Consider the following 114,250-nt stretch of genomic DNA (forward strand, 5'->3'; position numbering starts at 1 on the left):
TGCGTACCCGCCTGCCAAGTGAAAGAGCTGGGCTGACCTGAGTTTGGCTTCCTTCCCAAGTTCCTCCAGCCAGAACCCTAAGGGGCCACCAGGAGAGGCCGCCCAAGGCAGTGATAGCGCCCACCCATCCACGGACAGGGAGGCGAGGCGACGGCAGCACTGCTTCCCTGGCCGGCGGGTCCAGTGGAGACAGCCCGAAGCCGCTCGTCCTTTCCACCCCTCACCCAGCCCGTCCCCATCCTCACGCATCTCCAAATGTGACAGCAGCTCTAAACGCTGCAGCGGCACGGGCATCAGGCAAAGGCACTGACTCGGCGGGGCTCAGCTCGGATGACGCAGCGCAGGCCAACGCCTTGCCTCCCTGTCCACGGATGGGTGGGCGCTATCACTGCCTCGGGTGGCCTCTCCCGGTGGCCCCTTCAGGTTCAGGCTGGAGGGACTTGGGAAGGAAGCCAAGCTCGGGTCGGCCCGGCTCTTTCGCTTGGCAGGCGGGCGCGCACCCGCAGCTCGCTTTCCTGGGTCTGCCCAGCCTGCACGGCTCTGGCGTGGCCCTGGTGGGATGAGCGGAGGGCCTGGCGGGGAGGCCTCGCTGCCTTGGCCAGAGCTCTAATGCTGGGACTTCCTATTGGGGGAGGCCGTATTGTTGGAGAAACATGGTACCTATTATCTTGTAAGCAATTGACAAACCAAATAAAATAAAATAAAAATAAATATTCTGAGAGTGCCTGGGTTTTATAACCTTTGTTGGGATTTGAATTGAAGCTTGTATTCTGATTGGTTGTCAGACTCCCATGGGGCCATGCAGGGACAACTCTGTAGGCTGTCCTGAGTTCCAGGCTTGGTTGAGCCTTGCTGGATGATGCACTGAAAGGGCTTTTGAGCAATTGGTATGGTTTTACCTGGAGATCTTTGTAATGTAAAGTATTCTGGCCCAGGCCTTAATGGCCCATCCATTAATAAAGGTGGGGGTGAGCTTCTGCTTCTGAGGTGTTTCTACTCTTGAGTTTCTACTATTTTTAGGGGAAATATTCTGCCTTTTTATTATTCCCTAGGATAGTTCAATGTTCTAGGAGATGATTGAGTGCTAATTTCCAACAATGGAAAAAGACGGAGTAAACGTGCATCGGTTTTTATGTTTATGTATGGACCAAAAAATAATCGAACTCAAACCTAGCTGATAGGGTGGCTGCTTTACTATAAACCTTGTGCAGTTTTTTTAAATTAAACCCGCGGAATGCAATGCAATGCAGGAAGTCTGCAGTAGCAGATGATCCCCTCCCTCCCCGCTTTCAAACATGAAGCATAGCGCGAGGCAGGTACTGAGGGAACAAAGGGGGTCCCTTCCGTAGAAAGCCGCTTGTTCGGCCTGGCTGGGGGAAGACAGCGCGAGCGTCAGCAGGCCCAGCTGGGGGCGCCACGTAGGCCTCCCGCGCAACCGCAGCCAGGAAGCGGCTCCTGCCGCCGCATAAAAAAGAAAGCAGCTTCGAGCGCCTTGGTTCGAAATGGCGACGCGTGGCGTGAAATTTGGCCTCCGCTTTCAGGAGGAAGCGGTTTGCTTTCGTTAAACTCAAAAAGGCGCGTACGGAAACGGGCGAGGGGGGCCGAGCGAAAGGGAAGGAAGCTTGGGAGTTGGCGGGAAGAAGGATTTCTGGCCTAGATTCTGCGGAAGGCGCGTTCAGCTGGGAGGGATCGTTGGGAAAAGAGCGGCGGATTCTCTCCGTTCTGTCTGGTCCCTCCCACCTTCTTAACTCAGCGCCTCTCAACAGTCATGTTCTGACATGCCGGGCTGTTCTGTTTGGAGGAGTGAAGCCCAGACATGCCCGGAAAAGAGGTCGCGGGGCCGCTATTTATGCTCGGCCCTTGCCAGGCAGTTGAGACTTGAGTAGCTGTACGGTAAGGTCATCGAGGTGCTTTTTTGGGTTTTGCTGCCCTGTCGCCTAATGCACCGCCTCTTCTTATTTAGTTTTATTTATTTTTTCTTTCCTCCCTAGCAGGCAAATGTGCAAGACTAAAATGGCTTCCGCGACCAACCCGACTGCGGCTGGCTCAGCTGCCGTTGGCCGTTCGGATCAAGAAAACCTGGTAAGCGTATGAGGCGGCGCTGAGGCCCTTCCGAGGCGGTTGCATTTTCCAGAGGCCCCTGTTGAACGTCCTGCCGACAGGACAATAGGAAGGAGAGGGCGGATTGTTTGTGTTATTAGCTATTTTGTGTGTACGCACCCCAAACTAGGACGAGGGTTCTTTAAACCCTGGCGAGGGGGAAAGAAGATGGTTGAAGTAGGAGGGTCACACGTTTTAAATTTTAAACCATGGTTTAGGATTGCAATGAGGGATTCCGTCAGCATTCTGAGATCAGCAAATGACAGGTTGGTTTAGCCAATGTGGGAATGCTGCTAATACGTTTTTTTATAAATTGGAGAACTCTGACTCACTAAATTGTTCAAAATCCTTTGCAGTGTCTTAGTTTAGAAATTCAGAAAAAAGCTAATGTTAATTTGCTTGGGGAAAATCCATTGCACATAAAGAACATGTTTTTCTGTAGTTATGCCTGAGATTATTGTTTACATGAAACCAAAGATCCAGTGAAAAAGCTATAAAATGTGCTGGGAAGTTCAGGCTAATGAAATTTCTGGGCATAAATTTATCTGGTGCAAGGTGGAATCTGTCACTTGGAAAGATAAAAGATTGCTAAGTGGAATTGCAGTAATACTCTTTGAGATGGTAAGGCATTTTTGAGGCAAAGTGAAGATCACTTAAAATTTTATCCTCATTTGGAGACAGGCTGAAGATACTTTGAATGGGTTACTCACTTTGTGGTGAACTGTAATTTAGCCTGGATATAAGAATATTATGCAAACCTCACCTATCTATCTGTGGGTTGGTAGAGGGATGCTTTCAACTTCAGGGGTGAAGACTGGCTGGCTAAAAGTCACGCAGGCAGTTTCCATTTTTAAAGGAAAACTAAAACTTAGGTCACATTTGTCATTAAAGTATCTTTTCTTTTATGTATACTGAGAGTATTTGCACCAAGACAAATTCCTTGTGTGTCCAATCACACTTGGCCAATAAAGAATTCTATTCTAAAAAAAAGTGGAATATGTACATATGAAAATATTGTATTTGCATTGATCAGCTGCATTCAAAGCATTTTCAAATAGTGGCAGCAAAGTATCAGAGAAGCCCCAACATTCCTTTGGGCATCAGAATAAGATTTCAGTTGGTTATCAAGACCCATGTGTGAGTGTTTTTCATTTTATAGTTTAAAGCTGTTCTGTTATTTAGTTTTGGTTATGTTATTACATTTTATGTGAATATATAAATACGTTAAGAGCCAGTTTCAGCCCATTTTATAAGAAGTAAGCAGAATATAAGATTTTAAATAAAATAGCATTCTCTGTTATTAGGACATGATCTTGGGGAATGATAGAAACAAGTTTTAGGAAATTGTGCTTTTTCCCCCTTCTGCTTTTAAATACAAGCCTTTTTGAGGTTGACCTCAGAGAGATTTGTATTTGTTGAGCATATTAAAAACTTCAGAGCTAGGTTAGTTTTTGAAACATTTCCCATATTTTGAACAAGACATAACTAAACAAACTGCATCTTTCTTTATATTTTCAGATTAAACCCAAACCACTGCTTATGAAACTTCTACAGTTTGCTGGTGCAGAAAAGGATACTTTTACCATGAAGGAGGTAAATAGATTCATTGCAGTCAACATAGGAAGTGAAAATGATTTAGGGATTTATTTCTCATACACTGAACAACATGCTTATTTAACAGTAATGTGGCTGAAGAGTGAAGACCTACTACACAGCTGAGATGGTGGGTGGTGACTTTATGTATGAGAGCAAAGGCAAGACCCATATTCTGTATTCCAAAGTTGCCCATTTTCAAAGAATTATTTTCTACATTGAATATTTCTAATTTCATTAGAAATAATTCATTAATTTCTCATTTTAAAAATAAACTTATTAGATTTTAAGATAAATGGAAACTTAACAAAAATAGTTAAACTCAAAAATGAAAAAGAGGGGAGAAAAGGATGAAAAGGAAAGCAATATCAAAAATGTAGAAATAAGATTTCTACATTTATTATTTATTTTTAGTTCCTTTTTATTTCTACACTTTCTATTTTCCTTTCTTTTTCATTATTCTTTATAAATACAAAGAAATTATCTCCACCTTTCCTTTACAACAAGTATTCATATTGATTTACATTAAAGACTAAGTTTACAATATTAATTTCCATTTTTCTTTTATCTACTTTTATTTCTTATTTTTTTCTTAATCTATTTAATATTTTTCTTAATATTTTTTCTGGTTCATGCAAAAAGTCCAAAAGGGGCTTCAGATCAGCATTAAAATTAATGCATTTTCTCTGATCAAAGTGGTTAATCTCACTATCTCCGCCATCTCCATCTGGTGAAACTGTAAAAAACATTAATTGCAGTCAGGTGATAATGGAACACTTGCAAACAGTCATAAATGTCCAGTGCAATCATGTCTGCAGCATGAGAGGAAGGAAACATTGGACTTTTAATCCTAGTTGTAAGTAGCTCTTTGGGAGGGTCTGTCATAACTTTGAGCAGTCATTAAATGACTAGTCGTAAGTCAAGGACTACCTATATATCACTATACCTTTTAAATATCCATCTTATTCCATCTTTCATCTGTCTTTTCTTCAAGGTTCATAAACTTGGCTTCAAGCAGCTGAGCCAATTTTAGTCCTGAATTCATCAAACATTGATTGTAATAAAGTTAAAGGGGTTGCTTTATCTTCATTATGATTATCTTTTGTATTCTAACAGTTGTTCTGAAAAGCCTCCATTCTGCCTTTGATTGCTACCATTTCACAGTGAAAGTAGTAAGCAAAAAAGAAAACAGATACAGGTAGCCCTTGACTTACGACCACAATTGAGCCCAAAGTTTCTGTTGCTAAGTGAATTTTGTCCCATTTTGTGACCTTTCTTGCTGTTTTCGTTATTGTAGATTTTGTTCTATATTGGCCAATATATTATGTCTAAACGTCTATATGATGAAAAGCAACAGCATATTGTCCACTGTGCAAATGACCTTCTGGGGCATCTGTTTGGAGTACAGAGTTTTTCTATAAAAGAACACAGGTAAAAAAAACAAACTTGTCTTAAATGCTGTGCTATAGTTTTGTTGGCATGACATGTGCTACAAATATATCAATTCAGATTATCTGTATGCTTGTAGTGAATTTATTTTTAATGTAAAAATCTAATGTAAACTTTTATAGTTCTGTATTGTATTTACTTAGTAGCTGTCATAAATATACTGTAAAATAAAATACTGTCTACAAGAAAATCATCCAAATTATTTATTACGTTTGTATACTTCTGTAAGAACTCACAATAGATTATTGGGGGTAGTGGATAAGAGTTTTTTCTAGATTTTTTAAAAAGAACTATAGCCAGCGTGATACAGTGCTTAAGGTGCTGGGCTGGAACTGAGGATACAGCTTTGAGTCATCTTTTAGCCTTGGAAAACTTGGATGACTTTGGATCAAGACTGAAGGTAGGCTGGAATGTGGATCCTAAGTGCTAACCCAGCAGCTTAACAGTATATCATATGGGTAGATCTGAATGTAGCCGTAATATGTCCATTTAGAATTTGAAAAAAAGGTAAAATATTATACTATTTCAACCAACATTCTAGCTTCAGAAGTGGACAGATGGTTAGTGTCAGCTAGGCTCTTACTTGGTATAAGTAAATGGTATCAAAGTAAATGCAGATTTAATTCCAATCCTGCCTAATTTGTAGTCATATTTTAGGCACAAAGTTGTGCAAGGTTGGACTAACCACTTTCAGCCTAGCAACAGGGCAAGGGCAAACCACTTCCAAAAATGTTGCCAAGAAAACTGTAAAGACTTTTCCAGGCAGTTATCAGAACTCAAAGAAATAAAAAAGAGGCTGGGGAGAGGAGGAGAATCATATGATACCTATATTGAAAGACATGTACTGATTGCTGAATGGCTTAGAGCCCTCTTTCACTCTGCTTTTAGCAGCCATTTTCAGTTTGCTGTTTTTCCCCTGAAGCTTCTGAATACATACAAGCTTTCCTCATCATTGTTTTGTTTACTGTTCTTTTTATCTAAAGCTAAAATCTTATTTTATCTTTTAAAAAGGCAATTATATTTGATGATTTCCAAAAACCTGGTAACAGCCACCCAGCAAGGTAAGTTAATGTATAATTGCACTTATAACAGATGTACAGAGGGCTAGGTGCAAATAAGAAACCTATTGAATTCTTGCATGGTTAAAATTTTGAAACGAGTAAAAAAGGTCCTGAAATGCAATTATATAAATATCTATTTAATCCTTTCTAACTCTATTGGCCAACATTTATTACTGAATTTTAAGGAATTCAAATTTGTACAGTTATAAAATAATAACTAGATTATTTAAAAATGTGTGTCTGAATTGCCAGCTTTCTCCTTTTGTGACTTCCTTTTTTTTTTTTTTTTTTGAAGACTCTAATAACATAGCTGTGAATCAGTCCAGATGCCAACTAGAAAATGGAAACATTCTAAAGGTGATCACTGATTTATATTACATTTATTCATTCATTTGTTCATTAAATTTATTTGCGACCCATCTCATCACAAGGCAACTCTGGGCAGCTTACAAAGTGAAAACCAACAGCACTATACAAATATACATATAGCAATAACATTGTAAATTATGATAAAAATATGGGGAGGAGGTAACAAGTTGTATGGGTGGTGAGGTGGGATCAGCTATTAATCTACCAAGCATCTCCAGTGTAGCATTCCCCCATTGGGACCCCAAGCCAACTGGCGGAACCAGGTTTTCAGGTCCTTATGGAAGGTCAGGGGGGAGCGGCATGGTCTAGAGGTGAAAACGCACTTGCCTCCCACTCAGAAGGTTGAAAGTTCAATCCTAGATAGCAGCAGAGGTTTATCAAAGAGAAAATATGTGCTGCTAACTCCATGTAGGTGTCAGGAAGGGCATCTGGCCAGTAAACACCCAGCCCCATTTAGTTGCCCCAACTCCCTTTAAAGGAATTAAAGGGATGTGTAAAGAAAAAAAAAGGAAGGTCAGGAGAGTGGAAGCTGGTCTCACCCCAGGGGGTATGATGTTTCAAAGAGCAGGAGCCCCACAGGAGAGAAAGCTCTTCTGGACCTCACCAGCCAACATTCCTTAAGTAGCCGGGTCTACAGCATACCTCTTCTGGCAGTGCAGATGGGGCAGGCATGTCCCATTGGGTTGAGATAATTCCTCAGGAATATATATGGTATATGCCTCTTTATTCTTTCGCATGTAAATCTGAAATAGTTACTCTATATTATTAAACAGGAAACAATACAAGAAGCCACTGAAGCAACTACTTCCCGAAGAACAAGATCCAGTGAAACAGGTATATAAATCTATTGTGTTATGTTTCAGTCCTTAGAGTCATTTGAATATTCAAAAGTAATCATTGAGTAGTAAAGTGATTGTATACATTGTGTGGAAGTAGAGTTGTTTATTGGTTGGCTGGCCTCTGATTGAGATCTGTCTTCTCATAATCTTTAATACATTGGCTGCTGGCCTCAAATTTAACACTGGAATTTAACTTGTCTGTTTAATACAGTGTGTTATGGAGATATATGTAAGTGAGATATAGCAGCTTTTGTTTATTCTATTATATCCCGAATATTATTTATTCTATAGATCAAGGTCAAACACAATTTCATTGAGGGCTTCATCAGGGTTGTATTTGATCTTGAGAGGCTGGGGTAGGTGTGGCCAGCTCAATGTCACTTGTGTCAGGGAGCGCCTGTAGTGGCCTGAGTTACTCTGCCAGAGAAAATGGAAAGCTCCGCTTTCACTGGCAAAGGCATCCTGAGCCGGTCCTTCACTGTTTCCAGGGCGGCCCCGCAGGTCAGATCTAAACACTCATGGGCCGGATCCGGCACTTGGGCCTTGAATTTGACACCTCTGCTATAGATCATATACTTCACACTGTTCCAACTGGTTTCGTGAAAAGAAATTGTACTAGAAACATTTTAAATGTAGTTACCGTTATTACTGTTAAGTAGAAGCTTTTTTTAATCTGTATAAAATAATGTCTGCTTTTAAAAATAGGAGTGTCTCTTTTAAAGATAGCAATCCAATGAACAATTTCTCATAATTTGAGAACATTGAAAATATGTAACTTTTTGGAGGGATGTCAATAGATATCTTAGTGAGCTGTTAGTATTTTATGCAAGCATTTTAGGTAGTACTGGTGATTTTCTTTCAGAATATGGAAAGAAGATTCAATCCTCAGAATGATAGGAATAAGACAGCAATCACCTATCTAAAGTTTAGAAATTGCATAATAGATTTTCTTCATTGAATTATTTTCTAACACAAAATCAAAGATTTGGCAATTTGCTTAAGAGAGATTTTTTTCCAACAGAAGAAAGTGCTTCAGAAGATATAAATTATGAAAGACAAAGAAAAAGACAGAAATCCGACAGTATTTCTCTTACATTTGATGAAAGTCTTAAATGGTGTGTAGTAGATTGTGAGCGAAGCAACAGCAGCAGCTCAATCAATTCCTCACCAAGTCGAGTAAGTATATACTAGTTTTAATTTTTAAACAAGAAATTTAACTATGTTAAATCTGTACCACTGGAAGGAAATGATAATAGCATGAGAAAATGATACGTATTTTAACCTGACATGTCAAAAAAGAAGAAAACTAGTCAAGGCTTTGCAGTAAACATGCTAATTTGTTATCTGTAGAGTTTCTCCATCAGAAATAAGAGAGTATTAAATTCATGTCCGTATTCTAAGAGAGTAAATGGCTGATAAATATTTTCATGAAGTGAGAGGCTGAAAGGCCGCTTAGGAAGTACTAGTAACAACTAGCTCTCATGTATAGCACTGTATGCAAGAGGAAAAATTTTCTCCTTTGATATTTATTATGTTTTATCCCAATTCTGTTGCATTGGAATATACCCACCAAAAAGATAACAAAATTGGAAGGAACTTGGAGGTCTTGTAGTCTCACCCTCTGCTCCAGAAAATTCTATGCCATTTCAGACAAATACTTGTACAAACTTTTCTTTAAAACCTCCAGTGTTAGAGTACCCATGATTTCTGGAGGCAATTGTTCCATTGATATAACTGTCAGGAAACCTCTCCTTAGTTCTAGGCTGGTTCTCTCCTTGATTTAGTTTCCATCCATTGCTTCCTCTGCCTTCAGTGGTTTGGAGAATAGGTTAACCCCCTCTTCTTTCTGACAGCTCCTTAAATATTGATATCATGTCACCCCAGCCTGAGTTGCATATTTCAAGATGCTGTATTTTGTCCACCCCCATCCACTATATGTTTTCAAACTTAAATATCCTTGTCCTTCCTGCCTTTATCTGTGCTGTTTCTTAGGGGCTTCAGCAATTTTAACTGCAATGTATTCTTATACGTAGTATATTATTATATCTAGAGCAGGGGTGTCAAATTCACGTCATCATGGCGGCATCATGTGACTTATCAAGACTTTTTCTCCCTTTGCTAAACCAGGCGTGGGTGTGGCCAGCGCATGACACATCTAGCCCCATGGGCCAGGAGTTTTGGCAGTCCTGATCTAGAGCCTTTCTGTAAATGCAATCACAGTACAATTTTTTTAAAATAAGAGCAGTTTATTGTGCTTAAATAAGCAGTGGTTTGTTAAATTAGATACTGTAAAGCAGAGGAAGCTTTTATTAAAATATGATTTTGAATTTGCAGGGTGGATAATAGAATTTCAGGGTTAACTGACATTTTCTGCAACATTTGATTTGACAAATCATAATGCAATAGTGAATCAAGAATATTCAGTGATATCATTACTTGCCTCTACAAGCTGGAAACTAGCACAGTAAAATAGAATGCTGGCTAGACAATTTTTTTAGACTTGTGCAGCATAACACCTGCTTAAAATGCTAAATATTCCACACAGAACCATGGTAGGGCAATTCCTAAAACTGTATTGACAACTGATGCCTTATGATCATTGCTGCTTAAACATAGTTTGTCTCTTCTGTTCAATTCATACCCATGCCATTTCAAGAATGTTCTTTCTTTAAAAAGATGAATGTTTACTTTTTAATCATGGAAGTAGCCTTGTTTTTAAAGAAAGAAAATGTTTACTTCCTATAGCAATGCTGCTCTAGTTCAGGGAATATGCATTCTTCGTTGTAGGAGCTACAGGTAATCTTCAACTTAGGATCATAATTGGGACCTCAAGCAATTGGGATTGTTAAACTGATGTCATTAAGTGAGTTGTGCTCAATTGTACAACCTTTTTTGCCATGATTGTTGAGCAAATCACATGGTTGTTAAGTGAATCTGGTCTCCCCATTGACTTTGCTTGTTGAAAGGGCCCTGGGAAGATTGCAAATGGTGATCATGTAACCCAAAGACACTGGAACCATTGTAAATACATGCTGGTTGTCAAGCATCTGGCTTTTGATCATTGACCTTGGGGATACTACAGCATTCGTAAGTGGAGAGACTAGTCATATGTCACTTTTTTCAGTGTTGTCTCAACTTTGAAAGATTTTTAAATAAATGGTTGTAAATCAAAGAGTTCCTGTACTTTGATAAAAAAATAAATATAATTAACTGCTTACTTAGCATTTTACGAGAAGTTTGTATCTTATTAGCACAGTTTTGTTTCCATTATTGCAGGTGCTCTTTTTCATTCCATATATGCATTATAATTTTAGGGACATCTCATCAATTTCATTACTATTCTAATCAGAAGCATTCTCTCTCTCTAGGATCATGCCAGTTTAAGTGAAAATTCAGACTGGTTAGACGAGGATTCGATTTCAGATCAATTCAGTGTAGAGTTTGAAGTTGAATCTATCTACTCAGAAGACTACAGTCCTAATGAAGAAGGGTTTGAACTAACAGATGAGGATGATGAAGTATGTATATTTGAACCAAAATCAGATGGAATGTTGTTTGAGAAATGTAATTTCATATAGGACACTTAAAAATGAACATAACCGAGTGAACTGTCAACCTCTCAAAATCTAAACTTCTGTGAAGTTTCAGAAGTTCTGCTTATCTTTGCTACTCACTATTCTCAGATCTTCATGTAAGTCCTTCTGATAAATATAAAAGGAGCCTGAATGAAGAAGTAAAGTTTGATGCTGGGAGAAAATGCTTCCTCCATGAATGGCATATTCTATCACTCTATTTTGAAAATCAATAAAGGAGAATATTTGTAGTTCGGAGTTAATTTAGGGGTCCTTGATGCTGTCTTAGCTTGCTTGCTTTCTGGCAGATGATTCATTACCCAAGCTAGGGGTAAAGCTCTGAGCACTGATGTTACCTAGTTTGGATGAAACATCTGCAAAAAAAACAAACTCAGAGAGTACCAAGGACCCCTCATTTTGAAAATAGAAACCAAGTTTTAAACTTAGGACTTTTCAGTGCAAAATTCTACATCATTAGTCTTTTTGAATGTGTCTGGTTAAACTGTGTACTGACAAGTTCTCAATACTTTGAAGATTAGTAAAAAATTTGGAAATCTAAAAAGTCTAATCTCAAAAACAATGTACTTGAAGGCTGTGCAATGCCTATAAAGCTTTTTCTCTTACATCCATGTTTACTTCCACTCCCAAAGTTTTAGACAAAGGCTGGGTTTATTTAATATGGTTTAGCACATTGTATGAAGCCAGATATTGTGCTGAATAGCCTAATTAAGGTTTTAATTTTCTGAACTGGATCCCTATAGCTTTTTAAAATAAGTAATTATTTAGAACAATTGATAGCTGATTTTGGAAGTATTCTGAAAGGGGAAGCTGGCAACTTTCCTTTTTATCTCAATCTTGTTCTTAAGGATAATTCCTAATAAGATTTTATTGATTTTAAAGATTAGTAGAATAGTAGAATACTTTATTGGCCAAGTGTGATTGGACACACAAGGAATTTGTCTTGGTGTAAATACTCTCAGTATACATAAAGAAAAGGTACATTCGTTAAGAATCAAGAATCATAATGTACAACATTGTACTTAATGACAGTCATAGGGTACAATCAACAATCAAATCACTAGGAAACAGTCAATATAAATCGTAAGGATACAAGCAACAAAGTTACAGTCCTACAATCACAAGTGGGAGGGGATGGGTGATAAGGAGTGGTGAGAAGATTAACAATAATAGTAGTGTACACTTTGTAAATAGTTGAACAGTGTTGAGGGAATTATTTGTTTAGCAGAGTGATGGCTTTCGTGGAAAAACTGTTCTTGTGTCTAGTTGTTCTGGTGTGCAATGCTCTATAGCATCTTTTTGAGGGAAGGAGTTGAAACAGTTTATGTCCGGGATGTGAGGGGTCTGTAAATATTTTCACAGCCCTCTTTTTGACTCATGCAGTATACAGGTCCTCAATTGAACGCAGGTGGGTAGTAATTGTTTTTTCTGCAGTCCTAGTTATCCTCTGAAGTCTGTGCCTGTCCTGTTGGGTTGCAGAACCAAACCAGACAGTTATAGAAGTGCAGATGATAGACTCAATAATTCCTCTGTAGAACTGTATCAGCAGGTCCTTGGGCAGTTTGAGCTTTCTGAGTTGGTGCAGAAAGGACATTCTTCGTTGTGCTTTTTTGGTGATGTTTTTGATGTTAGGTGTCCATTTTAGGTCATGTGATATAGTAGAACCTAGAAATTTGAAGGTCTCTACTGTTGATATTGTGTTGTCTAGTATTGTAAGAGGTGGTAGTATGGGAGGGTTTCTTCTAAAGTCTACCACCATTTCTACGGTTTTGAATGTGTTCAGTTCCAGATTGTTCCAGTTACACCATGAGGCAAGTTGTATAACTTCCTGTCTGTATGCAGATTCGTTGTCTCAAAAGAGACCAATCACTGTTGTGTCATCAGCAAACTTCAGTATTTTAACAGATGGATCGTTTGAGATGCAGTCATTGGTATATAGGGAGAAGAGAAGTGGGGAAAGCACACAGCCTTGGGGGGGCCCTGTGCTGATTGTACAGATATCGGATGTGATTCCGCCTAGCTTCACCTGCTGCTTCCTGTCTGTTAGGAAGCTTATGATCCACTTACAAGTGTGTTCAGGTACCACTAGTTGGTTTAATTTACTTAGAATGTCTGGAATGATGGTATTGAATGCTGAACTGAACTCTACAAAGAGGACCCTTGCGTAGGTATTTGGAGATTCAAGGTGGTGTAGGATGTAATGCAGAGCCATGTTAACAATTTTATTGATTCTAAAATTCAGTATTGAGTTATTTGACTTGGGATGGTGAAATTACTATATTTTCTTCTCAGTAAAATATTTATTTATTTATTTTCATTGATGAAAGAGAATTAAAGCTTCACAAATTGACTTTAATCTAGAGTTATAAAATACATTTTGTGTGAATTTTAATTAAATTAATTTTTCATCAGGTATATCAAGTAACTATATATCAGACTGAAGACAGTGATATAGATTCATTTGATGAAGACCCTGAAATTTCACTAGCAGTAAGTAAAATCTTGATTTGAGACAAATTGCACTTTTGAATTCCCCAGATTACTTCCATTTCCTTCACTTGATGTTTTCAGAGCGGTTTGCTCTGTTCCCAAGCGTTCGATAAGCGACCAAACACATTTTGTCAGGATGGAGAAAAGATAAGAGACTCAAAACTCCGTGTGCTTGCAAAAGGGGCGGCTTGAAATGAAGCGATTAGGTTCCCTTTCAAAGCGTCCCCTTTGCAAGCAAAGAAAGCTTTGTCTCCTCTGGACCAGGGGTCTGCAACCTTAAAACACTCAAAAGAGCCATTTGGACCCATTTCTCACAGCAAAACAGTATTTGTGATGTGCCAAGGAGGCTGATATATGTCAAGAGCTTGGCCTGTTGCAGTTGTGGGCAAGCAGACAATGGGACCAGGGGGTGGGGGACAGCGGTAGCTATACTCCCTTTCCCATCGGCTCATGCACTCACCACCTCCTGCACTTAAAAAAATAAGACCTCCCTGAAAATAAGCCCAACTGCTTATTTTCAAGACTGGGTCTTATTTTCGGGGAAACAGAGCTAGATACTGCATGCATGCCGGTACATACATACATACATACATAATTACATACATAATTCAAGAGGTTAAAATGCAGATTGATTTCAGCTTTAATTCAGAGTGTTATTTCAATGAATTGGAGAGTTACAATCTATTTTCAGGTACCAATTATAGTTGTATATTTTTCTCTAATAAATACTAATATAACAACCTAATTAGAAAAATGTATTCCATAAATCTTTTTAAATTTTTAAAATTATTTTGTTATATAGAGAGTAATAAGAGTATACTTTAGGAAAGAATTGATCCTTTTTCCCAACCATTGGAATGATAATCATTTCCCTAATAATGTGATTACATTGATGTAGCAAAATTGGGTATATCACCAAATCAATCTGCAGGAAATCAAGTATCTCAGACAGCAGAGTGCATTACAATAAATATGGCACCAAGTCTGAAATCCTGTCAGGATTCTCTCCTGAAATAATCTTGGCAAAAACGTATCAATTTTAAATTGCTTTTCCTTAAGCATAACTATTCTGCAGCTAAAGCCAAAGTACTGTGAATAGGTGTACCCTAAAGCAGTGGTCCCCAACCTTTTTTTGTACCAGGGACCAGTTTCATGCAGAAACACTTTTTCAAGGACGGGGGGGGGGGGGGGGAGTCCGAGTTTGGTGGTTTCCTTGCAGACGTTTCATTGCCTGACTAGGTAACATCTGATGTTGTTACCTAGTCGGGTAATAAAACGTCTGCCAGCAAACCACCAAGTTCTGGGAGCGCCAATGCCTCCTCATTGCAACCCTGAGCGACAGATATTCTCTTCTATTGGGACATTTAAAACGGAGGGTTTCAGCTGCAGATTTAGGAACTGCGCCGGGCTGAGGAGCGCCTTCAAAACTGAGCGCTGGGCGGCGGCAGCCCACGGCTGTCTCCGCGGCTCAGGACAAGTCCCTGCAGGACGGCTGAGAAGCCCCGCCTCTCGGCCCTGCCTCCCTCAGCCTCATCCCTCAGGTGTCTCCCTCCCTCCTCAGCCTCATCCCTCAGGTGTCTCCCTCGTTCCTCTCTCAGTCACTCTCTCGCTCCTCCACCAGCCCAGGAAGAAACTGCTTCAAAGAAGCCAGCAGGGTGGCTTTTCCTGTCGGCGCAGCTCCTCCGAAGCGCCCGTTCACCCCCACCCCGCCGCCAATCAATCCAGGTTCAATCCAGTGCTCCGTTCTGCCTGCCTGCCTGCCTGCCTTCGTTTCTGGTTGTTTCGGAGCAGCTTCGGCTGAGAATAATAACTATTCGCCTCTTTTACTCAGCCAAAGCTGCTCCGAAACAACCAGAAACGAAGGCAGGCAGGCAGAACGGAGCACTGGATTGAACCTGGATTGATTGGCGGCGGGGTGGGGGTGAACGGGCGCTTCGGAGGAGCTGCGCCGACAGGAAAAGCCACCCTGCCGGCTTCTTTGAAGCAGTTTCTTCCTGGGCTGGTGGAGGAGAGAGCGAGAGAGCGACTGAGAGAGGAACGAGGCAGGAGGAAACCGAAGCCACTGAGCCAGAGAGTAGGACAGGCTTTGGTTGCTTCCTCCCTCCCCTTCTTTCATTTGTGTCCTTGATCTCTGATCCCAGCAGCATTCACCGAAGGCGAAGAAAGCCGCCATTTTTATTTTATTTTTTATTTTCTTTGCGGCCCGGTACAAAGTGATCCACGGACCGGGACCGGTCCGCGGCCCGGTGGTTGGGGACCCTTTGCCCTAAAGTATACTAAGCAGTCCAGACCCTGGCCAGTTAAAATGTAATTTTGTTCCAGTCATGGACATTTTGCCTTTCAGAATTCGTATCTTACCAGAGGCCAGAGTATCAGGCTTTATATACTGTATTTATATATGTGAAAGCATTCAACATTATTAGCCCTTCAATCTCTTTCTCGATTACCATGCATCTATGGCATAGTGCCCTTGCTTTGACTTTACATGTCTATTTTGTACAAATAAGGATTGCAATAATGAGAGGGTAGTTTATAAGTTTTGGCTGCAAATATGGCCCCTTCTAAGATCTTCTTACAGCCCATCATGTGTACAAAGAACTTTATAGTTTCTTTTATTTTGATAAAGCATTTCAATTAACACAAATTATTTCTATCTAATTCACCAAAGGATTATTGGAAATGCTCAAAATGCAATGAAATGAATCCACCTCTTCCATCCCATTGCCCAAGATGCTGGACTCTTCGGAAGGATTGGCTTCCTGATAAAAAGACTGAGACAGCTAAGAAGAGCACATTTCTAAATCCCTCATCATTATATCCTGAGGAGGGCTTTGATGTTCCTGACTGTAAGAAAGGGAAAATTAATGAGGATAAGGAAGAAGAAACTGCAGAACAAAGCCCTGAATCTCAGGAAAGTGAAGCATATTCACAGCCATCTACATCTAGCAGTATGCTTTGTAGTAGCCAAGAAGACTATAAAGAATCTGAGAAAGAAAACAGTGAAGACAAAGAAGAAAGACTGGAACTGGGGCAGCCTGTCTCCAGTGTAGAGCCTTGTGTCATATGTCAAACAAGACCTAAAAATGGTTGCATAGTACATGGAAGGACAGGACATTTAATGTCATGTTTTGTATGTGCAAAAAAGCTGAAGAAAAGGAACAAACCTTGTCCAGTCTGTAGGCAGCCTATTGAGATGATAATACTAACTTATTTTTGCTAGCTGCAGTATAAGCGACCGTTCCTATATGAAGAATAAATAACACAATGCAATTTTGAATGTTTACAGGCATATATTTATTTTCCAAAAGACAGAAATTTTTAAACATTGCACCATCAACAATGTGATCATAACATTCTCCAGTTTAGTTAGAAATCTGCCAAAACAATAAGCATATCATGAAGACTGATAATTCAGAGTTTATTCTTTATATTTAATATAAAGAAATCTTAATACTCTTTAGGGGCCACAGAAATAAAGTATGTATTATGGTCTAAATCTGAAACTGATTTACCTACCTAAGCTGATCCAAATACTGTAGGCCAAACACAGCGGATACAATGGAAAGTGCTTAACAATGATTTAAGTAATCCTACTAGTTGTTTTCCAGGTTTCCTCCTCCAATATTTTTATTGCATCTGAGTGGTTATTGGCTAGCAAGCTAAGATTATCTCAAAAAGAGCTTAAAGCTGACATGAAAAAAACTAGTTCTGACAGATCCCTTAATGCAGATTAAAACAAGAAGGAGGCAGTTGTTTCGGGAACAAGTTTTACAACCTGTTCCCATTGTAAAAGCGCTCTACCTTTGCCTCAATGAATCCAAAGTTTTGGTAGAGTTACGTTATTTAGGCTACCATACGTGTTCTTTGGTGAAATTATAAAGGATGACTTACATTTGTGCTGTAGTCAAGTATTATGGAAGAATTCTGTTTAAAAGGTTTTTAGAACTAATTCTAAAAGTCACTGAAATAAGATGAAGCATCCCAAGTACTTACCTATTGTAACATTCACAGCAAGCAAATAGTATACAATGAAGTGTGAGTTGCAATCTATAATTTACAAATAAACAACCTTTGCTCTTGTTTATCCTCCATATTTTATTCTTATATAGTAATTCAGTTCACAACAGTAATGTTATCTGTTTCCAGTCTTTTTTTGGTAGTGGGGAGAGGCAGCAATGTGTAATGTTGATTCTTTTCTAACTACAATCTAAAGATTGTAATGGTGATCAATTTCCTTGAAGTCATATTTTCTAAAATGAGATCTGACAAAGAAGAGCCTCCACATGGTGTATGTCTTGGGCTATTTGTGTGTGTGTGTGTACGTACATAAAATAGTATTTTCCCATTTGTATTAATTTTGGGGGAAAATTCTGCATCAGTACTGTATTTTTTTCTACCTGGAATGTAAAAATAGTTTGTCATTGAAATATTTCCCCTAATTTAGAGTTCTCTTGACTTCAGAATTCTAAAATGTGATTCCAAGGTGAGGCGAGGAAAGGTAAAAGCAACAGATCATCCTTTTTTATATAGTACCATATCCAAGAGCATTTGTTATAGATGCTTAATAGATACTAATAAAATAATCTCATTGGCTCAGGTTGCTCAGAGTAGGTTCCATGTGTGTACAGATACCCTAAACCAGGGGTCCCAGCGGAACAAGTCCTACCGGGCCGCTGGTTGCTGGGCGCCGCCATCTTTTGATGAAAAGTGCTTCCGGTGAGCTTTTCCGGGTGAAAGCTCACCGGAAGCACTTTTCATCAAAAAGATGGCGGCACCCAGCTGATGCGGTACCGGGCCGCGGCGCCCAGCTGATGCCAGTACCGGGCCGTGGCATAAAAAGGTTGGGGATCACTGCCCTCAAACTGGAAAAAAACATTTTTTTCAAGCAAATGTTTGCATTCATTTGTCTTCATTAAAGAGAAAAGATCGACCAGGTAAAATATGCATTGGTCTCTTCTGACTTCTCATTTTTATCCCTAAGATCCAGTTGTATTAGTATAGTAATTCTATTTTAAGTGAAGGGCAAAGGGGATGTTTCATTAAATTAATAAATAATTGTACCACTGTGACCCGTGCACATTTTCCTATTCTCAAAGGTTGAAACAAAATGCAGTTAATTCAAAGGTTTTATTATCCAGAATATCTCAATACAATTTAAAATCTATAGTCAAGTACTGTTAAAAAGCAAACTTAATACAAAATTTTACATGCCTATATATATATATATATATATATATACAAAAATTGGAAAATAAAACACTGTAACAGTAAATGTACTAACACTGTTTGAATAAAGTGGTTTCAATGGGCATGGAACAGGCTTTTTTGAGGTAGATCCCATGGAGAAAATAAAATCATATTCATAGGCACTGAGTTTTTCTGCACCATTTGGTAAAACCACTTTCTGTTGTAATGACATAAATCCAGGGAGGGTTGCCTGAAAAACAAATTTAATCTGTCAGTATGTTTACTATTCTTGATTCTTGAAGTTCCATTATCAAAGTAAATCTTTGCTCCATGTGCAGAATGCTCATTTCATATCCTAAAGTCTGAAATACAAGTTACTTCAAATCCCTCAGATTAATACATTTTAAGGGCCTGGGACAGAGTATACAAAACACAAAAGTATGCTGGATAAGAGTTATAGTACTTACATTGAGAATGTAGACTCCAGGCAGGAGGAGAAGGTAATATTCACCATTTTTATTGGTTACATAAGGACATATATGCATCCTTCCTTGAACTTCCACGATCACATTTGCAATGGGTTTGTTCTTTTGATCTAGAACACGGCCTTTTACACCTATAAGGAGAAAACGAAAGGGTGTTGTTTTTCTTTTTCTTTTTTTCAGCCTGTGATTGAGAATTTTCTTTGCTACAAATGAACATTATAATTCGGTAATGACTTTGCAGGAACAACTGTGACTGAAGGGCAAATTCTTGGCTGTGGCTGCACAATAGAACAAGCCTAAATCATCAATACATACACAAATACATATTCCAAAGTATCTCAGACAGAGTTAATGCAGATAATAGTATTTCTCTGTGGTGGTGTTACTGTTAACTCCCATTCCCTGAAATCTGATCAGCTCCTTGTTGGCTTTAGGAAAAGTATTACTAATAGGATTGTTTCAGAGGGCCTTTGATTAATACACTAGATATTGCCATTTATATTTATTGCTCTTCTGTAAATCATTTTATGATTTAATACATGATTTTAGTTTAGGGAACTACGTGTTTTATTGTTAGGTAGTTTGAAATTCTACTATACATGTTTTCATTATGATGATTGTAACCAAGAGTCTCTGGAAAAATCATGAATGAATAATCTTTCCCTGGAAAGCACTGCACCAGGTGACTCGAGTGATGCTATCTATGCCCTCTCATGTTGCCTCAAGGCTGACTAGATTTGGATGGAGGACAACAGATTTTGACTTAAACTTGATGAGATCAAGTGGCTTTGGGTGCATCAAGCCTCAAGACTTTGGTGTTTGTCAATCTTAGTTCTGGATGTGGTTGTGCATCCCTGTTCAGATCCAGTTTGCAATCTAGGAATTCTCCTGGATTCATGCCTTCTGCTCAAAGAGAAGGTGGTGAGCATGACCAGGAGAGCTTTTGCATAGTTCCGGTTTGTGCACCAGCTGCGACCTTTCCTAGATTATGACTCCCTGTGCTTATCTGGACTAGTACAATGCATTCTACATGGGGCTACTCCATTTGGAAGCTTCAACTGGTACAAAGTGCAGTAATGAGACCAGTCTTTAGGGCGCCTATGATGGCCCATATTATACCTGTGCTCTGTGAACTTCACTAGAACCGGTCTGCTGCTGAGGTACATTACAAGATGGTGTATTCTCATTGTGTTCTTTTTCATTCTTTATTTTATTGCTCTATTAGCTTGTTGCTCTGTTTACCCTCTTCATTTATCCCTTTTTATTATTGCAAGCCCCACAGCAAGTCAGGCAGCAAATAAATTTAACAAACAACAATAATGATAATATTAAGCATATACACATTAAAATGAATTGAGCATGTAGAATGAATAACAGCAAGAAGACAATATCAATGTACCTTTTGGAAAAAAACATACTGCATATTCACATGAATTATAATTTGTAATTGTAAATGTATATTTATTATTCAGTCATTCAGCCTCTTCTGATTCTATGTGATTAGATGGACATTATTTTGCCAGGATGGTTTGTCAGTACTGGTGGTCATCAACTTACAAGTTACAACTTACACTTAATAATGGTTCCAAGTTATGACAGCTTCAGAAAAAGTGATTTTCACCTGTCCTCAAAGTTATGATGCTCCCACAACCCCAATGGTCACATGATCACAATTCGGGAGTTTGGCAACTGGCTCCCATTTTACAACTAGTTGCAACCTTCCCAGCCTGTTTCTCACAAGCAGTGTTAATTGGGGATGGTAGATTTGCTTAACAATATTATTATCAGTGACAATTCTTGTAGAAACGACCCAGCAAATGTAAATTGTCCTTTCAGTAATTTATTCCACAAGATTTACAGTATCAGACTCCAATAAGTTAAAAACAGTAGAACTGACTTACCTAGATGAATTTGTTTAATGTATTCAATCAGAGCAATTTTATTGTCATCCCAGAAATCTTGAATCTTATCTTCTGAGGGATAGTGACAACATGATAACTCCAAAGTAATGTCAAAGCATTGTCCCCAAACATAACTATAATCCTGCATGCTACCTAAAGTAAAATGTTCATTTGCATCACTGAAAGATCAGTCCAAAAATAAACAAGCATATTATTCTCCTGATCACTTCCATATTGCTTCTCATCCATCAAAATGTGCTCTTGATCTTCTGCATCATGAATGAGGCTAGACAACACCAACACTGAATTTCTCTGCAGATGTCACCATCAGGTTTTTGCAACTCCAAATAATTATAATACTGCTAATTATTAATGTTATTGCTGCTATTGTCTAGTGACTGCTGCTGCTTTAAGGATCCACAAATAACTACTGTGAACTGCTACTGTCAGGTGGGGCAAACTCTATAATTTGTGTCTCCTCCCCATTACACTTGATTTCATACACTTTCTAAACCTTAAAAAACTTGTGTAGGTGTGAACAGCATTTTTTTCTAGTTGATAGCAATCAACCATAACACTGTAATTATTCTGATTGCACCCAATAGATATCTACATTTGCATGTGGAGACAACTACAGTTGATGCAGACAATGGCAATATATATATTTCAAAAATGTCTACATTCTTAAGTAAGACTTGACATCTACAATTCTATTCAAACAAAGGTAAGAATTAAAATGCCTTTTTATGTAGCAAATCTGAAGTTAAATTGAGGAATGTGGAAATTTAAAGAATTGTGGTAGTCAGGAGAAGAACAACTTCAGACAGAAGAACTTCAAAGACTACAAAGAAAGAATATGTCCCACATGAGGATGGACTTGCTATTAAGACACGTCTGGCTCAAGGTTTCAAGCATGCTAGCAAATTACAAAAGGCTACACTCTTAGTAATAGTGATAGCTGTGGTATCATGGGGTGATAGACAATGAGAACAGTGCATTGCTGCTTTAGCCTATTCATACCTCTTTTTGTTGGTGTAACATATCATGTAAGATCACGCATACAAAATGACATCACTGCTAAATATAATGCTAAAAGAATACAAATAATGTTGAATGCAATTTAGATGTCAGTCTGAGATGTTTTAGCCAGTGTATTTATGCAACCAAATGTACATTGAAACAAATCCAAACAATTTAAGATGCATGAAGCATCTAAACAGTTCCCCATTCTTCCTTATTTCCATCTTTGGCCCCATCTTTGGCCTTTATGTTTTTAGCATAAAATTAATCCATATTGGATTCCATATTAATTTCAACATTCATTACTGTGAGTTCTTCAAACTCTTTATGAATGACAAATATCTTAAAATCTATAAGCATTATACTATCAAAGAAACAGAAGAGGCACAAGGAAAGAATGGAAAATTGTACCTTTCACTATGTACCAGTGATATCCATTTGTAATACCATCTTTAAAGTAATTCATATCATCACACACAATCTCTTTATGCATTGTGCGATGGTTGTTAGCATATGTGCTTGCAAGATGAACAAAAACATCATCGTCCACTGTTTTGCTAACACCATTTGCATCAATTGTAACTGTAGAAAGAAAGTGGTTGCAATGAAATTCATATTAATGTTTAGTCAATTTAATGAATAAATATACAAATACAGGTAATAGTTAGAACTCCTTTCCCAGGTCTTCCACAGACCATAGAATTTTCAGTTTTCTCCTACAAGGACAAAAAGATGATTGTACTTAGACAGAGACAGTGTCTTGAAACAGCTGATGCCTCTTCAAATTTGAATTTTTACACCAGAGGTAAATAAAAATATTTACCAGAGGTAAATAAAAATATTTGGAGGTATGAAATATGAGATGGACCCTTGGATCTCAAAGTCCATGCCATTTTACACCCCAAGAATAGAATCACAAATATTTTGTGTCAACCAGTGATTTTCAATAATCTGTTCACAGTTTACATTTTGTCTTTGAGTGCTCTCATTTCTTCTTTTAAACTATCATATAGTAGTTATGCTGATGACATCCAGATGTTATTCTCTATTCTGATTATAAATGATATGGCATGATCCTCCCTTTTCTGTTGCCTTCCCAGTTGAATTTGCAGTTGAGTCTATTTCTCACCAGCTTAAACTAGATATGAAGACAATTAAGTTTGTCTCTTATCCTGATCACCCTTCTCCCATTTCTTTTACTTTTCAGGACTGTCAGCTGTAGTGTTACTACTGGTGCAAGATTTGGGTGTTCTTATGAAGGAGAAATTTTATCTAAAACCTTTGATTGATAAAGCCACTAGAACCTGCAATGTTTATTTCCTGAATATCCAGAGAATTTATCCATTTCTTACTGTTGAAATGGCCATACAGTTCATGCCTTGGTAGTGTCTCATTTGAACTACTGGCATGCTTTGTTCTCCATTCTTTATGTGACTCTAGATTCTAGAACAATACAATCAATTATCCTAGGACCTTTTCTGATTTACCATACTTTTTTTCCATCGATTTCTCCACTGACTGGATATTTAGGAGTTTTACTAGTTAAAACTTCTCTTGTTGCCTTTCGGGGCCATGATATAGGAAACCTCCATTATTTGACTAAAGTGCATATTCTTGTGCATCCAGCTTAATCATGCAGTTCAGGGTTACTTACTTTTTTCATATAACAGATTGATACCATTTTAATCTGCATCAACAGGACAGCTTTTCAGTAATGAGAAATTTAACAACTCTTGTCTTTTTCATCAGTCAGACCCTACATTAAGCATTGTTTCTAGTTCTGGGCACCACATTAAAACAAAGAAATAGGAGAAATTGAAACAGTTGCTTTTTTTTTTCAAAAAAACAACAACACAACAGGAATGCTCCAGGAATTGGAAACAAAGTCTTATGTGGAGAGATTGAGGGGACTGGATATATCTGATTGTGAAAAAAGGAAAATAATTAAGTGGTGCAGAGAATGTCAAAATATATTTTTCTAGTTCCACAGTGCAAGCCATGAGTTAACATTCATAAGCCACAAGAAAGAAAATTCCAGCTGAATGTTTTCCTAAGTTTCCTTCAGAAAAACTTACTCAGGGTAAGAGTAGTTCAATTGGGAAAATGATTACCAAGAGAAATAGTGAGCTGTTTTTCATCATGCATGTTCAGATGGTAGCTAACAACAATTTGTTACAGAAATTTTAATTTGGATAACTGTATTGTGCAGGAAATTAGACTTCTAGTTCTGCTGCTCTTTTGCCTTCCTGGTAATGGTGGGAAGTGTTTTCCACAACGAGGATATCACAGCAGATCCTCACTCTTCTTTTTCTACCAGCATTCTTCTTATAGTCACTTCTTGTACAATTCACATTTTTACTTTTATAATCTGGCTGCTGCAGTAAATTTTCCCTTTGTCAGTTCAGAATGAAGAAAAAACTCCTGTATTTTACTGGAAATTTATCTTGGTTTATTACCCATAGCTGTGATGGCGAACCTGTGGCACGCATGCCAGAGGTGGTAAACAGAGCCCTCTCAGTGGGTACGTGCACCATCGTCAGTTGCTCTTCTGGTTTCTGGCACACACAGGTGTGCCAGCCAGCTGATCTTTGTTGGCACCAGAGTGCCGGAAAAAGGCCTGAAAAATGGCCAAAAACCAGGCCATTATTTGGGCCTTTTCAAGCCATTTTCAGGCTGTTTTCTGGGGCATTTTTGGCACAAAAATGGCTTGTAAATGACCCAAAAACAGCCTGAAAACGGCCTAAAATAGCCAAAAAGCAGGCTGTTTTCCAGGCCATTTTCTGGGCCATTTCAGGTCATTTTCCAGGCTGTTTCAGGCTGTTTTTCGTGTCAAAAATTGCCCCCAAAATGGCAAAAAAAAAACAACCCAGGTATTTGCACACCGGCCAGGTGGTCTTCAGTTTTCTGGCACTCTGGCATGCACACATGCATGTGTATGCACATGCGTTCCAGTTTGGGCACTTGGTGCTGAAAAGGTTCTCCATCGCTAACCTATACGATAGCTGGCTGGTATTATAAGATGGATTTCATGTGACAAATTCCATTAAATGTGACATTTTTAAAAAATCTCATAATTCAGATTGAAATGAATATGCACATGCAGATAAAAAGTTAGTTTTCTAACTGTTCCCTCCCTTGGAATTGATCTGAATTAGATAAATCATGGACTGGATTAACGGAGCCTAAGTTAGTTTGTTAAACTGAATGACTGTTTATGCTTTTTAGTGTTCCTTTTTTTTTTTTTTTTGCCTACCACCTTGAGTCTCTGGTAGTGGATGATCTATAAAAAACATGCATAAGTTAACAAATAAATGTGCTGGTGAGTTAATAGATAAATTCAAGTAATGTATATGTGTGTATGTGTGTGTGTGTATGATCCAAAGCTAACTTATTTTGATTTAGTATAATACTTGCTGTTAATACATTCATTAATTTATTTTGAGATGAGGATTATGTAACTTTAATTAAGAATTGAGAACTGTTTAATGTAGTATGCTTATGGTCATCCTAGTATTAGCTTACCGCGATTGCCATTATCAAAGGGGTAACTTGCAACCAGTGCTCCACCATGCAGATTAGCAGAAAGAACAAACATTCCAGTATTTATCCAGTTCATAACTGCTTTAGTCTCTGGCTGGATAATTTGATTATTGGTGGTAAAATGATCAGGAAAATTCCTGTTCAGATCTTTTCTATTAGCATTGTACCTTGAAGAGATAACATTGTTATTATATAATCTTTAACATACTTTTTGAGTATATGAGCTCAGCCATAAAAATTGGATCACAGAGGCTAGGCTAATGTTAACAGAATTGCAGGAAATAGTAACAAGTAACAGTACCTGCACTGGCTTTACCAGGAAAGGTGTCTAAAAGTATCTTGATGATTAATCAGGATGGTCTGTTAACAGGTAGATAAGGAAATAACAATTCCAAGGAAACAGAGCAAAGATGAGTAGATAATAAAATAAGTAAATCTAAGGAGCAAAGAGATGACCTGTGGGGAGAGTAAACAAGGCATAAGCCTGTAGGAAGAGCAATAGAAACCGTCATCTCAGAGGAACCGGGGAAATGGGATTTTTTTTAATCAAAGGAAAGTTAAAGACCAGCAGAAAAGTTTATGCTAACCTGGAATGAAAGATGGACATGGTTATGAGAGGCATTGATCAAGGGTGATATGAGACTATTAATTCAGAGAGGCAAATAAGTTTTGAAGAAGGTGACCCATGCATTAGAAGAGGAATGATAAATATTCATTCTTGTGGGCCGAGGGCAGGATTACATGAAATCCCAAAACTTCTTTGCAAAATCTCATAAACTACCATTCCCTTGCCCACAGCCTGCTTTTAAATTAACAAAATCTTCCTTATTACATATAAACTAAGATAAGTGGGAAAGACCAGGCTAGATAAAATTTCCTACTCCTGCTCAAAAAACTATAACTTGATTTAACGATATGATAGTTAAGAACTGAACCTACAAAATTGTTCTTCAGCTAAGTGTATTATGGGTTGTTAAGTAACCTGTTGAAAACATACCCAAGACAATCCTCATTATATCCTAGGTTGCTTTTTTCTTACCTGCCAATTGTGGATGCACACTGAAGCATAACTGATGCTTCAAAACCATCAGGGTTCATTGAAGGCATGATGTGTATCCGGGTGTGATTAATGAGTTTTGTAATGACTGGATCGTGTTGATCACTTTCCACCAAATATTTAATCAAATGGAGGAGCAGTTCCCGCCCAATAGCCTATGTCGGGAAGCAGAGGAATAAGTACTTGAACTAAATTGCCAATAAGAGGCAGCAAATCAATATTAGTTGGACAAAAATCACATGATACAGAAATAAGACAAAACAAGCAGATAATGTGATAGCTAATATTTTCAACTTACAAATAATCTCCCTGAAAACGGAAGAGTCAGAAAAAAACATGGGCTATCTTATTTACATGAAACTGTCCCTATTACCACAAACAGAGAAATGCCATAATGCATGTACTTAGTTAATGGATACATATGTATGGACACAGCATGCATATGTACAAAAACAGAATTTAAAAAAAAACCACTTAATTTATGACCAGACTAATTAATTCAAGGGTATTCTTCATATAATCATACAAATACATCTTAGATTCAGTGGATTCGTGTAGTGTGATAAAGTTTGGTTTAACCATGATCAGCCAAATTCAATTGAGTTATCATATACTAAACTATATAGGTAGTCCTTGACTGATGACCACAATTGAGCCCAAAATTTCTGTTGCTAAGCGAGACACTTGTTAAGTGAATTTTGCCTCATTTTATAAACTTTCTTGACACAGTTGTTAAGTGAATCACTGTAATTATTAGTAATATGGTTATTAAGTGAATCTGGCTTCCCCATTGACTTTGCTTGTTAAAAGGCTGCAAAAAGGGATCACATGACCTTGGGTACTGCAACCATCATAAATATGAACCAGTTCCCAAGCATCTGAATTTTGATCATGTGACCATGGGGATGCTGCAATGATTGCAACTGTGAAAAACAGTCGTAACTTTTTCCAGTGCCATTATAACTTTGAACAGTCACTAAAGAACTGTTCTAAGTTAAGAACTGCCTGTGATTATGGATTACAAACCACAATAGCTGGAGTCATACAGCTTGCCAAATCAAAAACAAACCATGCAATGGTTTAGCAACATATATGATTTCAGTTACTGAGAGAAACAGATTTCATAACAGAAGTCAGCCTGTTTTCCTTAGCATCAGCTGTTAATGGGATTCCATGCTTGAGAACGCAACTACCAGTATATGCATATCTTACATTATATTTTTGGTAACAATAAATATACTATTATTGACATTTAACTACCAGTAGTCATTAAAAAAGTGAGGATATTTTTATTTTTCTTCCTAGTAATAATTGCTAACTTTAAACTTAGTTGTTCTGTAATATCAACCCTCAAACTTGCAACAGTAATGAAATCAAACTAAGGGTTAAGAAATTATTGTCCATTGTCCATTTCTGAATGTATTCTAGATTTCTTTATGTGAATAAAATATTCAAGTCCTTGCCTGTAGGGCTCAGAATCATTAACTGCTCCACAAGAGACTAAAAAAATTAAAGAAAATCCAATATTGTTTCTTCAAGATCATACTGGGCCACATTCATTGTATCCCAGAATGTTGTTTTTATTAGAATGGTTAAAATCTTGTAATCATGTGTAATTTTGACCAAGTACTTCTGATAATCATTTAAATTACTAGGAAGAAAAAATAATAAGAGAACATAAGAAAAAATATATAGCCTAATAGGACAAGTAAATATAATATATTACAGTATTATTGGCAAATTGCTATGCACTTAATACCAAATACAAATTCAATTAAAACAAAAACAAAAGAAGTCAATAATTAAATCAGGCCAGAATGCATAATATATATTTATTTGTAAAATTTATCGGCTGCCCATCTTACCATAAGGTAACCATTTAAAATAATACCATAATGCCTGAACAAATACAAAAGGATAAGTTTCTAGATGAAGCAATTTAGGGTTAAAAGTTTAAATTTATTTGTATTGTATGGATACAGAGACCAAGAAAGATAATAAAAAAGCAGAAACATGCAATAAATTCTAGTAGTTAAAAATAAGACAAAAGAATTAAAGTGGCTAATGACCTAAAAGGCAAAAATAAAGGAAATTATTTTGGATTCATATTGTATAGATTGTGACTTAGATATAGAACACTATTCTGACTAAAAGGAACTTCCTTGATGGACCTGTTCAGATTGCTTTGTTTGATCTGGAAGCCAGATACGCTTGTAGTTGTCTAACCCATTAGCAGTCTACAGCATTGTAACTGTATTTCTCCAGCAATTTTTGAGCCCATTTTGGGTGCAGAGAAAGAATGTGGGCTACAAAAGTACATAAAAATTACAATTTATACATTGTTTTTTCCTCAGGGTTCAATGAAGTATCAAATAATAGTACTTTGTTAAATAGTTGTTTAATCGCTCTGCCACTTTTTTCTCACTTAATCCCTTTTCCTAAACTAGCCAGCCAAAATACCCTCCCTGCTTTTAACCAATATTGGGTGACATTTTTCATATTTGATACACTGGATGGTAATAATGGCAATTTAAGTCCAGCATACCTGAAGGGACTAGGTAGAGAGAGCGACTTCCTGTATTGAAAATTCCCAGGACTCCTGTATCACTGGGACAACCTACGGCATAGTTAAAACATTTAACTGTTATTGTTTTTATTTATTTATGAATTTTAATAGTTATCCTTCACTCCATTGTCACACACATATTGCTACAAGTCAAAGTGCAATGGGGATCTGAATAGTTGCTTATCTAGTATTTTTTAGAATTAGTAAGGAAAAATATATATCAATTTTTTATTTTTTTCTCAGATGACCAACTGGCTTGTTACCATGATACTACATTATTCGTTGTATTAAAAAATGGGGATTTCGTACACAAGCACTCCTTTATGAATAAATATGCTTCAATATAAAAACATATTAAACAACTGGATTATTTATTACATTTATTTTGTCTAACTCAAGGCAGTGTGTATAATGCTCCTTCCTCCTACTTTCCCAAGAAAACCCTTCCAAGGTAGATTGGACTAAGAAATAATTGACTATCTCAGTCACTTCCATTCCAAAGAGAGAAGCAGAACTAATATTCCCCTTGTTTCTAGTCTAGCATCTTAACTATTACACCACTGAATGGCATATTCTCACATCCCTAAATGCTTGAACTCCATACATTTTGCCAATAGGGCCAATACATGTTGCAATACAGAGCTAATTAATGTTACTGCTTTATAATTATTATAAATTGAATCTAATAGTGGAGTTCAGCAATATAGCCTTATTCTAAGCCATTTCCCACAGTCCAAGTGGTCTAACTGTTGGGCATTTTAATCCCCTAGTGGTTTTGGTAAATGCCAAGTCTATGCAGAACATGGCCATATCCATCTATGATATGTGAATGAATATACAGCCTTGTTATGGTTTATTGAATCAGGCATGATGAAGATGAAATCCAAAACAAAGCTGGCTACCTGAGTTTCAGGGCAATCATCAGCTGTGATATCATAAAGAGGCTCACAATGATCAAGCACTGTTCCAGAGGTAGTTAGTTCCTTTGAATGGAATTGTGCCACAAGGAGGATCTTTGGTTGCTGCTGATGTATGAACTACCAGCATGTCTCTGCAAATCCTGAATGTCATGTTATCATTTCCTTTGCTGACTTCAACCTCCATGTTCTGTCATGGCAACTATCGTCCCAAAACATGCAGGCAGGTACACACTTGACCTAGTCTTTGTTTCAGAGCAGATGAGATATGATCTGAGAATGGAAGAAATTACATGTACCCTTTGCCATAATTAGCGCAGTACTTCAATAAACTGGACATCAAGGCATTGGGACCATTTGAATAGCCCGCCTATGACATCTAGTGGATTGATAGGATTTCATTCTTTGGATATGACTCTCTCAGAGGTAGGCATATGTTTGATGCAAGTTGTCTGGATAGCCTTTCTGTTAATTCCACTTTGTTATTTCCTTTATCATTTTAGAGTTGGGTGGCATCAAAATAGAAACATACTGTACAAACAAATAAGTGAATACTTCCTTTTTGCCTTGTATTCTGTGATTAATATATTCTTATGTTTTGGGCTTAAATGACCGACTGTGGATGTTCATTCTGATCAGTTATTTTAATTTTTCTGAGTTGATGTTCTATACTCACAATAAAGGAGTAATGCTACACTAAGAAAAAGAAGGCATGGCATTGCTTTAGTTTATTCAATTAATACATATGTCTGATCCAATTGTTCCCACTTTGCTGCTTCTCTTTGGGGAAGCAGATCAATACAAACCTTTGGAGCCGAGACAGTTTTTTTCTTTCACCTTTAGATGTCATTATGTTTCTATTTATGAGAGGGGGAATGGAAAAACTATTTGGTTGTTGTAAGGTACAGCAGAGGAACATAAGGAACAGCAGAGATCCAAAATTTGATGTGGACTGCCAGCGGCCACAGGACCATTTATGTTTCTCCTTATTGATAAACATTACTGAAAGCATATGGCTGGTTTCTAAAATAATTTAAATATTTTTTAATAATAATGGCCACAAGGTTTAAAAAGAATCAGAAATATTTTGATTCTTCAATTTTCTTTGGAATTGTTATACTCCCCCACCCCATTAATCTTTACAGATAAGCTGTCAGGCAGGGGTGAGATTCTACAGGTTCGCACCTATTCGCTAGAACCGGTTGTTAACATTCTAAGCAGTTCGGAGAACCAGTTGTTAGAAGAAATTACTGGCCTAATCCTGTAAGAAAGGCAGGAAGGAAACATTCTGGTGTTGCTTACAGAAACTGCCTCTCCATTAATTCTTATTACATTCTTGGCAGGACTAGACTTCCTGTCTCTGGAACTTCTCTGGAGTTTTTTTCCTCCTTTGCTGGTACTTTGCTTGTGTGAAGTGACCATTCAAACTTACATTGGCAGTGAAAAAAGTGACTTATTTTTCACACTTATGACTGTTGCAGCATCCCCACAGTCATGAGAGGCCAGGCGAGGAGATGAGTGCCTTGATGTGAGTGATGTTGAGTTGGCCACACCCAGCCAGTCACATCACAAGCCATGCCCACCACCTAAGCCATGCCCACAGAACCGGTTGTTAAAATATTTGAATCCCACCCCTGCTGTCAGGATCATATACTGTATTTACTGTATAAGACATACTTTTTCACCCCCAAAAGTGAGTGGAAATTTCTGCGCATCGTATACAGTGAATGTTGCCGAAGCCCCGGCCACCTGCCGGCTCCCACCCTTTGGCCTCTGCCTCCCAGCAAGTTGCCTCCTTGCAGCAAACAGAAAACAGCCTGTTTCAGTTTCACCTTCAGTACAACCTGATTAGCACAAGCAGCTGATTGTCTGTTCGATTGGCCTCCTGACAATCAGCTGTTTCAGGCTGCAGGGATTGCCATTTCAGTGCCCCGTTTTCGGCCTCCATGTGTCCCATTTTCCACCCATTCCGATCCCCACTGCCCGAAACAGGCGGAAAATGTGGCATGTGGAGGCCAAAAACGAGGCGTGAGGAGGCTGAAAATGGGATGCAGAGGCCAAAAATAGGGCGCGCAGAGGCGGCAATAGGCTATGGCAATCCCTTTTTTCTTGTTTCCTCCCCAAAAGCTAGGTGCATCTTATACTTTGGAGCATCTTATACTCTGAAAAATATGGCATTCCCATTCAGCATTAATACAGAAATGCAAATACAAAAAAATGAACTTTTATTTGAATGGTAGCTTTATGAAATTGAACTTATAGTGGGAAAATGTTCTTGGAAATGAAAGGATAATGCTAATAAGATTATATAAAGGACACTGTAATTCTACTAATTATAAGCACTACTAGAATGGTAATCTATTAAGTGACATAAATTTCATCAGACTATTTACGGCATGTCCTTTTCACTGAAAACCATTTGTTTAAACCTTACTAGATCATGCTCATTAATAGCAAAATATAACTCAGTCGTTATTTTTGGCTGCTTAGATAAAAGATTTAACTTTTCCCACAAGTATATAAATTGGGGTGCTTCCTATAAACAGTGCTATAAGGAAACCACAATAGCTGAAGTTATAGACGTACCTCATTCCCATGCATATTACCAACATACTTGAACTCTGGTATGCCAATCTTATGCTGGGTTGGAGACCTTCCCAGAGCAAGAACCCAGAGGTCTCTACCTTTAAGTGGAAAAGAATTTTACACACACATAGTATATGTATGCACATAGTTGTAAAATAATAACTCGTAAACAATGAAGAGCTAAGATAAACTGTCTTATCTTTAACTCATTTGTCGTGGCATTGAATAAATGAGTTTTAAATGCAGGCAGTTATTCAGATGAATTAAAGCCTAATGTTTTTTTTCTTTTATTTAAACAAAAACATTTTAAATTAAATAAATGTAAAAATTTTATTCATTCCTAAAACAATTCATTAATAATAACTAAATAATTTTACTGAAGAGAGCTAAGTTTAAAAATATATGAAGAAGAAATCTGCAAAAAAGAGATATAAACAAGGAGTCAGATCAATTAGGCTTAGTGAGAGACAACAGAGGACGCAAAGGTTATATAATATACATCTATATTATAATATACGTCTAAATTAAAACAGAATAATTTTGTTTGAATACTTGAAAGCACTTAGAAGAACCACTTTTCCCTGTGTAGCTGAAACAAATATTTAACTTGGGAAGTTAAGTCCCTTTTAAAACATTTTTATTGTTTTACTTGATCTGCACTGGACCAAGTCTGAGATAAAAAAAAATGAAGTAGCACTTCAGAGTTTAGTTTAAATGGGACCTATATTATTGGGAGATAATTTCATTCAACCCCTATTAATATGAATTGGAGCTTTTAACAGTACTTACAGAGAAAGTTAAGCAATCTGAATTTCTCAAACCTATCAACCTGCTATCTTTTGGAAACTTTTAGGCAGAGTATGAAGTGTGTCACAAGATAGGTTTACCGGTATTTTATTTTTTACATCCACCATTCATTTTACTTAAAATTCAAAATATTATTTGAAAGGATCCTGATGAATAATCATCCTTGACAGTAGTGCTTGACATTTGCTGAAAGGAAAATGTGCAAAATAATTCTCTAAACTGTTTTGGGGACAAATAAAAGCATCATTTGGAAGAATTAAATGCCTGCAGTATTCAGGGAGCTAAAGTTTAACCTTCCCGTCCTATTTATAAACCTAGCAAAATCACTCATTTATACTCAGATAGCTATGAGCCCAGATCAATTAATTGCAAAGGAAACTATTTTCCTAAGTTTAAAAGAGGCAGACGGAAGGAGGACGCCTATTTTGATGGATTTTAAACTGAGAAGGAAGAATTAAGCTTATTTTCTCTATGTAATGTAGTCTAAGTCAAAGTTATTACTCCAACTTTTGCTGTTGATGTCTTTGAAAAAAATAATGTCCTTTTAAATAATGTATAAGTTCCCAAGTATGTTCTTATAACAGATTGAACTAGACACTGGGCAACTCTATATTATAGTCAGGCATGTAGTATCAATGTACCCAGTGTGATTAATTTACATTGCTATATAAACAAGGTTAAATAAATCATAGTTAACTATGATTTCACAGTTTAACTTTCATTCCATTCTTAATTTTATGTCTGACTTCTTTTTTCCCTTCTCATTTAGCAGGGTTAAGAAACCTCAGGCAAAACAGGTAGAAGTTGTCAGGTAGCTCAGGAAGAAAAAGAAAGAAAATCAAGGAGAAATGACAGTCAGCACCAAGAAATGAAATAGAAATGTTTCCATTTCAGAGCAGCCCTAGACAGGTAATAAAATTTGTTGAAAAATATAGAAAAATAGAAAAAAATATAAACATTTAAGTAATCAGTGGACAATGAGCAGTATGCCTTAAGAAGCTGCTCATTTTAATGCTATCCTCTTTCCAAGTGGTTGTCCACCCCCCACACCGTATGTTGAATTAAAATTCCCATCTTTCCAAAGAGTTTGACACTGTTAGAGAAAACATGTCTAAATTGGAGGAGAGAATACCAAATACTTCCGACCCAGAACACAAAAGTTTCCAAGCAAAATGCTCTAAAATGAGTTGTTATATTTTACGCAGTAAAATATTCTCACTGAAAATCTATTTTATAAAACATGGTAAGAATTATGCATTGCGAAACAAGACAGAGCAATAACTCCTTTGAGGCTTTGACTCGGTGGCGCAGTAGTTAGAATGCAGTACTAGAGGCTACTTCTGATCACTGGCTGCCAGCAGTTTGGCAGTTCAAATTTCACCAGGCTGAAGGCTTACTCAGCCTTCTATCCTTTACCAATGTTGGTAAAATGAGGACCCAGGTTGATAGGTTCCGGTTCTGGTTGTGGGAGCGTGACAGCTGAAAGTTATGGGCTCCGTGAAAATCAGCTGTTTTCTGCCGGCCTGAAAGCTCCTCGGGGCCAAGTGTCACCTCGAAGGGGTGGAAGGGCTCCCGTAGATTGCAGGTGGATGGCAGTCCACCAAGTCTGATCCAGGTAAATCTTCTTGACAGACGGAGAAGACGGCCATTTAGGGTCCAACCAAAGATCTGATGGCCAGAATAAGCAAGCATGGAAAACAAGCGGAAAATTCACAGTGCACTGGATGGGGTAAGGAATGTACAATTTCTACCCTGAACTAGACCAACCCCATTAAAATACTTGCTTGTAGAAGGGATACTCCAGGAAAAAGGAGGAGGGAATTATTACCTTGCCTCCCTCCAGAAACAACGAATGAAAGATCGGAGCGGAATACACATCTGTTGAAACGATAAGAGAAATGAGAGATAACTACTTCTAAATTGAGAGAAAGACTGGACTAGATTTAATTGAGTATTACTTTTTGCTTTGATGGAAGGGATATGATGCTCTAGCTCAGAGGAGTATCTTTGATTGTTTAAACTTTCTCAGACTATGGCTTTCTTTTTTCCCTTTTCATTCCCTGTGGGCTATTCTATTTCCGGGCTTCTACCGTAGAGTGGAAAGGAAAAATAAGCAAGGTTGCCATCTACTCGTCAAAGTCGGAATATACCAAAAAGAATATTTTAAGCCAGTGATGGCTAACCTATGACACGCGTGTCATTCGTGACACGCCGAGGCACTTTGACTGACACGCCTGTTGGTGTGGGGAAAACCTGCACATTTAGAGACTGCCTGTGCTCTGCTCCAATCCCTGCTCCCTGCTTGTTGCGCGGAGGCGTGGTGTCACCGCTGCTGCGAGATCTTTGCAGCAGAGAACCAGTTTTAACCGCCATAAACTGAGGTTTGTCAGTTTCATTACTTCAGGAATGCTACAGGAGGAAAGGAGTTCCATGAGGTTCACAGCCCTGTAAGGTGGCCTTCCGATCCCCACATCCTGCACCTGCAGCCCTGAGACCAGGGAGACGAGTTTCACAGCCCTGTGTGATCACCCCAGCCCAGTCCGTCATAAACATCGCAGGAGGACTGCACCACAACAACCAGACACAGTGCTCACGATAAGCAGCATCGGGTGGTTGTCCTGTAAGTGCAATTAATACTAAAATCTGCATTTCTGTCTTTGTGGCTCTCTCTCTCTCCCACTGTAAAACGCTTGGATGTCTAGTCTGCAGCATTCAGCCCTCTCCAGCTCCTCTAAGCTTTAATTGCCTCCATAGCACCTCTTGCAGTTCTTGCTTCTCACCATCCTCACAGAGCACCATGCAAACCCTCCAAAAAAAAATCTCCAAAACACAAACCAAAAAAACCCCTTATTTTGGACATCATCTTGACTTTAATTTCTTTCTCCTGGCAGGGTTCTTCTTCTGAGGCTGAAGATTTAGCAAATGCAATTCAGCAACAGAAAAGTCACTAAGGTAAATCATTATTTGTTTTTTGCTTTTTGAACTAATAAATATAATAAATATATTAAAAATATAACTCTTTCTTTATTAGGGCTGCAAATATTACCAAATTATTGATATTTCTTGAAGTGACACACGACCCGAGGAAGGCTACACTTTTTCCCGATTTTCGACACACCAAGCTGAAAAGGTTAGCCATCACTGTTTTAAGCTGTGCAGACAGAAGAAAGGTATTGCTGGAATTATAACATCTGGTGTCAGAGACTCAACTAAGGACAGTATCCTGTTTCGGAAATTGGTGGGAAGTAAACAAGATTGGAAGTGCGATAGATACAAATACTATTGAATTCTGATGGACTATAAATAACCTAGATTAATTGACTTAAAATTAAATAATAATAATAATAAAAAAAATAAAGTAGACTCTTATCTTACTGACATTTGGGAAATAGAGGGTGCTTTGGATTATAAATATCAATGAAGAAAATATAAAAGACATAAAAAGAAGATACTTACCTGGCATGAGGAAAATATAATATTGGAGCTATTGTGGACCTTTTTTCTTTTCTTTTTCTTTTTTCTTCTTGACTACAAAAACCAACTGATTCAGATTTGACTTTGAACTTCTGAACTATTAAGACTCTGAAAACGAAAAACAGACTGAAGCTGGCTTGAAGAGGAGTGGAAGCTGCTATACTACGCTTCTATTTTGGTTGGTTCTTTGATACGGGGACTATTTGGTATTGGTACTATTGGGTATTGAAAGTGGGAAATATTGATTGTATTGGTATACTTTAGGTGGTTAACTCTGGGCTGGCCTACATTTTTAGTGGACAGTAGGCTTGGTGGGAATATCCATCTACTAAAAACACTATTTGCTAAAATGTAAACCTTAAATGTAGCAAAAATAGGTAAGAAGACATCCTCCAATCCATCTTCAGTGTCCTCAAGCCCTTCGGACCAAAGATTGATTGAGAGTGTTTTACAGCTGGAGAAAACTAACTCATCCCAAAAGGAAGTATTAACACTGTTACAGGCATCTATGACTAAAAGTCACACAGAAATAAGAAAAGATATAGGGGAAGTGAGAAACGATATGAGAAAAAAATCCAAAAGATGGATGAAAAACTCGAGAACCTGCAACAAACAATAATTAATAATGAGCGAAGAATCCAGAAAATGGAACAAAAAACAGAACAGGTAGATGATGATATAAATCACAAGCTGATACAAGCAAATAAAGAGCTAGAGAATACCATGATAATGTTAGAGACAGAGAAAGCAGACCACTACCTAAGGTTTCAAAATATAGAAGAGAAGGGAGATCTACCAGAGTTAATGAAAGAACATTTGGCAAAAGTGCTAGGTACAGATAAACAGGAGATGGATATTGAAGTGGATGAAACATACTGATCTACACAAACTACACGAGAAGATATAACCTTCCTAGAGTTCATGTAAGATTTGTAAAAAAAATAAATACGAGATGAGATCCTTAATAAGGCGAGAGAAGAACCACTAGAATATAAAGGGAAACAGCTGGTGGTTCTGAAACAAATCTCTAGAAGGGCTGTGAGGGTCACAAAGAAAACCCTCAAATAACAAAAAATAACTGAGCTATTCTACCCTTTATCTGCTAAATTATTTGAGTGATATACATCAACGTGGTAAGTTCTATTTTCAAGCTTCTAGCCTGCAGTACCTTTCCCCTCCAATCCCAAAAACAAGCCATCTTATTTGTACATCTATTTCTCCTGCAGTTGAGTACTTGATTGAATATGTCCTGTTTTTATTACAGGGTTTTTTCAAACTGCAGGTAACACCTCCTCTGCAGTTGTAAGTAACACTGAATGGGGTATCACAAACTGCCTGGGCAAGAGGGACTGCTCAAGCAATGTGTGATGCAAAAGGATGGAGTGAGTTCTGAAACATCAGTTTTTCCATGGTCAAGTAAAAGATCAGAGCACTGTGGAAGGGCCAAGCATGAATGTATTGTAACAACTGGTTCTGTTTTTTTGATAGATCAAGCAGATTATTTGTCCAAAGGAATGCTGAGGATAGTATATTTTATTATCAGTATTAGAATATCATGGAAACTTTGTTGAATCCTTGGCTTCAGCAAAACATTTAACAAAGTTACCCATGAGATTCTAATAGAAAAGATGGCAAAATATGAGCCAGATGTGCTGACCAGATGGACATAGAACTGACTGAACATGCCCTCTCTAGGCTCTGCTCAAAATTGTTATGCACAGTTCACATTTGGAGTTAGTAGGGAGAATAATAATCACCTTAGGAGACAGTATCAAAGTTTAGGAAGACCTTATTAAACTGAAACACCAGGGACAAACCTAAAGGACTACATTTAGTTAGGAGAAATAAAAGGAATTATTCTGTATGGGGAGACCATACTGAGCAGAAGTACATTTGAAAAGAATCTGGTTATCTTGGTGAATAACAAGTTAAATGCGAACAGCTGCAAAAAAAAAACCCCAATATAATTTATTATTGTATTTATAATTTTTATTTTTTAAAATTCCTTTCTTTTTTCTTTACTATTTAATTTTTATTTACTTTTTTCTTTGTGTACTTTATTATTTGTATAAATAACCCAAGGCAGAAACATACCTAACATTCTTCCTCCTATTTTCCTCACAACAATAAACCTGTAAAGTGAATTTGTCTCAAAAAGAGTGACTGGCATAACCACATTTGCCTGGGAATAGATATGGTTTCTCTCAGACTCAATGGCAGGTGTCTAAATTAAAGATATTCTATTCCAAGCATGAGTCACACACTATACACTTTAGCTTGAAAAAAATGAGGTTACAAGAATTCCACCAATTGAATTATTTCAGTTAGAACCGTTCGCCAAAGTGATCAATACTGATCCTCTCAAGATCAATGGAACTATCCAAGGAGATGATAAAGGCTGGGGATCAAAAGAGAGTCAGAAATTGCTGCGGGGATCAGTATGTAGTTTGATGAATACTTGAGGTTGACTGGAGTCAATTAATTTTTGGGAGTCTCTGTAGAACTTGTCTCTAGACCTCAAGATGATGAGCCTAGCAACAAGGCAGGCTTAACCCAGGGCCTGATGATCAGCCATCAATGAGAGGCCTTGAGTTGTCTCTATTATTGTTTTTGCTATTCGTAGCATTATTAGTTAAAGTAGCATTTATTACATTGTTTTTGTGTAATAAATATTTGTGAACTGATGAACAATCTGGAACTTCATCAAGGGGTCAGTGAGACAAAGAGCTTAGGGGCCCCTGCTTTAGAACTAATATATCTCCATGCACATTACAACGGAGTCTTTCTGATTCTCCTTCTAATAGTCTTCTGATGAACCAATGGGAAAGCAGGTGTCTACATAAGGGGAATTCTGCAGTAACTATACAATATGTATTATGTGCATACAGGACAGTAACTGTCTCTTGAATTTCAATCACCTCTTACAACCACTTTAACAATTAAAAAAGAATGCTCTGCAAATGTTTGTACTTTCACAACAGTAGAGCCTTTCATAACAACACAAAACCAGTTAAACTCACTTTTTAATCATTTTTGGAAATGTTCTGTTTAACTACTTTATCGCTATTAGAGGCTTTTAAAATGGTGAGATCAATCTGACACTTGATGAGTTTCAGGATCAGATTTAATATTTTTTAAATAGAGCTTCAATAATTTTAAATATAACTGGCTAAAAGCAATGGATTTTGATTTAAGAAAGTTTTAAACAGATTGAGAGACAAGAGAAATTCAGAATATTGGGTATTTTTATGAAAGATTCAAAAAATTAATATATAAATAATATATTCATTGGAAACAAATGAAACAGAATTAAATCCATGTTAGGAATGACTTGATGAAGCCACAAATAGAATTTATTTATTTGATAATTTATTTATTTATTAAATTTATATGTCATCCACCTCACTATCAAATAATTCTCGGCAGTACATAAATATAAATAAACAGTAGAGGAAACCAAAGGGCCAGGCTGAGTATTTCTTAAAGAGTTCTTTTTACATTGGCTAGAATAATAATATCTCAGAAAGGATGCAGATTTCAGTGGATAAGGTTTTAAAAGATGAGAAAATCTTCAAAACCCTTTTTGTGACATAGACCTTTGAACGCATGGAAGACAACAAAATTGATATTATCCAAGTGGGTTTACAAAAGACAATTAAAAAAATATGGGAATATGGGAATTTTGGATGATGTCTCTTTATGGGGAGAAAAGGATCTGGAACTGGGAATAGCTATGACAAGAAAATCTGGGTGATGCCTCTTTATGGGATTTATAGAGTATCCTGGTGAAAGCTTTGAAGACTTTTTTTAAGAACCAAAAATGATGAAAGACCAAATCTTACAATCCCCTATAAGGAGGATTTAAAAGTCAAGATTGTACAGAGCAAAAATATGGGCTATAAAGTTGGACTATCAGAGACGAACTATTTGTTTGATATTTTTGACAACTCCTAATGAACTAGGATGGAAAAGATTATTTATTTTTCTTTTAGTTTATTTTTATTAGTTTTAATTATGTTTAGGATTACATTGTATTAATGTTTAATAGAATATAAACCCCAATCTTAAATTTATTAACTTCAATCAAAGAAAAAACTAATCTTGCATAAATTATTTGTTGAAAATAGCATTGAGGATTTCATTTCATCCTATTTATTTATTTATTTATTTAATTAATTAATTTTGTCAAGAGATTATAAAATAACAGGTTTAAGTATAAACATAATTATGAATACATGAAATGGATACATATAAGAAAAATAAAAAGAAACAATATGACAGGGATGGTAGGCACATTGGTGAGCTTATGCACGCTCCCTACAGACCTCTTAGGAAAGGGGTGAAGTCAATAGTAGACAGTCTAAGGTTAAAGTTTTTGGGGTTTGGGGAAGAAACCACAGAGTCAGGTAGAGTATTCCAGATATTGACCACTCTGTTGCTGAAGTCGTATTTCCTGCAATCAAGTTTGGTGCGGTTTACCTTGAGTTTATATCTATTGTGTGCTCTTGTATTGTTATGGTTGAAGCTGAAGTATTCATTGACAGGTAAGACATTGTAATGTACGATTTTATATACTATACTTAGATCGGACTGAAGTCGGCGTAGTTCTAGGTTTTCTAGGTCTAGAATTTCAAGTCTGGTGGCATAAGGTATTCTGTAACGATTAGAGGAATGAAGAACTATATTTCTGGACTTTCTCAACTGTGTTAATATCAAATACGTAATGCGGGTTCCAGACTGATGAGCTGTATTCAAGTATTGGTCTAGCAAATGTTTTGTATGCTCTAGTTAGTGTAATATTACCAGAGAAAAAGCTATGTAAGATTATGTTAACAACTCTTAATGCTTTTTTGGCTATGTAGTTACAGTGGGCTCTAGCACTTAGATCATTAGAAATGAGAACTCCAAAGTCCTTGACAGAGTTTGGATCATCAACAAGGTCTTGACTATTCAGCTTGTATTTTATTTTCTGATATTTATATATAATTTTTTTTGCCAATATGTAAGACAGAGCTCAATGGTTAAACTAACTAACCAAAATTTCTATGCATTTATTTCCTTTTTAACGGGAGAGGGAGATGAAGAAAAAAAGCTGGGAAGACTTGGATTACTTATGACAGGGTGATGTGATGGCCCTTATAAAATGTTTAAAAAGTAACAGCAGTCTTCTTTCCCTGAAGTGGAGATAGCCCTTTTCAAACTCACACACCCTCAAGCTAGATGAGGACAGTCTCCCACATAACTCTTAGGTCTTCAGGAGTAACTAGAGCGGGTAGGAAGCGTAGTTCAACTTGTCTGGAGTGGCTGCCCAATGGTTTCAGTAGCACTGTATTCCAAGCAACGGTACTTGGGCCAGACGTCTGGGTGATATCGTCTTTCTTTCTTTCTTTTGCAAATGCTAAATTCTACTCTGGGCAAACCGGCTGAAAAGGCATAAGACCCCCCCCCCCCCCAGCCTTACCTTGTACTGACTTGCCAATACTGTACAAGTGAGTGATGGCAGGGTAATTCTTCTGCACTTCCTTCAGAAAAGCTTCCAACTCCTTGGTGTGATGGTAGCGGAAATCCAAGCTGGATACCAAAGGCAGCAGAAGAAGCAGGGAGAGGATGCCCATCTCCTACTCGAAAGAAGCAAAACAAGGAAATAAGCGCGAGGGGAGGAGAGCACCAACGAGATCCGCCTTAAAGAATTTAAGTCGAGCGAATAAAGCGCCCAGCATGCGGCGATAGCGGCCTCAGGAGCAGCAAGCCGACTGGCAGAAGGGGTACGTGGGGCAAGTTTTGCCAGGCGCTGCCTTATTGTTACCGAAGTGACGGCAGCCAACCACCCGCTCTGAGGTAGCCGCCAAATCCGCTGCTACTCCAGATATAGGCTGCCTGAGCCGAACCGCAGGGCGAAGAGCCAGGAGGGGAGAGGCGGGACCTTATTTTGAGCTACACAGGAGGTGCCCAGTCCAGTGAGAAGAGACTGACTTGCTCGGCCAGCCCTCCCCTCACCACGGCCTCCCCCCGCCGGGAGTCCCGACACAGCAGCCAAAGAGCGCGCGAAGCAAGCGGCTCGATTTACGCGAATCCTTTTGGCCTGATGCCAAAGGTGATTGCGGAGCAGGCCGGTTTCCGGGACTGAGGCACGCGCTCACGAAGCATTTCTGAATATTGCTCCGTATTCCGACGAGGGCTCTTCAAATCCTGCTGCTGTCAAAATCCAATTTACCCCCATTCGTTCCTTTCCTCTCTTTTGCGATAGCAGCAGCGAAATTCAATATTAGAAGAAGAGGGAGAGGAGGAAACTACCCTAGTATTGTGTATTGGACGCTGGTCATTCAGATGCATTCTGAAACAACAGTGATGTGCCACATTTGCCTTCAACAAGTGAAAAGGATTATAGGTCTATTTCTAGTGCATAAAACACAGGACACTCTTGACAACTTTTTTTTTTTTTTGCCATATCCTTAAGGCACTGCCTTCATCTCACCTGGAGCTTATAACAAGCCAGCCTTAAGTCGTTCAGTTGTCCAAATTTTATATATAATAATGGAAATTGCACAATAAAAAAATAATTAATACCAAAAAAAGTTAGTAGTGCTCAAGGTGTTATTGAGGAACTGCTTAGAATCTTTCAGAGTGCTAATGGTATTTGTGACACAACTAGAATAAAGCCCTTCAGACATCTATTTGCTGAAAATGCCATTTGGGAAAAGGAAATCCCAAGCTGCAAAAACAATTACAATGGGAACATAGAATTTTATTTATCTATCAATCAAATTTCTAGCTACCCACCACACTTCTATGAATGCAGGAAACATGTACATAGGAACACTTGACAAAGTGAAAGATAAAACAAATTGATTCCATGCTGATATCTTAGTAAATGAAATGGACTAAAACTGGACACATACACACACAGCAAAAATGAAGAAAAGATATAACAAAAATAGTATTTGGGTATAATGCCACCAATGATCAAGTAATATCAATTAAACTTCATGAACAGCCAATTGATATAACAATTATCCAAAATTATGTTCCAACCACCAGTGCAGAAGTAGAGAAGGTTGACAAGTTTTATGATCAACTTCAATCTAAAATTGACAGAAAGCACAAGCAAGATGTGGCTTGTAGTTGGAAATTAGAATGCTAAAGTTGGAAATAGTAAAATGTAATTGGATTGTACAGTCTACGAAACAGAAACGAGGCAGGAGAATGACTCATTGCTAACACTATCTTCAAACAACCAAAACAACATTTATATAAAAGCAGGGGTGCGATTCAACCAGTGTAACAACCAGTTTGGTGAGTACACGTGCAGAGTGTTTGCTACTGAACTTCTCCAGCAATCTCTATGTGTTAAACAGCTGACGCTTGGCACTCCGCTGTGCTGCGCAAATCAGCTGACCTTGAAAACCAGGATATAAAGCACAGACTAGAGCCAGGGAAGGCGGGTGGGCCCAACAGCTGATCATCGGAGCGAACCAGTTCAATCACAGCTGATCCTCGGAGCTACCGGTTTCCCCGAACTGGGCCAAACCAGTAGAATCCCACCCCTGTATAAAAAGATATCTCCCTATCCCCCTTATTACTGGTAAAGGAGATAGAAGAGTTCAGTTACAATAGGAAAGCATGACCAGGAGATCAGTATAGATACATATCACAAATACTCATGTGTAAGTTCCAAGTCAAGTTAAAGCAGGATAAAGCCAACCAGTTTCCACAATGTGATCTTTATGTACATCCATCATTTTCAAGGAGAATCCTGAGTAATCACTTTGAAGTCCTGGATCTCACTGATAGGAGGAGGAAAAGAGGAACTGTAGAATGAGATCAAAAGAGTTGTTAAAAATGAATATGAAAAGAGAATACCAGAGAACAAGAAACAGAAGAAAGCAAATTGGATGTCAGAACATAATGGAATTTGCCAATATTAGATTAGATTAACAGAGTTGGAAGGGACCTTGTAGGCCATCTAGTCCAACCCTCCACCCAAGCAGGGGACCCTACACTATTTCTGACAAATGGCAATCCAATCTCTTCTTGAAAGCCTCCAGTGATGAAGCTCCTACAGCTTTTGAAGGCAAGCTATGAGATACCAAAGCCAAGAGGGAGAAAGATCCAGAAAAGGAAGCTAACAGCAAAGAATGGTAGGAAGAGACAGGAAGCAGGATTACAATGTTGTCTATAAAGTCATCAAAGATAGAAAGGTATGAAAAAACAAGGAAATCATCATTTTATTTATTTCTCACCTTTATTGTTTTTATAACTAATTCAAGGTAGTGAACGTAATTAACACTTCTTCTTTTCCACACAATAACAACAATCCTGTGAGGCTTAGGTACAAGTCACTCAGCCTGCTTTCATATCTAAGGCAGGACTAGAACTCAGTCTAGTCCTGGAGAAGGAAATGGCAACCCACTCCAGTATCTTTGCCATGAAAACCCCATGGACAGTACCAAAAGGCAAAAAGATATGACGCTAGAAGATGAGCCCCCCAGGTCAGAAGGTGTCCAATATGCTACTGGGGAAGAGCAGAGGGCTAATACTAGTAGCGTCAGAAAGAGTGAAGAGACTGGGTCAAAGCCGAAAGGATGCTCAGCTGTAGATGTATCTGGTGGTGAAAGGAAAGTCCGATGCTGTAAAGATCTGTACTCCATAGGAATCTGGAATATAAGATCCATGAATCGAGGCAAGCTGGACGTGGTCAAACAAGAGATGACAAGACTGAACATCGACATCTTGGCAATCAGCGAACTAAAATGGACAGAAATGGGTGAACTGAATTCAGATGACCATCAGATATACTACTGTGGGCAAGAATCCCTCAGAAAAACTGGAGTAGCCTTCATAGTCAATAAAAAAGTAGGAAAAGCAGTACTGGGATACAATCTCCGAAATGACAGAATGATCTCAGTTCGAATCCAAGGCAAACCTCACATTACAGTAATCCAAGTCTATGCCCCAATCACTGGTGCTGAAGAGGATGAAGTTTACTGGTTCTATGAAGCCCTACAACACCTTCAAAATGATGTCCTTATCATCATGGGACATTGGAATGCTAAAGTAGGAAGCCAAAAGATATTTGGAATAACAGGCAAGTTTGGCCTTGGAGTACAAAATGAAGAAGGGCACAGGCTGATAGAATTTTGTCAAGAGAATACGATGGTCATAGCAAACACTCTTTTCCAACAACCCAAGAGACAACTGTACACCTGGACATCATCAGATGGTCAACACAGGAATCAGATTGACTATGTGCTCTGCAGCCAAAATGGAGAAGTTCTATACCTGTGATGGTGAACCTATGGCATGTGTGCCGGAAGTGGCATGCAGAGCCATCTGCCAGCATGCGAGCCATTGCCCCAGTGGTTTCACTGCACATGTGTGTCTGCCTCCCACCAGCCAAATGATTGTTGGGTATCTGCCATGCATGCGCTGGCCGGGATGCATGCGGGAGACACACATGCATGCACAGGGGGCAGGGGGAGTGCAAGGGGGTTGTGTGCACATGCGCAGGGGGCGGGCAAGCACAGGGGAGTCACGCATGCGTGCATTGCATTATGGGTGAAGGCATGCATATGCATGCACACATACTTTCGGCACACAACAACGAAAAGGTTAGCTATCACTGTTATATAGTCAGTAAAAACAAGACCAGGAGCTGATTGTGGCTCGGATTATGAGTTTCTCATTGCAAAATTTAGGCTTAAATTGAAGAAAGTAGGGAAAAACACTCGGCCAGTCAGGTATGAACTAAATCATATCCCTGATAAATATCCAATAGAGGTGACAAATAGATTTAAGGAATTAGATCTGATAGAAAGAGTGCTGAAGAACTATGGAAGGAAGTTCGCAACATTGTACAAGAGGTAGCAACTAAAACCATCCCAAAGAAAAAGAAATGCAAGAAAACAAAATGACTGTCTGAGGAAGCTGAGGAAAGAAGGGAAGTGAGAGGCAAGGGAGAAACAGAAAGATATACCCAACTGAATGCAGAATTCCAGAGAATAGCTAGAAAAAATAAGAATGCCTTCTTAAATGAACAGTGCAAAGAAGTAGAAGAAAACAATAGAATATGGAGGACCAGAGATCTCTTCAAGAAAATTGGAGATATGACGGGAACGTTTCATGCAAGATGGGCATGATAGAGGACCAAAATGGCAGGGACCTAACACAGGCAGAAGAGATTACGAAGAGATGGCAAAATTACACAGAACTATACAAGAACGAGCTTAATGTCCCTGATAACCATGAAGGGATGGTCACTGACCTCAAGCCAGACATCCTGTAATGTGAAGCCTGAGCAACAAAAAAGCTAGTGGAGGTGACAGTATTCCAGCTGAGCTGTTCAAAATCTTAAAAAGATGATGCAGTAAAAATGCTACACTCAATATGCCAGCAAATTTGGAAAGCTCAACAGTGGCCACAGGATTGGAAAAGGTCAGTTTACATTCCAATTCCAAAGAAGGGCAATGCCAAAGAATGTTCAAACTACCACACCATTCTTCTCATTTCACACGCTACCAAAGTTTTGCTCAAAATTCTACAAGGTAGGTTCCAACAGTATGTGGACCGAGAAGTACCAGAAGTATAGGTAGGATTCAAAAAAGAGGCAGAGGAACTAGAGATCAAATTGCCAACATTCACTGGATCATGGAAAAAGCTAGGGAGTTGCAGAAAAACATCTACTTCTGCTTCATTGAATATGCTAAAGCCTTTGTTGGATCACAAAAAATTGTGGCAAGTTCTTAAAAAGATGGGAGTACCAGACCTTCTTATTTGTTTCTTGAGAAACCTATATGTGGGTAAAGAAGCAACAGTGAGAACTGGACACTGAACCACTGATTGGTTCAAAATTGAGAAAAGAACTCGGCAAGGCTGTATACTGTTGCCCTGCCTATTTAACTTATATGCAGAGCACATCATGAGAAAGGCAGAGCTAGATGAATCACAAGTTGGAATTAAGATTGCTGGGAGAAATATCAGCATCCTCAGATATGCAGATGATATCACTCTAATGGCAGAAAGTGAAGAGGAACTAAAGAGCCTCTTGATGCAGGTGAAGAAAGAGAGTGCAAAAGTTGGTTTGAAACTCATCATTAAGAAAACTAAGATCATCCAGCCCTCTCAATTCCTGACAAATAGATGGGGAAGAAATGGAGGTAGTGACAGATCTTATTTTCCTGGGCTCCAAGATCATTTCAGATGGGGACTACAGCCAAGAAATTAAAAGACGCTTGCTCCTGGGGAGAAAAGCTAGCAATGGGAAATAAGTTCTGAATCCTTTCCTGAGGAGCTGTTAAGATAATAAGTATATATTAAAGCTTTATGCTTCAAATCGCACTAAAAATATTTTGGAGTTTATTAGGCTGGCAGAATGCATGGTCTGCATCAATTCTGGTACCCAATTCTGCTTTACTGAGACCAATGTAAAACTGAACATGTATATTCATGTTTTTGATTACCTCAACAAAGCCTCTCAGCGTTCTTTGGAAAAAGTCTCTCTGTTTTACAGTCATTCCTCATAAACTGGAAGTGAAGTGAAACCTCCATAAATTCTATTGTGGTACATAGATAAGAGAAAGACACAGAGATTAGCAGAAGACAAGAAAGAGCAAACAAATGCACTAAAATATGTTGCGACACCGATACTGAATAGAAGGTACTAAAAACTCTATAAGGAAAGTTAGATGGTAATCCTGCAGTAATAATTAACTTCTATATTACGTAAATGCTTTTAACAATGCACTGTTGTTGTACCATACAGTGATGGATTAAGGCAACCAACACTTGAAATTAAGATTTGCTCCTGTTGTGAAATAGAGACTATTAGCTTAAAGAGTTCCAGTGTTTTATTCCTGTGATAAAGAAGCTGGCTGGCTAATTTTAGGATCAGGTTCGGGTGAAAGATCATCTATTTGATGATAAAGCAATGCAGGTAATCTACTGATTGTTGTTATTATTCATGTCCAACCCATCGCGACCCCATGGACAACCGTCCTCCAGTCTTCCTGTCCTCTACCATCTTTTGGAGTCCATTTAAGCTCAGGCCTACTGCTTCAGCTCATGCCTACTGCTTCCATCCAACCACCTCATTCTCATTCCCCTTCTTCTTTTGCCCTCAGTCTTTCCAAGCATTAGGCTCTTCTCTAGTGAGTCCTTCCTTCTCATTAGGTGGCCAAAGTATTTGAGTTTCATCTTCAGGATCTGGCCTTCTAAAGAGCAGTCAGGGTTGATCTCCTCTAGGACTGACCAGTTTGATCGCCTTGCAGTCCAAGGGACTCGCAGGAGTCTTCTCCAGCACCATAGTTCAAAGGCCTCAATTCTTTGGGGCTCAGCCTTTCTTATGGTCCAACTTTCACAGCCATACATTGCAATTGGGAAAACCATAGCACTGACTATACGCACTTTTGTTGGCAGGGTGATGTCTCTGCTTTTTAGTATGCTGTTTAAATTTGCCATAGCTTTCCTCTCCAGGAGCTGCTGCAAGCGTCTATTCATTTCTTAGTTGCAGTCCCCATCTGTGGTGATCTTGGAGCCCAGGAAAATAAAAACTGTCACTACCTATCAAAGGCTTTAGCATAGTCAATGAATCAGATGTTGTTCTCGATCCACATGTTTGGAGCCTAGCTTGTAGGATTTTAAGCATAACTTTACTAGCATTTGAAATGAATGCAATGGTACGACAGTTCCAAAATTGTTTAGATTAATCTAGACAACTATTTATTCATGTAATGTAAATGATGTTATTAACACCCATCATCTATTGGCATTTCCAGAAAGCTATTTTATTGGCAGATCATTTATTAAGCTTATTTCAAACATATCCATATCCATAATCAACTTTAAAGAAGTATTTCTAGGTCTGGCCTCATGTTTCAATTTCTAAGTCTATTATCAGATAAATTTGTGTTGATTCTTTCAGTTTAACCTTTTTATTGAATTATAAGATAAAATAAGATACAAAATACAAAAGTATATTGGAAAACATTGGTGGAGGGGAAGGTGGAAGAAAAGTTGAGGAAGGATTAGGAATAAGAAAAAGAAGCATTGACTTCCAACTTGTTGCAAAATAAGGCATTAACATCAAATTACAACTTTTGTTTTTTCATAATAATGTAAATTAGCCATTTTTATAAGGATCTGTCAGTCTAATCGGTAAAACCCAAAATCAAAGTTTCATTCTTTTCCACTTCCAGCACAAAGTTCAGAAGCAGTCTCCATGGGGAAGAAAAAGTACTTACAGTATATTCTTTTTTTTTAAATCAAAATGGTCAATTTTTGCCATTTCAGCCAACTCTATCAGCTTCTGCAACCATTCGTCCATAATAGGAATCCAATTTTTTTCTCCAAGTCTTTTTCTATTAGGCCCAAAAGGAAAATTTCTGGTTTCATCTTTATGTTCATTTTCAAAATTTTCTGTATTAAAATATGGATCATATTCCTTTTTTTTGCTTTATCACATGATCACCATAGATGATAAAAAGTCCCTTCTTTACTTTTAACACTTCCAACATTCATTTGACATACCTTTATACATCTTAGATAACTTTTCTAGTGTTAAATACCAGCAATACATCATCTTATTAAATGTTTCTTTTAGATTATAATTTAATGTAAATTTAAAACCCTTCATTTACATATTCTCTCATTGTTCAAGCATCACATTCATGTTCAAGCATTATATCCAAAATTCCTTGCCCACCAAATCATACAAATTTATGTTGATTCTTGGAGGGTGGAGGTGGCGTCGCGGCAGTACGACGGGTGATCTTGATCCTCCAAGATCACCATCGATATCTCAGCTGCTGGTCGGTCCTCACGGACCTAAACTGTCCCATAGAGATGGTGATTGACAAGGGCACATCCTGTTGATCCCAGGGACACTGCAAAGTACCTGGTTGATCCAGGAAAAGCCCTTTTTGCCGGCGGCGGAGAGGCAGACTTCCAAGCTGCTGAAGTTGGGACAGCTGCGGAATGGAAGATATTGGAAAGAAAGTGTGTCAGTTTGGTGAGATGAACTTTGACTTATTATTTCTTGGAAAGAACACCCTGAAAAAATTAAAGTGGACTAAAAGTGAAGCGAAAATTATGATTAATTGTCAAAGTGAAAGTTTTTTTTCTTTTTTCCCCTTTTTATTGGAATTCTGAACTTGGCAAAGCTGTTTAACTTTAAGCTGGATTGATACTTTTTAATCTTTTTATTTCTGTTTGTATTTCTTTCTCCTTTTTTAACAATCCTTTTGAAAATTCTTTTTTGATTAAGACTCTTCTGCTTGATTTAAGATTTTTCTTTCTCCTTTTTTTTTAAAAAAGGAAAAGATTTTATTTATTTTTTTAGTTCTTGGCTGTAGATTGAAAGTGAAGGAAAATAAGTAGCACTGCCACCCAGAGGCTTGGATACATTGTTTCTTCTTTTTTTCTTTCACTAGTTTGTGTTACAATCAAGGATTCTGAGCTTTGTATTGGAAAAGATAGAGATGAGCATGGCAGTTTGTTTATTCAGGTGCTCATTTGTGAACAGATAGCTGGAGTCTGGAGTTGAAGTTGAAAGAAAGAAGATTGAAGTGACCTTGAAAAACTCTGAGCTGATTTATCAAAGAGCCTTGGATATTTGGTGGCAGAGGCTTGTTTTATATTAGAATTGCTTTTTATCTTTTGCCTCCCTTTCCACCACCCCCCTCCACTAGTTGGGCTTTTTTTTCCTCTTTAATTGGATTTTGACTTTTTAAACCAGGAACCAGAATGTAAATCTTTTATTTTTGTTTTCTTCTTGTTTATTAAGAGGAACATATAGAATATTTATCTTTTCTCTTTTTCCCCTTTTTATCTTTGATTTTTTTTCCTTTTTACATTTACCATTGCAACTAATTGGATTAAGGTATACAAGTGCCTGAAGACTTTCTTTTTCCTTTTTTCCTTTGGAGTGGCAACTGTTTGCCTTAGTTTTTTTCTTTTTTTCGTTTTTTCCTCTTTTTTCCTCTCTTTATAGATAAGCATTACAAGATGAGTAGAAAGACAACAGCTCCAGCTTCTTCGATACCAACTCCCTCACCATCTGGAGAACAACAATCAATACAGACAATATTACAGCAGGAAAAAGAGAAAGAGAAGGAAGTGACATTGCAGATGATTATGCAAGGAATTCAGAAGATTGAGCAAAAAATTGAACAGACAGATGAGAAAATATTGAATATGGAAAATATTCAACAGATGATGATGAAATATGAAGACAGATTTTAAAAAATTGAAGAAGATATACAAAGAGATAAGAAAATTGGAGACATTGATATTCAATTGAGCGATGTTGAGAAGGGCAGATGTGAACCGTTAGGATGGGAAATAGATAAATCAGAATTTTATCTAAGATTTCAAAATATAGAAGAAGGAAAAGGTGAAAACCTTGCTGAAATAATGGCATAAATATTGGCAGAAGCGCTGGAAATAACCAAAGAAAAGATGATGGATGGGATGGATGAAGTGTTTCGTGTCTACACAAGATATGCAATGAGGAATAGACTACAAAGAGAAGTTCACATTAGATTTACTAAGAAGATTAAGACACAGATACTCCATGTGGCAAGAGAGAAAACACTAAAATATAAAGACAAAGAAATTGTGGTGCTGAAACAGATACCAAGAAGAGTAAGAGAGATGAGAAGAGAATATTTATTCTTGACTAAAGAGTTACTTAAAAGTGGAGTAAACTACAGATGGTTGATGCTAGAAGGCCTCTTGTTCACTTGGCAGGAACAAAGACACAGAATTGACACAGTTGAAAAAGCTGAGCTATTCTACTTAGAATACTTTAGAGGAAAGGAGGAAGAAGAAAGAAAGGAAGAGTCACTAATTGAATTCCAAGAGGAGTGTATAGCAGTAATTGAAAAAGAAAAAGAAGGTGCAGTAGGCGGTGAACTCAGAGAATGAGAATTGAGATCTACTAGAGCAATAAAACCCTCTTATAAAGTTTAACGTGGATGAAAGAAAACTACGATGTTAATTACGATTAACATAAATGGACTTAATTTGGCTACTAAAAGAAGGAAAGTATTTCACAAATTAGAAAAATTAAAATTTGACATAATATGCTTACAAGAGGTACATATTAAAAAACAACATGAATATATACTAAAACAAGGAAAACTAGGGAAATTATTTACGTCGCTGGCACAATCCAAAAAAAGAGGTGTGGCATTATATATTAAAGAAACAATTTTGGCAGAACTAATCTACACAGATGATGATGGAAGGATTCTGATGGTGGAAATAATGGATAACAGCGTTAAAACACTTTTAATTGCAATTTATGCCCCAAATGATAAACAAGAAGAATTCTACAGAAAATTACATACGAAAATAATTGAATTGGACTGTTAATATTTGTATGATGGGAGATTTTAATGGAATAATTAATGACCGGTTGGACTATAAAACACAGAAAACAACAAAGAAAGTTAGAAAGATACTACCAAAATCCTTCCTTCGAATAACAGAATAATTTAATTTAAAAGATGCATGGAGACAGAGAAATGCAGAAAGTAAGCAATATACTTGTTAAGGGTGATTGTATCATGAGTTACATCTTCTGGATAGATTGTATTATGAACTACATTCAATTTTCTTTGCCCTTATAGTATCACAGAGAAGGAAAATATCACACAACAACCTCTTTATCAGCAGGAATGCATAAGCACAAATACGAAAAATGAATGCAGTTAGGTGATGTGTGGAGTGGCAAGAGAGGAACTGGCAGTTATTAGAGGTCTATGCTTCCCAGTTCAACCTGCTCTCTTTGCTCTTATGTCACCAAAAACAGTGTATAGAACAGTGTTTCTTAAATATTTTTCTCTCAGGACTTATGGATAACTCCAAAGCACTTGAGTTATATTTATTGACATTTCCAATATTAAAAATTAAAATTGACAAATGTGCTGCTGCTATCATTTCTCATGACTCTTTGATGGGACTTTAATCTTGTATTATTTTTCATCCGAAGCTAGCCAATAATTTTGATTTTGCAGATTCCTGGGAGGGGAAAGTATGCATGCAATCTCTTTGCAACTCTTTAAGGCAGGTGCATCTTTTCCAGGAATTGTACAGCTGCCTATGTCTGGGGGTGGGTGGGTGGGAAGCACACTGCTTTAAAGAGTTGCAATTGAATGATATATTTGTATCCACACATGCTCTAAGACAGGGGTGCCAAATTTACCCATCATGGCAGCGTCACGTGACATATCGGACTTTTTCCCTTCGTTAAACCAGGCATGGCTAGCTCATGACGCATCTGGCCTGCAGGCTGGGGGTTTTTGGAATTGACTTTGAAACATGGTCTTTCATTTAAAGAGATATTTTTACTGCTGTCTACTAAAATATTCTTGAGTTGTAATGAAGAACAACATGTAATATGAATTGATGAAAGAAATCTTTAGACATATGAGTCATCCGAAACAACTGAAAACTTGTAATGTGAAATGCATAAAAATAGAATAGGCAGCTTGGGGTTAGCAATTTGGTCATGGTACATAGAGACACTACTGTTAAAGGAATAGGGGGACATGTAGAAGCAGAATTTTACTCAAAATCATATTCTACACTCACGTTGACTGGATTCCTCTGTTGTCCTGAGCATAATATGTTTGGTCAAAATTTAGCATGTATTGTGTGAAATTAGAGACTTTCACTTTAACAAATCATAATTAAACAATGCGTTAGTTATGTCTGAATTAGGTCATTGACCATTCCATTCAGCCACAGTCACTCAGAATTCTGTGGAACTAAACCTGCTCAGTAATCTTCTGTTTGTTTGGGACAAGATGGTTCCTGTCTCTAGGCTTTTGTTCATTTTTAAAGAGTCAAGGGGAGGGGGTGATCTGGGAACATCTGCTGTTCACAAACAACTGATAGATTGTTTTCTTCTTTGGCATAGGAAAACAGCAAGTTCTTCAATGAAATAGGAGCCTACATTTATGAGATAAGGATGCAACTATACTGACAGCAACTTCACTTGCTAACCTCAGGCAAATACTGATAGAAAAAGCAGAAGAAATGCAGTTAGGATGTTGATTCAGCTCAAAGCAGCCCTGACCAGAAAGGATTAGTAATACCTGCAGATGATAACATTTTGCTTGAAAATATGCAATTTTCAACTCAATTTTTTGCTTTATATTCAAATTCCCAGAGGCTACAGATTAATAGTATAATTACCTTGATTTCTCTCTCTTTAAATACTCTCCCAATCACCTGAAATTTGATAATGTAAAAGTATTAGTTGAAAATCTAACAATTGATGATTAACACTTGCCTTTCCAGCTGGGCTAGAAATAGAAGCTAAGAATTGGGGAGGCAATATTATTTTCCCTTCTATGACTGGTAGGGTTAGTAAAATAAACATTTTTCTAATTAATTTGGAGGAAAATGAGACAGAAAGTGCCTTTTGTCTGACTCTGAGGAAGAAAAGCAATATCTAACTATGGTAAGATAGAAGACAAGGATACCAAAAGGCATAAAGTTGTTACAACAATAACATGTACTGTAATTTTGAACCTTGCTAATGTTGGATAATGCCTAAATAATTTTTTATGATAGGTCTAATACGTAGTCTCACCGTAGCCTTTTTAAAACCTCCTTTTCATTACTATAAGAGTTCGTATATCCACCAGGAAGGACATTTAACTATATTCTTAGATCATTACACTGCATTACAATGGTTTTCTTAATAGCATTGCATTGCCTTAAGGAGCTCTTACATTATTTTTATACTGTAATTTAAGTATTTTTTCCTACCATCTTAGGGCCACCATACTGTATCTGGTCTGCAAAAATCTGAAAATTATTAGACAGCAGCAAAGAGATGCAGAAAACTCTAAATCTTTGTAGATGTCTGATTTTTATTAGCATATTTAAAGCTAAATAATAACTGAACCCAAGTGAAAAAAATAGGCAATGAATTTTTAAGATCAAATTTAATTAATGAATCTAAGGTTCTCCATTGCAGAATTTTTGACTTTTCCTTAATCTTGTAAATGCAATCAAGAAAAAACAGGGGGTGGGAGGAATAGAAGAGCTGATACAGAAAGGGTAAATAAATTTAACTATTAACATCTACACAAACAATAATTGAGATCCAATCCAAAAGGCTAATTTATGGCACTGCAACAATATATGCTGAATCTCAATAAGCATAGTATCTGACTATGACACTGATGTAAATCTACCATATATATACATTTACTAAAAGCTTTTCAATTAATGCTGAACGCTGTCAAATTAACCTGATTATGCACATCTTAAAAATATGCTGATATTACCAGCTGACTTAGATAGTTACTAAGATAATCAGAGTTTATCCTGTTATTTGTGCCTGAACTTGCAAACTGCCACCTTGTGGTTCTTCTAGGCTTTTGCGCCCAGCATTCACGTACCAGTAATGGTCCTGCCAAAATGTATTTTAAGCAACTGCTGAAAAAAGACTCATCTCCTCATTCATGATTTCTTTTTGTGAACATTAAGAATAAAAGTTTTATTCTCTGTCCTCTCACCTTTTAACAGATAACCCATTTATACCAAAAATTCTTTAAATAATTGAATGTCTTTTAAGCATTGTTTTTTCTCTTTTATGATAATTCTACACAACATTTTGTGTACATTGGGAAGGTAGTACCTATCTTTTTAAAACAGCAGACATAACGCATTCTGTACATGACTAATATTTAATTACACTAAACAAATTAAGACTAAACTTATGAACAGAAACATATTTTAGATGAGAGATATAAAAATGTCTCAAAGAAATAGTTTAATTTAAAAAGAATTTAAGGAAATGATTCATAAGTTCCAAAAAAGCAGATTTCTTTAGTAAAATTACATCATGTGATATACATGGTTAGAAATAATTGCTTCTATTAAAATGGCTTTCAAGTATCAGTAAAACAGTAAAACAAAACCTGTAGATAAACTTGTAAATAAAGTATCTGCAAACACAATCACCCTGCTAGTTATCTTGTTTTTTACAACTGCCTACGTTCTCCTTATTAATTAGTTTCGTATAATTAGTTTTTTTGATTATATGACATCTCCAGATCTCTGCTCTTCCTTGTTTATGAGGAGCAGCAGCAGCAGCAGAATACTGTTCATTAAGAGGGTGACCTAGCATAGGTAATACTGGATATTTATATATTTTAGATGTGGTCCTCTGTGAATCATGCCTTGTATTGTGTTTTCTTATTTTCCCCTCCTCCAGTTATTACCCTTCTTTCAAAAGGAACTGATATCCCATTTGAGTTACTAAGAAATTTTGTATCTTGTCACAGTTTTTCAATGGAAATAAATTCAAGCTGACAATCTGAATGCTTGATTTATCACTATAAAGTATTGCCTGATTATTTGGTAAAAGAGCTACAAATACTGTCCTGAGCAAAAATAGTTTCTGTACAAAATTTATGGAAACTTCCTATCTTTGATTTCATCTGGGGAAGATGCAGGATACATCTGTGCATGCTTCTTATGTGGTAGCCACAATGACATCTGTTGTAATGTATGACAATTTGGCATTATAAAATTAATTTCTTCACATTTCTGTACTTTTTACAATCTGACAGACAATTCATAATTCTGAATACACCTATTTCATAAGTGGAATTTAATTTTTTTTAAATCTCTCTAAATTAGTCTTTTTTCTGGGGATTATTATCTTTATATGGTGGTAGAACCCTAATAACCTTGCTGCCAAAATCACTCTTGAATGCAAAGTCTAACAATGTGGAAATTAAAAATAATATACAAACCATTAAAAGAAGGAATTCCCAAATCAGATCACAAGGAGCTGATCAGGTAAGACAAATTACAAAACCAGATTGCAGAACATCACAAGTAGATTTTCATATGATGATGTTACCAGACCAATTTTGCAGGGAATTCTGGTCACTGATAGTGAAAGAGAAGAAAAGTGAATTGCAGTATGAAAAGCAAGAAGCACAAACCAAGAAAGCGTTGAAACTATCAAAGCAGAAATAAGGCATACCAAAGTGGGCATCTGAAAAATAAATAAATCAGTTAGGGTGGACCAGAACTATTTAATTCAGATTATCACATGAGTTAAACTCAAAATAAGGAACAGATTATATACATTTAATATATGCAAAAGTGAACCTGAGGAGCTATGGGAAGATAAAGAAAACATTTTTTGAAATTTTAAATGGAAAATATTTCCAACTTTCAAAGAGAAAAATCTCCTAATGGCTTCAGAATATATAATTATGATATTAAAAATGATGGAGGATGGACATTGTGGACAATATGGACAGATGATTATTAAACATATACTTTCAGTATAATCCAGGAAAATAGGAAAAGTTAGTTCAGCCCAAAAGATTTGGCAAAACATAATTCAATCAATAATATTTATTTGGTCAATACCCAGCAAAGTTTAAAACAACAAAACAAACAGAGTGAAGCAAATGAATGCAATAATACACTAACTAAATGAATTAGATTAGAATGTAAAAGAAAATGAGAAATACAAGAATTTTTTAAAAAAATCAGAAATAATGTTTGCTGCATCCATGGTAGGAATTTAAAAAATAATCACATAACAATCTAAAACAAAAAGACTAAAAGCAGATAGAAAAATAAAACTGAAACAAATAATTCTAGAATGATTGAAACACTTGTAGAGAGAAGAACCAATTAAATTAGATAGTGAAGTATAATAGGCAAAAGAAGCTATAGAAGTAACAAGCGATAGAACAGGGGTGTCAAACTTGCATCGACATGTGACGTATCGAGACTTTTTTCCCTTTCGCTAAACCAGGCATGGGTGTGGCCAACATGTGAAGCATCTGGCTTACAGGCCGGGAGTTTGACAGCACTGCAGTAGAAAAACCCACTGAACTATCTATAGCTGCATAAGAGGAAATTGAAGTGCTAACAGGTCTGTCAATCAAAAGCAATTTAAAGGAGTTGTAGTATCGACAGCTGCAGTTGGGCCCAGAAAAATGGTAGCTCCTAAACAAGGCTCTTTCCACATATTACCATTCTCTATGGTGTGCCCACCAATATAATGATCATTACTTGCTGATCTTCTGCAATGTCTTATAGTGTATCTAGTATCTGCATCTGCCTCCTTCACTGAGTATACAAGGCCAAGCAATGGAGGACCAACAGAGCACGGATGCACGGATGCAAGTGAAGATGGCATTGCTGGTTGCTGCAGGGACTGAAAAAAAGCAGTTATCACCAAGGAACAGAGAGGAAGGAAGCAAACTGTCTTCCAGCTTGACTGCAGGACTGTCCAGCCTAACTGCCAATGCCTACTAAAGTTGAGGGCAGTGACAGAGTCACCTGTGTCTGAAGTCTTGTACTGTATGACAGGGGTTCCCAACCACCGGTCCGTGGACGGCACCGGTCCACGGAACAAGTCCTACCGGGCGCTGGCTTGCTAGGCGCCGCCATCTTTTTGATGAAAAGTGCTTCCGGTGAGCTTTTTCCGGTAGAAAGCTCACCGGAAGTAACGTTTTCATCAAAAAGATGGCGGCGCCAGCGCCCGGTGAGCTTTTCCGGGTAGAAAGCTCACCGGAAGCACATTTTCATCAAAAAGATGGCGGCGCCAGCTGCCGGTGAGCTTTTCCGGGTAGAAAGCCATTTCTACCCAGAAAAGCTCATCGAGCGTTGAGCGCCGCCATCTCTTGATGAAAGTGCTTCCGGTGAGGTCACCGGAAGCACTTTTTCATCAAAAAGATGGTGGCGCCCAGCTGATGCCGGTACCGGGTCGCGGCGCCCAGCTGATGCCGGTACCGGGCTGCGGCGTAAAAGGTTGGGGATCACTGCTGTATGAGATGCAATTTTACTAGCTTAGGGCTAACTGAGCTGCATTTTAAACAACCATTAGATGGCAGCAGGTATGTAGAAACTTCCAATGCATCCAGCTTTTTGTGGCACACACTATTATGTTTTTAATCCCAACTTTAAAAAAAAATTCTTTGGTCAATTCAAGAGAATTCACGTAATTTCTCATGTCTCCTATTTCCTCCCCACAACAATCCTGTGAGGTGGGTTGGGATGAGAATGTGTGACTGGTCTTAAATCACCCAACTGGCTTTTATACCTAGCGGAAACCTAGAACTCACAGTCTCCTGATTCCTAGGTGAACATCTGAATCACCCGACCTAACTGGCTCTTTTTTACCCCTCCCCCATACGTATGTATATGTGTGGGTATCTGTATGTGTGGATCAGTGGAACAAGAATAGAGAAATGTTTTACCAATTGTAAACTGCCCGGAATCACTGGGAGTCAAGTAGCATATATATTTAATGTTATTATGAGGCTAAAACTTGATGTGAAATACAATATACCCTACCTCAAAGAAAGACCACACTATATTTCTTTGAATGTTGCTTATTATTACTATTTCCCCCCCTTGGCTCTTTCTACTTATCCACTAATAATACCAGCAAAAGCAAAAACATTTAAAGAACGGACAAGAGTTCATTTCCTAAGGGAATCCTTACAAGAATCTAATCTCAAATCCTTATTGCTGTCTCCAGTTACAAGTCTGAGTTTCCCTGATGACCATTCAGGTTCTCCCTTTGCCAATTGGGAATTAAAAGAACCTCTGGAGGGCATCAGATAAAGAAAAGCTGCAAGAGAGATGCCTGGACCAGGAGCTAATGTATCGGGTGCTGTTTATTATTCCAACACTGCTTGTGCTTTACCCTAAGATTTAGGAATACTCCACGCAATCTTGAAAGCAAGAGGTGAGTCACCTGAAAATACATTGTAGCCTAAGAAAATTGCAGGTACTAGCAAGGACTTTTAGAAAGAAGATCAAGTCGGAAGGACTTGGAAAGTGGCTGCCAGTTAAATGGGCTGCTTAACCTTGGCAACTTTATGATGCTTGATCTTCAACTGCCATTCCCCAGCCAGCAAGATGAGTAGTTAGGGAATTCTGGGGTGGAAGCCCACAAATCTTAAAGTTGCCAGCTTTGAGAAACTAGACTCGTCCTCTCCTCATCTATGGATCCGGAGCACAAGCAGGCAACTTCGAAACCTCTGCTGTTGGTAGGTGATATTTTGATTTTGCAGCGCAACTTAAGGATCACCTAAGGCAGGGGTCTCCAACCTTGGCAACTTTAAGCCTGGCGGACTTCAACTCCCAGAATTCCCCAGCCAGCTTGCTGGGGAGTTGAAGTCCGCCAGGCTTAAAGTTGCCAAGGTTGGAGACCCCTGACCTAAGGCAATGGGACTTTACCGTAATGGCAACGGTCTGATCTGCCACTGCAAAAATATAACGTTCGCTTTGCTGTCAGCTCGTTCCGCGTGGAACTGGCCAGAAAAACGGATAAGAAAAGTGTCCCAAAGGTGCTTTTCCAAAAGGCAACTGGACTTTCTTGTTTGTTTTCCTTGAACACGTTTCGCTTCTCATCCAAGAAGTTTCTCCAGCTCTGAAGAACTGTCTGTCTTTTGGAAAAGCCCCTTTTGGACAACCAAAGACCTGAATGATTGAGAACCTTCATAGACGTTTGGACAAGGTGAGTCGCCTCCTCCGTCGCTCCGTGGGCGTGGCCACACGTGCGGCCCTCCAGAGCGCCCGCACTTTTACCCGCCGGATGTTCCCTTGTTAGTTCCCGGAAGTGACGTCGCCCAGCGTTAACTCGCCCTCCTCCTCCTCCTCCTCGGCGGTGGCTGGCTGCGGCAGCTGCAGAGGCAGGAGGGGCTGGCGGAGGAGAAGCAGCAGCCGTGGAATATGGCGGACGGCGTGGATCACATAGACATTTATGCCGATGTAGGAGAGGAATTTAACCAGGTAGAAAATTGTGCGCGGCCGGCTTTCCACGGGGACGTTCCAAGCCAGAAATGGCACGGGGGGGGAGGAGAGAGGCCTGCAGTTTCGAGGGGCAGAGCGTGGCTGGCTGGTGCGGGCCTCTCAGCGCAAGGGGCGGGTGGGGGGGGGGGGAAGCCGGCGCCATTGTTGACTGTGGCGCTCACCAGCGGCCCCGCGCGACTTTCCCGCCTGGCGTTTGGCATGGCTGCACGCCGGCTGTGCTTAGCGCCCGGAGGATCTCACGACAGGGGCGCGGCATCGTACCTAGAATGCGCCTTTTCTCTCTCTCCCCCCCCCCCTTCCTCCCCGCTCCGCCTCTTCCCTCTTCCTGACGAGGCTCCCAAGCGCTGGGAGACAATGAGCCGAAGGAGGAGTCTTCTCTCCTCTAAGACTCCCGTATTGTTTATTCCCCATTCCTCCGGCTCTCTCTCCCTTGAGGAAAGAGAAGCTGCAACGCCGCGGCACAAAAACACGGCGGCCTATTAAGCTCTACAATCATTGTGGGGAAAAGTAGGGCTTCCACGGCCTCCCTATCTGTCGCGGATCCATCCGGGTGATCGCTTTTAACCTGTAGGAGATAAAAAAATAATCCCTTCCCCCCAAAAAAAGAGTTTGCGGTTCCGTTGGTTCCCTCTTTATTTTTTCACAAAATGATTCGGTGTAATGATGGCAACGTTCGATGTGCAAGTTTTAATAATAATCTCGATTATGCCAGAATGACATTTCCGTTACTTTTTAAGAAGCATCGGCTTCCGCAGATTAATTCATAAAGATTAAATGGGCGTATTTCACATGTTTGGGGAAATTTTACTTTTGAAATCAGTGGACAGAATTGTAAAACGGTTCGATTGCATAACTATGGTCCCAGTCAACGATAGCATTAAATAGCATACTATCTACCATAGGATGTAAGTCTGAGCAATTTGGCTCTGTTCTACCTTGGCATACTCAGTCATCTATTTTTTTTCTCCTATGTTATCATAGGATATTTATTTTAAAGCAATGTATTTCTAATAATCCCCCCCCCCCATGTGTGTGTGTATAGTATTCAGTATTCCAAGTATTCAGCTTAAGAAAGCATATATATATATATATATATATATATACACACACACACACACAAATGTATATATATATATTTCTGTTTGATATGTTAACTTCTTTGCTTTCTTTGCATTCTTCCATATTTTAAAATTATTGTTCATTAAGAAAGGAGAAATTGTCAAAATAGATGCTAGAGAAATTAGGTCTGAGCTTCTGACATATTTATAAAAAGCTTACAGGTTTATGTCTAGTCCAACAGCCCATATTAGTGCATATGTGTTCTGCTTATTTATAAGGTTCAAAGTACTCCTGTTATCTCCATTTTTGACATCAAAGTTAGGCTAGCATATACTATTTACTCATTAAAATCAATGCAACATAATTTAAAAAACCATGGGAGGGAAATAATCCATATGTTCATCCCAACTTGACTTGGCTACAACAAACTGTCAGTACTTTAACTATCTGAATAACAATGTTCCCTTTATCATACTCTGGATTACAGTTTTATAGCTCTTCTCTATATCAAGCATTCAAAGCTCTGCATCCAAAAATTTTTTCCAATGCAAAGTAATTTTCCATTGGCTAATCAAATGCAGAGTAACAATTAGAGTACGGGTAGTCCTCAACTTACCATCACAATTGACTCCAAAATTTCTATTGCTAAGCAAGACAGTTAAGTGAGTTTTCCCCCATTTTACAACCTTTATTGCAACAGTTATTAGGAAGTCAAATCTGGCTTCCCCATTGACTTAGCTTGTCAGAAGTTGCAACAGCTAGTAGCATAAACCTGGAACACTGCAAGTATCATAAATAAATGCCAATTGCCAAGAGTCTGAATGTTGATCAAGTGATCACAGAGATACTGCAATGGTCATAAGTCACTTTTTTACGTTCCATTGTAACTTTGAATAATCTAAAATAATGGTTGTAGGTGAAGGACTTCCTATACTTACAGTCCTGAAAAAAATATTCTCTGAAAATTCCAACTGGTCAGATAGTCCTCAATTTATGAGCACAATTGAGCCCAAAATTTCTTTTGCTAAGCGAGATATTTGGTAAGTGGGCTTTGCCCCATTTTACAACCTTTCTTGTCACATTTGTTAAGTTAAATTAACAAGACTTAGTAATTAATATTTAACAATGCAATTAATTAATTACTAATACTTAGTAATTAGTATTTAACAATGCAACAAACAATTGCATTGTTAAATTAGTATCACGGTTGTTAAGTGAATCTGGCTTCGCCATTGATTTTGCTTGGGTCACAAAAGGTGATCACATGCCTCCAGGACACTGCAACCATCCTAAATATGAGTCAGTTACCAAGCACCTGAATTTTGAACACATGACCAAGAGGATGCTGCAATAGTCATAAATGTGAAAAATGGTTGGTTGTAAGTCACTTTTTCAGTGCTGTATTTTGAACAGTCACTGAACGAACTGTTGTAAGTCAAGGACTTCCTGTACTTAAGTGTAGAACTTGGCAAAATAATCCAAGGAAAAGTAGTCTGTAGTGGGTTTGCTCTGTGTTTTTTCATAATTGGCTTGATCATAAGTCATAGTCCATTGCTTTATATTTTATTACTATTGTCATCAAGTGCAAACAGCGCATTTGTTATGAATTCTAAATCTATACTCGTAGTAGTAGTGTGACTCTTTAAATTTTTAGTATTTCATTTCTCATATTTAAATGTAATTTGAATATTTTAATAGCAGGAAATATTTACACTTAGCAACTTCTGTATAGTCCATACAGATAATATTGCAAAGATGTTTCAAAAGATGATATCATTCCCAGAAATTTGGACACCAGTGAGATAGCAGAACTGGATGGTTTTACAAGATACAGAAGTGTATTGCAGACACATTATTGAATGTTCAAAGATAGACTTCTCCCTTATTGATTACATTTATGGCACTAGTTTTACCCTGTTTATCTAAATAGAAGGTAAACATAGTTATATAACGTGATAGAGTTGTGCAATGCCTTTCTCCTCAATCTTATCAGTTTAGGTCAGCGGTCACTAACCAGTAGGCTGTGGCCCACTGGTGGTAAGGCCTGTGGGAACCCTCCCTGCCCACTTACTCCTTACCTGGCAAACTTGCCTGCTAAGTTGCTATTTTTCCTTTTTCTGACCATCAGCTGTTCTGCTGTGCCTGGAGATTTAGATTAGCTAGAAAGCAGGAAATCATTGGGTTTCTTGCTTTCTAGCTATTCTTTAGATCTTCAGCTCTGCTTTTAAGCAGAGCCGAACCTCCCTTAGGACTGAAGGTTCTATTATTCAGTTGCAGACTCAGATAGCCGATGGCAGAAACACGGATCTCTCTAAGTGAATCTGTGATTCTGTGAGCAACTCAATCTGCCTGCCTGCTTTGCCTGATTTTGGTAAAAGTTGCTCTTTTTTATAAGAAATTAAATATTTATATAAATATTTATAATATTTACATACAAGCCATGCCTAGCCAGTCACATGACCAAGTCACACCCACAAATTAGGCCACGCCCAAGAACCGGTTAAGAAATTTGAATCCCACCCCTGCCTCTGTGTGTGTGTGTGTGTGTGTGTGTGAGAGAGAGAGAGAGAGAGAGAGAGAGAGAGGGAGGGAGGGAGGGACAGAGGTTAGATTAGATTTCTCCCTCTCTCTCTCCTCCTCCTCCCTCCCTCCCTCTCCCCCCCCCCAGGATTTAAAATTATGAGTTTGGCGGTGTCTGAGGTCCAAAAGGTTGGCGACCCCTGCTTTAGGTTGCCAGCTTTAATTGAAACTAATCCGAGACCCCAATGTACTCATAAATATATGGCACATGTATGTATACATACTATGTATATGTGAATACATAGTTGCCTGAAACCCAGTTCCGAGAAACCCAGGGCAAGACAATAAATAGGAAGTTGTAGAACCTAATCACTCATAGACCTGCTTAGGATTTGGATGGGAGATCACCAGAAAATAGCAAGCTTGGTGTTGTTGGGTGCATAATCAACTCAGGCTGTATAATGATGTCTTCAAGTTAAACCCTTTCCTTGTCTGCAACTTCTTGAGGATGTTGGGATTAAATTCCTGAGTTGTTTCTCTTAGACTTCCTGAAACATTACTTATTGAATGGGCTGATAAACATGCTAGTAGGGAGTTTCAGATAGATTAGATGAATGATTAGTTCCTCTCTGCTGGACATCTCTGTACCTTGGGCCTTTGTACCAGGGATTTCCAAATGTGCTGTATCAAGAATTGGAATGTTTATATAGTCATCATTGCAATTGGAGATCAGTGTAAAATGGTGGTCCTCAATGAGATTTGATAGTAGTACTGGAGTTTTAGCATTGTAGCTGGAGTTATATATAATGAGTGGCATATCAACATAGAAAAAACTACCTGTGTAATATTACTTTTAATAAAGATCAGCATCTATAGCTACTCTTTGCTTCTCAACTCCAGTTAGAAGAAGTAGTTCTACAAGTGCATCTTCACATAGTAGATAGTGATTATTGACTCATTGGGAGATGAAAGTGCAGTGAAGCTGACAGATACAGTAAAAAGCTTGGAGTATCTGGCACGTACCCTGGAATGATAAGATTGAGAGAAACCTTGATTTGCTGGAGCAATTTTACAGTGATCCTGTAGAAAAACAAGCAATCTAACTCATTTATTCTCTGGATTTTTTAATAGGAGCCATGCCATAGGAATCAGTATTGCTGCTTGTGGGATGATTCTTGAAAATGATGAGTTTCCATTGTTTTTTTATTATTACCACTAAAAAATTTCCATCTTTAGATTTCCCTGCAGAAGCAATATTTAACCGAAGTTTTTGATGATTTACGAGCACTGCTTGACCGCTTCATATGAATCAAAGACCAAAATTAAAGATATTCCAAATGTGTCACATCTCTATACATCTCTTCAAACCCATTCTGGGATTTGATTGTGGATGTATGTTATATTCTATAAAGATTCAATGCCCTTATAGTCTGTTTTGTATTAAATGAAAAAGGATTAAATATCACTTTCTTTTGCCTGCATGTGAGGTGATATGAAAAAGTTCAGGCATCCTTTCATTGGGCTACTTTTTCCTCTTCTAATGTTTTTATTCTTGCTACAATAACTCGAGTCTTGAGAAAAATTGTCTATGCCTCTGGTTCAGGGTGGTGGTGTTGAAGTTTGACCACAATAGGCACATTTCTTGCAACTATCATTCATGTTTCATAGTGCTGACTAAAACCCAAGAGAGTAATACAGAAATATTTTTTGTATGTGATTTTGCATTTCCATTTGTAAAGTTACTTTTGAGAATGTGTTTTAAAGTCTTTTTCCTTCTTGGACATTTCTCATACAGTTAGTCCTTATGACTGTAATAGAGTCTGACCATTACATTAATAAAGACGTTATAGTCACCCACATGTTACAACTGTTTTGTGGTGGTCATTAAACAAATCTATGGTCATTAAGTGAACCCATAGTACTCTCTGGAGCATTTTTGCTGAAAACTGGAAATAAATGCCAGTTTGGGGCAAAAATAAGTCACAGTCATGTAACTGCAGGACTCTGCAAGTGGCTGTGAGGACCAGTTGTCCGAAATGTGGTTACATGACTCTGGAGGGCAGCAGTTAAAACGTCAGAACGTCAGAAAGTAAGTACTTTTTTGGGGGTCCATTGTATGTTGCTAAGCCATAGGTCATGAGTTAACCCTCTGCAATTTATAAAATCCTTCTGTCTCCTGGTAGTTTACACCTATAATGACAATAGAGTTATTAGGAATGCTATAAATTCACTAAACATTAATACATGTTTAAAGGATACATAACTTTTGGATACATTCTTTTTTTGAAGTTAAGTACTGTATTTTTTTTTGCAAGGAATGGTTGTTTTTGCCAAATGTAATTGGAAGGGATGGCTGACTTCACATATTACGCTAAAGCAAGGATAATGCAATTTTTCCAGACTGAGGACTGCCCTATTTTTGAATAGCAGGCTTGGAACTCTGCTCCAGAAGGGATAAAACTTTGACAAAAACTATCCTTGAATTAAATTAATACAATTAAATTTTAAATCCTTTCTTAAGTTAAGCACAATGTCTGGTGATTCAGTATAGTTTTCTTGGCAGCAGTATAGAAATAGCTTTCTCTTGACTTCTTCCAGAAAGTTTTCTCAACTTTGTAGTCTAGTCTAGAATTTTTTTAGTGGCTTTTCATTGAAGTATTAACACGTTTCTGTCCTGCTTAGCTTTTTGCTTTCTATGTATTCAGTAAATTTGCCAACTGGTACATTTAAAATCAATGACAGAAAATGTAGATGAAAAATTGCTGCAAAAGTTACTATGTTAAAAATAGAACATCAAGTTACATTATCATATAAGCCTGTCAAGAAAGTTTATTTGCTGCTTTTGCAAGTTGCCATCTAATCTGAATATTTTTGATTTTGAAGATTGATTTCCCCTTCTCTGAGAAATTTGCTGTGACAATTTGCTGAATGTTATGAGGAAATTGCTCATAACTATATTGACATATATGCTAGATTTTAAACAGATTGAAGTGGGATGTCTAAATTAGTTTTGTGAAATCAGTTTTTGTACTTTTTGAGTAGATAACCACTATGCCTTTTTAGTGTTATCAGTCCAGATCACTTCACTGCATGATAAAAGCTTCTTCATTGAAGGTCATGGACCTAATCTCCCATGCTGACCCAATGTGAGCTGGTAGCTTTTTGACTCCCCAATATGGGCTGAGAGAACATGAGTGCCCCCAAATTACCCAACTTTGACTTCCATTCCTAGAGGAAAGGACTAGAACCTGGCTTTTATTCTTCAGCATCTTAACTACTATCCACATTGGCTTTCTTGTATTGTATATTAAAATTAAATACTTGGTTATCTGGGAGGCTAATTAAGGAACAGATGCAGGAAGTAGTAGTTACCTGGCCATGAGATGGCCTTTATCTAAAACATAGGACAGCTGCTTAGGTTCATAGCTATTAGGTGTTATGCTAAATGTCTGTTAATTTAGAAGGGTGAGGGGAAACCTCAAATTTAACCCATGAAATATAAAGGTGATTTGCAATTTTGTACTGATGATTGTAGGCAATCAATTACTGCATAATGGCTTCATTTCTAATCTCATTGAACCATGTCTATAAGTCTTCTAAGAAGTCAAGCCATGAAATATCGGGTGGGATTTACTGCTGAACCCAGGATAAAGTAATGCAAATTTGGGGACCCCATTTGTAATGGATAAGATAAATCAATTAGTTGCATCTGGTTTACACATTTTTAATACTTTTTAAGGTAATATTTTAAACAGTAGAAATGTGTTTTGTCCTGCTTTAGAATATTTTAAATATCTTATTGATCTTAATTTTAATGTATAATTTATTTTTGCAGTATAAAAACATCCTAGGATAATTAGTATAAAGAAAGAGCATGTGCAACTGTAACTTTTTAAAAAGGAATTTAGATATAGACTTGTCTAAAGCAAAATAAGAACTGATCATTAATATTTATACATTGTCTTTTAGGAGGCTGAATATGGTGGGCATGATCAGATAGACCTGTATGACGACGTCATCTCTCCATCTGCCAATAACGGCGATGCACCAGAGGATCGTGATTATATGGACTCTCTTCCACCATCTGTTGGAGATGATGTGGGCAAAGGATCAGCACCAAATGTAGTCTATACATATACAGGAAAGAGAATTGCATTATATATTGGGAATCTTACTTGGGTAAGTACTGGATTAGTTACAGCTGTATAAGTCATTTAGTCTGTAATCAATTTAATTCAGAATTATTTAAGTTTAGTAGTCACTCTGTAACATTTGTTGGTAAACAGTTTTTCTAAAATCTTGTTTGAAGTGCAAACATGAAACTTTTTTTCCCGTGTGGAACATGAACTATTGCTGAACTATAACTGTGATTGTAATATACTTCTTAGGATTTGTAATCAATAATAGACGGTGAAACGAACTTGCAGCTTGCTTATTTTTAAAATAGGGAATATGTTGGGGCATAAATTTATGCATTATGTTGAATATTATTGTTGTGAGTGGTGTATTGAGAAAAATATTGCGCTCTTTTGCTGTTAGAAAATGTATTTACAATTGTTTTGCAGTGGACCACAGACGAAGATTTAACTGAAGCAGTTCATTCACTTGGTGTAAATGATATTTTGGAGATAAAATTTTTTGAAAACCGTGCTAATGGACAGTCTAAAGGGTAAGAATGTATTTAAATTCAGCACAGATGCTATTTCTAAAGATGTGTACAGTATATTTTAATCTTGAAAGACCATGCTGATGAATGATTGGGGGGGGAGGGGAATAGGTGGGAAGACCACCAGAGATCAGAATGAGAAAATTGTAATAATTTTAGCAGAATCGGATTGAAATAATAGCTGAGACAATCTAGAAAAAGTATTTCTGGAAAACTTGGTAGATATTTTATGGAGTGTAAGAAATAGTTACACATAGAAAAATAAGTCATGATTATAATTATTGAGAGTTACGGTGGGATATTCTAAGTGTTTGAATATAATATGCCTATGATTGCACACTGAGCCTCAATGACGCAGTGGTTAGAGTGCAGTACTGCAAGCTATTTCGTCTGCAGCCACAGCTGCCTGCAATTTGGCAGATCGAATCTCACCAGGCTCAAGATCGACTTAGCCTTCCATCCTTCTGAAGTGGGTAAAATGAGGACCCAGATTGTTGGGGACAATATACTGACTCTGTAAACTGCTTAGAGAGGGCTGTGAAACACTATAAAGCGGTATATAAGTCTAAGTGCTATTGCTATTATGCTAAATCATAATGTGGCTTGGTTTATCATGTTATTCATCTTTTAGGGATATGTTAAGAATCCTCATCATAAGATTATATTGTCTGTCCTCCAGATTTGCTCTTGTGGGTGTGGGATCTGAGGCATCTTCCAAAAAGCTGATGGACCTGTTGCCCAAAAGAGAGTTACATGGTCAAAATCCTGTTGTAACTCCTTGTAATAAGCAATTTCTGAGTCAATTTGAACTGCAATCGAGAAAAAGTAAGAATTGTTCTGGACTACTTCCTATGAACTAGAAAAACATTTTGGGTGGAGGTGGGATAGAAATTACCAATTACTATATTACATATTTGAATGATTAATACTTTTTATATAATCTGCTATTTTTCAGTCTCATTTATTGAAGGTCTGTCTTGTTCAAACTACTGTTGAAGACTGCTGGAAATAGTATGTTTTGGAAGTAAAAGAAAAACATGTTTCCTTGGTTTTAGTAACAAACTATTCGTAGGGATTTTTAACTATATGGCTCAAAATTATTTTTATAAAGTTTTTTGAATAGAATACAAGCACAGCATGTTTTATTTTATAAGGGCTACATATTTCCTGATTTTTACTGTTTTAATGAATTAATTAAAGCACTGTGTTTTTAATATGACACTTAAAGCAGGACATCTTTTTTCAGACTTAGGCGGAAGTCTGAAAAACAGACACTGCTTTAATGAAGAGCAAAGAGTGCTGCATCTGTGTAAGGTCCAAAACATTTATTCTGAACCATTTTATAAAATGTGCAGAGTTTTACTATTTCATGTCTTCTATATAAGAAAATGGTAACAGTTAACTTGAATGCCTGTGCAAGTCCCATTAATAAGGTGGTGGTTCATGTATTCATGAGTTCTACAACTGAATTTGAACTGTTTTCTGTGTTACTAATTTACTTTTATATTGTAATAGAAAGTCTCAAGAATGTTTACTATGTAATTCCTTAAATTAAATAATGGTTTACTTGTATGGATAAGTTATTTTGCTCCCTGAAGGTACGCTTTACTGCCTGTCTTGTAGAACAAAGCTACACTTCCATAGAAATAAACCAAAAGTTGTTTTCTTTTGAAGAATTCAAGTTTCTAGTGTGCCTGTTGGTATGGGGACTATTTCAGGCACCTGAAGTTGATTAAGCAATTTGGATATTCTGCTATTTAATCACAGTAGTGAGCAATATAAGTATCACAAGCAAAGAGGGTGAATCAGATTTCCATCAGATGTGGTTTGTGATCTTTATTTCAAAAATCCTTTTAGATGTTACTGAAGAAACAATAAAGACCATGTCAAAATTAAGCAAATTAAATTAAACAAATTAATAATTTGTTCAGGGATTTTGGAAATGCTTTTTCAACGCTCACGGAAGCACTATAGATTATCTCATGGGTCATTTTGGGGGAAAAAATCCTGAAATCTCATTGGGCACACTTAAGTCTAAATGTATGTATAATACAGGTAATCCTTGACTTACAACAGTTCGTTTAGTGACTGTTCGAAGTTACAACAGCACTGAAAGTGTCTTACGACCGTTTTTCACACTTTATGACCATTGCAGCATCCCCATGGTCGCATAATCAAACTTCAGATGCCTGGCAGTTGACTCATATTTATGACTGGGGTCATGTGAACACCTTTTGCAACCTTCTGACAAGCAAATGGCAAGTCCAGGTTCACTTAACAACCATATTATTAACTGAACTGCAGTGGATTCACTTAACAACTGTGGCAAGAAAAGGTCACAAAATGGGGCAAAATTCACTTAACAAATGTTTCGCTTAGCAACAGAAATGTTAAGCTCAATTGTGGTTATAAGTCGAAGACTACCTTTAACTTGAATTCTAGCCTTAAAAGTATTTTAAGATCTTAAACTTTAGTAAATAGAAAAAAAAACAAACCCTAGAGAATGGCAAATTCTTTTTTTCTTAGTAAAAATTTCTTTGTGCAATTTTCTTCAAGAAAAACATACAGAACAAAACTCTTAAGAACATGTTGCCTGTAAAACAGAATTGCCAAGGAAAACTATAATTGACATAGAATAAACCAGTTTAAAAGTCTTATTAATTCTATAGCACACTTCAGAGACTTTATTTCATTAACTGCAGCTACACAATCTGGCCAGATGTCTGGTGAAGGAAAAGCTGGTCCACCAGGAGGCAGTTCACGAGCAACTTTTCCTCCAAGTAACAGAGGGCGGGGCCGTTTTCCAGGTGCCCTTCCTGGAGGGGACAGATTTCCGGGACCAGCTGGACCCGGAGGGCCCCCTCCACCTTTTCCAGGTAAAGTATTTCTTGCTATTTTGCAGTTTTGTTGTCCTGCAGAGGTAGGAGCCTTGAGGCTTTTTATTTTGTTCCTGAAATTTAGGAATAGTGCAGAATCAAATATTGAAGTATTATATATCGAACTAAGACAAGTATAATACAGTTTTGCAATAAATAGGAACAAAAATGTAAAATATTTTAATTTTTGTTGCTGTACTGTAAACTAATTGTTTCTCTTCTATTAAAATACAGGCATTCTGCTTTTTTCCTTTGAAATAGTAGTCAGTTTAGAATAGAATGAAACTCCTTTTAAAGTTGGCTGTTAAAAGCTTTCCTAAATTCTGTAAAATAAAATGAATAACAGTATAATTTATTAAATGTATATTTCACCTAATTCCTAGCAAGACTCAGTAGTATGGTATGGTAGCTTTATTTATAAGGTGTCTTCCATATTTGGTCATTTTCATTTTTATTTACTTTGATGGTATGCTTTTTCTGGTGTTCTACTGTTGATACTTCCCTTCTGAGTCTATACTCAAACTGAGAGCCTTTTAAATAAAAGAGATAGAGGAAGAAAACTGCTTTGAATAATTCTTTTGAAGGAAACAAATTGCAAATAGATGACATTAATGAGCTTGTCGATCAGAAAGGCCATCCGTTCAGCAGTTCGAATCCCTAGCACCGCATAACGGAGTGAGCTCCTGTTACTTGTCCCAGCTTCTCCAACCTAGCAGTTCGAAAGCATGTAAAAATGCAAGTAGAAACATAGGGACCACCTCAGTGGGAAGGTAACAGCATTCCGTGTGTTTTCGGCATTTAGTCATGCCAGCCACATGACCACAGAGACGTCTTCAGACAGCGCTGGCTCTTCAGCTTTGTAACGGAGATGAGTACCACCCCCTAGAGCCGGAAATGACTAGCACATATGTGCGAGGGGAACCTTTACCTAATATGATTACTGTTATTTTTATTTCAGTCTTTATCCTTCCTTTGCCTAGAAAGGGGAGAATTAGAATCTGACATCTATTTGGATTTTATTGCAAATTTTTTATGTGTTTGGAGAAAACATGGGCAGTAGAATATTAATAATAGACATTTTTCCCTCCCTCTTTAGCTGGACAGACTCCTCCACGTCCACCTCTAGGTCCTCCGGGTCCACCAGGCCCACCAGGTCCTCCTCCACCTGGCCAGGTTCTGCCTCCTCCACTAACTGGTCCTCCTAATCGTGGTGACCGTCCCCCTCCTCCAGTTCTGTTTCCAGGACAACCGTTTGGCCAACCTCCATTGGGTCCACTTCCGCCTGGTCCTCCACCCCCAGTTCCAGGCTATGGTCCTCCACCAGGTCCTCCACCCCCACAGCAAGGTCCTCCTCCACCTCCAGGTCCTTTCCCTCCTCGTCCACCTGGTCCTTTAGGACCACCCCTTACACTGGCTCCTCCTCCTCACTTACCTGGGCCACCACCAGGTGCTCCCCCTCCTGCCCCACACGTGAATCCAGCTTTCTTCCCCCCACCAGCCAACAGTGGCATACCTACATCAGACAGTCGTGGTCCACCCCCTTCAGACCCATATGGCCGACCTCCACCATATGACAGAGGTGATTATGGGCCACCAGGCAGGTGAGTATGCCTTTCGCATTTATAACATTTATTGACAAGGGAATTCTGGAGCCCATTTGGATAGTATTCTCTCATTTGGGACAAGGGATATTCAATATCTGATGTCATTAAAACAGTATTTTCCTAATTTTAACCTCCCTCTGAGTATTTTATGACTTTGGGATTCTAATGTTCTGCTGAAAAGAGTTCTAGAATTCTCTGCAGTGGGGAATATCTGTCATTTTGCATTAGAAAGTGATACAAAAAGAAAATACATTTCACCAGGGAGAACCTGCTAAAAGAAATTTGAGGCTCATAATTGCAAAAAAGTGTATATAGAGCTCACCCATATTTTAGCTGAATAGTCACTGTTCCTCTTTGTTACTATTTGCTTCCCAGGAGTGTTGTGATACCTGCCTACCAAAACAGTGTACGAAACAGTTGATTAAAAATGCTACTTAGATTTTTTATCTTCCATTCATTTACATATTTGTTTGTTTTTGTCCTTTATGTATTATATGTAAGCCCTTTAAATAATGTATTATGAATATTATTTTAATGAGATATCATACTACATCTCTTGCCTTCTATAGATTTGCTTTTAACTTTAAATATCCTTCCTTTAATGAGTCCTTTACTCACAAAAACAGCTAACCCTTATGAAAGGAGATGCTTCTATTTGGATAATAGACATGGCTTTTGCTTTCTTCTGCCTCTTATACATAGATACCCATCTGCTCTGGAATGTTAGAATTCATATTCTGACAGACAGAGTTCTCTCAGTGTCATGATAACCTATAATAAGTTCAAGTATCTACTTTCTTAAGGTTTAAGCGATAGAGTTTGGCTGGTTTGAAGGAATAAAGTTGTTTTGGACCCTGTGTGGATACAGATAGCTCTGCAGTTGCAGAGGGCAAACATGCAGTCCTGAGGGAAAAACAATATCTGTGTTTATGGAGTTATTGCAAATACTATAAGAGTACACTTAGGTATACAAAAGCACTTTTTCCTTTCAGATTCAAAATACAACAAAGCTCTACTAAGTAGTCAGAATTTGAGAGAGTCCTCTAATAAAACCTTTGTGGATTGTCTTACTTTGGCATGTTTTTCTTTTCAGTCTGCTTTACCTGTATATAGAAATCTTCATTTGCAATATCTATTGTCTAGAACAACCAGGCATTGTAATAGAGTCTGAGAATCTTTTCAGATGGCAGAATCTATGAGGAAACACCAATTACAAAATAAAGGATGACAACAGGCATATTGCAGTGTATTTGAGCAGTACCTTTTCAATATTCAGCTTATGAATATCTATAGTGACTTCACATGACTGCTTCATCACTCCATATTTCAGTTTTTAACATCCACTTATTTATTCTCTAGCTTCATTTTAAAACATGCTGTAGGCTTATGGTATTTCTTTATATTTATTCTTTGATGGTATTTATATTATGTTAATGTTAAAGCACCTCTCAAAATTTTGTAGATTGTGATACATAATTTTTTTTTGCATGTTGTGAGGCTTTGTGGGCGTGAAGATTTGTTAAATAAGTATCATAGGTTTTTTTCTGAAACATTGAGTCCAGTAGTATTAATTTATTTGTGGAATTAACATCTAAAAATTTAAAATATAAAATGTAAGAAAGCTTATTTTTATAAAGTTAAAGCATTATGCATAATTGCTTGAAAGAATATGCAAAGAACTCAATAAATTTATATTTTTATATAGAGAATTTAATAAGCAAAGGAGGGCTGAGGGTGGTGAAAGGAGAAGTAGAACCTCTGCACATAATGACCAATATTTTCATGATGATCTCAACTACAATCCATAATTATATTTAAATTGTCAATTATATATCATAGGCGTTTCACTGGAAATAACATGTCCATAAGAGAACAATTACATATGCCATTGTATTGGAGACAAACGAAAAATAATACTCAAAACGCAGGGAGGTATGAATTTTTAGACATTTCCTCTTATGCTAAATCAGCTGTAGGATCTTGATCCACTTCTTGCTCTTAAGAGGATAGAATTGCTTATTCTGCATTTTCTTTCTACCAGAAGAACTAACATTTGCAAGAAACATTTCTCAAAAGCAATTTAAGCCATATAATTTACAATGCTTGGAAGGAATATGAAGAACATATAGTCTAACATCACACAAGGCATGATCTCCTTTCTAAGTGTCTCAGTGAAATTACATGATTTTGATTTGTATTTGTTACAAGCTGAGGGGAGGAGAAAACAGGTTAATTAATTACATCTTGGGCATAGCAGAGTGTCTCTAGAAGGAAAAAAGGGCACTCTGTTCATGTTGTCAGTCTTCAGATCTTGTTTAAGACAGAGATTGACAGATGTCACAAAGTTCAAAAGGGCACTAGCAGAATAAGTTAACATTTTCTATCTCCAATTTTAGGCAATTAAGTAATTAGCCAAGTGTATAGCCATCACATTACCTTGCTTATGTGTACTATATCATTACAGAACATAGAATATTTTTAATTCTTGGCACAATTTACTCATTGTTTCTTATAAAAAATAAGCATATGTATTGAGGCCATACTTGTTGATTGGGGCAACTTTGGTTTTGTACCTGAATTATCATACATTGATTGACAAGTTTTGTAAGCATCTGAAGTTTTCTGAAGATGGAAAACACTGCATAAATATATCAGATTTGTTGCTTTTATGATAGTATACTTTTTTCTCTCTAGCTTGCAGGTTTTGTATTGCAAAGAAAAAGCTTTCCTTTATGTGTTTTGCTTATAATTCCATACTAAAATTAATGTAATAATTGTGCTGCTGGGAGTAAATAAAAACGAAATTGTGTCTGTTTGCAGAGAAATAGATGCTGCAAGGACACCATTAAGTGAAGCAGAATTTGAAGAAATTATGAATAGAAATAGGGCTATCTCTAGCAGTGCCATTTCAAGAGCTGTATCAGACGCAAGTGCTGGTCAGTATATTTAATTTATGACTTTTCTATAATTTGTATTTACATGTAAGCAAGAAATGAACTGGAAATAATATAGGAAGTAAAGCTTTCTGATCAATGTATTATAAGGATATTTATTGCTTATTGCTATGCTTATCTAAAGGACTAGTTCCTCCTATGTGAATTGGGACATTTCTTCTGGAGAGGTAATTTTTGTGGCTTTATTTTCTTATATATAACTTCCAAGGGCAAGGAAGTGGGGCTTTTTTTCTGAAGCACAAAAAAAGTATACGTCTACACCGGATGTCGGCAACCCATGGCTCCAGAGCTGCATGCGGCTCTTTAGGCCCTCTACTGCAGCTCCCTGTCCCATCACTGGCTGGCCCTGCTCCTTGCCCTCCCCTCCCAGTCACTCCTCACTTGCCCTGAGAAAGTAAGGGCGACGGCGGATGGAGACTCGTTCCATGTTCCAGAGTGGGATTGAAGTGCCCCTCTACTTGCCTCTTCGGGCCGTTGTTGGTAGTGCATGCACCTCGGCCACTTGGGGAGACGCATGACTTTCTTTCCCCCCCAAGACATTGGTTAGGTCCGACTGTGGTTGATGCCACTGCTCTTACCACCTCCATGGCCTGCTCGCTGCTCTTGCAGCGCCTTGCACAGCACACTTAAATTTAGCGCACTTCACAACGGGGGAAACAGCGTCCCCTCCTCCTCCTGGAGCCCATTATGACGCAGAGCATCGGCTACAGCCGGGCCGGGCCAGTGTCTCGGGGTGGAGAGAAAGTTGTGCATCTCCCCAAGTGGCTGAGGTGCATGCAGCATCAACAAGGGCTGGAAGAAGAGGCTTCACTCCTGCTCTGGAATATGGAGCGAGTCTCCATCTACCACCATTATTACCCTTACTTTTTCAGGGGAGGGGAGGGATGGGGCCAGCCATTGGTAGGTTCAGCCTACAGGAAGCCAAAGCAGGGGGATGAAAGAGCTTCATTTATCTGGGAACCTGAAATGACTCCTGATTTCATATGGTAAAAAGCACCCAAAGAAGAAGAAAGAACAACATCAGCAGAAACAAAAAAAACAACTTTCACCTGTTTTTGGAAATGGTCAAAGAGGGAACACACATACACACACACAAACGAGAGTGAGAGATGAGATGAGATAGAAAGATGAGAGAGAGAGAAAAAGAAATGAAAGAAAAACAGATGAGAGAGATGAGAATAGGGAGAGGGAGAGATGAGAGAGGGAGATGCGAAAGATGAAAGGGAGAGAGATGAGAGAAAGATGAGAGAGAGAGAAAGAAAGGTGAGAAAGAGATGAGAGAAAGTGAGGCATTTATACACACACACACACACACACACACACACAGAGAGAGAGAGAGAGAGAGAGAGAGATACCTGTTTCCCAGAGAAAAAATACTGGGAGCCACAAAACCTGGGTAGGCGTGGCGGGGGGGCATGTGACTGGTAGTGAGTGACGAGTTGGCCACGCCCACCCAGGTTTTGTGGCTCCCAGTGTTTTCAGTGGGAAACGACCAAATGGCTCTGAGTGTTTAAGGTTGCAGGCCCCTGGTCTATACCATACACTTGACCTTTTGCCCCTCTATTAGTGTTTCAGCTCTGCCTAATGCTATCCTTTCAGAAAGCATTTAGCATACAGTATTTTTCATTATTTTTGCCTGATTTTAAAGCTTTATTAGTCCTTGGCATCATAAATTCTTTTAACTTTTAAATACAAAATACTTTTTGGATTTTTAAACATTTTGCTTTTTTTATTTAATAAAACAGAATAAAAGAAAGCAATAATTAAAAGGAAAAAAATAAAACAGCAACAAAGTTGTATACTTCTAGCAATATACATGTGGGAAAATTTTACACAGGTTTCAAGAAGGGATAGGTATACTATAGTTTTATTGTTCATGTATAGTTTATATCTGTAAACCAAACTATAATTCAAAAATTGCAGGTATTATCAGCTCCCCAATCTACTGAATTATTTGGAACAGTACTATGGTACAGATGTCTAATAATGTTACTTACAACATTATTAAATTATTGTTTGTACAAATGATGAATAAATAAATCTGTGTATTATATATCAGATAGTAGGGGGATATAGGACAACTTGCTGGGTCAAATCACACGGCCAACTTACCACAGCCAACTAGCTGCGGGACAGCTTTCAGTGGGACAAGACTTACACTACTATGGAAAAAATGGTGGAATAGAATCATTAAAGAAAGGATGCAAAAGGAGGGACAAAATGAATGTGAATGACAAAATTTAAAATATTTTTTTAATTAAATTGAATTGTTGAATTGGCCCATGGCGAGTTAGCCCTGGTGACTTGTCCTGCAGAGAATTGGCTGTGGGAAGTTGGCCAAGGCGAGTTGCTCCATTCTGGAAGTGGGAGGAGGAGTGGATTCATAGAGCAACTATGATAGCATGCTTTTCTAAAAATGATTTTATACAGAGACTATTTGTGTTGGTAGGAATACTAGAGTGGAATCTTTTCCTCTAGTATTTAATTATATTTTTTTAAATGGTGGTCTTAAATCTTATGATTCAGTCCTACTCATTCATTTTAAGTTCTAGTATAAGCCAAGAATAGGTTTATTAGCTTTACCGTATATTTGTATGATTTTAGTTTTAGTACATTTTTGAGGAGGAATAGAAAATATTTGAACTATAGAGATTTTTACAATAAGCAAACATATCTATTTACCGAATTCTTATTTTCCAGCGGAATATGGAAGTGCTATAGAAACCTTGGTGACTGCAATTTCATTAATTAAACAGTCCAAAGTATCTGCAGATGATCGCTGCAAAGTACTTATTAGCTCTCTGCAAGATTGTCTTCATGGAATTGAATCAAAGTCTTACGGTTCTGGATCAAGGTAAACCTTCTGTTTAAAAATCTTGACTGAAATTTCATAGAACAAGAAGAGTTATGTAATAAATGTATGATTCTTGGGTCCCTTTTTATCTTTACACATTCAATTTTTTGGTTAGGAAAATACATATAAAATTTGAAATTTCATTTTCTATTCAAATTTTCAAATTTCTATTCAGTGGTATAGCAATCCTATTTAAACCACTTTTTACACACATAGAAACATGTACATGTGTTATTCTACAAACATATACATAAAATTATTCTACAAACAAATGGAACTAAAATGATGAGATTTTAGACTTGGAAGCAGGAAAACATTTTTGAAATGGTAGCTAGCTCTGAAATGAATACATTAAAAAGAAATACGCTGTATTTTCAACATCAATGCCAAGAGTATACATGAGATAGGAAAAATACTGTTTCCACATTTGGACCAAACGTGTTCTTGAGGTCTACTAAACTGTTTTATTTCAGCCATACTTCAGTAGAATTAAAAAAATATGTAATACTTTGCAGATTTTGGGGTGAGATAAAATATGGTTGAGCAGATAAGACAAGGCCAGTGTACACTGCCCTTCTCTCGCTTCTCAGCATCCGACACTTCATGTACCACTGGCCCATCTCCTGTCATCCTACCCTTTCCCCTATCCTCCTGTCTTTCAGCTGTTGCCAATGATCCACTGGCCTGCAAAAATTCCTATGCATGGAGCAAAATAACCCTGCTTCATTTGTGGATGGACCAAAACATTCAAAGAAGCATGTTTTGGTTCAGGCATGGTTAGTCCAAAACTAGCTCTTTAATGCATCAAGCTTTTGTGCCTAGAACATTTTGCATATTTGTAATTAATTCTACAAAAATCTATTTTGCCTTTTCATCACCTTAGTAACAGAATAATTCCTTCTATTACTTAGTAAAATTGGACTACCAAAACACATTCATCATAAGTTGTTGTACTCAGACTAGTTTCTTATTCAAGACTAAGAAATTTTAGATTATTACAAAATATGTAAATTGATTTTAGAGAATTAAGGAAGTAATTTTTTTTAGAAGACGTGAACGGTCAAGGGAGAGAGACCATAGTAGATCAAGGGAGAAAAGCCGACGCCATAAATCTCGTAGCAGAGATCGCCATGATGATTATTACCGGGAAAGAAGCCGTGAACGTGAGAGGCATCGTGACCGTGATAGAGACCGTGATAGAGAGCGTGATAGAGAACGAGAATATCGTCATCGTTAAGAGGTGGGCAGATTTGTTCCTGGATTATGAATTTATTAATCTTGAAATAATGTAATAAATATATATTCTTGAATTGTGTAGCAGTATGCTGTACTGAACACATTGTTAATTGGAAGATATGGTCAGGTAAGTATGAGAGTGGTATCTCCAACTATTCCTTCCCTTTCCCTCCTTTGCTAATTGCATGCATTTCTTTTTGGATGTGATATGTGGTTTTTGTTGTCTTATCAGTTAATTGCCAAATAGCTAATTCAGATCTATAGCATCCAGTTGGTCCTATTATTATATGCCCTGTCTATGCATATTTGCAGAAAAGGAGAGCAACATGGGTTTTTCTTTAGGATTTAAGAAGCCAGTATTAAAATAGTCTTACTTCTTAACCACAGATTTGTAAAATTGTTTTTATAAAGTTTTTGTTTAGGAAGCCAAAGTTGAAACTAAAAGATTCAAGAAGCAACAGCTATTAGAGTCAGTGGCTGCTATGCTTGAAGACTGACCTAGCACTTCTTAACAATTTGAACACATTGGTTTGCACTTGAACCTTTTGAAATCACTGTGTTCATTCATAGATTTGAGCATTAGACCTTAACTATTAAAAAAAAATCATAGCTAGTAGAAGTAAAGTTGTAGAAGTTGAAAATTTTTAGAACTTATGTTTCTGTTTCTTTCAAGTTCTGTTTGACTGCCCAATTTAAATGTGGATTAAACTAAAAAGAAATATTGATTAATGCAGTATTTTCTACACATTAGAAATTCTGAAAAGCAGTTATATATTTGTAATATTGATTATTCATAGAACTTTGAATAGAATTCCTGATTCTTCTATTCAGTAAGAGATGTAGTCAACATAAATTTCTTATTTTTAATAGACCTCTTTATAGCCTGTAGAGTAATAAGATTCTAGCTGAATGTATTAATACAGTTTCATGTATGTAATCATAAGGGTTGCTTTTTCTTTCTTTCTTTCTTTCTTTCTTTCTTTCTTTCTTTCTTTCTTTCTTTCTTTCTTTCTTTCTTTCTTTCTTTCTTTCTTTCTTTCTTTCTTTCTTTCTTTCTTTCTTTCTTTCTTTCTTTTTTGACAACTTGTTTTTTGGTTCCCCCCCCTGCTCTTGATAAACCTTGCATGTTTTTTTTCCACAGCAAGAAAATACATAGTTGTCTTTAATATTATTCATAGTTTTGGTTTTTTTTAAAGTAGCATAGGATATAGTCAGCAATGTGACATTTAGAGTAGCTTAATATTTGGTTTCCAAAGGTTGATGCTGTCTTATATTTTAGTTCCAGTAAATTAGATGATAGTGAGCTACTTTTTTGGGTATCACTTTCTTTTAATAGCAATAGCAGTTAAATTTATATACTGTTCCATAGTGCTTTTACAGCACTCTCTGAGCAGTTTACAATATCAGCATATTGCTCCCAACAATCTGGGTCATTGGAAGGATGGATGGCTGAGTCAATCTTGACCCCCATCAGGATCGAACTCCAGGCTGTGGGCAGAGTTTGCCTGCAATACTGCATTGCAACCACTGCATCACCAGGACTCTGGTCATTTAAAAGTCATTATCATTCCTTTAAAATTTTAGTTGCATCAGTTTATTGCCTTTTTTAAAAAAAAGTGTGAACATTTATTTGAACATGCTAATAATGGTCAAAAATTATTTGAAGTTTCTCATTAGAGAATCATTACATTCCTTTTTTATTGTATAGCAATTGACATTCTTGGTTCCAAGGTTTTTTCAGTTATCTAATAAAGACGGTTTACTACTACAGGAATAGCTATTTGGTATCTGTTTCATAAGTAGAGAATAATGAACATGTTTGTTTCACGTTATATAATGGGTATCATTTTGAGTTTCAAACTTTTTTGCATTTGTCACATGGAATTCATGATTTTTTTCAAGAATAATTAGCACACTCAATACAAAGTGAAAATGTATTAGATTTTCTTACTATCGATCATCTTAATTTTATCTGAGTAGATGGTATTTAATATTTATTATTGACCTGCATGCTCTTCTTACTTAATTTTATTTGCAGGATCTGTTTCTTTTGTAAGATGTTTACAAATGTTATTTGCAAATAAGAATTACGTTTACAGTATTTTTAAAGCAGTCCAGGTTCCCTTACACCTGACATTCATTAAGCCTCTTTCCTCACTTGTTAACCCTACGTATTTTTTATTTCATTCAAAAAATGTTATGGAAACGTTTGCGCACAAGGTAGACTTTCAATCCAAAATACTTACATTTGTAGTACTTCTTGCAAGTCTAAAAGTTCTTGGAATTTACTGTACAGCAGTACAGTACAGCTTTATTTATCAATGCTTAGAATTTTATTAAATGTTGCACGGGCCAGTATGGGGGTGGGTATTTTATATGTGCTGAGGGAAGATTTCAGGGCCATTAGTTAGGTATTTTATTATCTTACTGCAGTGTCTACTTCCAGTAATTATACAAATATAAGTTGAGTTTTTCGTACAGAATTATTATAGTTTTGCTATTCAATTTATAAATATAAGAGCTGTTGCCCTTTATGCATGTTTAACTGTTAAAATCTGTAATCTACCAGTGATGGGAAGAAAAGAAAATTCTCATCTTAGAGAAACTTATCCCCAAATTCCAGAAACTTATCCCCAAATTCCAATATATTATTGTGGAAGTTGTATTCTGTCAGCATCTGGAAGGCCACATGATTTCTGTTTGGGTCAAATTGTAAAAGTACCTCTTAATAAATGTAAATAAATTTTTGAGGAGGAACATTTCAGGAACTTAGTAATACAATTAGCAGTCACAGTAAATAGCTAGCTAATATTCTGCTAATCTGCCCATGTGAATATCCTACTAATTTAAACAGTGCCTGAAAAAGTAATATCCTTTAATTAAAAATGAGATATATGTTTTTTAAAAATATAATTATGTTGATATATCAGTTAAAGAACATTAAATACACACTAGTTGTTTTGTATGAAAGACTTGATGTTAAAAGCCTAGAAAGTTCTGTCTGTTCTTTTACATTTGCCCAACATGGTTTTGAACTTCTTTTTCTTGCTCAGCTATCACCATCCCATTTAAAACACTTATTGGTGATAAGTGGAATGAAGTAAAACTCCCACTGGCTTCTGGCCAATGTGAAATAACAGGAACATAAAAGGGGTTTTACATGTAAATATGATAATTTGGCCTTTGTTGTTAGTTTATTAAACATTTTGAATAGACTATAGAGTGATCCTTGCACATGTAATTCAAACTGGAGGAATATTGCCTGAAATTATTATTTGCTTTTATATCCTTCAAATTTCATTGTTTACATGTGTTCCAGTTTACACAGTCTTTCAGTTACCTAATTTCAGTACAATAAGTTCAAATTCTATGAATTTAAGTATTAATCAAATAATATAAAGCAATATGATTTGCCCTAATGCTTGGAATAATCTTCTAAATTTTTTAATTTGAAATAATACTATGTAATTTATACCTAAAATAAATTCCTAAAATATGAAATATATTACCATGTAATTTGCAATCTAACCATAAAATACAATGTTTTAAGTTTTCACATTATAGTTCTTAGGAGGAATTTGAATGAAGACTTGAATTTGAGGTTTTGAAAGATACTGGGAAACTTACATGAAAGTAGCTACATTTTGTTATATGAAAATAAGTAGCACTTGCCATTGTGAGATAGAATGAGATGTCTGCCTCAAGGAGAGATACAGAGTTCTGTGTATTAATCATAAAACTCAGGTTCTGAGAGTTATATTTGGTTTTTCTGAAATAAAACCCTTTTTAAAAAAAGATGCATTATCAGTTCTGAATTGTAATTATACCATGTATGTTATTTGAGGGTACCAGAATTTTTTATATATAAAGGAAGATGGTTAAGGTAACAAAGTTATTTTCTGTGTTGATTATAGAACAACCAGCCAAACGTTCGTCTCACACTTTAAATTACACAGTATTTGTGTTAACTGATACTTTCCATCTACATTGACATGTCCACCTAAAAATATAGATTATCCAAAGAGTATATTGAAGGATAAATGATACAATTTTAAATCCCAATTTTCTCCTACATCTTTGTTTTTAATTAATCCAGATGCTATATGTATCAGCAGTACATAATCTTACATTCTGGATGTGTCATCTGGTAATTAGTAATAGAACTAGATGTACCTGTAACATAGTGACATGATTTTCTGTCAGTTTAATGAAATTTTTAGTACAAACCTAAAACATGAAGGATATTGAACGCACACACATGTATAATGTTTTCCAAATATAAATAGGTTAATTAGTCATATTGGGTTGGTGTCAAAAGCTTTTTCATCCCATAAGAGAAAAAATATTTCTGACTTAGGTGGAAAAACACTGTGCAAGATATCATCCTCAGATCCTGAGGAAATCAGGTTTGCATAAGCTCTTCTTTAATGACTTCACAAAACTTCACTACTATGTGGTCTTCTGAAGTTTATACAGATTTTTCCTACTCAGTTTTTATGAGTAAGATGAAACCCCTATATCTTGCAGTCATACACTGCAAGAACTCTACCGCTCACCTTTGAACAAGAGTTTCTGAAAGTGCCAAAATTTGTTTTCTCTTTCTTCCTATAACTGAATGTTAAGGTGATAATCATCCACATTTACTACAGCCCTAGGAATTACTTGTATTTATGTAGTTCCTCTGAAATCAGATGTAACTTTCCAATCTTGTTTGGGGGGTTAATGATTGAATGATCCCAAAATGGATTTTCACCTGGTTCAAATGTGTTTAATTACATTTTTTAAAATGTGCCTTGACAATGTTCTTCTGGCTGCTGGATTATTTTGGACATTTTCATAAATTTCTGTATTTTTGTCATGTCTTTTGTAAATTGTCATTATAAAAGTACAAGAAAATTGTAAGTATTTCAGATGTGTATCTTATTTTCTTGTACTTACTACAAAACCCAGAAATTCATGTGCAACCAACCAACAGATCATCATATTTGTGTTGGATGATATCCATATTTAAAAGCTGAAAGCCACATAATTGCATAGAAATAATAATCACAATATCTAAAATTGCTTCAGGCAGGAAAATTGTAGATTATCTCATGTGATGAGCTTAATAATTTTATGCTTTGTCATGAATAAGCATTTAAAAATGCAGGAAATTAAAAATGTTCTTAAGTCTGGCACATGTTATATACATTACAAACAAGATTTTTAACTAACATATTTTGAAAGTTTTCAATTTGGTGTTTTTACTTACTTGCTTACGGTGATTTGTTCTTGATTAAAAAGAGAATGAATCAACCTAGCATTGATAGATTTGAGCTTTATTTGACAATAAATGTATCTCTGTTCTCAAACCACTATAAGCAAACCTCATTGTAATTTAAAAGTACCGTAGTTTGAATGCACATAATTCTTGGTCAGATTTGTGTAAAATTTAAAGTGTGGCTTCTTTCTTTGTTTTATTACAAAGCATGTTCTTAAAATTGTCTTTTCTTGTCTTTTTTTTGTGAAGAAAAAGTCTAATGTTTCATTCTTGGGAGGAATATTTGTATTTGCACATTCAGTGTAGTTTTCACCATCTAGTGACTTCCAGATATGTTGGATTACTGTGTGCATTTTCCAGTTGGTACAGGAAATGATTATACTGTCTGAAGATGATGGAAATTATAATCTAGCATATGCACACTGCACCAGATGGGGTAGGCTACAGTACCTAATGAAAAGTGGAAACATTCCTCCCATCTGCTCAGCATTTTATGTACAGGCATTGCACATAATAAAATAAAACCTAACAGAATAGAATCAACGCTTGTGTCCAAGCATAATGATTGTATACTTCATCCCTTGTCTAAACTTTATATAAATAAAGATACAAGATCATAATAATTATGTATCAAATGCATATCAGCTGACTGAGACTATATTTAGAACTTAAGTCGGTCACGTCCTGTTCATGACCCTGTAAAGTGTAATATTAAATGGATTAGGCAGATGTATTAAATACCTATATTCATGCTAGATTAATCAATACTGTTACTCCTGTTTTAAGAGGCAATGCTAATTTGTTCTAAAATCAGTGAAATGTATAGAGAGAGTAGATAGTTGGCAACAACTATGTTTCTCCCTTTTATAATCCAAATTTTTGTTTAAAATCTTTGCCAGAAAGCATTTATTTTAAATCTAAAAGACTTGATATTTGTATCTGAAATTCTTATTCCAAATGATTGTATATTTTATGTCTTTTTTTTCTTATGTTTATTTTACTGGTACTCTTTAGTGCTGGTGGTTGAAAAAAATGTGATTATAAATATAATTAATCATCTACCTGTTTTATTAAGAATTATTTTGTGAGCACCTATATTGGCAAAATAAATAGCAATTTTGTGCATGTTAGTAATTTTGCTGTTATATTTGTGCTATGGTTTTTATGCTAGTCCAGTTCTTTCATTTTCTCATAATTATGGTTGTGAATACAATCACTCTTTTCTAATAGATTCATAACAAAATTTGGTTTGAACTGCTTTCCTTATATGAAGTAATTTGATTTTGGAAGTGACAAAGATCTTGGGGTTGAAATTCATTTTTCAATGAATATATTGGAGTGCATTTCTTGCTTACTGTGGTTTGAGAACTTTTAAAGGAATTCAACAGTATTGTTCTATTTTATTTGCTGCAGTTTTAGCTTTACTAGTTTCTCATATATCTCAATGTGAAAATATATAGAAATATGTGAAAATTTAAGATTATTTTTGGGAACAGTTGAATTTATCATGATTACAGTTTGAAATTATGAGAAATTGTGACTGATTGCATTATCAGTTATCAGATCCTAGCCACACATAACTATGTATCAATATGGTATCTCTTTTGCTTTTGTGTTCTGCCACATAAATGAGTAGGAAGCTGCTTTCCACTAATGCAAACTGGAAACTGTTTTATAAAAACTTAGTGCCAACAAGATATGGAAACTAGCTTGGATTAAAGATAAAAAGATTGTGGCTTCCTGGCTTCTTTATCTCTTGCATGAAGGGAGAAATGGTCAAACCAAAGGAATCTCGTGATGATGCAGATAATTTAAGTTAGCCAGAATTGAGTCACTCAACTTGAGTTCTTGTAATGTAGCTGTATAAACAGACAAATACTAGGCAAAACTAGTAAATATTTTTTCTAACTCAAGTAAAAGCAAAGTAAGACATACCTCCTCCCAAGTTTCATTTTGAATATACAACTATATAATACTTAATAGTATGTAAAAGTAAAAGAACAGAAAAAGCAGACATACATATTTGGACTTTCGTTGGAATACATTTTCCTTCCCAATAGCTGAAATGCTAATGTTAAGAGTCTCTTTGGAACCGAAAAGCCAAATTATTTAATTAGCAAGGAAATAAAGTATACATTTTTAACATACTTAATCCATTAAAATACATAATCCATTAAAATACAACAAGCCAAAGAGTTCATAGAAGATTGATTTGCAACTATGGTTGTGTCATGTATGCTTGAAAAATAAGTGTTTGTTACAATATGGGTGTTAATCTCATTGAGAATTTTGAGGTGGAGCGGTCAGGCTCTGTATATGAGGAATTACAATAAACTAAAGAGTCATGGGCTTGCAGTTGTAAAAATAAGGTCAGGTTTTGGGGGTTGTGTGTTCTGTGACACTGCATCTGTCCTCCATAATGTCCATAAATTCTGCCTGCTCTTTTAAAAATAAATAAAAAGTAATTTTACCTGGGTTTGGTATCACAAGAGATTATTAGACTGGGAAATAAATTGCTCTAAAGAGTGAAAGAAGGGAGTAATTGAGAGGATGAGAAGTTGCCTAATCGCTTTCATAGTTCCCAAGCCTGCCTTATCTTTACATTTTTATTTAGGAACTATTCAAAAGGACTGAATTGCTATTTACTGAAGTTACAGTGAAAAACCTTTGAATTGTGAAAACTATTGGGTTTTTGACTTGCATTTAGATATTGCAGCAGCCATCTCAACTGAAATAATTGGCCAATAAAAACATATTATGTATTTAGTATAAGGAATAGATAATTTCTTTTTATGAAAGAAAATTGGTAATATCAAAACTATACCACCATTGTAATAATTTTAATATAAATATTGAGTCTCTAAATAGCAATGATCCTATAAAATTTTTTAATCGCTTAATATTTCCCAGTATATGAAACAGACTTTTAGTCTGATTTTGTGTTACAGTATTCCCAATCCACAACATGCTAGTATAACTTTTTTTTAAAATACTACCTACCAATGGAAATAATGTTAGTATAAATTCATTAATTTATTTATATTGAAATATTTTAGAATAGAATCTGACAATATCTTAGAAGCTTGGAGTCTGTGCTTAAATTTATTATTGTAATCTAAAAATGTGTTTACCAAGAAGATAGTGTTTTAGAAATAGTTTATTATAGTTATTGCTATGTTTTTTCATGCTTATTATTTCTTTAGGTACTTAATGGACACTGTATTCAGAATGATAAATTATAACAGTCTTGCAGTTGTCATTTTGTTCCTCTGAAACTGAGATTCCATCTGTGCATTATAACTCAATACAATTTGCACATTTTGATTCATCTTGTTAATAAAACCAATTTTAAAAGGGTTTTAATGTGCAACAAAAAAAAATCCAAATATTTAACACTCAAAGTAAAAAGTAATTAAATTCTCACTTGCTTAAAACCCATTGTGTGATAAAAGAGCATCTGAATTTTTTATTAATTGAATTAATTTTTCTAATTTGAACTGTATCAGTAGTAAGAGTGACCTTATGGCATTTGCATATTTGTGTTCTGAAATTATTTATCTAGATATCTGCGTACAAATATATCAATATGTACTTTTGCAAATCATTTAAATTGTCTGATTTTTTTGAAATTATTGCTTTGATGTTTTATGCTATATCCTCACAGTCTTTTTTGGAACCATGTTCCACTGGATTCAGCGTGACTTACTTTACAGTAAGATTTAAAATTTCTGTTTTAAGACTGGAAACATATTTAGGAGCTTGCTTCCTGCCAGCATTTGAGATAGGAATGAACAAACGTATATATTAATGTATTTTTATCATTTTTAATATCAATTATAATAGTTACCAAGCAGTGTTTGTGTATTTACATGTAGATTTTATATAGAATATTCTACAATAACATTGTTATTAAAAAGTGTGGAACTTTTAAAAAGCTAATTAGCTAGAATATAAAGATATGAAGTATAAATTTTGAGTGTTTTGTTTCTGGAATTCAGGTGTTAGGACACATTTTTTTGTTAAACCAAGTAAACTTTTAAAAGTAGTTTCTGATACTGCCTGAAGAAAAGCAAGAACATGTTAGCCTTTAATTGTCTTTCAAGGGGGGGTTATTTGTGTCACAGCTATTGGTTTTAGTACAAATTTAAAGAATTACTCCTGGTATTCAAAGCAAAAATATAATCATAGCATGTAATCATAGCAGAGTTATGTAACTGTGGTAAAGTCTTTAGTAACTTTGCTATTGAGTTGACTTTGATATTTTCAAAGTACCAAAAACTTATGTGATTGCTGCTTAGAAATATACATTACTGCACCTGAGAGTCAATCATACTTGAGTGCTACCTGTGTTTAGAAGTGAACCGAGCTCCTCTCATTTTTCCACATTTCTTTTAGTTTATATACATATTATCTAGTTGTCTGTTTATGTGACTTTTAAGCATGAATTACTACATAGATTAAAGGAACTGTTTATAATTTATTTGTCAGATTAATTTGTTTTTAACGGTTGTATTATTTAGCTGTTCACATAATTTCATTTTTAAAATTAAAATGGTTAAACAATGTAACAAAATGGGTTGGCTGATACATAATCCTGTGTGCACTTTTTTGAATGTTGATCTGAAGAAACATTCCTATTTATGTTTACTTTTTATAAAATTAGGTATCTATATATTCCTGTAATATGATTCTAAAATGATCAACCTGCAATTTGGAAGGTTTTCAAACAAATTCTTGTTATTTCCATTTTTTATTTTTATGCTGAAATAGATTTGATGTTTGTAAATTGTGTACGTATAGTTAAACCACCATTTTTGCTTGCTGTGGGATCTAGCAAAATCTACATCACAAATTTTAACACATTACAGCTGAAGGAAGAGGAGCACCTCGCCAGAAAAGAAATGTAACTTCGTGGAAAGAGGCTTGTCCAGCAGTTTGCTTCTTGTGATCGAACAGAGCTGTAAAGGATTCATGGATAAATTGAACAGGAATAGATCTGAATAAAGCAAATCTGCATATATGGTAACCAGTAGCTCTCTTACTTTTTATGTTGCTTAGCTGTTTTTATTTGAAGGAACCTGTGTGATTTAAAACATATAGCTTTTTGCAACTATTACTGGTTATATATATATTTGACAATTAAAATGTGCAGGCAATTGGAAAGAAGTCAAGTAAATGCTTGTTTTTATAGTAGTTGGTTCTTGTTTAAATGTTCAAGATAATGTCTGTAAAGCGCAACAATTTGATTATAATAGATGTAGTGTTGTAATAAACTGTTTGATGGGGCTGATGTGTAAATCTGTTCGAGTTATTTGATGTTTACACCTCAGGGAGCGTCTTGTGTTCAGCAATATTTAATGCTGTTAAATGTCTCTAACAAAATGCATATTTTTTACAAATGCATCAATTTATTGTATTTGATAACTTTATGATGAAACTAGAATAGAAATCACATTATTAGTTTATAGCCAGTTTTACATAGATGGTTTTTGAACATGCCTAAAGGTGTACCAAAAAATTAGTGTTTCTGATCCTTGTAGATTGAAATTCCATTGGAGAAGATTTAGGCTTAAGTTGAATTAAAGACTTCTGTTGCAATATACAGAACTAAATACCCCATATTTATTTACAATTTTTTAAAAAAAGATTAGGCATTTTCAGATGATGGTCATTCTTTACTTTTTTGTTACGTCCTATTTCCAAATACTCTGATAGCGTATACATAGACCCACTGTGTCAACTAAAAATAGGTACAAAAGAATTCCCTAAAAAACCAAACATGAAAAATAAAAATTCCAGCAGTTTCTTTAAACAGTAAAACGTAGTTTGTCCCAATAAGCAAATGTAAATCTGATGTACTCCAGAATCAACAGTGGATTTATAATCGTGCTCAGCAATATGTTGTTTGTTGATAAAAACAGACTTCTGAGATTCTTACTTGCACCTGCCTAATTTCTCCTTTCAAAGCTGTCAACATTTTAAATGTTTATTTTTCCCCAAATTTACTGTAATTGGTTTGTGAATTAATGAAAATCATTTTTTTAATATTTAATCAGTATCAATAAATTGGATTATAAATTTGCTGAGATATGAAATTAAATACATCATATATATTCTGCAATTATAACTTGATAAAAACCATGATCAGTCTTGGGTTTTTAATGAATATAATTGTGTAATAATAATTTTAAATAGCATCCTTGACACATCTACAGTTTTTAAGATAAATGAAGCATACATATTAAAATATATGTATGTTTCAGTTATATTCATAATAAGGTATTATCTGGATCTTCGTTTCAGTTTACCTGGAAGTAAATCCCTTTGAAAGTGGAATTGCATTTAAGTAAATATGCATACTATATGTATCCACAGTTATTAGCTGCACATGAAAGCACTCAACTTTCTCTACTGGTTCTATACATAATTCTGCTCAGAGTAGAAATAAAATATCTCTCTCTGAAGGTTATCCAATATGACTGATTTACATTGTTGTAAAAGTCAGTTTATCATGTGCTTAGTTCAGTCAGTGCAATTTAACCTACTGTATAGACTTGTCTATTTCAAATTAATTTTTTAGTTGTTAATAACTGGAGTTGTATGGATATGTTAATGTTCACTGAAAAGATTTTTATAATGGCTGCCTTTATCGTTTTTGTACATTGAACATTCTTATGATTCATACTTGGTTTGTTTTCTTGATCTAACACATTTTTATGTGACATTGGCTTCTGTTAAGCATATTATTATGATCAATTTACCTAATTAATATGTGGAAATGTTAATATTACTTTTGATTTAGCCTCCAATTTCATTGTGTGCGTGCGTGTGTGAGTGTGTGTATATACGTATAAATAAATAGGTAGAAGTAAATAGGTAGAAGATGAGAAGTAAAAATTAATTGAAGTAAAATATTAAGATGTTTGGGTCTGTATACTCTTATTTAAAAGTTATACTTAAGGTTTTGAGTTGTTTCCTTTGTGCAGTGTTGAATAGGTATATCATCAGAAAATGGGAAGTTGCTCATATGCTTGGAATGGCTTGTTTATGTAGGGTTGTTGTCATAGCCCTAAGAATTCCAGTGCAGTAATGCATTTTTAATTAGCTAAAATGTGCACAAAGAATCTGGACTAAAAACTGGAAAAACCAAAAGCTGAAGAAACAGCCAGGTAAGTTAGATATGCATCATGGATAAATTTTATTTGGACAACTTCAAGTATCAAGAACCAAAATGAAAATAATTTAAAATCATAACTTACTTTAGTGTAACTTTTTACAGTTGAAAAGTAGTGTTATTGCTGTATATAGATTATTTTATGTTTTCTTCTCAAGATTTCCATTGCTGGCAGTGGATTTGCCAAAAATCAAAGTATGAATGGGTTTTTTGATAACTTTTTATATATGTAGTGCGAAAGTTTCTGATGTGTGGTAGTAAATTGTGGGTAAAAAATGTCCAATCTGAATTATTAATTTCAATTAACATTTAAAGAATTCCAAAGATACTAAGACAAATGAAGGCATTCCAGTTGTGATATGTCTGTGAGCAAACTCAGGATATATTATTGTGCATACTCACCAGACAGTAACAAAAATTCTGGATATTTTCTAGGCTTCTACTGAAGTTTGTTTGGATTTCTGCATTTATTTTGTTTCTGACAGGAAAATGTCCAAGTAGGTACTTGATGTTCTGTATCTAGATATTCATAGATTAAGAATAGGTATTTTATGTTTTTATCGATAAAAATGAAAACACAAAACTAAATTAATTGATTAATGTCTTTAGGTATGTCAGCATCTGCTTGTAATGTCACTGTCACATTTCTTAATGTGCATGGTTGCAGCAGGTGGTACTCTGAACTAATTCAAACTTAAGCCAGAACAGCTAATTTATTAATTGGATAGCTTTTCTCTCAATATATTCAGCTAACAATACATATAGCTGGATATGTTTTTAGAATAAGTTTTCAAATTGCATATTAAGCAGATAGTATTATTACTATCTAATACTAATTATTATTATTGTTGTCCTATTTAAAATCTTGCCCATTAGCTATCATGTGTCTGTCCAAACAGTCTGTTTGCAAATATTGCAGTGGGAATGCAATGCATGTTACTAATGAATTTTAGAATGAAAATCCTGGTTAGTTTTGAGATTGTGTATGCTTGACTGCTTTTTATTATTCCTGGATTATTTGGTTGTTCAAGTTTTATCAAATATGAACTGCAGGTTTTAAATGTATATAATGACTTTAGTTTTAAGAACTCTTTTGTAAATACAATATTGGATAGCAGTTAGATTCTCACTCCAACTTCAGCTTCCTACTAATTTTTATATGTAGGGTCTTATTCACATTGTTTACTTGTTTGATGTAAGATTTCACAGCCTTAAAATGCAGCTTTTAATGTAAAAGCATTAAACATACTCTGTAAAATGTGCATACTTCAACTGTTTGTCAATCTTTAAAAATCTGAGAAATAGGCAAAATTGTGTTAATGAAAATAACATTTTAATCTGAGCAAGAAAAAGTAGTAGGGATTTATTTAACAACCAGACAGTTAATCTGAGAACAAGGTATTTTAAAAAGCACATTAGAAATATTTTATATAAAACTTTGATACTCCTTCTTTATGTGTACATACTATGCTATCAGCAAAACATACACATGCTTATGCAAACTATTAATACATTTTCATTTCCATCAAATATTGCTTTCTCTTTGCAGTTGTAAATTGTTAGTTTAAATAAAAATAATGCCACATTATCCATATTACAAATGTAATGTAGATTATTTCAAGCTTTTGGGGTACAGTCTTTCAAATAAAAAGCTACTTTTGAGAACACATTCTCTGGAATAGCACATGGGACTGCAGCAGGGCAAAACGAAAGAATGTTGTAAGACCATATGATATCAGCAGTAACATTTCTGTTTTCATACATTTTCTAGTCCAACTCTGCTGAGATCCAAAAATGCAATAAAAACATGGAACTCTGCTACACTTTGGATTTTGAAGCAAAATAGTGCTTCAGATCATGCAGAGAGACAAATGTAATGCCTATCTGCAACACCTTAAATAAGTATTTTTCTGAACTCGCACACCTGCAGCATGACATTGAGAATGGAGTATAACTATTTTGAAGCGATACAAGGTGATGATAAGTTTTCCTCTTATACCGGTATACTTTTGAATTTGAAGTGCTGCAGAGCCCTGCTTTCTCCATGGAGAATGACATCTTTTTTATATTGTATTAAACTTTGGGGATTAGACAATTTTACAATTTTCTTGCAACTCTGTGACAATTTTTCCTTGTACTTAGTTGAGAATTTATCATTGAGAATCTTGTTAGGCAAAAATTTTAGAACCTTCCACAAAATGTTGAATTAATCAGCATTTGGAGTAGGGTGTTCTATCTAAAGGGGTGGGGGAGACAAAAGCTAATTGCCTTATTGGCAGGTTATTGGGAAGTGACTGCTGATGGTGGAAAGAGCCAAAATAGCCACGTATCTTTTTGAAGAACTTCCTTTATGCTATCTATTCTCACATACACATCAGGTGCACACTTGAAGCAGAGAAGGGAATTATTTTCAATTGGATTCCTAGAATAATTTATAATTGCTTTTCTTGAAAGTGAAATTAAATGCCAAGCAATCTTGCATTCCTTATTGATGGATTTGGCATGATTTAGATAACAGCTTATTTTTTGTGAATCATTGAGATTCTATGAATTTACTTGTAAATACTTGCCTTAAAAATGGGGAAATTTAACTTTCATTTTATATTTCTTTAGTGCCTGTGGAGCTAACTACTATTTTAGATAGTTTTACATGGCTGGGGTTGGAATGTATTATGTCATAGATTGTACAAATGTTTACATGGAAGTAAAAAGCACCATATACACCAAGATTTTAAATTGTTTGGTATATGTAACCAACCCAGCTTCTTTTGACTTTCTAATACCTGGCAGCTCAAGAACATCTTGAATGGGTTGAATTTTTGGAACTTAAATGGCTTCACAAGGTAAGAGGGAATAATGTCAAACCATATGAAATTTTATAAACCAAATTTCTGCCTGTAGAAATGGCTTTTAAAATTTCATTTCACTTCTGTTTCATCATTTGGTGATTTTAATTACCTTTATTTTTAGTCTTTAGGCGACTGTTAAGTATTTGGTTTTTTTTTTAAGCTGCAAAAGAAGTTTCCTTTTATGGGGAAAAATAAAGCACATTTTAATAAAAGCTTAAGTCTATTTTGTCTTTTTTTCATGGAACTATGGGGTTTTTTAAAGTTAAATGTAAACTGCTCTTACTGAAAAAAGGAAAAATAACAAGCTGAATAAAATACCTTGTGAAAAACAAAATAGAAAAGATAATGTTTCTTTCACTTTGTCAATTGCTATGTAAACACAATGAATTATTACTCTCTGTACACATATTCATATAAACAAAGTGACTGCTTTGATGTCACTAATCTTTAATATATCTCCTTTTATCCTTGTCTACAGTGTACATTTATATAATGAAATAATCAATTTACAGTATTTCCAGTTCTGAAGTTAATCAAATATCCTTGGGGAATCCATTTTGTTGTCTTCTTTTCATACTTGATTATTTTAACTTCCTTCTCAGTATAAAATTTCTCTTAAAGCTGTTTTGATCCATTTCTTTTTTCCACAGGAGGTTTAATCAATGCCCTTAAAATATTTCAGTCTGCTAGTTCTTAATTTCCAGCTACTATCCTGTTTTCTCCTGAAGAAAGAAAATGAGCTACATTCCAGATGAATCCTGATGAAATTTAAATTAAATGACAGAATGGCAAAAGATTCAGATATTACTAAATGCAGAACCATGAACATGTTTCACGAGGACTTTAACCTTGTCCCTTTAATTTGTGAAGTTTAAAGGTAACAACAGTTAGCAAGACAAGCTGAAGCTCACATATACATAGAAGATTAGATGTCAAATTCAACTGTTGTATTTTAAAATAATGGATATTTTGGAAGGTGGGGCTAAATACCGTATTTCTCCAACAATACGGCCTCCACCAATAGGAAGCCCCACCATGTTTTATTGGCATAAAATCAAATTAAGCCCCCCCCCCCAAATTAAGGCCCATATTAAATATGCGAAATGGGGGGGGGAATGGCGGGGGGCTTGCCCTTAGGAAGTACTTTTGTTGCATTCCCGGATATGGTGCTGCCTGTGTTGGTGGGGCACTACATATCAGGAAACCTTCCACCATTGCTTTCCCTTCTCCCTTGCTGCCACGGCGTTAGGCATTTGGCGCAGCCATGTGCGGCCAGTCAGGGCTCCTCCCTGCAACCGGAGCCCTGAGGAGACACTTGGCTTCAGGCGCTCCTGTCTTCCCTTTGCTTTCGAAGGTAAAGCGAATTATTTTACAAAGCCTCCCCTGCCTGAGAGGGCAGCCCAACCCCATGTGAGGAGGCTAATCTCCCGGGGCCTCCTTGGTTCCTCCCCGACCTCCCTACACTGTGCGCCTCTCTGACGCGCCGGTCCCTTCAGCCCAGCGAGCTCTTCCACCTCGAAAGGCCAGACGGGTGACTGCGGAGCAGCAGCAGCGGGTCCGAGCTCGCAGCGGAAACAGCCACCACCTTTAGCCCGACGCGGGGAGAACGACCAAGGTTAGCGCCCGCCAGCCCATCCTTCCCGCCTTTGGAGGCACCTGCACTGAGCGCCTCCACGGCCAGCCTAGCCACGCCGCTTCCAACCAACTCCTCCGGGCGAGATTTGGGAACGAGGGGCAGGAGGAGGCACGCACGCACCCACGGCTCGCTTTCCCGGCTCTGCCCAGCCCGCACGGCTCTGGCGCGGCCCTGGCGGGCAGCGAGCACCTCCCCGCCAGACCCTCCGCTCATCCCACGTGGGGTTGGGCTGCCCTCTCAGGCAGGGGAGGCTTTGTAAAATAATTCGCTTTACCTTCGAAAGCAAAGGGAAGACGGGAGCGCCTGATGCTGGTTGCAGGGAGGAGCCCTGACTGGCCGCACGTGGCTGCGCCAAATGCCACGGCGTTGCTCTAACGCCGGGGCAGCAAGGGAGAAGGGAAAGCAACAGTGGCCCGAACCCGAAGGTCTCCCGAACATCCAAGCTGTCGCCGCCCACCCACCCACCCACCCGAGGATGCAAGGGGGGGGGGAATTAAGTCACCCGAAAAGACGGCCTAGCCGTTTTTTCGGGGGTCAAAAAAAAATAAGGCCCGGCCTTATGTGAGAAACACAGTAACACTATTAATAATTCCATATAATCCTAAAATTTATGTTTTCTATTTGTTGGATATCAATCTTTCATTTGAAACTAGCATAGTGCTATAAGACCATTAGTGCAACATTCTTGGAGACAAGTAGATTTGTGAAGTCAGCTCCAACAATAGTAATAAGTATACAGTGTATGAACTCAGTTCCTGAGAACAGCCTGGGCACGTTCTGCAGTTTTATTGGCAAGATTTCAGAAGTGGATGGCTGATCCTTCCTATGGCTGAGAGAATGACTAGCTCAAGATAACCCAGCTGGATTTGTGCCTAAGGCAGAGCTAGAACTCATTTCTCAGTTTCTAGACTGATGCCTTCCTTAACCACGACTACACCATGTTAGTTTTTTGATGTCCCCTTTCAATTCTAGCTTTATAAAAAGCATAGGGAATAAAATACATTAAATGCATTTACAAGAGCACACTAACAACATTTAACAATAGAACCTCAAACACTTCCGTTTCTAATTGAGAAAGTGGAAATATCAGTATATTGCAGAAGTGACAAAAGCACCCCAAAGACTAAAAGTGTAACTTGTATATCCATTCCTCTAACGATATTCTAGAGGAAAGACAATGCTGATGGAATAATCCACAGTCCAGTCTTATAAGTTGAAATGTTTACCGTTAATATATTGGTTTAGGAAGTTTATTTAGACTAGACACTCCTGTTCGAGCAGGCGGTTAGACTAAATGACCTCTAAGGTCCCTTCCAACTCTGTTATTCTATGATCTTATTAAACTGATGGTTCTCCCTCGTAAGGCTGCGACAGGTCAGGAGTGGGTTGCTTTTGTGCTAGCTGCTTGGACAAGAGGAACCCACTGCTGACCTGTCTCGCCTACAAGGAGAAATGGCGTTCAGGTAAGACAACGCCCATTTTCATTACAACAGTATTGCTAGTGCTTAGTGTTAAGTGTAGATAACATTTTTTGGGAAAGGAGCTTGGTACATAGACATGTACGTATTCTGAAACACGGAATTCATAGTATGCTAACGTGGATTATAGAAACTTCCGAGGAGCATTCCAACAGCTGCCGGTAACTCAAACTTGAATTTATAATCTTACATTTGCGTCCCAAAATGTAGCACTTTACAACCAGCACGATCGCAACACACCAATAGACTTTTGTTTTCCCTTTCCAGCTTTCACTTTTATCTCCAAGTTCGCCAAACTAAAGCGACGGGAGGTCACGTGACACAACCAACCCGCTGTTTTTCCTGCTGCAAATAGGAAGGCGCCTGTAATGTGTATCTCACCCGGAAGCTATTGTATGAGGGTCGCGCCCTTCGCCCGGATCGTGGACGCCGGGCTGCGGAGAGAAGGGGAGGTTTCCCTGGTCTCGCGGCCGGTGGGCGGGCAGATGAGGCCTGTCTTGACCTGGCTGCGCTAGAGCGGCGCGAGGAGCCTTCCCTTCCGGTGCAATATGTTCAAAAGAATGGCTGAGTTCGGGCCTGACTCTGGTGGGAGAGTGAAGGTGCGAAGACCTCTTGGAGGGAGCTTTTGGTCCATTTGCAAACGGCTTCTCTTCCTCCCTGAGGGCAATGTTAGATCCCAAGGCGATCGCAGGGTTTGACGCACATTTGGTCCCCTGGGGCGGTGCGTTGCACAGGTTCAAGTGTTCCGATTGGTTTAAAAGGCTTGCGGAGCAAATGGTTTCGAAGGAGGGAACCGTCTGGGTTGTGCTGCAATTAACACCGAAGAATCTTCTGTAGCTTAGAGGCTTAACGAATTTATGTTCATACAAGTTTTCGAAGATTGAAGCACTGTAATTCTTTCCTTGGAAAGCTGTTCGTGCATCACTTACCTTTCCTAGTTTTAAGTATAAATTTAACTCTCCCTAAATTTAATCTCTTCGTTGCTCTCCAACGGCGTTGCTGAATTAACTTAGCGTTTATATTACTTCAGATTTTATGTATATCCTTCATTAGATTATGACTTCCTAGAGTTAATAGGTGTAAGAAAGAGGATGCTAAAGCTATTGCAAATTTTTAAGTAATTGCTAACATTTAAAAACCCATATACAGTACCTACTTGTGGTTAAAATGAATTCTCTATTAATTATTACCTGGTTTTGTATGATGAAGGTGTAGTTTGCTGTAATACAAACAAATGACATTCAAATTGACTTACAAAATGACATTTCTAAGGTATTCTTCAAAATGATGCTGGTCTCTGGATTTATGTACAGATAGACCTCAACTTTCGACCACAATTGAGCCCAACACTTTTCTTGCTAAGTGAGACAATTGTTAAGTGAATTTTGCCCCATTTTATGACCTTTCTTGCCACAGTTAAGTTAATAATTGCAGTTGATAAGTTAGTGACATGGTTGTGAAGTGAATCTGGCTTCCCCATTGACTTTGCTTGTCAGACTGTCACAAAAGGGGGATCACATGACCCCAGGACAATGCAGTTGTCATAAATATGAGTCAATTGCCAAGCATCTGTATTTAGTTCAGGTGACCATAGGGATGCTGCAGTGGTCATAAGTGTAAAAAATAGTCACAATAGTCACTTTTTCAGTGCTGTTGTAACTTCAAATGGTCACTAAATTAACTTTGTACCTTGAGGACAAAATGCATAATTTTTTTAAATAGTTGGTCTCTAATTTTTTGTAATTTTGAAGGCTTGTATCAACTACATTTGTAACCTTATATAATTATAACTATTTGAATTGGATTACACAACCAAGAGTTCAAGTTTCTTACCCATTGGAACTACTGATTTGACTATATGTCTCATTGATTGCTTATTATTTTATAATACTAAATTTTTCAACACTACTTTTATATTTACCTTCTAACTTTCTGTCTTCAGGAAACTCAGTACAGGTGGTCCTCAAAGTACGACTACAATTGAGCCCAAAATTACTTTTGTTAAGTGAGACATTTATTTAAGTAAGCTTTGCCCTGTTTTACAACTTTTCTTGCCACAGTTGTTAAGTGAATCACTGCAGTTGATCAGTTAATAACCCAGTTAAGTGAATCTGGTTTCCCTATTGACTTTGTTAGAAGGTCACAAAAGGTGATCACGGGACCTTGGGACACTGCAACTGTCATAAATATGAACCAGTTGCCAAGCATCTGAATTTTGATCACATGGTCATGGGGTTGCTGCAAAGGTTGTGACTGTGAAAAATGGTCATAAGTTACTTTTTTCAGTGCCACTGTAACTTTGAATGGTCACTAAACGAACTGTTCTAAGTCGAGGACTACCTGCAGAGTTCCACATAGGATATCTATCATTTCCCAATCAGGCATTACTAAAGAGACACAATGAATCATAATAAAATTGATACTGTTTTGCAATGTTGATAAACATTGGAAGCTGTATAAAGCTGAATATTAAAGTGAATTAAATGCTCATAGCAAATATAATATTGCTTAGTGTAGTTCCATTGAAATTAGTGGGGCTGATATCTCATAACCATTCTGATTTCATTTATTTTAGTGGATCTAAGTATGACTTGAGGTTAGATCCAGCATTTACATAAACAACACTGAATTTCTTAAATTTTATTCATCAAATCAATTTATGTAGCCTCTCAATCACCATATTGAAGTATTAAACTTAAAATTAAGTATACTAAACATATTGTGCTGGAGGCAACTTCAGCCATTCCAAAACAAAAATGAGTCAAAATTGGCACAAATCTTGTTTACCCAATGTCTGGGGAAAGAACCAAGTTTTTAAAGCCTTACAAGGCAGGCAGAATTGGGGCTATCCAGTTTTCAGGGAGAATTTGGTTGCAAAGGTCAGGCATAGCAACAGATTATACATATTATCTACCAAGTGACACTACCAGTGACAAACCTAAAGCTGTGTTTACCCTTTCAGATCCTATCAACTGGACAGTATTAATTAGAGCCAGGCAATTTCAAAGTGTCCATGCACTTTGACATGAAAGGCTTAGTAGGTCAAAAACAGAAACTTACTAGTAATCAGCTAGAAAAACAGCCGTGTCACATGAGGAGTGGTCCTTTAATTCCTCATGGCACCATTCCAGATTAACTGTAGTTTCTGAGTAGTCTCAAGGAACTAGTGCATATTGTAGTGATTCAAATGAAAGGTGAGTAAGGAATGGGTGACTGTATGGCCTGTCAGTCCAGGAGTGTGTGTGGTTGGCATGCAAAAATGGATTTGTGCAAAGATCTGCTAATTTCTCAACTTTTTAAGCAGGATAAGGGGGTCTAGGTAATCCACTTCCTCCAGAGTCCTCTTTTTTTTAATCCTCTGTTTTTACTTTTTAGTTGTAACTCATCTTTATTATTTTTACAAAAAAATCAAAGTGGCAAACATGTCCAACTTCCCTTCCTCCCTTATTTTCCCCACAACAGCAATCCTGTGAAGTGAGTGCTGAGAGTGACTGGCCCAAAGTCATCCTGATGGCTTTCATGACTAGGGCAGGACTAGAACTCAGTGTCTGCTTTCTAGTCTCGTGCCTTAATGACTAGACCAAACTGACTCCCTTTACTGAGTTCTGAAAGAAAAAATTGATCTAAGAAATAATCTTTAACTTTCTGTGTTAAAGCTTCAAAGTAAGAATGTAAAATGATTTTACTTTTTTCCTTCAAGGGTGTGACTATTGTAAAACCCATTGTTTATGGTAACGTTGCCCGCTATTTTGGCAAGAAACGAGAAGAAGATGGGCATACACATCAGTGGACAGTTTATGTTAAGCCTTATAGGAATGAGGTAAGCAAAAATATTTTGCAAAAATATTTTCAATAATATTTTGCAGTGTTTTCAATTTTGAATATTTTGGGTATTTAAAATGTTTAATTAGGACATTGCTATTCTGTACAGTCAAACAAAATATATAGGGAAAGCTGTAGAGAATGCCCTGTGAAAATTATGATCTACAGAAATTGGCTAACTAGAAATCTTTTTTGCCACAATCTAAAGTTATTTTATATGGAATATAGGTCACATCTTGATAAATATACCAAGTATTTGGTGATTTGTTCAGAATGTCTTATCATCTATTATAGTTTGGAAGACACACAAATATTGCATGAGGAAAATAACAAAATCTGTAAAAAGTACTGGAATTAATCAATGGAATACTGTGTAACAAAAAGACTAGATGGAATATTGAAACATTATAAAGCATAATTACATATGTAAATTATTATTGACTCTTTCTAATTTTAGGATATGTCTGCTTATGTAAAGAAAATCCAGTTCAAGTTACATGAAAGCTATGGTAATCCACTGAGAGGTATGATGTAAACAAGTCTTTGATGAAAGTAGAATGGTTTCATTATTTTTCAAAGTTGGATTATCTAATATTTAGTGTTTTCTTTCTTTTTTAGTGGTAACTAAACCACCATATGAGATCACTGAAACAGGTTGGGGTGAATTTGAAATCATCATTAAGATATTTTTTATTGATCCTAATGAAAGGCCGGTAAGTAATTTTCCCAATGCAAACGGCAATACTCAGTTTTATACATCTGATTACCTTGAAGAAATCACATTCTATTTCAGATTACCTAAAATGTGGTGGGTCTTGTATACATTGCTAGTATTTGTTGGAAAGGAATTTTAACAGTAAAAGTTGTGAATTTTGTGCTAAGGTTAAAAAAAAAGCCAGCTGAATTGTTTTAAGCCATGTTTAGAAAAAAAGCACTAGCATGAGAGAGAGCTTAACTGGGTATAGCTGTACGTGTTTGAACATGACTTTTTAAACACTCTTTTAAATTGGATTACATCTGTCACCAATTCCTAAAGCAGTCAATGACTATAATTCTGCTCATGGTATAATCAAAAATAAATTATTTGTGATTGACATGTGGGTCAGTTTAGCTGGAATTTAGCTGGAATTTTGAGAACCTGGAAGAGTGCATCCTGTTTAAAATAAAAAATAATGGGGAAAAGGAAAAAAATGGGGAAATATTGAGAATTTTTACCTATATTTAGAGGATGAATCACTTAAATATATTACTTTGGGCATTCTTTGCTTCGTCTCTGGAAATGATACAACAATTCTATGTGCCAAATTATGAGGAAACATTTTTTTTAAATTTTGCAGCATAATCTTAAAATGATTCCCTGTGTCTCTACAGAAAATAAATTTCAGTAATGAAGGTTAAAAGGTTTGCCTTCTGAAAAAAAAGTCAGCAAATAGTGCAGTTCCATCGCAAGTGACTTGTAATTACTGATTCATTTAAGTTTATTAATTCTTGTCTATATAAGTAAATTTTCAGTTTCAGTTATCATGGCAAGCTGAAATGTAAAATATTCGATTTCTGGTCTACTGTTTGATTTGTATATTTGGGTAGTAATCAGATTTCTCTATTGCACAGGTGACCTTGTATCATTTGCTGAAATTGTTTCAGTCTGATACAAATGCCATTTTGGGAAAGAAAACGGTTGTTTCTGAATTTTATGATGAGATGGTAAGATAACAAAAAATTACATTAACTTTGGGATGAAAGTCTCCCCTTCTTTCCCTTTCCTTTTCAGACTCTGATAGTCTGAATCTGCACTAGAGGATGGTTCCCCAATTTTTTTGGTGCATGTTTGAATATACAGGAGGAAAGATCCATTAGACTGGAATATTCTAGTAACCAAATTGCATAATTATATATATTGTCCATTTTACTGTGAAACATTACATAGTCTAGCAAATAATAGAAATGTATTGCTTTTCTCTAATAGATTTTTCAGGATCCCACTGCTATGATGCAGCAACTGCTAACTACATCTCGTCAATTAACACTTGGTGCTTATAAGCATGAAACAGAATGTAAGTGCTGAATGCCAAGATTTCAGTAGTATGTGTTGATTTTAGATAAACTAAAACTTGATTTTAAAGACCCTCTTTCCTATCATTATTGCATTACTTAAACAAGATCTGCAATTGAGCTTTGGCTTTCATGAAAATTATATTTTACCCTCTCAGCTTATAATATTTTAGTCCAGATAAACGTAATTATGAAAAGGTATGGAAAGATCAGTTCTGCATAATCATCGTATTTTAGTCCTATATGGGCTTCACTATTTAAGTCATGCTCCTCACACTTTGTGGTGTTATGACCCTATAGAATAATTAATTAACTGTGAGCACACTATTTTACAATTACCATTCATCTTTTTAGAAGCCATGTGTGCGTCTATTTGTGTTCTAGACTAGAGAGCAACATCATGTTACCCTGCTTATGAAAGTACAGAGAGTTTCTATCAGGAGCCATGGGAATTCAAGTTATGTGGCAATATTGTTGATAGATGGTTAAGTATGCACCATCAAGTTGGTGTCGGTTCTTAGCAACTACATGGTTACATTTTTACCAGTAAGGTTTGTCCCCATCCTGATCCTTTAGGTCTTCTAATGATGCACCATCACTGCTGTAATTGAGTCTATCTTGCTGCCAATCATTGTCTTCTCTTTCTACTTGTCTCAGCGTTATAAACTTCTCCAGAGAACTAGGTCTTATTCACAAAGTCCAAAGTGTGATAATTTGAATCTGGTTATTTGTGGTTTAATGAGAACTTTGGGTTGGTTTGATTATAGATTTTTGGGGTTGGGGGGGTATCTGTAGTGTTCTGTGAAGTCCTCTCCAACATCAAAGTTCAAAAGTATCAATAATTTTTCTATTCTACTTCTTCAAAGTATATTGATATACAAAATTAACCAAGAAGGGCCAAAATGCATACCCCACAACTCTTGCCCAGATTTTTTTCTTTAATATCACTGCCTGATCTATTTAAACTTTCATGATGGTTTCTTCATATAACTTGCAGATCAAACAAACGAGTCTCTTATCTGTAGCATTAGGCTGAGGCGATAGTTGTCTGGATTTGTTTTGTTCCCTTCTTTAAAAATGAGGATTCCTACATTATTCAGCTAATTATGGGGAAGCTATTTATGACATTAATATGAGGATAGCCAACCACAGTGCCCACCAATTTGGGACTTTAAATACCTATTAGTATCAGGTCCTTCCCCAGCAATTTAATTCTTGATGAACATTTGAATTGACTTACATCTTGGCCATTCTGAAGCAGATGGCAAAATATCCTTTATTTCTGCCTGCCCTTGTGTTTTTTCTTCCTGCTAAAGAAGCATTTAGAAAAAAATGGCTCACTCAAACAGAGGAGAAATCAAGTCTCAATTAGTATAGTATTTCTTTAGAGAACTAGACACCTTTTTATTTATCATTTTCCAGCTGTTGTATCGAGAGAGGGTTTCAGGCTATTAAACAGCTTATTTTAGAGGTTCATAATTAACTACTAGTGCAGTAATAATAGTGGCTGTTGCATGTAGCATCAGTAAGCTGAGTAATTTATTTTGCACTGTAATTATGCTGAGACAAGGATCACAATCTTTCCCAGAAAAGCTGCAAGAGGACTGAATCCTTTTCCTTCAGAAATCTAGAAAGCACTGTCCTTGAAAGAGAGGAGGGGGAGACAACTTTGATCCTGGCTAGGTCACCTTGGATGGCACATTTGGGCTATTGTATGAGGTGTTGTGAACACAACATATCAAAGATCTGGAATCCATAATGTCCTTGTGCCAGCAGCTTGGTGAAAGCCATATGTGTCCAGCCCAATGCAACTCTGTCAAGGCTTCCAATCTATTGTTGGAGAACTTTTGATTTATGTAGATTATCTTTTGTATTTAAGGTAAGTTAATTCAGTTGTTTTGAATTCTTAAAATGATACTTTTATTGCAGCTACAATTTAAAGGCACTGTGTGTTAAAAATACAGTTTGTGTTGTACTAGCAAACAGAAGCACATGGTGCTCGGTCCAGAATATTTTAATCTTTTTGATTCAAAATAACAAAGATTGCCTTTCTAAACATTGAAAAAAACATTGAAATAAGCAATATACCACATATATTTTTCTTCCAGTTGCCAGTGTAGAAGTAAAAACTCGAGAGAAGTTGGAAGCTGCTAAGAAGAAGACCAGCTTTGAGATTGCAGAACTTAAAGAAAGATTAAAAGCAAGTCGTGAAACTATCAACTGTCTAAAAAATGAAATAAGGAAGCTTGAGGATGATGATCAATCTAAAGATATATAATACCTATTTATTACTTTAAGAGACTTCACGTGAAATCTATTTTGATCATGGAACCAATAACAGATTCCCTTTTTTCTGAAGAATTGCATGTAGGCATTCTGGAGAGGATTTTTTGGGTAGGCAAAAAGAAAGAGATTCAGTATGTCACATTTCACTAAGTGTTGTTTTTTTTAGAAAATAAGCAATATTTTCAGTTTTAAGTTGCAGTTGTCTTCACTTTTTCTTAAAACTGACTTTCTCTAAAGAAAAAGAACTGTTACAACTTGTTCATGTTCTAATGTATTGAGGAATATATGACATACTCCTGTGATACTGTTATTGTGTGTAGTCAGAATTCTACTTATTTACCTAAACCATTACTGCCTTAAGGAGAAATAAAACTTTACTATAGGCAGCTAAACCAAGTCTCCTATTATTTTCTTTCCAGATTTCTCAGAAACTTGAGATAGAACTGCTGTATAAAGAAATATCAGTGGTAGGTTTACCCTTACAGAGGACAAAACTGATGATGACCCTGTTTGGAAATAATATGCCTGTTGTTCTAGAGTTCCATTAATAAAAGTAATATGTTTAAATGTATATATTTTCTTTAATATTAAAATATAAAGTATATAATTTATATAAACAGGAAGGCAATTCAAAACAAGGGTTCATGAATATCAACCAGAAGTTAAATGGCACAACCAAAAATCCCTGATCTCAGATACCTTGATAATAAACAACACCAGTTCGATTGGGAAGGAACACGAATCATTGGCTATGCCAGCACCCACCACACGTGAATTTATTGAAGCCTGGTATTCTACCAAAGGAGCAATGTAATAAGCATATTGATCTAGATCCAGTATATGAATGCATAAGAAACCAGACCATTCACACAACCAACAAGAGAACCAATCAGCTGCTCAGAATTTAAATATAGCTCCAAATAAACAACCAATCACATGACCAAACTGGTACACAAGACATTTATGAACTAAGGATAATAGGACAAGAAAATCCTGATGATGTTACCTAGTCTGGTAACAAAACATTCAGAAACTAAATTGAAATAAACTTGGAGAGCAAACCACTGCCAAAAAGTATATAATTTTATACAATTCCTTTTGTTGGTAATATAATATGTAAGCTTGTTACAAAGTTGGATTTTTTTTTGTTAACAATTTATTATCTATGTCCATTCAGAAAGTGTTGCAGTTCACTAATAACTGAAAATTACAAATTTACACAAAACTTTAAAAATAATGAAAACCAGGAAAACCTAAACCATATGTAAATATATACAGTATAAAGGGGGCTACTTTAAAAAATAAAACTATTAAGATAATAATTAATTGCCTGGCTGAAGACAGGGTCTTTTGTAAGTGAAGAACTACAAAACACAAAGGATTACATTTCTTTGTTTGGGAATGATTTAGGAAATGGTTTTCTTCCATGGCTAATAAATGGGCCCCTGAAAACTGAAGCGTCTCCAGTAAGTTTTCTTACTGTTTGTCTGGTTCATAACTCTGAAAATATCTTTAAACAGCCCAAGGCTTGAAGGTAATCAGAAATGCCAAAAGTTTAAAATGTGCAGGAAAACTCACAGGTGGAGTATTAGGTATGTTCACCACTTTGAGCTATTCATAAGAAAAATTAATCCAATGTTGCAACCACTGCAATATTTATGACACAATCCTCATGATTTAATAATTTGGCTTAATATAGTAATTTGGCTTAACATTTTGTGCCAACTTTTGAAGTGAATGTCCAGTTTGCAATAGGTTTGATGAGGGTGGGTAAAAGCTTTTGTGCTCAGATAAGCACATGATTACAGATGAAACCTGGGCACAATTAAAATCAATTGTAGAACATCTGTAGTTTCCCTGGGATTCCTACAAAGAGATAGGATGGATGGATGATCTTATCTAGTGTAGTAGATGAGAGAAGAAATATCAATTCATAGAGGATATCCATGTACTTTGCTCCATTCAGCTTTCCCTCAATCCTGACCAGTCCTCCCAGTCCCTGCTGCTGAAAAACACCCCCATAGCATGATGCTGCCACCACCATGCTTCACTATTGGGGTGGTATTAGGCAGGTGATAAGCGGTGCCTGGTTTCCTCCAGACATAATGTTTAGAATTAAGGCCAAATGGTTCAATCTTGGTTTCATCAGACCAGAGAATCTTGTTTCTCACAGTCTATGAGAGTCCTTTTTTGCAAACTCCAAGCAAGCTTTCAGGTGTTTTGCGCTGAGAAGAGGCTTCTGCCTAGCAATTCTGCCATACAGCCCAGATTGGTGGAGGGCTGCAGTGATGGTTGTCCTTCTGGAACTCTGTCCCATCTCTACACAGTATCTCTGGAGCTCAGTCAGAGTGACCGTTGGGTTCTTGGTCACCTCCCTTCCTAAGTTTGCTCAGTTTGACCGGGTGACCAGCTCTTGGAAGAGTCCTGTGTTGGAAGGAAAATCCATCTTGTTCAATTCCAACCCGGGAGAAAGATCTGGAAATCAAATGGAGCCTGGAGACTGATTGGAAATAAGGTCCATTTATTGATGAACAGAACCACCAGAGTTTATGGTTCTGGAGCAGCTGACCAACCAAATGGAAGGGTTCTTATATGGTTCATTAACTTTGAAGTTTGGGATTTGTGCAATATGGGCTTTGTGTTCTGAAAGGGTGTTGGGTTATTGTGGCTGATGGCTATGTCCTGTATTATATTTTTGAGTGAGGGGCTGCTTGCTCTAATAATTAATTATATCACTCTGGTTTTGTTAGCTGTCAAAATTGCTGTAAGGGGTTTCAAAATGTCTTGAATGAACTGCTGGCAGTATTTGCTTTGTTTATGAATGCAGCCATCTAGATAGTTGCTTTTTGTTTCTTGTTACAATTTTTTCTTTTTTTAATAATTTATTTTCTATTAAAAACATTTTGTAGTGCTTAATAAACATTGTGTTGTCTGGGTATTTAATGTGCTTAACAATACAAATTTATATTCTTAATCTTCACCCCTTTTTCCAACTATTGGAAAAATAGATTCCTCTTTTACTTGTTCCTCCTCCATTTTATATTCCAATAGGTATTTGTAGGTTATCTTAATTGCTTTTTCATCTGTTCCTAGTAACATTTTATCTAATGTCATCAGTCCTTTCTATATGCCCCATTCATTTTTGTCTTTCTTATAGCGTGATTGGATTTGTATGTATGCCCCCCCATTCCAATTGTACCCCTTCTTTTAGTTCTTGTCTGGATTTTAGTTCCCCCTTTTCATTTAGTGTATCTTTATATGTAATAATTTTCCCCAAGTTGATAAAGTTTGGGTGCACTTCTTACCCCTGAGTGTGCTAAACTTCTTCCATTTGAGAATTATGTAGGCCCCTGAAAAAAATTCAGTGCAGCAGTAATTTTATTGTAGCTTTCTCCCCATCTGTGCCTTGCAATAATCCTGTCTCTGAGCTCTGCAGGCAGTTCCTTTGACCTCATGGCTTTTGCTCAGCTACAGTATACACTGTAAGCTGTGAGGCCTTTTATTGAGAGGTGTGTCCTTTCCAAATCATATCCAATTAATTGCATTTACCACAGGTGAACTCTAATCAAGGGGTAGGAACATGTTGCAACCATCAAGAGAAATGAGAGGACCTGAGATAAATTTCAAGTGCTGTTGCAAAGGATCTAAATACTTATGCCAATGTGATATTTCAGTTTTTTCTTTTTAATAAATTTACAGACATTTCTAAAATTCAGTGTTCATGTTGTCATTATAGGGTACTGAGTGTAGATTAATGAGAAAAAAGTGGATTTCAACAACTGTAGAACATGACAAAAGTGAAGGGGCTCTAAATACTTTCTGAATGCATTGTACACACACACACACACACACACACACACACACACACACACATTAATCACAGTCCATTTTGAATACATAGTGGAAAAAAGTCGAGAGTTATAGCATATTGATACTGTGATAGCATATTGATACTATCATATTGATGCTATTATAGAATCTAGTTGTTCTGCTTTAGATACCATGAAACATCATCTTCCTCTAGTTAATAGTACTGTATTTTAAAAAGCAGTAAGACAAGGGGAAAATGTGGGTTTTAACAGCCATAGCATACTTTTGCTGACACTTTTATCTCTTATAATGTGTATAGGAGCTGCAAAGGTCAGACTGCATGTTTTAGGCATGTTTGCAGCAGGCAATCCTGCAAAATACTGAATTTAGAGAACTGAAGAAACAAAGCCAAATTTACCTTAGCATATAATTCTACATTAAATCAGATGTCTTAGAGCAAATTTAAAACAGTGAGAGCCTCTTGGTCTTTGTGGATTAATCAAGCTAGATCTAACACAAGAAACAATGAATTAGTGTTAATAATGTACTAAATAAACATTAATATTAAAATAGCCTTAAAATTAGCAATGATGGAAAGGAAGGGAGCAAAATGTACACAAGGATGAGAGGGTCTTATCTCAGTGCATTAATTATTTCCAGTTTGCCTGGGGCTCCAGGCCAATTGGCAGAACCATGATTTCAAGCTCTTTTGGGATGCTAAAAGGGTGGGTGCACACATTCTTAGGAGGAACAGTGTTCCAGAGGGTGGGAACCATGACAGAAAAGGCTCTTCTCTTGGACCCTGGCTGCAGAATAACTTGACTGACAGGGTCCTCAGCATGCCCTTTCTGCAGGTATGGGGGGAGGCAGACCAATCGTTCACCATTAGCTTGAGATGGTTCCTTAGGTAACATGGAGCCATAATTATGAAATGTATTCATATATCAAGCAGCACAATTAAGTTTAATGAAGTAAAAGTAAAGATTAACTTGAATCAACTTCAGCTGATGATTCTGTGGGTTTATCTATGCAATGCTTTGATTTTGCCAGTTGGCTTGGAACCACAATGGGGGTGCTCTTCACTGGAAGTGGTTGACAGGGTAAGAAAAAGATCTCGTCCCAGTGCTGTCTGTCCTCTTGATTTTAGTTATTCTTAATTTTAATTGCTTTTATATTTACTTTTTAAAGCTTGCCTAGAATTGCCTTATTGATGAGATGGATAGCATATAAATGTAATCAATGAATCAATAAATGTTCTTGGCAATAGTATGGAAACAACTTCTTCCATGTTTCTCAACTTCCAAATCCAGCTATACCCTTTCTTTTAATATTTCATCAGAGTACTAACTAGCCCAACCTAGTTAGTTTCCCAACCCACCTAATTTTGCCCAGATATTGCCACCTGTTCAGACATTAAGGTCAGATCTATCCAAAAAGAACTATTTTAAAAATACACTTGTTCCAAGCAGCTTACTTTTATTAAAGCCATTTGAATGAAATGTAATATTTATGTATTGTGCAGTAGGTGGCAGTTGAATATAACTAAACTCTTGGGAAGGGTTTCTGTTGTTATATCTTCCATTAGATGAAAATTCTCTAGAACCATTTAATGCACTGTTTTGGTTACTAATCAATGGTAAGCAAAATAGTTCAAACAACAAAGTATAAAAATTTCAGGTTATCAGCTGTTAAAATTCAAAAGTTACTGGCAGAGTGAGAAATAATGTTGAAATATTTCAGTATTACAGATGTTTATAATGTACATTCAATGCAGCATGCAATAAAAGAGGAGGGAGCTGTGTTGGATATGTTCACTAAATTGAGTTATTTGTAAAAGTAATAAGGGTATATAAATAAATAAAAATATTCAATTGAACTTGAGCTAAGTAGGATTGACTGTAGCAATTATTTTGTTAAGACTGGCACTTTGATTACAGTAGCAATGGTGCACCACAGGAAAATCTGAGGAACCAGTTTTGGGACAGATCTTTTATAGTTGCTAAGATTCCACATCAATTTGATGGTCCTTAATCAAAGAGAAAGATGCTAAATTCATATAGCAAAATAATGTATTTGACTGTTGACATGTCCTTTGAAGAGAAACAACAGAAAAATATCCTAACTATTGATTATGTTTCTGTTGCTATTGTTGTATTTCATCAGAAACACTAAGCTAGGCTCCAGGAAGTAACTGTATAGTATTGAAATAAATGAAAAGGTTGCCATTATTCAGTGCAAACTCCTATGCAACAGATGGAACCAAATTGATT

General features: G+C 36.7%; 5 protein-coding genes and 3 long non-coding RNA genes across 18 annotated transcripts; 5 read left to right on the forward strand and 3 right to left on the reverse strand.

Moving 5' to 3' along the window:
* The first annotated feature begins 1,286 nt into the window (after positions 1 to 1,286).
* On the forward strand, positions 1,287 to 17,575 carry MDM2 (MDM2 proto-oncogene). 2 transcript variants are annotated; one of them, XM_087967987.1, is made up of 11 exons: positions 1,287 to 1,893; positions 1,992 to 2,082; positions 3,619 to 3,693; positions 4,991 to 5,124; positions 6,154 to 6,203; positions 6,499 to 6,560; positions 7,346 to 7,406; positions 8,433 to 8,587; positions 10,780 to 10,929; positions 13,414 to 13,491; positions 16,160 to 17,575. In XM_087967987.1, the coding sequence occupies exons 2-11, from the start codon at positions 1,999 to 2,001 to the stop codon at positions 16,709 to 16,711; spliced, it is 1,401 nt and encodes a 466-aa protein (XP_087824113.1). In that variant the 5' UTR covers positions 1,287 to 1,893; positions 1,992 to 1,998; the 3' UTR covers positions 16,712 to 17,575. The 2 variants fall into 2 exon arrangements, with proteins under 2 accessions (XP_087824113.1, XP_087824114.1); XM_087967988.1 differs by having other exon boundaries at positions 1,292 to 1,893; positions 1,995 to 2,082.
* On the reverse strand, positions 16,762 to 62,024 carry CPM (carboxypeptidase M). Of its 3 annotated transcripts, XM_087967990.1 has the most exons (10): positions 42,838 to 43,014; positions 42,493 to 42,649; positions 32,751 to 32,848; positions 26,664 to 26,836; positions 25,607 to 25,791; positions 22,496 to 22,666; positions 21,065 to 21,217; positions 19,146 to 19,294; positions 18,773 to 18,928; positions 16,762 to 18,124 (listed from the first exon to the last, which is right to left on the reverse strand). In XM_087967990.1, exons 2-10 carry the CDS (start codon positions 42,644 to 42,646, stop codon positions 18,077 to 18,079), a joined length of 1,287 nt encoding a protein of 428 aa, XP_087824116.1. In that variant the 5' UTR covers positions 42,647 to 42,649; positions 42,838 to 43,014; the 3' UTR covers positions 16,762 to 18,076. The 3 variants fall into 3 exon arrangements, with proteins under 3 accessions (XP_087824116.1, XP_087824115.1, XP_026523545.2); XM_087967989.1 differs by lacking the exons at positions 16,762 to 18,124; positions 42,838 to 43,014 and adding an exon at positions 62,006 to 62,024 and having other exon boundaries at positions 18,605 to 18,928; XM_026667760.2 differs by lacking the exon at positions 16,762 to 18,124 and having other exon boundaries at positions 18,605 to 18,928; positions 42,838 to 43,015.
* LOC148130172 (uncharacterized) lies at positions 25,952 to 26,653 on the reverse strand. The gene is made up of 2 exons (XR_015750058.1): positions 26,521 to 26,653; positions 25,952 to 26,463 (listed from the first exon to the last, which is right to left on the reverse strand). It is a non-coding gene; the product is annotated as an uncharacterized LOC148130172 (long non-coding RNA).
* On the forward strand, positions 35,900 to 36,706 carry LOC148130173 (uncharacterized). Its single transcript, XR_015750057.1, has 3 exons — positions 35,900 to 36,177; positions 36,449 to 36,509; positions 36,589 to 36,706. It is a non-coding gene; the product is annotated as an uncharacterized LOC148130173 (long non-coding RNA).
* LOC113412177 (protein CFDP2-like) lies at positions 45,436 to 46,895 on the forward strand. The gene is given in 3 exon segments (XM_087969102.1): positions 45,436 to 46,290; positions 46,293 to 46,312; positions 46,662 to 46,895. Coding segments are annotated over 3 exon segments (1,077 nt in total). The 5' UTR covers positions 45,436 to 45,467.
* CPSF6 (cleavage and polyadenylation specific factor 6) lies at positions 61,720 to 92,157 on the forward strand. Of its 8 annotated transcripts, none has more exons than XM_026667745.2 (12): positions 61,720 to 61,823; positions 69,393 to 69,602; positions 69,989 to 70,092; positions 70,769 to 70,914; positions 71,336 to 71,398; positions 72,792 to 72,965; positions 74,062 to 74,566; positions 76,409 to 76,501; positions 77,390 to 77,505; positions 80,224 to 80,377; positions 81,425 to 81,617; positions 91,742 to 92,157. In XM_026667745.2, exons 1-11 carry the CDS (start codon positions 61,764 to 61,766, stop codon positions 81,612 to 81,614), a joined length of 1,815 nt encoding a protein of 604 aa, XP_026523530.1. In that variant the 5' UTR covers positions 61,720 to 61,763; the 3' UTR covers positions 81,615 to 81,617; positions 91,742 to 92,157. The 8 variants fall into 8 exon arrangements, with proteins under 8 accessions (XP_026523530.1, XP_026523531.1, XP_026523533.1 ...); XM_026667746.2 differs by having other exon boundaries at positions 81,428 to 81,617; XM_026667748.2 differs by lacking the exon at positions 76,409 to 76,501.
* Positions 92,158 to 96,664: 4,507 nt separating this feature from the next.
* Positions 96,665 to 100,403, reverse strand: LOC148130174 (uncharacterized). Its single transcript, XR_015750056.1, has 2 exons — positions 100,201 to 100,403; positions 96,665 to 97,654 (listed from the first exon to the last, which is right to left on the reverse strand). It is a non-coding gene; the product is annotated as an uncharacterized LOC148130174 (long non-coding RNA).
* On the forward strand, positions 100,401 to 108,562 carry YEATS4 (YEATS domain containing 4). Its single transcript, XM_026667744.2, has 7 exons — positions 100,401 to 100,609; positions 103,711 to 103,830; positions 104,290 to 104,356; positions 104,451 to 104,545; positions 105,444 to 105,536; positions 105,799 to 105,886; positions 107,993 to 108,562. Exons 1-7 carry the CDS (start codon positions 100,559 to 100,561, stop codon positions 108,160 to 108,162), a joined length of 684 nt encoding a protein of 227 aa, XP_026523529.1. The 5' UTR covers positions 100,401 to 100,558; the 3' UTR covers positions 108,163 to 108,562.
* The last annotated feature ends 5,688 nt before the right edge of the window (positions 108,563 to 114,250 follow it).

The sequence above is a fragment of the Notechis scutatus genome, chromosome 6 (genome assembly GCF_049901735.1).
Source record: "Notechis scutatus isolate UNSWTSFEM ecotype Mainland chromosome 6, rNotScu1.2, whole genome shotgun sequence".
Taxonomy (NCBI): domain Eukaryota; kingdom Metazoa; phylum Chordata; class Lepidosauria; order Squamata; family Elapidae; genus Notechis; species Notechis scutatus.

Excerpts from the sequence above, each read along its gene's own strand:
- YEATS4 (XM_026667744.2), top strand. The coding sequence starts at position 100,559 with ATGTTCAAAAGAATGGCTGAGTTCGGGCCTGACTCTGGTGGGAGAGTG. Across the intron at positions 100,610-103,710 it reads ACTCTGGTGGGAGAGTGAAG|GGTGTGACTATTGTAAAACC; the intron begins GTGCGAAGACCT and ends TTTTCCTTCAAG. Across the intron at positions 103,831-104,289 it reads TTAAGCCTTATAGGAATGAG|GATATGTCTGCTTATGTAAA; the intron begins GTAAGCAAAAAT and ends TTCTAATTTTAG.
- CPM (XM_087967989.1), bottom strand. The coding sequence starts at position 42,646 with ATGGGCATCCTCTCCCTGCTTCTTCTGCTGCCTTTGGTATCCAGCTTG. Across the intron at positions 32,849-42,492 it reads TATTGGCAAGTCAGTACAAG|GTAGAGACCTCTGGGTTCTT; the intron begins GTAAGGCTGGGG and ends TTCCACTTAAAG. Across the intron at positions 18,929-19,145 it reads CTGGAGTCTACATTCTCAAT|GCAACCCTCCCTGGATTTAT; the intron begins GTAAGTACTATA and ends TTTGTTTTTCAG.
- CPSF6 (XM_026667745.2), top strand. The coding sequence starts at position 61,764 with ATGGCGGACGGCGTGGATCACATAGACATTTATGCCGATGTAGGAGAG. Across the intron at positions 70,093-70,768 it reads GCTAATGGACAGTCTAAAGG|ATTTGCTCTTGTGGGTGTGG; the intron begins GTAAGAATGTAT and ends TCTGTCCTCCAG. Across the intron at positions 70,915-71,335 it reads TGAACTGCAATCGAGAAAAA|ACTTAGGCGGAAGTCTGAAA; the intron begins GTAAGAATTGTT and ends ATCTTTTTTCAG.
- MDM2 (XM_087967987.1), top strand. The coding sequence starts at position 1,999 with ATGTGCAAGACTAAAATGGCTTCCGCGACCAACCCGACTGCGGCTGGC. Across the intron at positions 5,125-6,153 it reads TTTTCTATAAAAGAACACAG|GCAATTATATTTGATGATTT; the intron begins GTAAAAAAAACA and ends TCTTTTAAAAAG. Across the intron at positions 6,561-7,345 it reads AAAATGGAAACATTCTAAAG|GAAACAATACAAGAAGCCAC; the intron begins GTGATCACTGAT and ends ATTATTAAACAG.